General features: G+C 46.1%; 1 protein-coding gene and 2 pseudogenes across 2 annotated transcripts; 2 read left to right on the top strand and 1 right to left on the bottom strand.

Annotated features, from left to right (window-relative positions):
- The first annotated feature begins 63190 nt into the window (after positions 1-63190).
- Positions 63191-63660, top strand: LOC101697968 (nuclear cap-binding protein subunit 2-like; annotated as a pseudogene).
- Positions 63661-67214: 3554 nt separating this feature from the next.
- Slc39a8 (solute carrier family 39 member 8) lies at positions 67215-135550 on the bottom strand. 2 transcript variants are annotated; one of them, XM_021245425.2, is made up of 9 exons: positions 135411-135550; positions 134473-134849; positions 113433-113595; positions 107037-107206; positions 104701-104823; positions 104100-104264; positions 77073-77280; positions 76760-76944; positions 67215-74468 (listed from the first exon to the last, which is right to left on the bottom strand). In XM_021245425.2, the coding sequence occupies exons 2-9, from the start codon at positions 134680-134682 to the stop codon at positions 74319-74321; spliced, it is 1374 nt and encodes a 457-aa protein (XP_021101084.1). In that variant the 5' UTR covers positions 134683-134849; positions 135411-135550; the 3' UTR covers positions 67215-74318. The 2 variants fall into 2 exon arrangements, with proteins under 2 accessions (XP_021101084.1, XP_087054945.1); XM_087198819.1 differs by lacking the exon at positions 135411-135550 and adding an exon at positions 135198-135298.
- On the top strand, positions 102756-103443 carry LOC101697596 (large ribosomal subunit protein bL32m pseudogene; annotated as a pseudogene).
- Positions 135551-144179: the final 8629 nt, after the last annotated feature.

Genomic DNA, 144179 nt, shown 5'->3' with positions numbered 1-144179 from the left:
CTTAGTACACCTACTCATTTAATTTTCACAACAATGCAGCGCAATAAATGAAATTCAGAAGTGAAACTTGCCCACTGTTTCAAGCTATTCAATGAGAAGCTAAAATATGAACAGCTCTTGTAAGACTCCAAGATCATTGCTCTTCCCACTACACAGTGCTACATTTTGAAATTAATGCACAAGACATTTTAACAAAAGGAAATGGTGTATACCTTGCTTATTTATTTGCTCCCTTGTTTGTACGGAGTACCAATATCCAATTCCAAACGACCTTTATTAGCTCACAAAGGGTCCTGCCCTTTTGTGAGAATAGGTAACTCACGGAGGAGGAATAATTTCTTCTCACTTACTTTAGGAGTCCCCAAGAAGGGCTGTTCATTGCAGAACTGTATTAAAAGCCACGTGATACATCCTGAAAGATGGCGGCATATGGAGCAGACACAGGAAAAGAATAGGAAAGAATTAGTGAATGTGTTTCTAAGAACCCTATATTTGGAAAAACACAAAAATCTCACAGTGACAGTAGGATCAGAGCACCATGTCAATACGCAGTACAGTGTTTATTCCTTTCCATCATCCTCTCTGCTGACTCATCAACTCTTTTGAACCAAGTAAAGCTAATAGCAGATTCTCATATACAAAAATATGCCAATGGCTATGTAATTCTAAATGTTGGCTATGATTCATTCTCAACCTCAGTCTCGGTCCAGTTTGAGAATGGAGAGTGTATCTTCTTTACTTAGTCTGAGAAGTGGCAGTGCATACAATGCTCCCATGAACACTCTTGAAATGAATGGAAGCTCACTTCTCTGTGTGCCTATGAATGTAGAGGAGGCAACTGTGTCTTTTACAAAGTTGTGATCTTTCGATAACTGCTCACATTTTATTCAGACTGCAAACCTGCCTGCATGGCGAAACACAAATGTCCACAATGAAGGTAATCACAGTCATGGGCCATTGAGAAAGAATTTCTTTCTCTGCATTTTTATGAAGCTCAAATACTTATTTTGATGGAGATGAATGTTCCCTCTGTAAGTAAATACAAAGTAAGTATTCAATCACTGTACCACCCCAATTATCGAACCATACTTGACTTAGCACCAACTTTAAATGATCATGTTGATAAAGTGTTTTCTGAATTAAGCTTTCTCTTTGATAGGGCTCTTAAATATTTTTTCTGCTTGCTATTTATTTCTTGTAAATTATATTTTGATCATTTCAAAAAATTTTTTCCTATGATTGCATTGTGTTAAACTTACTGACTAGTACAGAGGTGAAGACTCTTTGGTTGTAATAAATAGTAAAAGAAAGAAAAACAATCAAAGTGGGTATGCAATAAATCTTTAAATAGGTGACTGTCAACATATTTTCAGCCCTGAAAGGCTCAGGCCCAAGGATAGCTGAATAAACATCCTGATCCTTACAATACAGGGGGAAAATAGCCTATGTTTGAGAGACAATAACCTTGGCCACAAAACTGAATGTCTGGTCAGCCAAAGATAAAAGAAAGCAAATGTGCAAATAAAAGATGATAAACAAAGAGCTCTGGGTGTCCTTTGTGAAAGACCCTTACTGTTCAGCACCAGTCCCCTCTGTGGATGGTTTCTCTGCAGGTTGCTCCAAACTGAGTGAGGAAAACGGGAGGGCACCGGAGCCCTATTGCCTATCAACTCAACATGGTGCCTCCTGTAGACAAGAACAAAATTGTCCAGAATCAGACAAAAAATCATTTGGCAATAAATATAATGAATAAGATAGTAATGAAAATAGTCCAAATTCTTGTGAGATGAAAAGGCCAAAGGCCTATAAATTATTAAAACTACCTAAATACAAAACTGGGTGAGAAAGAGCACAGAACATTTAAAATATCAAAGGGACTGTGGAGAGAGGTAAGAGCTCTGATGGTGGACTCAGAAAAGACATGTGCATCGAACAAGAGCAGCTTTTTCCAGGAAGAACATCTGAGGCCAGAAGAAAAAGAGGACCAAGCAAAAACTGTGCACAAACCACAAGGTAGAAAGAGAAAGGACATGGAAACATCAATTATATACCCACGGCCTGCATCTGTTCATTCCTAATGCGGTGGAGTGAGTGTTTACACCTACCCCCTTGCAGATGTCTATGTTGAAACCTAATCCCTAACGTGTTTGGGAGGGGATTAGGTCATGAGGGTGGAGACCTAAGGAATGGGACTAGTGTCCCTATAAATGAGACACCAAGAGCTGCCTCTGGCCTTCTGCCACCTTGAGGGCATAGCAAGAAGAAGCACCCATGAACCAGGGAGCAAACCTCATAGACACCACCTCTGCTAGGCCAATGACCTGGGACTCCCAAGCCTCCAGATCTTCGGAACTGTTTCCGTTCCTAAGCCTCCACCTACAGGGCTTTGCCATGGAAACACAAAGGTTAAGACATGACTCTCTCAAGTGAATCTTATAGTCTCAGACCTCAAGCACATGCAAAACAACTGAGATAGGTAAGCATACATTACAGGATTGGATCGAGTTGGTTTTAAGATTACAGGCTTAGGTTAGAGAAGAAAAAGGATTAGCTGTCTCAAAGAAATTCTCCAAATAGTTTACAAGTTGAATACAATTTAGTCATTTATTGGGTAACCAAATCCTTTCAATACCAGAGGCCTCCTTGCCACCAAGAATTGGGTTTTACTCTATGGGACAAGTCTATTGTGGACCATGCTTAAGTGAAACATCAGTAATACTGACAGCCACAAAAAATACTTAAGGCAAGTAATGGTTCAAATATTAGGAGATGGCAAAAGGTAACAAAGACCAGATGGGGCAAAGGCAAGGACTGAGGTTCAAGTCACATAGGGAGACATCAAAGAACAGGTGGGATTTATGGGGTTGCTGAGTGATTTTTAACACAGGTTGTATGTACAGTTCTCATTCATGGGTGAAAGAGGATACATCTAGTGAATGGACTAAGGTAAGGGGAAGAGTGCTCAGTGGGATGATGTGGAACACCCACCAGGGATAAGGAAGGCTCACAAGTTGAGTAGCTTGTAGATCACCGCCTCAGCAACTCCACTGGCCATTCCAAATCAAGAACCAGAAATGCTGATCTATTATTACACCTGTAATTATCTTAACATCTGTGCTATCTGTTTGATCTTGGGAAACACGAAGGGCTTGGAGGGAAGGTTCAAATAATAACAAAAGAAGAAGAAACTCCTACACAGTAAAACAAATACATTTTTTAAAGACCCTCCCTAGCCCAGTGAAGGAACAGCTGAATGAAATTTGAACAATATTCCTCCTGAGAGTGAAGAAATAGGATGTGGTTGGGATCTTTTCCTTTTCACAAGAGACCTCAGGTCATCTCTTGGAATGCATGAAGAATATCCAATCTGCACACCTAAGTGAAGAGCTGAGTGATTAGATGTCACCTACATAGAGAATAACTTGTCTTGTTTAATTTTATGTCCAAGTTTCCCAAGTCTTCAAATTACGAACTCATTAGATGAGACATATCCTCAGCTATTCACAAAATCCAATGTTCTGCCTTGCAGACAGAACATAAAAGTCCTTCACTTGAAGAAGAGAGATATGATAAGGGATACTAATCTCTGGCTGTATTTCACAAACAGCAGAATGGGAAACTTCTAGTTGCACTCAACTTCAGGCTCTTTGCACGAGGTGTGTTAGGAGGTCAAGACTTGAGGCTGGCATGCAAGGGAGGATTAATTAGGTATACATTTGATGGTGGATGACAAAATGCAGAATAGTATTGACTTTAATAATCAATAAAAGCTTCTTTTTCTCTCAAGTAAACTTCAATAGAATTCTTCTGTCGATGGACCACTGACTGGGATTCCATTGCCAAATTGCCTTATGGTCCAAGAAGACTACTCCAGCTCTACCACCATGTCCCCATCGCAGGCTGCAAAGTAAGAAATCGAGAAGGGGAAAGGCACACTCCAATCCATTGTGACGTTTCTCAAAGGCTGCCTATCTGTCTATTCACATCTCATCAGCCAAGCTTTAGACAAATGATCATCTGGCTACCAAGAAACCTTATTCTGGTTGGCTACATATACAGCCACAACTGGGGAATCCCATTACTGCGGAAGAAGGGAGAACTAGTGCAACTTATCTTCCAAACTGAGACACTACTGAATCACAGTTAATCATTAATTTATATTTAGATCAAGACAACACATATTAATTGGGTATAGGTCATCCAGGGAAATCAGATCCAGGCTGTGGCAAGGAGTCTGGAGTTCTGTTAATAACACTGGCTACTATCTCTGAAGAACAAACAATGCCATCAGCTATGTCATGCTCACTCGTTTTCCTACTCACCTGTTTAGTAAGATCTTTATAACCTATTAATTCTCACAATGACCATCTCAAGTCAGTATTTTTGCCCCTGTTTTAAAATAATTTTTATTTTTTTAAAGTTACTCTGTGCATTACAGGAAACAAAAACACAAGAAGCAAAGAACAAAGTCATTCTCAATCATAAGCAGTTTAGCTGGATGTGTTCTTCTAGGTCCTGTGTGTACATATACAACATGCCATTTTGTGTGACTGAGTTTGTACAGTGTGTGCCATGCTTTTCTACACATCATGAATATTCATCAACTCAAAATCCCAAAGCTACAAGAGTATTTTTGATAACTAAGAACACACCACACCAACTCAATCTGTTAGAATAAATAATCCTGCCTTTCTTGGGAACAAAAATTTCACTGAAGATAAAAATGGCAACAGGCCTCTATATAGAAGTATTGGCAAAGTTACAATTACAATACTGCATTTCCTTAATGCTCAATTTAAAATGAAACATAAAGCAACAGAGTACACCAAACCATGTATCTGAGAGTTATCAGATCTCTATTAAGATATTAGCAAGAAGGCACATTCCCACTGAATTATTAATGTATTTCTACACATTTTGATTCCTTTCACCAAAATTTAAATCTGAACACTTTGCTCACATCTCTCTCTGTGTGCTTATTTCTGCCCCTCTGCTGCCAGCCTAATGACAAGTCCTGATACATACTGCCTAGAAGTGTTATAACAGTTCCAGGTCCAAGATTTTTGCCCCTGTTTTAATGGCTAAGAGAGCAAAACTCAATGAAGCTGGTGAGCTTGCCCATACAGAGAGCATCAGATGCAGGGAACCCACTCTTGCTTTGGAGTCTGCTGAGAGCCCCTGCTCTTGCACAGCCCTGCTCCCAGCTGATACCAACTTATGTAAAAACATGTTCTCCAATCTCCAATGTATCCTGCTGTGTTAAAGAGCCCCAACATAAAACAATATATATATAGTATGAGTCTATGCATATGAATTCTAAGAAACAGCAGAACTAGAGGCATAGAGTACAGACCAGTGGTTGCAAGGAGCACACAGAGATGAGCTTCTGGGAGGCAGGAGGCAATGTGAGGCAAGGGAAGTGCTCTGTCACAGCTGGACTGGTGATCCCATGGTTGAGGTCATGGGTCAACTCAATGACCTGGACACCTGATATGCATAGACTTTATTATATTAAATTACTGACTCAGGAGGTGAGCTGCTCGAGGCACACAAGAGGAGGCTTCTGGGCTGCCACACCACCCCTGCCAACACATAGGAGTTGCCCCGCGCGGCCGCCAGCAGCACACACACACCCGTCAAAATGAGAAGACATGTAAACAGGTCTCAAAACTAGATTTCCAGATCGCCTACAGAAACCCCAAAGGGAAAGGAGATGGAACACTCTGATACTCAGTCACCTGTACTCCCTGAACTGGCAGCAAAAGAGGATCTGGAAAAAATGAAATCAGAAATAATTTCTCAGATAGCAGCAGAGATTGTGCTCATAGTGCAAGACATGATTAATAAATCTAGAGAGGGGCTCAGGAACATGATGGAATCCCAACATAGGAAACATAAAACAATGGAATCAATAAAACAGATGCAGATTTCCAGGAGATTTAAAACTCCATTGAAAGTCTACACAGCAGAATGAGCCAATGTGAGGACAGAATTTCAGATATAGAAGATAAGATTGCGATTACTGACCAGGAAAAGAAAAATTGCTGTAAAATTGTAAGGGACCATGAGAAATCAATCCAGCAGCTGCTAGATGATACAAAGAAGAATAACATAAGACTGATTAGAGTCAATGAAGAAACAGGAGAGAGTTCAGATGACTGTTCACAGAAGTGATGGCAGAAAACTTCCCCAGCAGGGGAAAAGAACTTGACATACAGATAAGTGAGGCATTTAGGACTCCAAATAGCCTTGATCAAAAAAGTCTACACATAGGCATATAATTGTTAAGATTCCAGAAACCCAACAGAAGAACAAAGTTCTACAAGCAGTTAGAGAAAAGAAACAAATCACATACAAAGGAAAGCCCATCAGAATCACAGCAGACTTCTCAATGCAAACCCTCAATGCAAGAAGAGCTTAGAGTGATGTATTTCAAGCCCTAAAAGAAAACAGCCTCCAACCCAGATTAATGTACCCTGCACAACTATCTTTCAAAATTGATGGAGAAATAAGATACTTTCATGACACAGTGCACCTTAGGCACTTCATGAATACCAAACCAGCACTCCAAAAAATTTTAGACAATATCCTAGGAAAAGACAAAAAGGATCACAACCACAGGAAGCCCAGCAGAATGAATCCATCAGCAAGACAAGAAATTAAACCCAAAGGAGGAGAATCCAACAAACAGAAAAACTCATGACAATGATAAGTCAATAGGTATGAGTTATAACCATCAGTGTTAATGGTCTCAATTCACCAATCACACCGGGGATTTAGCTCAGTGGTTCCAGCACCTTAGAGTAACCACAGTGCCTCCCAGAGATCACTGAAATCCGAGGACTTGGGCGGCAGAATTCCTATGGTATCAGTGCAGCTGTCTTCCTACCCCAGGCAGGGTGTGTTCCCCACAGCCTCTCAGAGATTCTGCAGATGACCTGCAGGAGGCCGAGGCAGTGAAAACCAGGCTGCAGTCAGACCAATCTGGTGAGGATCTACAAGATGGATCAGCGAGGGAGGCACTGAGGAGAACGATCAGTTAGGAAGCCTTCCCACAGCTGAGGAAAAGCAAACCAGGGCCTGAGCGGGGAAAGGAGAGTGGGTGATTTGAGAGCCGGGAAGAAGGCACAGCCATAAATCATTCTCCTGCGCCCACCATCGGCCCAGACTCAGAAGGGCAATGGCGAGGAAAAGCAGCCCATTCGGCGGGTGAGCAGAGGCGGAGGAGGCCCTGTACAGCCTCCCGGGGCTTGGAAATTGCCGTTCTCACCTGTAATTTCCAAACTTTCCATCCTACTCACAATGTTCAGGTTTTGTTCCTCATTTTTACAACCTTGTACATTTCTGTAATTGCCAGGAAGCACTGGGTGTTAAATGCCTTGCAAGTTCCTTTCTGCTCCATGAGGCTCTGTAAGTGGAGACCGGTGACACTGTGGGGGTCCTCCTGCTGCCTGCTGAGTACTCCACCCCGCCTTTAATCAGTCTGGGTGTCCTGCAGGTGCCTTTTCTGTCACCTGTGCAGTCAACATTATTATCTAATTTTACCCATACTGGCTGAGGTGATGCTAAATCAATTTCTTTAAAATGTTTCAACATCTCCTTCCGGCAAATTTAAAAAATTTAATGTAATGGAGTAATGTGTAAAAGTTGATGTGGTGTTTGTATTAATTGTTTCATAAGTTTCTTATAAGTTGCATTTTGTCCTTCCCTTGAGGACTTGGTACTGTACAGCGCTCGATGAAAGCTAATTTTCAAACCTTAGACAAACAAGGTAAAAGTGACCTGATGATTCTGTGTGTGAGAAGCCAGAAGAATCGCTGCATGCTGGGCTTCTTAAAAAAAATTCCAGTAATCAGTATGGCAGTAGGAGTGTGATAAATAGCTTTCAAAATCCCCCACTCCCTAAGCCCTCTTTGCAGCCTTAAAAGGGCAGTTATCTCAATTATTTGTTTTTGTTGCAGTCGAGAAAAAATTGCAATAATTTAAATCTTTTGGGGAATCATCTTTTATCCTAGAATATTAGACCATGGTATTTTGATAGGGATTGCATTAAATCTGTATAACAATTTTGGAAGTATGGCCATTTTCACTATTTTGGTTCTTCCTACTCCTAGCCCTTGCACATGCTAAGCACACACTCTACCACTGAGTTATATCCTCAGCCCTGGAAATGTGAAATCTTGCTCCCTTTTTCATTTATATTCCCAGCTTTTCTTTCTCTACTTGAAGAGCTTTCCAAATAATCAGCATTATGTTCCGATTTCTCTGTTCTACCCACTTTAGCATTTACATAATGTGCCCTCTGGTTTTAAATCTAATAAACTGCAACTTCATCTGTTGCCAATAACACGTGCCAAAATATGCATATGTTGGAAAGTACCTCTCACTTTTCCCCCAAGAGTTGTCTATATATAATTCAATAAGTTTCATTAAAGTGCCCTAATCTGGACAAGTTATCAAAGAATAGCAACAGAACTCAGTGTATACTGTATGATATGGCTATTTAATGTTTGCTACCAGCAGAACCTAATTACTTGTGATATTAAATTTAAAACTGTCCAAAATCCCCAAGTCATTCATGTAACTCAAAACTCAAGAGTAAATCGCAGTGGGCAGTGGACATCCCACATATTGACCCGGCCCCTGATCTGCAGTACTGTGGATTGGCCACATGTAACAGTGACCCCATAAATGGAGTGGTGTTTGTCTAGGCACTGAAGATTGGATAGCAATGTGAGTGCTAGATGTTAAATTATTACAGAGTGTGCATTAGTAAAGCACTGTGGGTGTCTCTTTTGGAAGAGGCCGGCCGAGGAGTACAGGTGGCCTCCATAGGCACCGTGAAGCTGGGAAGCCCCAGCTGACAGCTCCTGTTCCATCCACTCAGCTTCAACAGGCCGAGCACAGTCACTTGACATAATGGTCACTGTGGAGAAATCGGGATTTATTACTCAATATGGAAGTAACACGGGACAGGGGAGACCCAGGAAACCCATATGTTTGATCAAAGGCTGGGGAGAAAAGGATGTGCAAAGAGACAGTACTCAGTTTGAAGAAAAAGATACTGAGAGGAACTTGATCACTTGTAAATTTTGGAGCCTGAACTAAAATTCTGGTTCCTCTGCCTATCCACTCTGGGTTTGGGCAAAAGTTATATGACCCTACTGAGCCTCACTTTCCTCCTTTGTCGGGTGGAAATACCTATGCATTGGAGAATTAAACAAAAGATGCAGGAGTAACAGTGCTGTCCGTGCCCCTTGCCCCAGCCCCCTCCTGAGCACTTGAGGCCCTGTGTCACATGGAGGAGCTACGGTCATAGCTCCTGGAGGACCACGGTGACCAGTCACCCCCTCAGGAGTTGTTTCCTGTGTATGAGCTCTCTGTCACTAAGGAAATGCAAATTTAAACCACACCAAGAAACCACTCCATACCTACTAGACTGTGGAAAATTTTCCCAAAAATAGTAAAGTTAAACATAAATAGCCCCAATGCCACCAAGTGATAACAAGAATCTGAAGCAACTGGAATCTTTGTACACTGGCTTCTAATGAACAAAAACTGGCAAGACGATTGGCTGTTACTTGCAAGATAAGGTCACAGAAGATGGTGACTTCTGTCTCAATGCCAGGCGCTGTCTTGATGGCCTCTTCTGTGTTCTGATCTGATGAAGCCAGCTATCTCAGGACAACCTTCCATGGCAAGGAACTGTGTAGCCTTGTGCCCACCGATCACAAGAAACTGAGGCCTCCATCCAACAGCCATGGAGGCTGAACCTCACCAGCACTCATGAGTGAGCCCAGCAGGACCTTCCCAGTGAAAGCTGGGGATGCCACAGACCCACGAGAGTCGGGCACCCCAAGGACCTGTCTAGGCCATTTTGGCCCCCAGGAACTGTGAGCTGATAGATCTTGCTGTTTTAAAACACTAGGTTTTGATAGATCTTGCTGTTTTAAAATACTTCCTGCACACTAGTGGATGATTAATACAGAGACTAACACAGCAGTTTTATTTGAAGACCATTGTATAACCTGGACACTCAAATAAAATGATGGGAGGAGAAAGAAAAGCACGAGCCAGTTTCATGCATGGACATACATAAGAAAATGCAAAACAAGACATCAGCAAAACAAATCCATAAACCTCTTCCACCCACCCACCTCCAACACAAGCTTATTTTAACACTTGAAAATCACTTGAGTATTTCACTACATCAAGAGAATAAAGGAAGAAAACATTGTGGTCATTTCAATATACATAGGAAAAATATCTCACTTAATCCCATTTATGAAAAACTCTCTTGCATGCTAAGGAAAAAAGAAAGTAATCCTTCCTGAAGGATACCTAATCCAATAGATTATTAAAAATTAAACTCACCTTGAACTTTATTTAATGCTGATATGTTGAAAACTTTCTCAAGAATTCAGAACATGACAAAGAACCTCGCTATCACTATCACTAGATCTATTCAGTCTGTACTAGAGGACCCAGACTTTCCAAAAAAAAAAAAAGATAGATAAAACTGTCTAAAGGAAAAATTTTGACTTCAGTGTAGAGGCAACAATGACTTAGGTAATCCCACAGGGAACTTTGAAGTTCATATACCCTTTTAAAGTTATTCCAAATTGAGATGAGGACTGTGTAATTTCATTACTATAATGAAATACCTGAGGCTGGTAACTTTATAAAGAAAAGAGTTTATGTGAATCTTGATTCTGATCCAGTATCTACATCTGGATCATCTTCTCAATGGCTGAATCCTAGGTAGTATAGGACACCACACCATGAAAGATGAAGCACTGCATGCATAGATCTGGTCTCTCTTCCTGCAAAACCACCAAAATTGATCATGGGTGTTTTTCCCAATATCCTGATTTAAGCACCATGGTCAGATTAAGTTTCTACCTCTCCAGTGCCTCACAGAAAGAATGAAATTCCAATTCATGTTCCCATGGGGACCTCAAACCACACCTATGCCACGTCAGGGACCCCCCAGGCTGGGACAGTTTTCACCTCAGGCAGGCATCAGATATGCCTCTGGAAACTCTAGGGCCAGTGGCTCTCTTCTTCTGGGACAGATTCCGGGAGGAGACAACTGAATCCCCACAGCTGAGGACGTGAGTGGCTCAGCCTCAAGGGGAGCTTGGGTAGAAACTTTAGCATCTGCTATAGGTGACTTACGCACTACATCATCATTCCAGTGAAATGCATGGATGCTCCAGTGAAGAAAGCTATAAATGTTTCTGAAAGAAGGCAAAGACCTCGATAAATGACCAACTGTACCCTGGACATGGACTAAAGACTCAATGGCAAAAGATATCAAACCTCACCATTTGATCTCTAAACTTAATTAATACATCCTAACAAAAATTCCGATGCTGTGTTTGTGTGTGTGGACCTTGATCAACTAGTACTAAAGTATACATGGAAATGCAGAGATACAAAGAGCTATGCCCAGCCAAGACATTAGTAAGGGAAAAGTACTGAATAGGAGAATTTGCTCCTCTGAATATTATGACTCATTATAAAGGTCTAATTATTAAGATAACAAAGCAATGGCATAAGAATAGAAAAATAGCTCAAAAGAACATGACTTAAATCTGGGAAACATTCATGCACACGTGGACACATGATTTCCTGCCAATGTGGTCTGCAGAGCAATGGGGAAAAAATTTTTTAAAAAGGGCTGGGACAACTGCATTATCCTTTTAGGTATGTATAGGGACAGAATGAAGTTAGAACCTCATGTCAAACACAAAAGTCAACTTCAGATCGATTGTATACCAAAACATGAAAGACAAAAGAATGAAACTTCCAGAAGTTAAGAAGGGAGAATATTTTTATAGCCTTAATGTAGGGAAAGATTTCTCAAACAGTTCACATGAACCACATGGAACCATAAAGAAAATGCTGAAAAACACGACTGCATGGCTTTCTTTATCAAAAGTCTCCCTTAACAAGGAAAGGACAACTCTTGGCATGAGAGAAAAAGTACTGGCAACACATAGCTCCAAAGAGGGCTCATAGCTTGAATTTTAAAAATAAACAACTGGAAAAAAATAATGTCAAGCAATCCAACAGGGAAAAATTCTCTTGATACTAAAACAGACAACGCACAAGAGTTTATCCAAGTAGTCGATAAACAGCTTCACTAATAATGATGGAAATACAAATTAAAACCACAACAGCGATGCCTGCACAGTCAAGAAAACACCTTAGATGTTATTAATGGCAACACGGCATGTTGGAAAGACCATGAAGCTGAGGGAAGCCACTGCTGCTGGGAGATAAGAGTTTGTCATGGGTGAAATAACTTGAAGCAGCACATCCTCTGTCACCCAGCCATTCTGCTCCAGCAGAGGCAAGCACAGGCTGCTGCGCTCTGTGCACAAGAGAACTCACAACAGCATGGCTCAGGAGCCCCAGATTGTCCATCGATGTCAGCGGGCCAGTGAGTTAACAGTGTATCATATACGGAATATCACCTAAAAGTCAATTGTACACCTTCGCTGGGGATGGACTTAGGTATGCAACAGTGAACAAAAGAAATGCCCACAGCAGAATCCATACCTGGTTGATTCTGTTTACACACAGGCAGGGCTGGACCGCAGGGTATGAAGGGCACGCAGAGCCCTAGGAGACACTGCACGCGGTGCCAGAGAGGGTGAGCATGGTTTCCCACCCTAGACAGAGAGAGTGGTGAGTCGGGGGCGACATGGGTGGAAATGAAGACATACCGGCAATCTCGCCTTCCAGATCCAAGTGTAGTCTCACCGAGGTTCTTTAGGATTTAGCCCATCTATACTTTAGAGTTTCCACACTTGTATTTCAGGTAAACTGTACAAGGAATGAACTAAAAGAAAACTATATGCCCATGAAAAAAGGAAAAGGAGTTTTGCCAGCTCCAGCCCCTAGAACTTCTGTTGGATGCATATTCCTCTATGTTTGTGTTATCACAACTCTATGGGTATCATTCGCTTTGTAATTTTAAATAAATTTTATTATTTATATTAATGCATGACTTAGTTTCTTTACTGGAAAACATTGTGAATACATTTCCTGGTTGGTATGAATATGAGTAAACCTTATTTTTATAGCATTGTATTACATGAATATATCATAACTTATTTAACTTTCAGGTTATCCAAATTGGTTTCTCTCTCTCTCTGAAACAAGATTTTATTAACATTCTTGAATACATATGTATATCAATGATCTTTAACAAATCCTTCTATTCCTCTCATTGGATCCTTACTATAATTTCTACCATGAAAACAATTTGAAAAAGAAAGAACTATACCTTGAAAACTTTCACATGTAGCTCATTACTTCTCTCTCCAGCACAGCTCCTCCCTTATCTTTGGTAACTCCCACATCCATGCCCACAGACCTCTGTCTACTGCCCGGCCCCCGTTCCTGCAGCCTCCTGTCTGCCAAGGTGTCACTTTCCTGGCTGGCCCTGCTCTCCTGCTGTCCTGCCTCAGCGTCTGTCCTGTCATGGCCCCTGCTGAGCATTACACTCTTGGACCATCACTTCTTCTAGCACTCTAACTCCAACACTTCTTAACTTTGCCAGGATGTAAAATTCATGAATTAAACATATTTAAACACCCCTAACTCTTGGTCCTCACTTCCCTACATCACTACAGTCCTTCCTGGACATCCTGCCTCTCCCTTCCTCCTCTTTCACTTCAATGACCTCCAACCTGGCACAACCCCAGCTGTGTCTCCACTCTAAGGTGAGGCTGACTCGCTTCACCTACACTACGTAAGAGAAGGGGTACAAACCAGTCATGCATGTGACCGGTTAGGGTACAGCAAGTGAGTAGTTAGCCCTTGGTTCAACCAGTTGTCCTCCCGTATTTCTCTAGCTCATTCACTCTTGGAGCCTCATAGAAAATTACATTCCACCATCTCCTGTCTCCTCAAGCCTCCAATATCTCTTCCCTCACCCTCACTCTAACTGAAGAATGCGCTTCCTGTTTCTCTGAGAAATATCAGGAAGGCGTTTCCAGAGAGGCCCACAACCCATTCACTCCCATGCACCTCGCACTCCACCTCTCCACTGAGCTTCCAAATGGGCCATCCTGTCCTGTCTCTGGCAGTCCTTCCGGGGCACTGGAGCCAATGCCTCCTCCACAATCACATCCATCCAGCAATTCTATCTCTTTCACTGTCATTCCACTGTGACGTTTCCATCAGAATAGGAACAAAAAAAAACAACTAAAATTTCTACCTTCTAAAAACACAAAAAGCTCTCTGGGACCTCACGGTTTCCCCCAGGTATGCTTATGTATCTACTCTAGACTCCAAAGTTCCTCTAAATGGCTCCTGCACTTGTTTCCTCCAATTTATTCCCATTTTTCCCTTGGGTTCCATTGTCAACCACCTCTCTACTCAAAACTCCTCTTATGAAGGACACCAATGAACTTCTCCTTGGCCAAATCAGTGGTCATTTGCTTGGTCTGCCATATGCCCTGGGAAATGTTCCACCATGTGATCTCTGCAGGAACAGACTCCTGATTTTTCTCCCACTTTTTGAGAGAGAGAGAGAGACAGAGAGAGAGAGAGGCTGCTTCCCAGATTTATATTGTAGCCAAATCTCTCTCCAGAACCTCAGAATCATATATCAACCAGGCAGATCCACATAAATGTGTAAGTGAACTTCCTAAACTTAACACACCTGTGACAGTTAAGCTCAACTATCAACTTGATTGGCTTGAAAGCTACCTAGGGAAGTAGTGAAACACACTTCTGCATGTGACTGGATGGAGACATGACCTTGAGTACTCAATGTGGTCCCTGGTACCTGCTCTGTATCCTGGCCCCCATGAATTGAACAGCTTTGCTCCACTCTGCCCTTCTGCCATGATGTTCCTGCCTTAGAGCCAGCTCACCATGGACTGAAACCTCTGAAACCGTGAGCAAAGATAAACCTTTCCTTCTTTACAATACAACCATAATACTTCTTAGGCAGAGCTTCCTCCCAACAGCCCCCTCCTCTAGACTACACCATTTCAAGAGTACCTCTTCCATCCTTCCAGTTCCTCAGGCCAAAAACCTTTGAGCAGTCTTTCTTCTCATTTTCTGCGTAGAATGCCTTAGCAAATCTCCCTGGCTCTATCTCGAAGATAGAATATAGCCACATTTTACTTCCTCAAATGCCACCACCCTGCTCAGAGCCACAGCTACATTTTATCTGGGTTAGTACCATAGCCTCCTCACTGGTCTTCTTCCATTCCCTTGACAGTCTCTTCTCAACCCAGAAACCAAGACAATCACAGTCCTTCCAAAATGATCACCAACCGAATGCCAAGAGCCTACTCAGCACCATCACACCCTCCACCACCACAAAAGCCCCAGTCCTTACCAAGGGGTAAGGTCCTGTGGCATCCAAATCCCTGGAACCTCTGTCCTCATCCACTACCACTCTCCTCTTTTCTCTCCTCCAGCCACCAGCACAGCATGCACCAGCTTCAGCCCCTGCCTGGGATTTCCTCTTCCAAGGAATTGCTACGTCCAACTCCTGCATTCCTTCAGCCTCAGTTCCCTAAACCATGAGCAAGTCCAGGACTACCCTCTTTCATATCTTACAGCTTCCTTTGACCTCCCCTCTGCTTCCTTAGTGATGGGGGTGCCATAAAATATATCACTATATGAAAATGAAAAGACCTAGACAGAGATGCGCGTGTGTGTGTGTGTGTGTAATACATACATTATTATATTTACTGTGTGCCATACAATGTAAGTTACATGAATATAGGATTTTTTATATATTAATTCATGATTACAGAATTACAAAACCTACAAAATTTTGTACAGAATCTACAAAAACTTCTGGCAAATAGTTGGGACTCGAAACAGATTTATAGTTTTAACCACTATAAAGCCTTCACTATGTAAAGATGGAGCCTAAGACCTGGACATTCCCACAAGGCCTCCTCTTGGCCTTCGATGCTTTACATCTAGATTAGAGAAGAAAGCGTTCTTCTGTTTTTTTCTACAGCCTGCAGCCCCTTGAGTGTCCTCTGTGCCCTGGGCTCATGTTGCTGTCACGTTGTGTCCTTGTCCAATCCTAGGCGGGGCAGGAAGTGGATGTAATGACTGACCTCTTAGAAGGGTCCCGGAAGTCCTACTGCGTGGGACAGTAGGTGTTTCTCTGTGCTGAGACAGTTTCAGCCCTGGTGTGTATTTAGACTCCAAAGCCCTTTGAAGCTAATGAGAGGTCTGTGGGCCAAATGGATTTACAGGAACAAAAGAGAACGGTGCAGTTAAAGCAGGCTGTGAAGAAAGAGCTGCCAGCTACTCTGCAGCATGGAAGACTCGCTTCGGCTTTTCTGAAGGGCAGCATGAAGAAAGAAGCCTCCTTCTGCATCCCCATGCCTCCTCCTCCTCCTTCTCCTTTGCTCTGAGGGAACAAAAATGTATGCAATATGATTTTCTTCCTGATCCAAATCAGAAATGCCACCCTCAGCTTGATACATAATTGCAAAAATTGAAGATAAAATTTTTAAATGCAAGCACAATTTTGGAAAAACTTGAAGCTGTAAATAATTAACCCCTTGTATCGTCAATGGAAAATGTCATCAGTCAGATTAGTTGTGGTTTGGTTCAGGTTTCTATTTTATTTTTTAAGACAGCTAGAGGTTTGTTCCAGTGTTGGCTATTGTCTTAGCTTCGAGGTAGACTTCGTGTTGCATCTGCTGTGCTGTATCATTGCCATCTCTGTGCATTTATTTCAACTTCTCCTCTACCCTCCTGTATGCATACGGAGCAGTTCCCCAGAAGGACTGAACTTCACCTCTTCCTCCAGTCGCTGCTGACCAGTGCCTCTGGCTCGAGCCCCTCCCACACCAATGTCCCAGGTTGACCCCTGTCTTCTCCATTTTCAGTGAGAAGAACAATTGCATTGAAGTAACCGTGATTCACGCTCAGACACTAAAAATTCTGAGCTTCCATCTAACTTCCACTCCACAGCTTTACCTTCCCTGCAGCTTGAGCTTGGTCTTTGGATGAGATAGCTGCAGCAACAAAGTGATCTAGTTCACACACACACACACACACACACACACACACACACGCGCGCGCGCACGCGCGCGCTACACAAACCCCAAGTTTCCCTTACAATTTCTCCTTAGAACAGGCATCCAACGTTTCTGTTCTCTTACCCAGGCTTGGGGCTGGGAATTTGAAAATAAGCTCATCATTTTCTTTCCACAAGTTCCCCAGCGCACTTAAAATTGGCCAATGAATCCCGTTATCCTTTTTATTTTTCCTAAGTGACCTATGCAAGGGTCATGGGTTGCCCCATGCCGAGCCTCCTTTAGGACCATGAATAAAGCTGGTTCCACATCTAGTGCAGGGCCTGAAATTCAAGGGTGAGCCTGACTGGCAGGTGGTGACAAGTGGGGGTAAAAAATGAGGAAGACTAGTAGCAAGCAACAGCCCACAGGAGCCTGTGTCTGCTGACTCCAAGCTTGATGGCCATTGGCTCGGCAGGGGGAGCTGGAATTTTTCAACCCTGAGATGCATTCTTAGTTGGTACAGGATGTGGAGAAACTGAGGAACTGCACCATGGAGCCACAGGTGAGCCCAGAACACCTGAGCAGCAGCACTTCTCATGCCACACAGGCTCTACGGTGCCACAGCCATGGCCCTGTGACCCACTTCACATCTCTCTCAGATCCCCACACAACCATCTCAATCCTGCACCACACCACTCCACAGCACAGGGCATCCTGGGAGCAGAACCAGCTCAGCAAACTAAGCTCACTTAGTGTCCCGTTCTTCCCCATACTCTTCTCCTCTCTTTTCTCTGCCGAGATTACCCTCCCAACAGCCTCCTTTCTCCTCCCGTCAAAAGAAAGTCCCTGCTCTTTGACACCCTTGCTCACAGAGCTGTCTTGGGGAGCTGTTTCCACATCCCAGAAATCTAATCTCCCCTTAGGCTTTGAGCTCAACCAAAGCACCCTGTTATATGTCCCAATAGATGGGATGCTTGTGTTTGACCTGTGCAGAAACACCTACACAGTACTGTGCACGCAAACACTTACAGATGTGTAAAGTGAGGTCCTTGTTTCTCATCCTGCCTACCATATCCAGGTTTCATAATTAAATTTTTCCTTTGAAGAAATAAACTAAAACCAGAATCTCAAATGCACACAAATTAAGTGGTCCCATGACAATCCTGTAGAAACGTGGATGCGTTTCTGCCGGTATGAATTGATTAAAGTAGGACTGAGGTCAAAAGATCCCATCTTACATTTATTTATTTTTCTTTCTTTTTCCACACTATGGTGTCATTACATAAAGAAGATTCTATGAGTATGACTGTGAAGAAAAGTTTGTTATTAACCTTTCATGATATCTCTTTGTTAAATAGTTTCTAACGGGAAATCTTTTTCCATTATCTAGATTCTATTTTATTAAAGATTGACTTTGAGAAAGGTTTCAGCTTCTTATTCTATCTTTGGCAATTTCACCTACATTTGACATTTTACTGAAAAGAAACCAATTTTGCTTCTTGATGATTCACTGAGCTCCTTGTATCAAATCTTCCCTTGTAGAAATTTGTTTATATGAACTCTTGGCCCCATGCCGCCACCCACACCCAAACGCATGCAGAAAAGTTCACCGGTAAATAAACCCAGTCCCCGAGTCCTCGTCTGTCCCCACACTGCCAATAGCCCACAGACCAAGATGGCCACTGGCAAACTTCAGGGCAAGGACAGCTGGCACCTCTGCCCTCCTGTGCCTGGCCTCCTGGGACTTCCCCCTGCATCACCCATGCCAGTGTCCCCAGGGCACCTTCCTCTCTGCATCTCCCGACTCCAAAGTCACCCAACATGGGCTCCTGGTGTTACTGGCACTTGAAGTAGGACCAATTAAAGAATAAAAATAAAAATTCAAAATTTATGCAGCACTTGGGTGGCGTGGTAGCAACTCACCAGTCTGGGCTCTGCCCTCCTGTTGCTCCTACAGTGATTCTCACTGTGCTGTGCTGAGCAGAGAGGGGAGGATGAAAAGGCACGATCAGACTCAGCTTCCCAGCTGTGAAGACAAAATCGGGCTCTCACACGGACTCATCGCTGCCAACCACAGTTGTGTGTTCATCAAAATGCCAATTCCCTTGTCTTTACTAAAATTCATGATTTGGAACAAACTTCCAAGTGTACACACTGCACAGCCACAAAAAGAGCAGAGAGATTTGTCCTCCACTTTTCCAATGAGGGACAGACAGAGTCCACACCAGGACCAAGTGCCCGGATGACAATTGTGAAAAGGCTGGACATAAACGCTGCTTTTGCTAGGAGTTGTAAAACTGTTTTAAGAGAGGTTGCCAGGGTAAAATAAAATTTAAATTTAATCCCAATAAGAGCTTTCATCTCTCTGATAATAAAATGTGTAGGAGAATCTACTCTGCAGACCTCAATGCCAACAAAGCTTTCTGCATCCCTAAGGTATTTAAAGTGTTCAAGGTGAGCATCAACTGCTGGATTTGTTTTTGATGTAAATGATTCTACTGTTTGTAGTTTGTTTCTGTAAAGAGAGCCCTTCCAGAACATTTACATATTTTACTAGAAATTCTACTCTGATTTTCATTGTTCTTCTTTTCCTTCTATGTTTTATAGAAACTTTAGGGCTGGAAGCCACTTTTATTTCATTTACCACAGTGCAGCATTTAGTGCAATGCAGAATTGTTGTATCCTTGACTTGCAAAAGTACTAAATACCAGGCAGAACCTGTAAAACAGAAGCGAGTGGATTGCCGTTTCTTCACTTCAAAAACTGGGTCTTTCTAAAGGCCTGGGCATCTAAACATCCCCTGTGTTCTTCTCTCTATGTCCTGGCACTATTTACAAAGATATGCAGCAGACATGCTAGACGTATTTAGCCTGCACAACTCTTTAATGGCTTTGCAACCTGGCTCATTTCTTCTTTGTCCAAATTATTTTTTACCCACATCAATCTGTGTATCTCGACTTTGACTACAAAATGAGTCTCATAAGGAGTTTATTTTTAAGTTCCAGTTGATGGGTCCCACTCTCAGAAATCCTGACTATGCATATTTAAGATGGAGCCTGGACTCCAGTATGTTTAAAGAGTTCTCCAATCATTATAATAGGCAGCCAGGGTTGAGGTCCACTGGGGTACACCACCCCCACACTGTATTCCCTCTTCCTGATGCCCCTTCTACTGACGTCTTGCTCTTTCCTCACCTCTGTTGCTAAACCATGGTTATTCAGAGAACTCCCCAAGTCTTCAGACTCCCAAAACATCAAAGCCAAGCACTCTGCGCTCTCTACCACTAACCCAAACATTCTCTGAGGTCACTTTGATTGACAGTGGACACCTTTAAGCCGACACTCACTTCTTCCATCAATTCCCCTTCCCAGTTTCCATCTACACACAAACCTGCTAAGTGTCATCTGCCAAAAGCTCTCCTTATCCTCTGCTCTCTCCTCCAACTGCATTCCTCTCCACAGCAAAGCCCATTCTCCTAGTTCTCAGCCAGTAACCTTGGCATCACCCTATACCCCTTCTCCATCTGATCCTCCCACACTCAAAACAATCCTGTTGGCTTTACCCCCAAATGTACCCAGAATGTGGCACTTGTCCCTGCCTCTACTGCGGCTACCCTAGACCACGCCTATGTCTATTCCTGGAATTTGACCACACCACCAGTGGGTCACTATATTCTTTGACCCTTGCCATCTTTTCTTGAAAGCTTCTACTAGCTACTCTCTGGATGCAAATGGAAGGCAAATGTCATACCATAGCAAATAAAAACTCCAAGCATTGGCTATATTCATTATCTGATTCTGAGTTTTAGCAATGACATTCTCTAAGAACTAAAACATTAGAAACAGGTATCTTCCTGTGTTGGTTCTCAGAGGATTTCATTATGGAAACTCAGAATCAGATAAAGCACATGACCAAGACACATCAATATTATGTAAGCTTTTACAAAACTAATTTTGTTGTCAGTCCTGTGACTTAGAGCTTCCCATTCCAGTGAAAACACTGTGAATACTCCACCAAACTCATAGCCATCTATTTCTTTTTTTAATTGTACTTTATAGTGCATGCCTGCAGTACATAATGATTACATTCCTCATGGGGAGTTGGTGCATGGACATAGCATATCTTAATTCTTTTTATTTTCCCTCCCCCTCCCCACTGTCTTATTATCAGGTCTCAAAATATACTTCTTTCCATGTGAGTAAAATTTCTCCAATCTACAAGTTTCCAGAATTCTGGTAATTCAAACTTACTGCTTCAAAATATCTCACTCTTATTTTGGAATGGGCCATCTGGCTTACATCTTGATTTAAATTTTTTGTTGCTAAAAATAAGAACCTCTCATCCCAATGACAATGGCCAGCATTTATTTAAGGGAAAGAATGTAATCCTCTCAGCAATACTAAAGGCAGGTATTATTACTATTACAATGTTTGTATCACAAATCAAGGACATTGAGACGTAAAGAAGTTATCTAGTGTGTCCAAGGATGCATGCTAGCAACTGGAGAGCTGGAGATCAAGCCAGGCAGGTGAGGTCCAGGAGCACCAGCTTCACCTGGCAAAGATGCTCTCCATGTGGGCCCCAGCATCACCCAGATGAGTGAGTGCACCCAAGCTTCCTCGGAACCTGCTCCTGTGGGGCTTCAACACCTGTGGGAGGAGCTGTGGACAGCCCCTTCCAGACACTCTACCTGAGTGTCTAGAAAACTATTGTCGTCAGTCTGTGGCAATGCCAAAACTGACTGAACAACTGCTGTGTCCCTGGTTCCAAGCAGGTTCCCCAAAGATGTTCTTGAGATGAAGGATAAATGAGTCATTTGTAGGAAACGAATGCACCTTGCAACCCTAACATTAATGAAATAAATCAGACACACAAGCTTAAATATCACATGGTTTCTCTTATATGAGAACCCCAAAACATAAAGGGCAAAATAAAAGGTAGATAATAGGAAGTAGGAGATAGATCTGTCTCAGATGGGAAGAGGATTGAGAGATGGAGAAAAGGAGAGGGACAGAAGGGATAGGGATGAAAAAGGAATTAAGGTATTATTATGTACATGTACCAATTCCCTACAAGAAATGTAAACACACATGTACTAATTTTTTTAAAACGTTTTTTTAAAAATCTGATCCCAAGTGAAAGACAAATATTGCAACCCATACTGAGGCTACAGCCACTGGATGCAAATGATAAGCACAGAGATCCTAGTCCTACCTGTTCCAGAGCCCCTGAGATCTATATGGTTCAATGCACAGCGCATCTAATATGAGTAGTGAGAGATGTGCTAAGGAGCCGCTGTTCTCTCCCTTTAATCCTTCTTTCAAATCCATCTTCCTAAATATCATGAACTTTTGTAACCTCGCTTTGATTTATTTATTGTTATTTCTACTCCTAAAAGTTGTCTAAGTACTGCTTTCTTTCTGAAGACCCAGGCATCTTCTTTCTGTTCTTTAATGGATCTCTTTGGAGAAGAGACAAAAAAAAAAAAATGATTTACATCATCACTGGGGACAAACTGTGTTCTCATCAATATTCTGAGAGACAGTTAGTGTCGGTGTGGGAAGTTCCAGAGTGCAAGCTGCTACAGCAATTATTTCAAAATAAGTCTACCAAAAAAATGAAGAAAGATTTGCAAAAGACTGTTAAAGAGTTGCAAAGAACTTTTTTCTGGAATATTCCTTTCAAACAACCCTCGGAGGATAGAGTAGGGAGAAACCATTTAATTAGAAATACTAACCAGAAATATGAATGTTTTTAGTAGCAAAGAAAACCTCAACATGCAGTTCAATGTAAAATCATCAAATCATATGCCACAAGATGTTTGACCTGAAATAATTACTTCCTATGCAGCAGACTTCACTTTTGCCTTCATCTTCATGGAAGATCAAGTTGATAATGAAGTCAAAGGCAGTTTTCTTCATGATGAAAATTCTTTTTCAGTATTCACCTTTAACCTAATGCTATTATTACTCTGATCAGTTATCTAGGAAGTATATATAGGAGAACATAAAAGTATTGTGGAGTGAGGCCAGCCTGCCTGCATAATCAGGATTTATCACTCTAAGTTTCCTATTCAAACTAGTAAAGCTAAGTGTTAGTATATTTTGGCCAAGGAAGAAGTAAATACAATCTAAATCCATAGATCCTAGAATTTACCTTGTCCAAAATCATAATCAGGACATTTCTGGGTTTGGCCAGTTATAGATAGCTATGAGATATTGCTATAATTTTAAAGGTCAGATGATTTTCCTTTCTTCTTAAGGAATAAAACATCTCAGAAACTGGAATTTAAGACAAGTTGCACTTTGTAGTGATTGTGTCCAGGAGTCTACAAAGTGTACAAAGTATGGAGATTTTGCTACCATGAAGAATAACAAATTCTTCAGTTTTTTGAATGCCATACTCCTAAATGTGGATTCCCTCACTGGAGAAAGTTTTAGTAGTATTTTCTGAATCCTGAGATCCTGAAAGTGATTTACAGACCAAGGTAACAGCAGTGAAAGTATTGAAATGTGACGAATTATGTATATGTGTCAAGGACAAAGCCACCAGATCTCCTGACAGAAGGAATATGAGGTGGAGGAAAAGGAAGGATTCAGACTACAGGATTCTGCCCTAAGAACCTGGAAGAATGGTGCTGTCATCAATCAAGACAGGGACAGCCACAGATGGAACTGGCCTAGGAGAAGAGCAGAAGTTACTGTTGACACTGAAATGCCTGAGATGTGAAGAGAAATTTGAATGAATACGTGTGGAATTTGAGAGATCTAGCCAGAGAGATAAAAATTAAAAAGTCATCAGCATGTGAATGGCTTTCAAGTCCATGACAGTGTAAAGTCACCAAGAAAATGAGTAGAGATGTTGAAAGACAGAAAAAGTACAGAGCCACTGGGCATTCCAACATTATGTGGCCAAGGAGAAGAGGAACATCTCGCAAGGCATGCTGGGAAGAAAGGGAGGGGGTTCATATTGGAAGCCAGGTAAAGACTGAAGATTGTGGAGAAGTAAGTCAGAAAACTAAGAACTGCCCATTGCTCTTTGTGATGTGGAAGTCATTGGTAACTGTGATTTAAGTTCAAAAAGCAAAAGAAAACACTTAATAGTTCAAAAGCTGGTTATTGGATTTTATAAATGCAATAGGTAAAAAAACTAGCCATTCCAAGATGTCCATGGCTTAGTCTCCAGAATCTATACATATCTTATGTAACAAGGCAAAGAGGAATTAAAGTTGGGGACGGAATCCAATTAGCTAACCTGAAAAGAGAAAGATTACCCTGGATTATCCAGGTTGCCTAAGGTACTCACAAGGGTGCTTAGAAGTGGAAGTGAGCAGTAGAAAAGGCCATAGAATGTTGAGTGAGAAGGACTCAACATGCCACAGACGGCTTGGGTGGAGGAAGGGGACCATGGGTCAAGGAATGTGAGTAACTTCCAGAAGCTGGGACAGGCAAGGGAACCGACTCCCTAGCGTCCGTGAGGAGAGAACAAGACAAACCAAAACCCAGAGTGACACCCAGTTAAGGCCTTCAGCAGACTCCAGACCTGAAAAACTATAAATGATGAATGTGGGTTACATTATGCCACTAAGGTAGTAGTGATTTGTTATAGGAGTGATAGAAGACTAAAATAACAAAGCGATATTAATTGTATCATCTCTTTGCAGTAATTTTCAGTAATTTTCTTTAATATCTCGTGATTGACAGAAGCTGTAAGCCTATTTGTGGTTTGCTGTAACTGAGGGTAGTGTTTCACAGAATCAAGCTAAAAATAAGTTTAAAGTTTCCACCTAACTGATACAGTGACAATAGGGAACCCAGCATGAAGACAAGTACAGTGGACCCTCAAGTTACAACCAGCCTGACATATGAACAACTTGGGTTAGTTAGGTTAATAGAAGATTTGTCTGGCTCTTGTTATATAGAGCATGTATCCAGGTAAACATCCAGATCTCAGCTGTATTGACTTACAACCAACTTGAATTGCAAGCAGCCCTCGGAACCTATCGAGTTCATAAGTCAAGGGTCAACTGTATTGTTAAGTATCTCAAACTCTAAACTGAATAGGAAGTGTAAATTAAAAGCAAATAATAGATTGAGAGCAAACAAAAACCTTTTTTTTTTTTTGGTACCAGGGATTGAACTCAGGACCTTGCACCTGCAAGGCAGGTGCGGTGCCACTGAGCTAAATCCCCGGCCCCGAAAAACATTTTTGATGAGAAATATTCTTTACAGAGTAAAAACAAAACACTTAAGAAGAAGAGCAATGAAACATACCCCAATAAGCAAGAAGTCTTAAAATGGGACATGAAGGAGAGTGAGAGTTCATGAAAGAGAAGGCAGTGCAGAAACTAAGAGCATGCAGTTCCACCTGACGTCTTAGAACCAGGCTGTCCCTTCGGCCCTCCCTCTCTGAGGGCTGTCACCCTCCCCCGCTCACCCAAGTCACAAGCAGGGACATCAGTGCTAGCAGCTCCTTCCCTTGAAGCTGACCAGCCATTAACTCCTGTCACTCCAGCTCCCTGATATCTCCCACCTGTTAGGCTGTTTATCTAGGTACCACCACCACCATCTCTTTCCTGAGATGAGCGTTTGTTCCAGAGCTCCCCAACTTCTCTCCTGGCCCTTAGTTTTCTCATTTCCAGTTTCTACTCTTCAAATCTGTTCCAAGAGCACAAATCAGATCAAATATCACTCAGTAAATCCTCCAGTCCCTTCCAACATCTTTGTCATGAAAACATCTCAGCATGGATTATACAGTGGTACTTAATAACCTAATACTTTTCTCTTCTTTCCCCAAGCGGGTATTCTATTCCTGCACAATAGTTCCTTGGGTATACCACAGTTTTTACAACCACTGAGCCTTTTCCTGCTTGGAGTAGACTTTATATCCTCCACCTACTCACACCGGCTCTCACCTGCTTAAACCTATACATGCTTCAGAGCTCAGCCAAAAATAGCCCTTTCTCCAGGTATTCTCCTTGATCTCCAAAACTGACTCACATAACACTCCCATACCATCCTGGCACCATGCGCCGTATTGTAATTCTTACTCACCCCCCAGGCGGCAGCACCAAAAGCTTAGCTCCTGGGAAGCAGTGAATTCATCCTGAGCAGCAAGATCACCATTAAACCAAGCAAAATGGCCAACACACAGGAATTTCTCAATTCATTTAAGTGACAAATAGCAGTGCCTGATGCTCAGAACTCACACTAACTGCTTTCAACTCAGACTGAGTGCTGATATTGTTGACTAGAATGAGAGTCTTGGTCTGATTTGGCTGCTACAGCAAAATGCCAAATGGGTGGTTTAGAAACAAGATTTATTTGTCACATTTCTAGAGAATGGGAAGTCTAAGGTAGAGGTGCTGGTAGATTCAGCATCTGGTGAGAAGCTACTTCCTGTTTCATATCCAGCCATCTCCTCATGTGTCCTCAAATGGCACAAGGGTCAGGGAGATTTCTGGGATCCAAAAACAAGATGTTGACTACATAGCTCAGTCTGACATGGATTTGGCTTCCAAATTCTTCTGAGAAGTTTACCGAAAATCTTTTCTTTTGCCATTTTTAGCATGCTAACCAATGATTATAGGAATAGATAGACCAGATTTGTAGTTAAATATCCTTTGTAGAGTCACAAAGCCAGTCCCCCTCCCCAGTTTTCCTAGCTATACATTTTCATGACATTAGAGTACTTGGAGGTTGAAATATTTAATTTTGGAAGCCATTTGCAGATGATCAGGGTACTGAAGTCCCTACTGCTACAATGTGACTATTCTCTAAATGTTATCTTTCTCAGTACAGGTACAGCAAAATGAAAAATCTGAAATTCTGCAATGTAAATATTTTCAGACACTAGGTGACACTGGAAAGGACAAAAGCAGTGATCAGTCTTGGTAAGTATTGTTTAGAACTTTTGTTTCACAAGCTCCAAAACACAGAATATGATCTTAGCACTAAGATACCTCATTGGAAGTTGACACTTATTGTTACTGGAAATTAATAATTATTCTCCATACTGAATGTCTATGATATGATCTCGTGTCTTTTTAGTATGGTTTTTAATTGTAGAAATGGGGAAAGTGATCAGTTCTTGTGGTCTGATTCAAAACTAGATCATATGTAGTAGTTTACAACTTTATGACAAAAGTTAAGTAGAACAGAGTAAAGATTTTTTTTGGATATACTTTTATTGGTACACTTTAGGTGTATAATATAATGACATTCATCATTGGAAATTTGCACCTTTACATACTCTCTTGGTTCTTATTTTTCCCCCTTTCCCCTGCCCAGAGTAAAGTTTATGGAAATAATCTACCAGTATTTAATAAAGTAGTTGGATTATAGTTCTTACTTTGTCATAATTAACTAGTCAACTACATTTGAAATAAATGAGGCTGATTTCTGTGTGACACACATATTATCTTTCTGGCAGCATTTTGTGATAAATAAGGTTCTGAATGAGTTAATCAAACTTCATTTAAACCACTGATACTGTTGCTTCATTATGTATTTTTTTTTTTTTTTTTTTTTTTTTTTTTTTTGGTACCAGGGATCGAACTCGGGTCCTTGTGCTTGCAGGGCAGGCAGCAGAACCACTGATCTAAATCCCCGGCTATGTATTATTTTTAATAGGGCAGAAATTTTTCTGTCAGAGAAAATAAAAGACTCTTGAAGAGGATCCTAAGAATTTTATTTCATTCACTAAGTCCTAATAAGACATTGCTAAGCAAAGTCACCTACATCATTAATTGGGAAGTAAAACTGCTGACTCCAGGATATTGGATATTACTTCAATTCTGAATAATTAACTCAATACAGATAAAACACAATAACAACTATCACTTGACAAATACCATGCTGTGCCTATGTTTCCATGGAGACACAGTCTCCTGAGTCCCTTGCCTCATAATCGCGTTTTTCAAAATCTAATCTGAGCATCTGTCTTTGGATCAATCGGCCTTGCGCAGTTACAGGTACTATAATTACTGCCGCATCTGGACTTACTCCTGGCCGCCCAGCTCCCATTTCTGTTCACCGCGCTTCCTCCTTTTCCCCGCTCCTTGACCGTCCTCCCTGAGTGGAGCGCACTGTTCTTCTGCCGGTCTATTTTTACACTCCCAGTGGTTGGCACTCATCTGTTGATAGCTCACACCTGTTTGCTTTTCCCTATCATTTTCAAGCCTAGTCCTAGCTACATTGCCCTTCTTTCCCTTGGCGGTGGCCAGGTCGGGGGAAACTTCCACGGCTCAGAGAGGGGTACCCTTCCCCCGGCAGACAGCAGCCCTACCAGCTCTGTGCTCACCCTTGGCGCCCTCTCCGCAGCCAGGGGCCGGGTCTTGGAAGCACAAACAGTTCCAGGCCGCACCCCACCCAGTATCCTCAGGTGTGAGGTGCTGCCCAGCACAACCCCACCACCCAAGGTGAGAGCCAAGAGCTTTGCCACCAGCCTGCCTGCTCGGTCTTCCCTCCCCCTCCCGCTCCATGCTCAGCACACCAACACTTCCGGTCTGAAATCTTTGGAATATATTTCAACTCGGCCTGGTCTTTACTAAAAACTTTACCAAGTTATGTACTCATCTTAACTCCCCTCATCTCATTTCTCTTCTTGTTTCAGTCCTTTATCCTAGAGCAGAGCTTGGCAGACTTTTTCTCTAAAAATCCAGAGAGTAAACACTTTAGGCTTTGAAATATACAATGCTGTCACTACTGCTTAACCCTCCCATTACACTGGGAAAGAACCCAGGGACAATATATAAATGAAGAACAGAATTATGTCCCAATAAAACTTTATTTATAAAAACACTGGTACAAAGTTTGGCATTGTCGTCCATATGTTCTGAACTTTGTACTAGAATAGTTTTAAAGGGAACATTGTGTCATAAGTCTGCTGAAGCAGCGTGCACATGCAGGTTTCTCTCTCATGTGTTCAAGTGATAATGCACCTGGGGAAATTGCAGAATCAAGTGTGTTTTTATTCACCACTCTAAAAATAGTATTCCTGCTGCTGGGGTGCAGCAGAGTGGTAGAAATGTGCTTAGTGTGTGTGACTTCCTTGTCTTCAACCCTCACCACCAAAAAATAAAAATTCCATTAAAAATTCCATTATCCAGCAGGGCTGCTGAGCAGTCTGATACTGCAGTTCTTGTTAGATGGAGGTGATTTGCTTTCAAGCCCTGAAAACTATTTGAATTTTACTCTTAAAGTTCAATCACTTTATAACCCATTGTAATATACACAAGTGTGAGTTTTCCTTTATCTGTTTTGTTTCACACTGCATAAGATCTTTCAATTAATTGCATGAATATCTTTCCTTCACTTGAGGAAATGTTAGCCATTATTTTTTCTTTCTCTCTTGTTTATTCTTCCATCAGAAATGCCTTTTATTCAGACATTGATGTTACCACTTCTGTTTTCTCTTCACTTTGTAATATATACACATTTTTATCCCCTTCTGATTCCTCTGGCAGGTCCTAGATTCCTCGCCTAGCTTTCTGATCTGTCTCCCTGCCATACATTCAGTCGCTGATCCCTCCCTTCGGTTCTTTATTTAAGCCATCCTATTTTTCATACTAAGTACTTCTGGTTGAATTTTTTATTTGTTTTTATTAGTCCACATTTGCAGTACATAATGCTTACACATTGTGTGGAGTTGGTACCAGTACATAACACTTCTTCCTTCTTTTTCTTACCCCTTTTCCCTTCTCTTTGCTCCTTCTCTCTCCATCTCTCAGTCCTCTTCCCATTTGAGAAAGATCCATCTTCCTACCTCCTACTACCTACCTTTTATTTTTTCCTTTGTTTATACTTTGGTTTTCTCACATAAGAGCAGCCATGCAATATTTAAACTCATGTGTCTGATTTATTTCACTTAACATTGTGGTCTCAAGGTGCATCCATTTTCCTACAAATGACCCAAGTTTATCTTCCTTGATGGCAGAATAGTACTCCATTGTATGTAAATACCTCACGATGGTATTTATTTATCCATTGATCTGTTGATGATCATATAAGCTCCTTCCAAGATTTATCTACTATGAATTCTGCTGCTATAAACATACGTACATACGGATCACTATAAGGCGATGACTTTTAACTCTTGGAAAGATACCTAGAAGGGATATAGCTACGTTCAGTGGAATTTCTAGTTTTACTTCTTAAAGGATTCTCCATACAGACTTTTTCTGCTTCCTGTGTCCAATTTCCTGTTTGTACCAGTTAGGAATTACTTGTGCTGCAGCAGAAAATCCAATGAAATAGCAGCTGAAACAAATTAGCTTGTTTACTTCTTCCAAACAGGGCTACACTTGGAACTGGCGCTGGCGTTCGTTCTGTGGGAGCTGGTCCCAGAGGGCCCAGGTCCCTGCCGCCACTGCCTCTCCTTCCTGAGTCAGATGGTGGTCATCCTCCAGCCAAGGGGGCAGGAAGCAGGGAGAGCGAGGAGAAGGGGCACAAGCAGAAGGGACACCTCGCCCTCCCTCACAGACTTCATTCCCGCCAACGCCAGCCGCATCCCCGGCCCCACTTGGGCCACCAGGCTGTCCTGAGCTCCGTCTCCCACTCCCCCTGCTGCACAGTAGCCGAGGGTGAGACCCTGCTGGTAGCGGTGCTGAGGACCCAACTTCCGGGCCATGCCCCCCCCCCTCAACTGCATTGGCTTGTTTTAAGTTATCCCTTTGGATCCCTTTGCATTATCCCTTTGGATGTGTCCCTCCATCTAGTAGAGTCGTTTTTAGTGCTATGATTTTTGAGGACTGAAAATGCCCTCTTCCCTCTTCCCTCTGAGGAAAGGGCTGCCACGAGGTGGGGGTGTCTTCCTCTGGAAGCGATGGAAGCCCAGCTCCTCTCCACCTGGAGATGAGGGAACTCCCTCCCGAGCAGGCCTTGCTGCTAAGGACTGCGACTCTGCACTGCAGCATTCTGCTGAGCCACGGGGAGAGCCTGGGCCTTGGGAAAGAGGAGCTGGGGGAGCAGAGGGAGACGCCACTACCCCAGCCATCCCTCACCGGGGATGGAAAGTGGGGAGCAGACAGTGACACTCCCTCCCCGGAGCTGCCCGGAGCCAGTGACCTCACAGCCCAGGAGCTGTGCAAGGACAGGCGGGCAGGACAAACTAAGAACCCAGCAGCCACTGCCCTTTCTGGGGCTCGGTGGGACAGATACACGGATAGAAGCTCCTCCTACTGCTGCAACCCCTTAGTCAATGTTCAGAGCCCTGACAAGGTTGATTTGGGTCCTTTTTTTTCTTGTTGCCCTCATGAGGAATTGGGGTTTGTTTCATCTCCCTGGGGGTATTTCTTTCTCTCCGCATATCATTTTCTGAATTTCTCTATACGAAAAAGAAAAATTTAGGTTTTACAGACAGATCATCTATTTTCTTTGTGTCATGGGCAGTTAGCTTCCTGGTTTAAAAATTAAGACAAAATAAAATAATTTACTGAGGTCCAATAGTGGGTATAAAAGAGAAGCCAAGAACATCATCTACATTCATTCATGAATGAATGAATACACAGAGTACAATAACCTTCTTTTGATTTTTGTTTGCTTAGAACATTTACCTTTGATTTTACTAGAACATAAATGATTTTGTAATTATTCAGATTTTTATTCAAAATTATTACATCTTTGAGGCAAAAACAAATTTCATATTAAATTCGAAATGCCCAATATGATATATAAGAAGCACATTTTCATAAACTCTTTACCTTCATTAAGAAAAGTATAACTTTTTTCTAAAATATTATTATTATTTCTCTATAGCCAGAACAGAGGCACTTTGGGTTGGGGATTGCAAGTGCAAGGTCCTGAGTTCAATCCCCAGTACTATAAAAAAAGAAACAAACAAAACAGAGGCACTTTATTACTATTTATTACATTTTTCTGAATCTGGATATTTATCAATATTTAAAATATTTCACATACTTAAAAGTGAGCATGCTAAAATATAGAAAAATCGGATGAATTTGCATTCATGAGCAGTAAAACTAAGAACATGGTAACTAGTCCATCTATGGAATCCATAAAATCCTTTCTCTTTCTCTGAGCTATTAAAAAAAATACCTGTCTACACATTCTCTCATAAGAACTTGCATCTAAGGTATGTAATTTTCAATAAATCACTTGAAGCTGTACATACCCAGAAAACTGATGTACCGTGTCATCCCCCTATGCCTGTTGGAGGTGTCTGTGAAGTTACTTTGATCCTCTTGCTCTTCCTCCTTCACTGGAGCTTGCAGAGAGCAGCGCACAGCATGCTGGATCATACGGATCACTCGTGGTTCTGCTGGGGTGCCGGGAAGGAAGGACCAGTGCCCAGGGGATGGAACACAGCCTTGGGAGGGTCCTAGGAGCTGACACAGCGCTTTCTCTGAGGAAACACTATCACTTCCGATAATGTGGCATAATAATAGTACATTTTAGCAGTATTGCAAATTGTCCACATTTAAAGTCATTCTTCTTACAATATGGGATACTCTGAGTCTGCTATGCAAATTTATAGACAGCACAAGTTGTCATAATGACTCACAACCATGGGTGTGATTTCTTTAAATTAGGAGAATGTCCAGTCCCCTTTCAAAAGAGAGACTTCAGGGAGATGACAAGCCAAAAGATCTGCATCAGAGAAATCAATTGTTTCTTAGCACATCGCACTCATTTTGGCCAAATTTGATGAGCAGCTGCCTTTAGAAAATCAAAATTCCCATAAAGTGAAAAGTTAGTTAAGGGATAAAAAAGAACTTTTAATGAATGAACAAATAAGCATTAATTCCAATTCTAGTAGAGGGGAAAGAATTTTTTTTAATTTTTAGCTCACTAGTCTTGTGAAGATCAATATTTTGAAAGTTATTTACAACAAGTAAATTCTCAAATCTGTGAAATGGAGCAGGTTATATTTTTTTCTATAATGACTTCAAAGAGGAACATGAACTCAGCAAATTGCAGCCCCTTGGGGGCCTGTGAGTTATTTTTCACACAAGGCAATTCAATTTTTTTTTTTTTTTTTTTTTTTGGTACCGGGGCTCGAATTCAGGTCCTTGCGCTTGCGCAGCAGGCGGCAAAACCACTGAGCTAAACCCCCAGCCCCAGGCAATTCAATTCTTAAAATATGATCATGCACTGTTCTCAGTGATATGGAGCAGGCATTGAGTGCCATATTTCCCACACCAGTAAAACAGAAATGCTAGATTTACAGGTTTGATAAATATCTGCCCCAATCTACTATTAAAGGCAAACAAATGTTTATGAGATACATTTGGCAGCAAATTTGAAAGTTTGAAAAGATTAATTTACCTAATCAACCAAGTTCTTTTCCTACCTATCATTTTTTATTTTCAATCATTCCTTATCCAGAATTCCTTGAAAACATATCAGTTGAAGCAAAATCTGCAACTCAGAACATCATTTCCTCCATTCAAAGCCAGAGCTCTACAGGGGTCATATTGGTCTCATTTCAGCAAATGCCCATAGCAATTCTAGTGTGCAAGGCTGTAGGCACTGATGCATCACCCAGGGTAAGAATCTGTCCATCCCATGAGCTTCCTCTTAGACCCTTGCATGAGAGAAATAAAGTCCTGCAAAAAGCCTCCACTGCATGCAGAAAATGTTGACAAAATAGTATGAGTATAAAAAATGTTTTCCTAGGGGCTCTAGGAAATTTCTTAGAAGTGGCATTTGAAGTAAATCTTAAGTGAACACTGGGTTTGGACAGTAAAATATGAGTCCTGACATCCAAATACACAGGGGCACCCAGGCTGCCAGATGTGCTAAACTGAGGAGTGGGTCCAGTGGAAGGTGCCTGGGGCAAGACTCTCCCTAATATCCTGCCCAGCGCCATGCACAGGCATGAACTGGAGATGATGCCTGGTGATCAAACAACCCCACTGACTACTTTATACTTTCAAGTGGTAGCTAAGAGGGAATGGAAAGCATTTTAAAGTCTAAATCCCACAGTGAAGCAGTCTGGCGTAATGATCGAATCCACAGGGTCTGGAGTGACAACTGAGTTCAAAGTCTTCCATAACACCTGCTATTTGACCCTGGAAAGATGACTAAACTCTTAATATCTCAATTTTCCTTTCTAATAAAAAAGAGATAATATGTCTACTTGATGCGAAGGTAGAAAATGTGAAAGGACTAATGCTTGTAATTTTCTTATCCCTATTTCACAATTAAGAATGTCTCCAAAACATGTATGTTTTATCACAATTTTAATGAACTACTTTGCTGATAATACCCACTGTTTATACTCCGGTTTATCATTTCCTAACATGAGGAAATTACACACATCCGACAGTATAGAAAATAGCAGAGGGCATTCCTAGGGGAAAGGTCGGGAAAAGGGGAGCCCCACGGAGGGCTGCATTTACAAGTTCATTTCGGGGACAGATGTGGAAAACAAAACAACAAAGAAGGCAGGAGTCACTCCACCTAACGGGGCCGGGGGGGGGGGGCTCCTGCCTGGTACCCGTGACATCATGGATCTGACAGGCTGCTCGCTTCCCAAAAGCCACTCGGGAACCCCTCAGAACCAGCCTGGTGCCTACTTTCCCACAGCCCAGGGCCTAGACCTGCAGTGACCTGAAAAGCCCTGTAGCCCGGTCTTCAGCTGGTGGCACTGTTGCAAGCTGGGGGTACCTTGGTGGGGTGAGGCCCAGTGAAAGGCCATATGGTCACTGAGGACATTGCCCCTGAAGGGACACTGGGGCCTGGCCCTGTCCTGTTTCTCTTTCTGCTTCTCAGCCCTATAAGATGAACAAGGTTCCTCACCTCTTCCTTACCTTGAGGCGCTGCCAGCCACATCCCCACACAACAGGGCCATGCTGAGACCTTGGAAGCTCTGCCCCAGGCGACCCTTTTCCCTCCCTAAGTGATTCTCTCGGGCCTCTGCCACAGTGAACGGAGCCAACCGACTCCCCCAGCAAGGGAGGAAGAACCTGTGTGAGACATTAACGGGGAGGGGCACGCAGACAAAACAGAGGACAGAGGGAGCACGGGAACCTAAAGACCGGGGAGAGGGCAGCCCCACTCTGCCAAAGCAGCTTCTGCCCCTTCCGTTCCTCTTCAGGCACAGCCTTTGTGACAGTTACTTTGTTCTCTGAGGACATTTTCAATCCCTGTAATCTTAGCTGAAAGGAATTTAGAGGCCACCACCCACATCAGTGGTTGATAATCCCAAAGACAAATTTCTATTTGGAAACGAAGGAAGTGCTTGTAAGTTAGTGGCTCTCCGTTCCTCTTGGTTTCTCCAGAGAACTGAAAATCTGAACCTCTATTGTGGAGTGGAAGCTACCGTGTTGACCGAGTACAGCAGCTGTCACACACACCTTTTCTCCTGGGCACACGGCCCAGATTTTCCAGGTCAGAGAAGCTACTGAGTATGAAGCAGTGGGATTCAGGGGAGGTTGTGGAGAGCAGCCAAGGTTTCTCCTGCCCCTTCCACCTCTGGGCCACTGGATGGAGAGATCTTTGGGGTTCAGAAGACAGCAGAGCCCCTCTCCCTCAAGTCTGAGCTCATACTCAGCACAGCACCCTTCACGGGAGGGACAGGGCTCAGCCAGGCAGAATGGGAAGGAGGTGGCAGGGGAGGAGGAGCCTTCTGTGTATGAGGGGCTGTTGGCTGGTTTGTTTCAAATTCCTCTGAATTAAGCTTGCAACAACACAGAGCTCATGCTCATGCTCATGCTTATACTGGGGTCAGTAAAATAGCTTAAGATTCTAGCAGTCAACACTGTTTTCTGAATTTACTGCACTAGCACAGAAAAACCAGCAGGCTGCTAGCAATTAAAAGGAGGCTCTGATACAGTCCACAATTTGATAACTTACTTCTAATACCTTAGATGGATCATAAAAGGGATATGACCTCATAAAACTGAATATTACATCTCTACATACACCAAAAGCAAGCCAACAACCACCCGGCTCTAGCATAGGAGGTGCTGCAAATCCTCCTGCATCAATGGATATCGCTAAACAGTTTGCTTCTGACACCGAGAAATGGGAGCGAAAACAGCTCACATCATCAATTTATGACTCCTGCCTCCAAGAAATATAATCTGGTGGTGAGGCAAGAGACGCTCATCCATGAAGGAGTACAAAAGGTGGTCAAGCACCGCGTGCTGTGGGAACTTCGGAAAGATAGATATGATCTGTGTGTGGGTCTGGGTGACATTCAGAGAAGTTTTATGGAGGGACTGTCTCCCAGAAAGGAGAATCTGGGATCTCGGTGAGGACAGAAATGGAGGATGTGGTGCAGAGGAGGGGGACCCACCTGTCTCCCCTTAGCACCTGGGTCCCCACCACACCTTCAGGATTTGTGTCAGTCTAAAGAGACAGAGGCCAAAGTCCTTTATCCTCCTACAAGGTCCCTCTGGACGGCTCCTAAGCAGAAAGGGACAGGCTTCCCCAGTGACATCTGGAGAATCCAGTCCCACTAGGGTTACTTGTCATTTGAGTGACCTTGAGCAGATTCTGTGCCTCAGTGCTCATCTGGGACACTGAGAAAGGATGTGGGAGGAGAGTCACACAGGCTCAATGCCAGTGCCATTCCTGGGGTCTTTCTTGCTGTTTGCAGAATTAGAGAAAGAAATCAGAGCTGAGGTGGCTCCATTTATCTCCAGGGCCCAGAGCTGAGCATTCAGAATAAGTTCTTTACTCTCACCCAGATTTGGGGTTGTGCAGTGGGTGCAGAGCATGGTGATGGATATGGGGTTCGTTTATAGTCAGATGGCCATGGGGAGCAATTGGGAGACTTCCTGGATGATGCCATCTCTTCCCTGATTGGTTGTACCCCGTTTCCAAGGCAACTCTCCATCCATTCTGCACTCGCCAACTTTCTGTTCCCATTGATGTCACATCTCTTTAACAGCAAGAGACATAAAATGCAATAAAGCAGAAGCATTTTAATAAATGGAAGATTCATTTAAACAGAAGCTTTTGGCTCTTTGGAGGCCCCAGTCTTCTCTATGTGGTACAATAGACTTCATGGTTATTTCCATTAAGAGAAAGAAAGAAAAGCAGACACATAAAATTCCTTTGAGGACTATCAAGGAAACCATTGTCCCATGAATCTTCTGCCACTTTCGTGGGAACGTGTAGTTCAAGTTCTTCTCGCAGATGAGACAGTGCATGCTTCGAGTCCCCTTTCGCCCTCCGCACATCTTCAGGCCTGTCTTGCACCCCTCCTCCTTCCTGCCTGAGCACTGTCCATCACCTGGTCCTAGGGGAGCCCAGCAGTTGAGCAAGGAGCTTAGGCGGCCAAGACCAGCATGTCAGGGCGAGGCATGAGCTCTCAACAGTCCTGTGCGGTAGCATCACTTTTCCAACTTTTCCACCTGGGTCACCAAGGCTCCGCTTAGTTGATGGAGCAGCAGTGTTGTGAGGAGTGTGAGTGACAGAGCCAGGATGCGCACACACACACACACACACACACAAACACACACACACACACACATGAGTGTCTCCGCCACGTGGACTCGGCCAGCCCAGCAGTTGTGCTCTCGGTGCCACAGATTCATCTCAGTTCTTTAATTTTGACGAGTTATTCTGGTTCTCAGATTGGATTCCTCCAGAATCAGCACCTGGGACAAACACTCGGGGGCAGGCATTGCATCTGACAGCCGATCCCAGAAAGCAGGAGTAAAGGAGCATGGAGGGACAACAAGGAAGAGAAAAAGCCCTGCACGGGCATCTCCAAGGTCTCTGGGAGGGACCTGGGCCAGAGGTATCAGCAGGACCTCTGAGAAGCACACAGAGCACAGCCACACCCAGCCCACGGTGTGAGGTGCAGCTCCACACAGCGGCCTCAGCAGCCTCAGCTTGCCCCTCCACACACTTTTGTTTCCTCACTTTTTGATGACTTTCTTTTATTAATGACATTATTAATCTAGAAATTTTGGAATCATCTACAAATTGTCACCCTTCATCTCTTTGTCTATTGAAGTTCAAACTTATTCGGTCACTCAGCAACATTTACTAAACACTTTCTAAGCATTAGATAATTGTTCTAGACAATGTAAGTAAAATAACAAATAGAAAGACAATAAAAAATAATTCCCTGAATAATTTGGTGATAAACGCCATAAGGAAACTCAAGATGCTAGAAGATTGCACTGTGAGGGACCTCATATACTATGAAAGAGTCAGGCAGAGCTGGAATAAGGACACCTTGGAGTCAGCCAGGCAAAGTTGGATGGAAGAAGAGGAAGAATGCTCCAGGTAGAGAGAACAAATGCAATGATCCTAGAACAAAATGTTATGATAAAGACATCTATGCACTCTGTGTGAGAAACTTTTAACCTTACAATGGCATTGATATAAATATTACCTTGTTTTAGACTACATTGGCTCAATTCAATTCATAGACAAAAGAAAATGCTCATGATTAATTATAACTATTATTCATTTATCATTTGCTATGGACCAAGTCATTTAAATACACAATAGGCAATAATTTTACAGAATTAATAACTCACAAAATCATGTATCCAGAAAACTCATGAAGAATAAATACCATAACTATTGATACAAAGGCATATGACATTCAAGCTTCGAGCCAATGATGAAGTAAAATTATAAAAGAACCCAGAAGGGGGAAAAAATATCACTTCTGGAGAAACAAGCATAAGAATTACAGCAGATTTCTTTGAGAAACCAAGGTGTATTAGTTTCCTAGAGTGATTACAACAGAGTGTCACATACTGGGTAAGTTAAAAGCACAAAACATTAATTTTTTCACAGTTCTGGAAGGTAGAACTTTGAAGTCAAGATGGCAGCCAGACTAGGTTTCCTCTGAAGAAAATTTTGGGAATCCTTTGTTTGCCTCGGTCATGTCTTCCTCTATCATTACACATCCCTCTTCCCTGTGTGTCTATTTGTGCATCTTCATATTACTTCAGCTATGAGAGTAGTAGTCATTGAAATTCAGCACTGCTCTAATCCAGTGTGGTCTCATCCTATCTTGAAACACTTGCAAAGATTCTATTTCCAAGGAAATTCAAATTTTCACATAACGGGGATTAGGATTAGGAATTCAATATAATTTTGGGAGGATGCAATTCAACATGCAACACCTTGAAATAAAGAACACCGTACCATGAAATGGAATATTTTAAATGTTTAAAGAAAAAAAGCCACCAACCTATAATCATATATCCGTTGAAGTAATTCTTCAAAAGTGGAAGAAGAATAGATTTTCCAAGACAAGCAAAAACTGGAAAAGTTAGTTATCATCAGTCCATTGCCCCTCCACACACTCCCCCTGCTCGTGCATGCACCAGGAGCTCCCCGTGTTGCTGAATCAGTCAAGCTCCTTTCCCTTCCACACTGCATGCTAATCTTGCAGAAAGATTACCATCTAGCAAAAAGAAAATGTGTGTTCACGAGGTAGCCAAAGGGGCGGAGACAGGAGAGCGAGTCTCAAATCCGCCACCCCAGCACAGAGCTCCGGCCATGAGGGATAAAGAAGTGGGGTTCTCTAAGACCCAGGACAGGCCACGGGAAGAGAAGAAGCCAGGCAACGCATGGTCTTTGAACACGCGATCAAACTGGGTGCTTTCCCTAGGATGAGCATGACCTCTGACATCACGGGGCATTAGACAGCACCCCACCCGAAGGGCAGGCCTCGGTGGTGTCAACCCCTGGAGCTGGACAGGGTTTCTAAATTGCTGAAAAACAGCTAAACATCACCTCCAAGGTGACCGCCCATCAGAGGTGCTGCCCCTAGCAGAGCCGGGTCTGGACTTTGGCTAAGCTGCCTGGAAATCAGCCCTGGAGGCAGGCAAGGAGAAGCAGGCGGAGCTTCCGGTTATTCTGGCTCCTCTGTCTCTCAGAGACTCTCACTCAAGACCAGAGAAGCACAGACAGATGCCTGGCTCCTGAGTAAGGGCTGACCTTGCAGTGCTGCAGGCATCGGGAGTGCAGACATCCTAACCAGGATAATGCCCACAGCCCACGTGCAGCCTGCACACTCACCTCCAATGTGAGTGTGGCCTTAGCCATGGAGACAGAGCACGCTGTCACCACACACACAGGCCTGACCCTCAGGAGCTTCTCCGTCCACAGGCAGGTGCTGGGCTTCACAGCCTCATCTGCTCCTGGTCTCAGCGCTGCTCAGCATAACCACACGGGTCACTTAAACGCCACATCTTCCAGTGTCCTCATCTGTGAAAGGGATGTAAGAGAATCGCCTCCTAGTGTGATTTAGAGTGACATGACACAGTGCATAGAAAACCCTTTATTTGTTTCTTGGTTTTTGTTCTTGTGAGACATGATCTTGTTATGAAGTTCAGGCTGGCCTTGAACTCGTGGTGACGCTCCTGCCTCAGCCTCCCGATGCTGGGATAAAAGGCGTCTGCCACCACGCCCGGCAAAAGCCCTGCACACAGTAAGTACTCAAAGGGCCCAGGAGAATCTTACCACCTACTTTGTAGAAGCCAACAGACCCATTTCCTTCCCTCAGAACAAGAGCACCACGGTTTCCCTCTCCTGCCTACACGACGCTACAAAAGCTTGCAACAAAACAGCTTCGAGTCCAGGGACCGAAACCCGTGGCGACCGGAAGCATCAGCACCCAATCCCATATTTCCTGGGTGCCACATCTCGGAATTATGAAAACTGCTCCTTGGGTTTCCTCTCTCCCACAGACAAGAAGCATGAGGAGAGATTTCAAAGGCTCGTGTTTCCACTTGGTTAAAATCTGTCACCATGCTGGAATCACAGCTGGATGCAGAGGAGAAAACAACCCACACAGGCCTGGTCTCCACGGTAACAGAGTGCACGGGCTGACCCCTTTAATCACCTGACTCGGGATGAAGAAAGGAGCAAGGAGATAAAAACTCTAAGGCAAAAAATGGAGCCACGAGCGGAGCAGAGGAGGACGGGCCAGCAAATGGACCCAAGGTGATCTCACCAACCAGAGAGACGTGACATTTCCTTAGAATCCTCTTTTCCAGTGAGAAGGATATGTTGATACTGATCAGCAGGGCTCCGCTGAAACTACTCATCTCGCCTGCTAAGCCACAGCACGTCCGCAAGGTGGCGCCCGGGACGTGGCCGGCTGGCAGCCAGGACCCAGCGGCAGCAGGACAATGGGTCTCCACAGGACTGAGCTTTATGACGGTTTTCTCCCTGTCATAAGTCTGCACCAGGTTTCTAGGAAGATACAAATGTCTTTTAAAAGATCACAGCAGCGCATTTCAAATCCAGGTCCTCCTCCTGCCTCAGCCTCCCTGGGGGCATTGTTGATTCCAGCAGCGCAGGCCTGGAGGGCACCACCGAAGCCTCAGTAACCAGGCCGCTCCAGCCGGCCTCACGCACCCACTGGTGGCAGCCTCTCACTCAGAGCTTGGAGTTACACCGTCCGCTAGCCTCTCTCCATTCTACTCGTGTTGGCATAAATGGTCTGGAGACCATTTACAGAAAAAGAAATCCATTTCCCTGACAAAACATCCAAGGAAGCATTCTAAATCACTGAGGTGAAAGGCAGCAAACATCAAGTTTGGAAAAAGTAGTTCTAGTTAACAATGAAAATTGTGCCCTTCGGGGACCTGTGATGTGACCTGGGATGGGGCGCACAGGGCATCACCTGTGACCACTGTTCCAGTGAGGCCGGAAGCAGCGCTGTGAAGATTGCACCATCTGCCTCCGCCTTCAGAGAGTCACTCTGGACTCTGCGGGGAGAAAACGGACTGCACGGGGGACAAGAGCAGGGCAGGGAGACTTGGACAGTGGCACAGTCGTGGAGGAGGGAGGACGGGTCGGGCAGGACGAGCTGGCCAGTCGTGTGCTGGAAAGATGGTGGGATTCTGAAAAGGCCTGGAGCTGGGTCGAGATCTAGGGCTCGCTGGAGATGTGGCGTGGATTTGTCCAGGGTGGAGGGGCCGTGCCGAAGGCTCTGGCTGAGAGGCGTGCTGAGGAAGAACCACGAGTCTCACCCACACATCCATGCAGGCATCGTAAAGAGATCTGCCCTCTTGAGGTTGACAAAGCTCAGCTTGAGTATTTCTCGTCCCCCCGCCCCCCCCCCAGAAGTGCTGAGTCATGATTCTTACCCCTGCCTGCTAGGGACACCTTTCGGAGGGTTAGAAGCAGAATCTATTGGTCTTTCACTTATAAGAAAGAGAGCTCTCATTTTGAAATACCTCACTCTTTCCAATCCCCATCCTTTTATTTATTTTTTTTCCCCATTAAGTTTATTGGTACATTTTCGGTATAAAATGCAGTTACATTCATCATTGGGATCTTGTACCATTACATGAGTCTCTTGGTTCTTTTTTTTTTTTTCCCTTCTCTTGCCCTCCCTTCACCGTCTCCACCTTTCCCTATTTCCAAAGACCTTGTTTCCATTTTTTTCCCTCCTCTCATATTTTTTCCTTTCCCTTTTTTCCCTTCCCCTACCCCTCCCAATTCCCCTGCTCTATTAGACCTTTTCTTCCTGTTACACGATATCAATTATACATTTTTAGCATTACAATATTAAGATCTAGGAGACATTACCACAGATTTTACAGAATTTAAAAGAATATAGAAAGCATATTACGAAAATCGTTTTTGAAATAAATTTGATAACTTCTAAGAAGTACCTTGGAAGACAAATTAATGAAACTAACTCTGGAGGAAATATAAAATTTGAATAGCACCTACTAAAGAAAGTGTATTCCAAGCTTGAAAACCTACCTATATGACAACAGCAGGCCCATAAACATTTTAACTGATAAATTATATCAAACAAAGCAGAAAAAAGAAGGAACACTTCTCTCCTCATTTTAGGAAATCAACATTGTGCTAATCCTAAAACTGGATAAAGATAATAGAAGAAAAAAGTATGAACATAGATAGAAATTTGTTTAACAAAACAAACTCTTAGAAATCAGATCTGGCAGTATGTAGAAAGTGGTTTTGTTATAGGGATGGCAGTGTTGGTTCAGCATTGGAAAATCCACCCCCAAAAGTCATCATTTTAACAGAGGAAAGGAGAAAGCCATATGATCCTGTCACTAGTTGGAGAAAAAGTATTGGACTAAATTCTACAGCTGTTCATGGTACAAGCTATCAGGAGACTAGAAGTAGAACAGAAACTTTTCAACAGATTAAAGACATGTACTCCATACTTCCAGAGAGAACGCCTTATATAAATGGAGATGATACAATGCTTTCTCCTTAAGGTGGGGAATAAGGGCAGATATGCTTACTCTTTATCTGTCCATTAAACTTTGAAACCTAGTCCTCACCAAAATAGTCTGGCAACAAAATGACACAATTAGGATAGGATTGGCACAGCAGAAGCAAAATCTTTATATGTAGATGAAATGATCATCTACAGAGAAAATACTAAGAAATCTCTAGGAACTCCTAGAACTTGTATTTGAATTTAGCAGGGTTAGAAAACACAAGGTATATATAAAAATTCAGACCTGTGTATACTTGCTATAAATGAAGAATTGGATATTGAAATTTAAAAATTATGTAGGAGTACAAAGGACCTAGAAAACAAAAACAAAAAGTGTTGGAAGACATTTAGTACCTAATTTTAAGACTTCTTCTAAAGCTACAGTAATCAAGGCAGTGTTGGTGTAAGGAAAGACATATAGATCATTGGAATAAAACAGAGAATCTAGAAATAGAACCACACATATATGGTTCACTGAGTTTTGAAAGATTATTTACCATTAGCATTTTGTAGAATATAAATTCAATTCAAGAGCCGAGGAAGAGATAATGTTTTCAGCAAACGGTGCTAGAACACCTGGTATCCGCACATAAAAAATTAACCTCAACCCTTTTTTTCCATACATGAAAATAACTTGAAGGGATCTATGAACCTAAATAAGAAAGCCTAAAAGTATAAAACTTTAAGAAGAAATTATAAGGGAAAATGTTTATGAATTCAGGGTAGGCAAGAACTACCTAGTACACAAAAGACATGATGTATAAAAGAAAAAAATTGATAAATGAAATTCCATCAAAATTTAGAACTTTAAATGACATCATTAAAATGAAAAGTAGTCCTTAAACAGACCATATTTACAATGCATATAACCTATGACCAGAGTATATAAAGAATTCTTAGAGCTCATTAATAGACAGCCCAATTAAAATGTAGACATAAGAAGATGATAAATAGCCAGTATAGCACAAGGAATGATGTGCAACTCTAGAATCAGAAAAATACTAATCAGTAAAATAATAAGATTGAATTATACATTCATTAGGGAGATGAAGTTAAAAGTTTTAAAAGCCTTGTCATGACTTTTTCTTTTTGTTGGATTCTCCCCCTTTGTGTTTAATTTGTCATGCCCAATGGATTCATTCTGCTAGGTTTCCTGGGGTTGTGATCCTCATTGTCTTTTCCTAGGGTATTGTCTAAAATTTTTTGGAGTGCTGGTTTGGTATTCATAAAGTTCCTGAAGTGCTCTTTATCATGAAAGTATCTTATTTCTCCATCAATTTTGAAAGATAGTTTTGCAGGGTACATCAATCTGGGTTGGAGGCTGTTTTCCCTTAGGGCTTGAAATGCATCACTCCAAGTTCTTCTTGCCTTGAGGGTTTGCACTGAGAAGTGTGCTGTGATTCTGAGGGGCTTTCCTTTGTATGTGATTTGTTTCTTTTCTCTCACTGCTTGTAGAATTTTGTTCTTCTGTTGGATTTCTGGAATCCTAACTATTATATGCCTATGTGTAGATTTTTTTTGATCAAGGCTAGTTGGAGTCCTATATGGCTCACTTATCTGTATGTCAAGTTCTTTTTCCCTCCTTGGGAAGCTTTCTGCCATCACTTCTGTGAACAGTTTTTTTATGTCATCTGCACTCTTTCTTCATTGACTCCAATCAGTCTTATCAGTCTTATATTATTCTTCTTTGCATCGTCTAGCAGCTGCTGGATTGATTTCTCGTGTTCCCTTACAATTTTAAAGCAATTTTTCTTTTCCTGGTCACTAATTGCAATCTTATCTTCTATATGTGAAATTCTATCCTCACATTGGTTCATTCTGCTGCGCAGACTTTCAATGGAGTTTTTAATCTCTTGGAAATCTGTTTGTATCTGTTTTATGGATTCCATTTGTTTCCTATGTTGGGATTCCATCACGTTCCTCAGATCCTCTATTTTTTTATCTGTGTCCTCTCTAGATTTATTAATCATGTCTTGCACCATGAGCAAAATCCTTGCTGTTATCTGAGTAATTATTTCTGATTTCATTTTTCCCAGATCCTCTTTTGTTGCCAGTTCAGAGAGTCCAGCTGGTTGAGTATCAGATTGTTCCATCTCATTTCCCTTTGGGGTTGCTGTAGGTGATCTGGAACTCTGTTTTTGAGGTTTGTTTATGTGTTTTCTCATTTCCAGGGGGAGGGGGTGCTTCTGGTGCCCACACGGCTCACCTTCTCTGGCCTAGGTGCTTGGGATGGCAGCAGGGGAGCTTCCTTCCAGGTGCTGGGACCAGCTGAGCTTCTCTGCCCTAGGAGCCTGGGATGGCGGCAGGGGAGCTTCTTTCCAGGTGCTGGGACCCGCTCAGCTTCTCTGCCCTAGGACCAATCCCCACCCTTTTAATACCTTCAAATTTGTGTCACATGATTTAGGCTAACCACTACTCCAGCTAGCCTCAATTGTGAGCTTTGGGGGTTTTTATAACAAAGACTGACACAGAATTTCTCAAAGTAGAAACAATTTTAGTGCAAATCCACTGGGCATATTACACACATCATTTATGAATGGCAAACGGGAGAATACTCAAATTAACCAAGAAAGGACTTTATAGCTCACAGAGTCAGATGTTTTGCTAGAATCCAGGAAACCCTACCATCAGTCCTGCTTCTGAGTTCTTCACCTACCATGAGCTTTCATTCATGCATCTGTTGCAATTCCCATTCATCCCTCCACCCTGAGCAGTGACTCAAGTGGGCTATGACAGAGGGACAACTGGCCTGTGGACAGGAAAACAAGGTGCATTCAGAGGTATGCACCACCATCACCAGGAACTTCTCCCTCCTCGTTTCCATGATTACACACAACACGCCTATCCGCCCCTTTTTGAAGACTTTACAGTATGAAAAGGAAAGGACATTTTATTAATGCCCATTCTATGAAACTTAATTTACTTTAAGATATCTTACAGGTTTATATTCAAGTGAATATGTTTTGTACAACAGCTTGGTCACCTTTGGAAGTGAGAGGATGTTGGATCCTTGTTGCCATCACCCTGATTCTAGCACAACTCTGTGAAAAAAGAGAACTCCACCTTGCCACTAAGTTAATATGGTGCTATTTCAGGGACTACTTTTCTGGTCCTTTGCTGGTCCTTTGATTAATGAACTGATTACAAAACTACTCTAAGTGCTCTAAAAGTAAATAAATATTTCCAAGCATATGCCAGTTTTATAAGAAATATCATCTCATCTCTGCCTTTTAAAATTCCTTCCAGATCCATTCCCTGATTAAAACATCATTGAATTTGCATTTCTGCTCTGACATAGATGCTCCATGTAGTTCTGCCTTGAGCTACATCACATAAATCATCCCTCCCAGTGATCCGTTCAAGTAGAGAGTAGCTCAGATGATGGCTAATACAGTATTCTCTAGAGTCCAATTATCTGGGCTTCGCTTGCAGCTCCATCCGTTGGCTCCTGTGTGATCTTGGGGAACTGATTCAAATCTGTGAACCCTTTCGGTCATCGTACATCTGTCACGATGTCATGGCTAGGGCGAGAGCATCAACTCTCATAAGGCATTTGGCATGCATGCCTGGCGAACAGGAAGAATTCAGTGAGGTTTGTTTTACTAAACTTGTGACATGTACAAATGTTATAAGTACTCACAGTGATGATCCCCAGTTATTCCACATATAAATTTCTTAACCCTCCAGTGGGGGGAGCATAAAGGCCTCTTCACAGGCTCTGGAAGGGTGGACCCACCACACGGCAGACTTCACAGGACTCGTTTCTCTCTGCCCTGGAGAGAGAAAGTCCAAGAGCATGGTGCCAGCAGGTATGGGGTCTTTGGGGGCCTCTGTCATTGACTTACAGACAGCACCTTCTCCCTGCATCACCCCCAAAGTTGCTCTGAGGTCTCTCATCTCTTCTTATAGGACACCAAATACTCTGGTCCCAAGTTCACGTTGACAGCCTCGCCTTGTCTTAATCACCCGTAAAAGGCTCTGTCATACAGGTGGTGGGCGTCAGCGCTCCACGCAGACATTTTGGGAAACACGCTGGCCTGTAACATTGTGTTTCCGTTTCTGGATTCTTTTCATTATATACAGTTCACTCACTTTACAAGGCTCACCTAAAGAGATAGGGATTTAAATGCTGCAGATACCACAGCTTGAAGAAGGAGAGAAGTTCATGTATAATAACTTCCTTTTGCTTCAATAAACTGTAAACTTTCCTTAACCCTGCTTCATTCGTAGGTGCTGAAATTTTAAGTAGTAATTCTAAAATTATATCCACCTTAATAAAATGTCGTAACAATAAAACAAATTCTATAAACTCACTTATTTTTAAAATAGTTTGCTGTAAATATGGACAATGAGTTCTATGAACAAGTTAATAAAAAAAAATAAGTATACTGTGAAGCGAGATTTTTTTTTTTAATGTAGGAGGAAAAACTAATTTTACCAAAATGTATAACGATAACCTGCCAAAAATTGTTTTGGAAGCCATCCTGGTTTGTCCACCCCACAGCCCTTTGCTGGTCTTCTGTGTGCCACTATGCTGCGCCCACTTCTCTGCAGGAAACCACGGGCTGCTGAGTGGCCCAAGACTCTCCAGCCTGTGGACAAACTGTGATTGCCCGAGAGGCAGTCACGGTCACCCCATTCCCCATATAGACCACATAGACCAGATAGAGCTCAGAAAGAGAAAATGGAACGGAGCCTTCCCTTTCAAAGTGCAATCTAAGTATTTGATCCTTGAGGCTTCTGTAACCATTTCATCCTCTGAAATACTTTTTCTTCTGAAACTAAACACAAAATAAGAAAATAAAACATATATCCAAGCATATCACCCTGAAATATGGCCTTTGGGCATGAAGATTATTTTGAACTAAAGGTCCTTGGAAGCAGTAGCTGCAAAAGGAACACTCTGACCTTGTTGGAATAAGTCTCATCCTCTTAGCCTCCCCATACGTCAGAGCTGCACTTCCACAACTACCACACTCCTCTCAATCTACAGCTTCCTGCACAAATGTGTCCAGGGTTTGTGGATCCCAGGTCTTCGTGCTCCAGCAGGGCTCCTACATGCGTGTGAAATATGTGCTTTTCTCCAGCTACCCACTCTTGCCCGCTCCACTCTGGGACCCAGGAAGAGATCTCGAGAGGAGAAATCACACTTGTCTTTTCTGCAAGAACGCTCTCCAAAACCAGAGCCTGACTGTTCCTTACACACACGTTAACTTGAAGGAAGTGTGAAAGCCATGCAGCCTGGAGCGCTGCGACTTGAGGCTGGATGAAGATCAGCATGCAGATGGGGGAGCTTCGGATTTCAGAGCAGAATTTTGAAGAGTTGACAAAGAAAATGTCCACCCTGGTGGGAAAGGCAGAAAATTGTTCATCGTTTTAAGAAGGGCTGTCGTTGAAAATTATTCTTTTGCTGAATGCTGTTTTTATATTGAACAAATCTGTGGAACTGGGAAAGTTCACTGTTTAACACACTCTCAAGCAGTAAGCTTCCTTCTATGACCCAGGCAGAAGAGCAGAAAGGGTAGATGCCTCTCTGGATTGGCACATATGACCCAACCTCTTGAGAATCATACCTGCAGTTTAAAAATATTACAGAAAGAAAGCAGTCCAATAAAATCCCCCTTTGGTCTAAATCAGGGTCAGTGGAGCATTTTCAATATAGCAATCAAGCTACATTCTGTATGACCCGAACAGCCGACTCTTCCCCGTGCCCTCTCTGCTCATTCCCAAGGTCACCAGGGTCCTGGATGGGGGGGTGAGGGGAGGACAGCCATGCACTCTCTTGCTGTGTCACCAGACACTACCAAACACTCAGCAACTGTCTTAGTCACTTTCCACACTGCTGGGACCAAAACCCACCACCCACAGCTGAAAGGAGAAGTTTAGTCCGACTCCACTTCAGGGAGGTTTCAGTCCACAGTTGGCTGGCTCCTGGACAGAACCTAAGGGTCTGGTGGAGAAAAAGCTGCTCACGGCATGGCCCCCAGGAAGCAGAGACTGAAGGAAGACACACAGGAGGAAGAGAAACCCCTCCAGGTCAATCCCCGGTGACCTCCTCTTCCATCCAGACCCCACCTCCTAACAGTGGATCAGCTATAACTGGCCCCATAGTCCAGTTACCTTCCAAAGGCCTCAGCTAGGATCACATGAGGCTTTAGGGGGACATCCAGATATAAACCATAACACAACCATCCAGGGGATTCCAGGCTCCATGAGAATAGAGTGATCGGCTGTGCTCATGTCTATATCTTCACTGCTGCAGAGCTTAGCAAATACTGTTCAAAGGTTGGATAAATGAATGGGAGCCACAAAGAGGTCAAAGCTACCATTGTATACCAGCCCCTTCTTGCCCCCACCCGAGCCCCAATTAGGGTGTGTATTATTATCCTTCACTCTGCGATATGATTTTTGCCTACTTCAAAATGATTCAGCCAGTGATGACCATTAAACTCAGTTCAATAACTAGATTTATCTTTGTGATGACTTTTAGCTCACCTGGGTTTCAAGACTTTTCATGTTTCCTGTAAAAGCCTTCCTTGACCCTGTCTGTCTAGCTGTGATCTAGCATCCTTTCCCAACAGACCATTTTAACTGCATTCAATAAATAAAACTATGATTTTTCTCAACTCCTAAGAAAGACAATTTACCCCCATTCTGTTTGCAAGCAGCTGGGAACAAAAGATGTGACAAAATCGGTCTGGAAAATAATGATTGTGTTGGTTACGCCCTGTAACCTGGTAATCACACCAACCCAAGTGGCGAGATGAGCAGAGACCTTCCTGACAGGATTCATTATCCTAAAGAGCAATTTACCAGCGAGAACAGTTCATCTTGTTCAGTGAATGGAAAATGTCAGAGTTTAATAGCCATCATTTTTAGAGCATCTGTAGCCTAGAATGCAGGAATGTATCATGAAGTTTAAATACAGGTGATAATTTATTTGCAATAGAAATGGTATGTAAGTAAGCACTGAAGATTTAAGATTGTAATTTTAATAAATTTGCATTTCCCTCCTGGACCAGTGCTATTCCTAGTCACTTTTTTTTCAGCACTAGAAATTGAACCCAAGACTTCCCACTGAACTACATCCCCAGGCCTTTTCTTGATTTTATATTTGGAGATAGGCACTAAGTTGCCCAGGATGAGCTCAAACTTACAATCCTCCTGCCTCAGCCTCCCAGAATGCTGAGACTTCTTATTTATTCCTGAGGGAAGATGGTGACAATCCTGAAATCAATAAGGAAGGGCAAGATAGATAGTTTATTGACCACCAATTAATAACTTGCACTGATTCAAAAGAGCTCTTAAGGTCACACCATCTCTTGGAGAGAAGTAATTTGCCTTAAGAGTACAGATGACTCTGGAGGAAAGATAGCCTCTTTAATAAATGGTGTTGGAAAAACTGGATTTCAACCTGCCAAAAATTAAAACTAGACTCATATCTATCACCATGCACTGAACTAAGATCGAAGTGGATTAAAGATCTAAATATTAAAACAGAAACACTAAACTTACTGGAAGATAAGTTAGGTAGAACGCTTGAAGAAATTGGCATAGGAAAAGACTTTATGAAGAAAACCTCAGTAGCACAGGAACTAGCAGAAAGAATCAACAACTGGGATCTCATCTTATTAAAAAGCTTCTGCACTGCAGGAGAAACCACCAACAGAGCTAAGAGACAACCTACAATGCGGGAAAAAATTTTAGCAGCTGTACCTCAGACAAAGGACTACTATCTAGACTAGAATATATAAAGAACTGAAAAAAGTCAGACTCCCCCAAATTTAAACACCCAGTTCAAAAATGGGCATCTGAAATGAACAGAGATTTCTCAGACAAAGAAGTAAAAGCAGCAAATAAATACATGAAAAAAATGTTCAACATCACTGGTCACTTGCAGATGAAAACAACACTGAGATTCCACCTCACCCCAGAAAGAATGGCTGCTATCAAGAAATCAACCAATAACAAATGCTGGCGGGGTTTTGGGGAGAAAGGAACCCTTCTCCACTGCTGGTGGGAGTGCAGGCTGGTGCAACCACTGTGGAAATCAGTATGGAGATACCTCAAAGAACTAAGACTAGAGGTCCCATTTGACCCAGCTATTCCCCTGCTGAGTATCTTCCCAAAAGAATTAAAAGAATCATACCACAGCGATATATGTGCACCCATGTTTATAACAGCACAGTTTATGATAGCGAAAGCTTGGAAACAGCCCAAGTGCTCATCAATTGGAAGGTGGAGAAAGAAGATGTGGTTTTTTTCTAAAATGGAGTACTACTCAGCCATAAAAAATGAGAAACTAGAGACATTTATAGCTAAATGGATGCGTATTGAGGCCATACTCTTAAGTGAAATAAATAGGACACACATGTGTAAACACCGAATAGTTTCTCTGGTGTGAAAAACTGAAAGTGTAAATAATGATTAAAATGAATAATTGTTAATGTGAAATAGCAAGAAAAGGTCCAAAGGGGCAGGGGAAATGAGAGGGGCAGGGGAAAGGAAAGAAGGGAAAGGAAAAATTATGAGAAAAGGAAAAAATGGAAACAAAGTCTTTGCAAATAGGGAAGAGTGGAGGGAGGACAGGAAATGGGGAAAAAATAAGAACCAAGATATATCAGGTACAGGTATAAGCACCCAATGATAAATGTAAATGTATTGTATACCTAAAATGTACCAATAAAAGAACTTAAGGGGAAAAAAGAGTACAGATGACTAATGTTCTTCTTGGAGAACACAATTTTAGGGGACTAAGCTACAGGTGCAAAGGCAGAGGGAATACTCACCCTTTGCGGGAGCTGCCCTCATGAGTTTTCATGAAAAACCCCTCAGGCCAACAAAAAGGACAGGAGTCCTTCTGCAAGTCCCAAGAAACAGCCATAAAGGGAAGAAATGGTTGAATCTGCTGCATGGCAATTCAGTGTTTTCAATGTACTTACACCCAATGTTCTTTAAAACTCCGCTAATACTTTAGAGCAAGAATAAATGAATTAGCATAAAGAAAGAGAATCCATATACCCTGCAAGATAGCAATGCAAATTCTGGGTCAGATGCCTCTCACTCCAAAGCCCACTTTCCCCATTTCTCAGTGTGCCAATGGGGAAGCCTTGGGCCCCTGAGACTGCGGAAGATAAGATATCCACCACACAGCCCTGACTTCACGATTCCAGGAGATCATTTATGCAAAGTATTTCCAAGAGCCTGCAGTTATTCAGCACCCAAGAAATACTAAAAATAATAATTTATGTTCCCATTTCACAAATAAGCACTGTTAATGTTTTAATGAGTAGTCTTTCATTTTGTTTTCAGTATTTAAGCTTGCATGTATTTTTACACAGTAATGGGATCATACTATGTATAATATCTATGGCTTGCTGTCTTAAACAATTAATAATATATTATATTGTGGCCATTTTCCATGTCAATAAGGCTCCTTAATTCAATTCACAATGGTTGCAGAATAATCTCTTCCATGTCTCTACAATAATTTATTTTACAATTCTCCTATTTAGATATGCCCCAATTTCCACTATGATACATGACAAATAAATTACCTTGCACATATTTTGATATAATCCTCACTGGGTTAAAAGCCTAGAAATAAAATCACTAGGTCAAAGTTTATGTATATTCTTTACATTTAACATATTTTGACAAGTTCCCGTTCAAAAAAGTCTCCTGTGGAGACTCCCGTGGAGACTTTTTCAGATTATCTTTTACTGAAACTTTATCCACATTGAGAATTATAATGTCATGTTCAAAGAAAAACAACATGGCCAATATAATAGCAGTGAGAAGGTGTTTCATTGCTATTACTATAACCAAAAGTACATAAAAGACAAATTAAAAGCTCCTAATTTCTGTGTCCAAGCTGAAGTTCATTCTGGAGCAGTGGTTCACAAACTATAACCTGTTAAATAATATTGTGCAAGACACCATTGATTTGGACAAGGCTCCTGTAATCGGCCCAACACCCCAAACCAATTACAGAGTCATTCGCTCAAAATGAAACTAATTAATTTAGGAGCATAGTCATATAACAAGTGGCTGAGTTTCTGATCGTTACAGCAGCAGAGCTTTAGTTAATTGCAGGCAGCCAACAGATTCAAAAATGACAAACCAATTAAGCTCTGTAACTCACTTCTGTCTCTCTCTCTGCACCTCACTTTATTCTTGATCCATAAATATTACCTGGCTATGTGGCAGCTGCAGAGTTCTTTGAACTTATTCTGATTCTGAAGGTTGCCTGATTTTGGCTATGTGAATAAAAAGCCAATTAAAATCTTGAAACTTGCTTTATTAAAAAGGAAAACTGAGACCAATTAAATTTAACAAGGTTTACTTGAACAAGAAAAAAAAACTTCCTAGATCAGGGCAGCATTCCAAATCAAAGATGGTTGGAATGCCCCATCCCACCAGGTACCAAGGTTTTATTTACAGACAGAGAGAGGATGTGAGGCACAGAAACAACCTGGTTGGTTGCTCCCACCACTTGCTTTATACGGGCACTTGACCAGGCATTTCCTTATATGGAAAAGTCTGAAAAATTGGCAGCTTGTGATTGGCTAGACCTTGACTTCTGTGATTGGCTGAGACTCAGTTGCTTGGTTACAAAGGTACCATACTTTCAGGTTAGGTTGTTTTACATACCAAACTATGGTGACGTGCACTATGTATGGAGGCTGCTTTGTGTCAAACTTTATCAGCCAGATTTTGGCTAAACTTTCTTCAGTTAGTAGTAATTGTGTCTTTTGTCACGCCCATGAATCAGTCCCACCTACCTTGTGTTTTGGGCAGCACATCTCTCAGGAAAGAACTGTCTTCACATGGGCAGTGATGTAACTCAGTGGCAGGGGGCATGTACAAGGAAGTCCCTGGGTTCATGCTCAGCACCAAAAATAAGAATTGTTTTAAAGATGAACATTTGCAATTGATTTGGCAATGGGGAATGCTAACTTGATCCCCAATTAATGCAAACGTTATTTTTTTAATAATTCGATTCTTCTCATTAACCAAAATGCTTCACAAAGACTTTGTACTAAGTAATTATCATTATTATATTTTGGATTTTGTCAAAGAATTTTGTGAGCATTTGTTTTCCCTTTTGTTATCATAGTCTCGATTTCACAGGTTAGCCCAGAAAACCTAGAACACTTCCTGCCCAACTGTTGCCAACCCTTCTTCAAGGGTAGCCATCAAAAATAGAAAACTTTAAATATATTTTAAGTATTTCACCTAGGACATTTTGCCTAATATATTAGAATTAAATTGAACAAGCATATTCCTGAATTTTGCTTATCAGTGATTTTCAAACCTAAACTCAGAGGTTTCCCAGAGATAATCTAGAAAGAAGAGCCAAGTCAAGAAGAAATGAGCAAGAACTCACACTTCAGCCTTTATTATTGTCTCTTCTTTCACGTTTGGGTTCTGCATAAGTTTTCACACAGACAATTCGTCTCGCTGTAAAAAGCAACTGAAAGCTGCCTGCTTGTGTGGAACAGGGCCCCTCCAGCTGGAAGTCTCTCTGACCCCTCTTCATCTGCTGTGCAGTTCACCACAGGCCCCGGGCATCCACTTTCAAATAAAGCTGCTCCACTTTTTCAAAGGTTAGAATTCCAGAAACCAGGTTAATAATGGATCCAAATAAACCTAAATTGGTATCGGTAATTTTTTCTCTTTTCAAGTAGGAAACTAACCTTGATTCATACAAACTGCTTCACACTTACAACTGGCAAGCAAGTATCCCCACAGTAGGGAGGAGGAGTAGAATTTAAAAGGAACACAAAAATATAATAAAGAAAATGGAGACCTAATTTTACTTGGTTTTGCAGAGCCATTTATGTAGGTTATGACAGCAAATGAGTAAGTTTCAGTATAATGAAGCTGTTCCTTCACTCTTAGCAAAATGTAATAAAAAGGTTCTGAACAAAAAATAAAATAAAATAAGAGGAGGAATAGGGATGGGGTTGCTCAGCCATTAACTGTGGCTTCCTTGATGACTGCGCATTTCCAGAAGGTTTAACATAATTGCCCCTTCTGCCTTCCTGAGGCTCATTAAGACACATCCTGACATGTCCCCCTCAGCTCTCCCTCCGCAGCAGTGTGGCTCGGAAAGTCAAATAAGCAAGAGGGAAAATCGTCTGCTCTTTATTTTATGTGCTATTAAAAATCAACAACAAAATAATACATCAGTTTCATAACAGGAACTTCTGGGCACCACAACGTAAATTTCTATAAACTGTTCACATCAGAGTCCTCCTCTGGAAGCAAGGAAGTAAACACAATAAAGATGGAACCCAAAAATATCAAAGAGTAACAGTGATAATCGCAGCAGCAATGTTTGAAAGTGTGTTGTGTTACAGGGCCCATAAGTGTAATCGGCTTTAGTAGTGGTAACATACACAGATTCGCTAGGAGCAGACCCTGCTGGGATCAGTCATGTGTGCTGAGTGCCTCAGGTCCTAGCCCCTCCAAGCATGTGTCATTTCTAGGATGTTTTACCTCAGCTCAGCAGGCTGCCTCAGGCACAGGGCTAATAATGCATGGGGTCTGAGTCTCTTGCCCCAGAGCTGCCTGCTTCCTCTCAGATCTTCCTGATGGGACAAGTGGGAAGATCCCAGAATAGTGAATAGACATATTCTGAAAACCACAAAGAGAATACAAAGTGCAGAGTGTCAAAAAAGAGATGAGACAGGCTCTTAGAACAGAGGCAGAATGTGAGCTCCCTATTGAACCCATGCAGGAACCTCAGAAGAAGGAAGGGGCAGTCCATGGTCTGACTGGGGAGAAGAGGAAATAGCTAAAGATCCAGAGGCCTAGACTTCCCAGTGGCAAGGCAACCTCCACATTGCCAGCAGGTTCTGAGACAGAGGGCAAATGTGGGACAAATCACACAGGTGAGTGAATGTAGCCACCATGGTTCTCAGCAATGCTAACATGAGCTTTTCAGCCAAGGTGGAGGAAAACAGTCTATGTGGTTTGATAATCTTGGAGAGGCTGGGTCAGAGGAGTTATACAGGGTGCTGTACTGCAGAAATTTAGGAGTCCTTGACATGCCACCACAAATCTCTATGACTAGACAGCAGTACTGTATGTGGCATCTCCTGAATTTATTTGAAGACAGATTCCTTTCTCTTAGAACAAGAGGTTAATATTTTATAGGCTGCCCATTTTCCATGGAATATCATTTGAATGAATGAGTCTTTGTTTTTCCTCTGTGGTGAAAACAGTCCTAGTGCATTTTGGGAGAGAGTTTGCATTGTGGGACTTGAATGTCACATGTCAAGTAGGACACACCCAGCAATCCACAGAATCTCATCAGGACGGACTGAAGGTGTCCACAAGCAGGACTACTAAACTGAAGTTCACTTCACTGTCTGAATTGGGGGAGGAGAAGCCACCGTGGGCTGTAAAAACTGTTTGTAATGCCATCCTGTTCATTAGAGATTCAAAGAATTCCAGGATCCAAAAAAGTTGAAGAGCCAGCTATATATGGTGAAAATAGTCTTGCAAAAGTGATATTAACATTGATTTCCAGACAAATTACAGCTTCTTCAGAGCTGAGTATCCTCATCTAGATATAAGACAGTATTATTTATCTGTATAAATTTAATATGAAATTATATAACTGATATGAGAGGTTTTGACGAGCATTAAATTCTATGGAAATAGTGGAATCCTATTATGGCAATATCAAATCATATTTCCTCTAATGAAGGCAATATGACAAAGGAAAAAGCCTGTATCATTTTGAGATTAGTAATGTGTATCTGAAAACCACCAAAAACTAAAAGAAAGTGAAAGAAGAACTAAAATTTAAGCAAATCCTTCTGTTAGTTAAACTCAGGATAATAAGTCATTCAATAAATTAACCTAAATCCAAGCAGAAATCCTAGTGACCTTGTATACCTGTTGCTAAATAACAATTTTTTTATGTTCTTTTATTGGTACATTGTAGGTATACAAACATTTACATTTATCGTTGGGTGTTTGTACCTGTACATGATGTATCTTGATTCTTATTTTTTCCCCATTACCTGTGCACCTTTCACCCCCTCCACTCTTCCCTATTTACATAGACATCATTGCCATTTTTTTCTTTTCTCATAATTATTCCTTTCCCTTCTTTCCTTTCCCCTTCCCCTCCCTTCACCCCTACCTCTTGGGACCTTTTTTCCTATTTCAAATTATCAATTATTCATTTTAATCATTTTAACCCTTATGTACACTTTCAGTTTCTCACACTAGAGAAACTATTCGTAAATACCAATGTTTTAAGTGAAAATGGCAGGAATATGACTAATTTACATACACAAAAGGAAATAATCTAGCTAGGAATGGTGGAACATACAATCGAATCTATTATAATTGCTTGTAATTGGCAATAACTCTTTGGCCTTGTAACCATGGAACATGAACCTCTCACAGTTCTGAGCACTGATTAGGGGATACAGGGGTTTATAAAACCACGTGACTTACTAGGCATGTCTTATGCATGGTCACAGTTTATTTTGAGAGGTAGAAATTATCCATATTTTACAGATAGGAAACTGATCCAGTTCACACAGTAAATAGTCATGGAGAGAATTAAAAATCTGCTCTCTCTGATTCCAAAATACTTTCCCCTTCAATGCATCTACTGTTTTTCAAATTTAAAGTAAATAATTTAGCAATCAACAAACTTAAAAACAAACATAAATAAATGTTTTGGGTGACCTAAGATCAAACCTAAAAGTTTAAATAACTGAAAATAAATTTATGGCAATTTTTTAATAAGAAAATATGTCTATAATTATCCCAGAGACTTATTTTTATAATTACATACACAAAAAAATGTCAAAAGGAAAATTACTCTTAACAGAAGTAACAATTAGCAAGTGGCAGTTATAAGTGATAAATGAAAAATATGTAACTTTTAATTGAAAATACCAGAAGCACTTCACTGCTAATACTTATTGACTGATTAACAATCCACCAGTACTAAAAAAAAATACAATGTTATGTTGAATAAAATGTTCTCTGCTCAATATTACCTATTTGTATACTGATCTGGAAATAGGAATAGCAAGTTCTGTATTTTAAAACTAGGTTGAAGGATGATCTAGTTTCTTTTCAGCCTCCAAGTCCTTTTGAGAAAGATTTTTTTTACCTCCACAGGTTCTGTAAGGCTATGTTACAAACCAATAATTTCAGTTCTGATGAAGTATCTGGGGAGACACATCCCATTTTGAATTCAGCAGCAGAAAAACACCATCTTCAAAAACACCTTCCCTGACCATCAACCCACCACCATTTCTTCAATAAATGAATGAATAGGATGAGACCCCAGAGCAGCAAGACCACCAAATGCTTCCCGAGGGGGTCCCTGCAACCCGTGACCCACAGTGCAATGGAAGAATCAACCAGTTAGGAATTCTGCCCACCAATCAGGGTTGGGGATGTTGGGTGGATGAAGAGCTCTTCTCTCCCTCAAAACCCCTCCTCAGGTGCCCTGGGAAGGGTGAGTGGGTAGCTAACAGGAACAGGGCAGCACAAGGAGAGAAGGTTGGAGGGGTCCTAAGCCTAAGGTCTGCTGACAAGAAAGTCCACTAGTGTCTCAGGCTGAGGTTGTCATGGGCAGCCAGCATCAGCAGCAGGGGACAGCGGCAGGATACTGCAGAAGGTGGGGCTCAGAGACAGGCCCGCTTTCAGGCCACTGTGCATTCTCCTTCCTGCCTTCGGAAAGCCAAGGCTCCAATGCTGTCCTGGGCCCTAAACTAAACCGACCCAGAGATGAGCAGGAGAAATGCGTGCTTATTTAATTATTACCAGTCTATGTGATCTACATGGTCTCCTGGTCTGCTGGTCTGCGTGGTCTCCTGGTCTACATGGTCTACATGGTCTACATGCTTATTTAGTTACTACTGGTCTACATGGTCTACATGGTCTACATGCTTATTTAGTTACTACTGGTCTACATGGTCTACATGGTCTACATGGTCTACATGCTTATTTAGTTACTACTGGTCTACATGGTCTACATGGTCTACATGGTCTACATGCTTATTTAGTTACTACTGGTCTACGTGGCCAGGTGCCTTGTAAGAAAACAGAGACCTCGAGAAGAGTAGAGTCTGTTTTTTCCTGCTTTTCTCACGTTTTTTTCTTTCCCTTCTTTCCTTTCCCCCACCTCCTCTACTTCCCTTTCCTCTTTGGATCTTTTCTTGTTTCCTTTCTTTTCTTTTTTTTTTCTGGACCTTTCCTTCTTCTTTCATATCATCTATTGTACATTTTGGTCCTCATTTACACCTTCAGCTTCTCACAGCAGAGAGACAATTAGGTATTTACATATGTGTGTCCTATTTATTCCACTTAAGAGTATGGCCTCAATATGCGAAGAACTAAGATGTATCATGTACAGGTACAAACTCTCAATGATGAATGTGGTCATAATGTATACCTAAAATGCACCCCAAAAGTTAATTTAAAAAAAAAAGAAGAGTAGAGTCTGTCACCCGCATAAGGAGTTCCACACGGAGGACTACTGTATGTTGTGAAAAGCAGCTAAATTAAAAGATGAGAGCCATTTAAACAAGGTCTGTAGAGAACACTCTAGGTTTTACCAGAATGTTCCCCTGTCTGTTACAGGGAGGACACCTTTCACAGGCCAGTGTCCCCTCCTGCTTTTCCAGAGAGAGGGGTGGTCAGAGGGCTCCCCACACTTCCAATGCCTTTCCTTTCTTCCTCTCTCCTCAGGCTGCATGGACGCCTCTCTGAACACAGCTGAGAAATGGTGGAAATGGTTGCTTCCTCCACCAAAGACGCCAGGCCCAAAGGCTAACTCCAAAACGTGAGGCCTCAGAGCACAGGGCACAGATGGCTTCTCTTCCATCTCTCTTGGAATAATCAGGTTCTCCCCAAAATTGCCATGAAGGAAAGGATGCACAGCGATGAGAGAAGGCTGAGCCTATCTGTCCGGGCTCTTCTGCTAAGACAAGACCGTTTGACTGCTGAGACACAGGCTGGCTGGCTTGGCTTCTACTGATGGGAAGAATTGGATGACACTCTTCCTCATGACCTTCACAGGAGCAGGGGGCTCTGGCAGAGAAGGAGGACTTAGCCCTCCACCTCTGTTGAGTTAGATGAATCAACTTCTGGGGGAGCAGAGCAGGACAGAGGCCGGGGCAGTGTTGGGCACCAGGACTTGGATGAAATCTGGGGAGAGCTGATTGCTACACTTGCTGGTATTTCAAAAGCAACCCAAGATGGTTTGCACAGCTAGGAGAAGTTATTGCTGCACACCCAGAAGTCCCAGGGATGGGGACTCCATGGGAGGCTTTCTAATTCAGTGCTAGAGATGGTGTCATGAGCCACCTTCCTACTTTGTTTGCTGCATTCTGACACTTAACCCTCACACCATTTTCTCCTCAGGTACTGTATTGGTTTTCCAGGGCTATATAACAAAGCACCTCCTGAGTGGCTGGAACAATGGAAATGTCCTGTTTCTGGAGCTAGAAGTCCAAGGTCAAGGTATGCATTGGACTGGCTCCTTCCTAGGGCTGTGAGAATTCGTCCCATATCTTTCCAGGGGCCGGGGATTTAGCTCAGTGGTTCAGCCACCTGCCCTGCAAGCGCAAGGACCCAAGTTCAATCTCCAGTACCAAAAAAAAACAAAAAGAAAATATCTTTCCCATCTGTATACTTTATATGTATTCATACATATATAACAAAAATCAGTATTATAGCATGCATACTCCTGAGTAGCCTGGGTTTTTTAGTTCATTTCATTGTTTGTATTTTCTTTCTCTTTGTAAACATCACAGTCATCAGGTTACCTGGAACATCTTCTCCAACACTTATTTACACTCTGAAGCTGTCTTAGTGTCAGTAAGTCACAGGGTAAGGCTGGTAGGAAAGAGGAGGTCGGGTCAGAGAGGAATTGGGAATCCACTAACACCACAGCCAATGCTGAGAGGGGCTGTCGCCTCTGTGAAGTCCTTCTGACTTCTGGCTCAGGCCTCGGGAGACACTGGGCCTTGTGCTCAACGTCGCTCTCTCTGTCCAGCTGTCCTCTCTCCCCACTATGACACTTGTGAGCTGTGTAAAGTGGGTTTCTCATGTGGTATTGCAGCCCTGTGACAAACAGGAGCTCTGCTTCTTCCTCTTGGAATCCTCCAGGCCTGGCATCAATAGGCATTGAATAAATGTTTTATTAACCAAGTGAGTTCATTCATTAGTCCACAAAAGAACAAGCTCGGAATCCTTTTTCTCACTCTCTACATGGTTTCCTGAGGTAGTTTACTTTATTTTTTGAAAGAAGCAAAGTTGAAACAATTAATTTTAAGTATTATTTGAAACAAAATTGGGTGTATTTATTCCAACACTAACCTAGATATTATGCATAGGTATCAGGTAGGCAGGGGCCAGAAAAAGCCAGGTGCCTACAAAAATCAAATTGACAAGCAGGTGATGGTTGCCAAGAAACAGCATCTTCCTGTGAACATGGTGCATGAAGTATGGCCCAGATTCATTCCTACATTAGACACCTTCCTTGGAGTGATCTGAAACTCTGAGTTTGCCTGGCTTGTCAAGGTTCCTAAGTTACTTGCTCAGTTATCTTTGCCCCTGCTGTCAATACCAAATCATTCTGTGGGTAGAGTATTATTTCACCTCCACAATCTACTCTGAACTCTAGGTTGGTCAGTGACAGACAGGGGTCCCCTTAGCTCCCCAGCATTTCCACACATTCAGTGTGACACACACCCCCGGCCACTATGGAGGAGCAAGGACCCAGTCTGGTGGGCTAACTATGGTGAGTGCAAAAATTAAAGTACCTGCTGTGTTTCTACAAACTTCAAAGTGAAACAGAAGTGAATTGGAGATTTTCTGGAAATCTTGAACAACTGTTGTTCAGCACAAGTGATAATGAACATGTTGCAGGACTCTGTCTGAAATAGGAAGTTAAGTCCAGACCTTGATGGTGGAGATCCAAAAGGTGCTGAGGAACTTGGGTAAATTCAAGAGCGACCAATGGTGTTTGAAATAAATATCTCAATGCTTAAACAGTGGTTAGAAAGAGACACAAGTTTGGGCTGGGAATTTAGCTCAGTGGCTCTGCCACCTGCCTCACAAGTGAAAGGACCTGAGTTCGATCCCTGGTACCAAAAAAAATAATAAAAGAGACAAATGAAATTAGCTAAAGCCAAAAGAAGGGTTTGTGAGCTATGATGACAATGTGGGTAGCACACAGAATCGAAGGAAGAGCTGAACACAAGACTGAGGACACGGACTAGAACCAGGGGCAGCCATGGTCCCCTCTGCTTTCCTATGAGCACCTTGGTTCCCCCTCCTGCCAGCAGCCCTGGGATCACACACTAAGGACAAGGGCTCCTGGGATGCTCCAGAGGAGGTTGCAGCTGGCCCAGCTGAGTGACTCGCCTACCACATGGCCCAGGCCTGGGTGGGGTGGGCAGAAAGACAAGCTGCCCCGGAGTAGGAGCAGCCAGGCTCCAAGAGGAGGACTGGAGCTATTACTTGTGCAAGAATAAGGGCAGACCTCATGGAAAGCAGAAAATGCCAACAAATCCCTCGTCCTGCTGATCAATGGTTTTAATGTCATTGCCACCGGTTTTGTCACCGCAGAGTCACAGGCCAACCAGCTCCTATCTGATACCCATCATCACCAGCATCCATGATTCTAAGATACTCTAACTGTGAACGGCCAACAGCTCACTGGGACAGTGCCGTCGTTGACTGTTCTCATGTGCGCGTACAAGGAAATTCTGAGGGTTAGCTTCCATGAATTAAAGGAAGACTTTTTTATTGAAATATAAAAGTAAAGGTAGAGAAAGGAAAAAAGATCCTGGGAAGAGCCTTCCCCCAGTTACTAAGATTGCTAAAATCAATGTTTCCCAATTCATTAACCAGCTCTCACCTAATTATAAGAGTAGCAACATGGCATTTGGCAAATCTAATGACTCCCAAGGGAAAAACTTCGGCTGGGAGGTCTTTCTCTACCTCTTAGCATCATGTCAGGTGGCCTCCTGAAGGCATTGTGAAGGGACTCCTACGTGGAGCTGAGCCAGTACCGGGACCAGCACTTTCAGGGTGACAATGAAGAACAAGAAAAATTACTGAAGAAAATTTCTATATTGTATGTTGGAAATCTTTCCTCTTACACAGCTGAAGAACAAATTTATGAACTCTTCAGCAAAAGTGGTGACATAAAGAAGATCATGATGGGTTTGGATAAAATGAAGAAAACAGCATGCGGCTTCTGTTTTGTGGAATACTACTCGAGAGCAGATGCAGAAAATGCCATGCGTTTCATAAACGAAACTTGTCTGGACGACAGGATCATTTGCACAGACTGGGATGCAGACTTCAAGCAGGGCAGGCAGTACAGGTGCAGGCGATCTGGAGGCCAGGTTCGCCATGAGTACTGGCAGGACTATGACGCTGGAAGAGGGGCTACAGAAAACTGGCACAAAAGCAGTGAGTGGCAAGAGCCCTATCAGGGCAAAATTCCCTCCGTCGGACTGCTGAAAAAGTTACCAGAACTGTTTTCTGTTACCAGATCAAAAAGTGTGTTCCTTGTGGCTGGGGATGCGTTCAGTTTCAGTGATAGAGCAAAAAGAAACATGTTCCTCAGCAACAGATTCAGCCTATGGTGTTAATCTGTCAGCCAAAAATACCACACTTACAGGAAGACTAGAAAAATGTAAAAGTTTATTTTCTGATGCTCGGGTCTAAGTAGGCTCATGATCTACACTGGAACTTGGAACAATTCTTTTTTAAATTTGAAGTTTGCATGATGTAAAGTTCTTTAAGGTAAAATGGAGTTTTGCTATGTTGTATAGTTTTGCTATAAATTAGGAAGAGTTGTCTGACAACTGCATTTGTTTTCTATGTTGAATTCTAATCTCTAAAGGCAAACTTTGACCTTCCTAAGTATTTGTCTCAAAAGCCTGAGGTCTCAGGAGCCCCCCCCACTTCTGTGCTTTAGTGCAGGACTTGAGTTCTGCTAAATACATTTTTCAAAAGATGCAATGTTTTGCCTAAAGCTAAAAAAGAAAGTCTCTCTCACATGGAGACCCCCAAAGAATTTATTTTGCATTTGTAAACCAAGAGATGATTTCTTATATGTGAGTATAATTTTCACTAATTAGAAAAAATACAAAATGTTTTCATCTAGCAACCGACCATCTTCCAACATCCGGTAGTATGTGAAGGTTGTGGCCAGAGTACTCTGCTGTGAACATCTTTCATGTTAGACCAAGTGTGGGTTTTCTCAGTCAATTCCAAACTGGTTCTTGGAATTTTTTAAAGCACTGTTGATAGTTGTGAAGTAAGAAAAAACCATTTACAAACATCTAATGATACACTATTCATTTATAAACATGTTTTCACACCATACTTTGAACTAATTTATATTCTTCTGTAGTAAGACATAACTCAGATTTCTAAAGGCCTTAAAACCAAAGATATTGGTTCTTATTTGTCTTTTGTAATAGATTACAATAAAGTTGGACCAACTTATTAAAAAAAACCTTCAGCTGTGAACAGCCAGAGCCTCTCAGCTTCGTGGATATAAGCAGGTTTTCCCACATAGATACACAATGCAGAGTCCAATTAGGGGAGGGAGAGTGGCCAGCAAACACATCTACACTGGAAATTTGCAAATTTTATTCAGTAAGCACTTGTAGAAATATATCCTCTCTCCCTCACCTAGAAATCAGCCTTTATTTTAAAATAAAGTGATGTTGAATGCTCAGGATGTGTTCTTAGGCAAGCATATCTTTCATCTATTCAAGAGATTTTTACCTGCTCACAGTGTAAGTCTATTTTTAGCCAATCTCCCAAAATATCCTAGACATTTTTCTCTGAAGTTTTCTCATACAAATGACGCTAACCCATTTCCATCCCTCTGACTCAAGATCATTCAATGTGTACTAGGACCCATGGAGCATTACCAGTAACCTCTGCAGTAGGCTCCAGTCTCGACTCAGTGTAGGATGCAGGTCTGAGAAAAAAAAACTAAAAGAACTAAGAGGAACAGAAAGTGGGGGCCAGGATGACCAATGCCATTGCAACCAACAAAGGTGTTGGCCAGTCCAAGCCACTGATTTTTATTGGTAATCAATTGAGGTAAAGGCGAGCTACATGAAAGGGCAGAACTACATGCAAGGAAGCACAATCATGCAGGTTCTATGGAAATTAATGTAAGCAAAGCTCATAAAAGACAAGACAAAGCATTCTTGAATTAGGAACAGAATAGACAAAATATATGGTTGTAATTAGAACATTGTCCTTCTAGTAAGAAGATTTTAGTTGTGGCAACAGTATTTGGGTGTGAGTTACTCTGACCTCAGCACATAGGCTTCAGCCAGACTCGTTTCTCAAAGCAAGTCAATTGCAGGCTTGACTCTTCACAGCCTGCTCTGCTTACAACCTGCTTTGGGCATAATCAATATTGCAGTCCCCTGTAAATGTGAGGCTTGTCATCATTGTTCACCTGTCTAAATTTCACATTGCTTTCAGACAGTGCAAACCCATGCACCCACTTTCCTGTCTTTTTCCTGTCATGTTTTCAGTCACCTCTTCCAGGACAAAGTGCTTCCTGCTGACCAACTCCAGTTGCCACAAGAAACCAAGAGCCCACTCAGGGAAGGCAAGGCCAGCTCATTGATAGAAACGTGCAAGTGCTGCTGCATGAACCTAGGGCCAAGGACAGCAGAGCTGCAACTGCCCCAGGCTGAGGTATTGATCAGCAGAGCGAGGGAGAGGAATCCCAAGATGGGCACCCAGCCTGTAACAATTGTCAAGGTGCTCAATGCAGAACTTGAGAGCCAGGAGCAAAACAGAGGGTTAGCATTGGTAGCAATTGGAGAGATTGATTTTATGTCTAGTGTATCTGTTAGTTTGGGCTTTCTACACCTTTATTTTAACTTAACTTTTCTAGTACCTCCTGTTTATTCTATTTACAAAAGTACCAGCCTGTGACAAACTAAACACAAGCAAGACCTTCACCATGGGTCATATCAGACACTCTGCTCTGAGAAAGCTTAATTCCCCCTCTTTCTCTTCTCCTCCTCCTCCTTCTCTTTCTTTTTCTCCTTTTCCTCCTCCTTCTTCCTCTGCTTCCTCCTCCCCCTCCTCTTCTTCCTCCTCCTCCTCTTCCTCTTCCTTCTCTTCTTTTTGTATTTTTGTGGTGCATACAGATAGTGATATGTGTAACATCCTGACCCTCCTCCTTCTCTTTACCCCTCCCTCCTCAATCCTTTCCCTTCCCCTAGAATCCACCTTAGGGTATTTTTACTTTAATATAGTTATGACTGTCATAAATTTTCATATGAGGTTAACTTAGAATAAAAGTAGAATTTTGGCAATGCTTGGCCCCACACTCCTGTTGATTTAGAAGCCTTGGTGCAGTACTGGAGTGAGAGAGAGACTATATACTTTTCTGTTGACTGAGTTCATTATTACAGGGACCAGAACCGTTTCTAAATGTCATGAAGGTGTGAGGAGGGAGGATAAAAGCATGCAGAAAACAAAGCAGAACTTTTCATCAGAATCTTGTTTTGGGTTGATTCTTCAGATGTCAGAGATAAGAAAGTGTTGTATTTTATTTCCTGTCCATTTAAACTACTGTAAAAATGACTAAAAATCATACAGTCTCAAAGATCTCAACTTTTCATGTTACCATTTCATTGCTTATGCTCATAACTAAATTAGAACTCTTGTTTTGGTTTTAAAAGTTTGGATCTCTGACTTTTCTATTTTGCTTCTTTTCTCCTCTGCCTTCCCTTTTCCCCCATAGTGGACAGACTACATTTATGGGTGGCAGGATCGTTGGGTAGTTTTGAAAAATAATACTCTGAGTTACTACAGATCTGAAGATGAGACAGAGTATGGCTGCAGGGGATCCATCCTTCTCCTCATTCCTGTGCTTCATAACTGGCACATGGTAGCTGTATACATTATGGGGTGCAGTGTGACATTCTGTTACTTGGTGTTGGTAGTGACCAACATTGTGATCGATTCACCAGTCAGTGAGTGTGAAAGTTTAACATTTATTTAGGACAAAAGGAGAGGTGCAAAGCAAGTTCTCAAGAAGAAAAAGTGCTATGAAAAGCAGTGCTCTGCAGAGTGAGTGTGGGCCCGTTAGAGGAGGGAGAGAAATTCACCCTTCAGAGTGCAGCAGAGTGGCCGGTGAAAGGCTCAGAGCACCCACGAGCTAGATAGCCGCTGTCTCCTACAGCCTCCTTCAGACCCCAGATCTAGCCCATCCATCAAAAACCCATTTGACCTAGTGCCAGAAGATTGGCATCAGGTGCAAGGCTCGGCTCAATCCTGTGTAGAACTGAGGGCATCATTCTCCATGATTGACAGGTCTCCTCGATTGACAGGTCACATCCAGTTACCCAGCTGCTTTGCCCTGCCCTAATTTCCTGCCTCAATTTCAGTGCATTATACCTGCGTAATGACCAGATCTGGGTAATTTACACATCCATTCCTCAAATGTTTATTATTTGTGTTGGGAATATTCAAAATCCTCCCTACTAGCCATGTTAGAATATTCAATTAGCTATTAGCAACCTCAGTCATCCTACCTTGTTATAAAGCATTAGAAATTCTTCCTGCTGTCCTGAACCCTTTGCCATTGACCCTTCTCAATTCACTCCCCACACCCTTCCCAGGCCTGGTGACCAACCTTCTCTCCACATCCATGCAATCCACCTTTTAGCTTTCCCATGTAGGTGAGAACATGTAGTATTTGCCTTTCTCTGCCTGGTTTATTTCACATCACACAGTGCCCTCCAGTCAGCTCCACCCATATTGTTAGAGACGATGGATTTCACCTTTCCTGTGGTGGAATCTTATCCCACTGTGGGTATCCGCCATGCTTTCTTCACCAGCTCCTGCACCAATGGTAGCTTGGGTGGTTCCACGGTAGCTTGGTCGCATGGATCACACTGCAGCACACATGCAAGTGCAGGTGTTTATTCCACAGACTGATTGCGTTTGCTTTGGGATCATGGAGCCCACAGAGGAGAAGGTCCCCGTGCACCACTCAGGCAGCCCCAGGAGACCAGTAGGGAGATGGCCAAGGAAGCGGATAGCTTACCCTCTCACCACTCCTCTCCAGCCTCTTATTGAAGGTCTCTGTGTAGCTAACCCTATGGATGTTCAGCAGGTCAATTTCTGGGCCCAGTGTGCAACATAGGAAAGGGTCCAGAATGGATCTCTATTGGAAGTCCATGCCCCCACCCCAGCAGACACAAAAGTGCCATTCCTACAGACTAGAATCAAGTTGGTCACACTCCCTGCACTGCCTCCCAGCTCCAAAGCGACCCCTCAGGACCAGCTCTGCCATGTGGGACAGAAGTCCCCTCAGCCACCATCCCTGCCTCTCGTAGAGCTCTCTCTGCAGCAGCACTGGAGGGGACTCGAGAGGAAGAGATCTCATGGCCTGTGCCACTGCTGTGTGTAGTCCACAGTGTGAGTGGGAGGACTGGCCCGGTAATGGGAATAGAATTCATTTCCCAGGGTTTCTGTGAATACTGACTTTCAGAGTGCGTATATGGCCCTGGACTTCTCAGAGGGCAAGTCAGAGCAGCTTTGATTTTAATCCTTTCTGTCTGTTATGCCTGATTGGAGGACAGGCACTGGGCAAGCCTTCTCTTGTGCCCGGATGAAAAGTGGGGTGGCATTAGGATGATCCGCCATAGGGCCCAGGGATATAAAATCCCACCATCACTCTCAAGTCGATTTTTGAAGGTGTCTATTCCAAAACATCAGTTAGCCCTGCAAGCTTTGCTCAAGGGGAGACTGGAGCTCCCCAGTTGCTGACTATGGACTCTGCCCCACCAGGCTCGGTGCTGAAGAAGGAAGAGAAAGAACTGGAGACACAGAAGCTCTCGCTTGGAGGACACTGTCCAGGTGTGACTTCCGCTGCCTGACACAGGTGCTCAGGGCCAGCCTTTCTCTGTCAGACACCCGGAGCATCCTTCCGGGCCCCTCCCCGGGGATGCATCCTGGCTCTCCAGTCCTCCCACCCAGCTCAGTCCTGTTTTCCTGGCAGCGCATCAGTACTGGCCTCCACCTTGCACTGCACACCTCTCTCGTGCGTGATTCTACATCATCAAAGCCAGATCTTGCACCCCTACTTGGCTCCCACTAGCCCAAGGGAACAGTCATCCACCTGCATCCAGCAAATCCTACAGCTGAGGTCCAGCCCAGCACAGAGCGACTCTGCTCACCTTCCTCTCCAGCCCTGCCAGCCCCTCTGGGCCTCCACATGACCACCACCACCTGTGGTACCTGTCAGACCCGCACTGCCTTCAAGTGAGCTGTGGGCCTGCTGACCGGGTGTGCACAGGATACAGAAGGAGATGGCTTATACACTGCTTCCTTATAAACTTCTTCCTTCTCCCTCCTTTTTCTTTTCCTTTCTTTTCTTTCTTTCTTTCATTCTTCCTTCCTGTCTTTCTTCTTCCTTTCTTTCTTTTATTTTTCTATTGGAGATTGAACCCAGGGCCTTCATACTGGCTGCATCCCCAACCCTTTTTTATCTCTATTTTAAAACAGGATCTTGCTAAGTTGCCCAGGCTGGTCTTGAACTCACAATCTTCCTGCTTCAGCCTCCCAGAGTGCTGGCGTGACAGGTGTGCACCACCACCACCCCAAGTGGCTTTCTCAGCTTCTGACAGAGGAAGTAATTTTCCACTTGGGTTGTTCCTGAGAAACTTTCCTCTGTAACTCATCACTTTCCATCTTGACCCATGTGTTCCTCTTCACCTATCTTTTTCTTTCCTGGGACCCTTGATCGAACACCCCTTTGGTGATCACAGGCACGTGGCTCAGTGGTAAACTGTCCCCGCTGCCTCACTATGGTTTTCCCATAAATCGGTCTTCACAGCTGTGAGGACAGCACTGGCAATCGATGCAGAAGCGAAGACACTATGCAAACTGCTGGACTCGCGAGTTCTGCCTGCTAAAGCAGGTCCCCTGACTGTGTCCCTCCAAAGCATGAATCAGAGGCCTCTCGCTGAGTAGCTCCCTTCACGTCCACAAAAACTTCTTCTTGTTGATTCTAAAAATAAAGGGGGAAATAAAGTGCCTAAAAATTTTTCCTATGCACAAAATCAAATAGCACTTCAGACCCCGTCTTCCTTCTAAGTAGCTCCATGTAGTAAGCTGTATAGAGAGGGAGAAAAAATTTAAAAAATAATAAGTGACTTTCAAATTTGTTTTTGCCAGTCTCTACTGACAGTATACAATTTCATAGTTCTGAATATAAATCCAGTAATCAGAAGACCTTCAGACAACAAAGGAAAAAGCCAAATCCTCAGAATAGTTTCATTTTTGTTTCCCTAGAATTGAGGTCTCTTCGTACCAACTCCTGATTCTCGTGGCTGCCATGGATCTGCTAGAGGCAGCCTCTCTGGCTCGTCCTGCAGCAGGACCGGTCCGTGAAGGAGGAAGACTTTCCTCCACCAGGATGCAGAACGGGGTGTGAGTGCCCCCCTCTCTCTGCTCCTCCTGCCCATAGCGGTGGACTTGGGCTTCAAGGCCAGCGTCTCGAAACCATCTCAGAACAGGAAGCAACCTTGCAAGAAGGCATCCAAAGCTCAACATGACAGAACAGACAAACAGAGGAGTCTGGGGACCCCGACTGCCCCCACACCACAGCTGCAGGAAAGGAAGAAGCCCTTGTGTGTTTAGGCACCTGTGTGATAATCGTCAGGTCTACGCAGGGACCTTGTCTTTCTCTGCCTCACTAGATTGCACCAGGCAATGTTCATTTTCACCCAAGTGGACCTCTCTTCCCAATGTCACTTGGTTGTCAGTGACCGCAGTGTGCCACTGAGAATGCTGAATTTTGGGGGGGTGGGCAGTTCTTAGAATTCACAGAGAGGTATTTGGAGTTACCAGGTTATCCACCTGCTTTACAGTTTACCCACAGTTCTACAGTAAAGTCACTGATTCCAGACCCTACAGGCCTCAGAGGCCTTCAACTTGGGAAGCTGAATGGTCAGGAGTGAAGACTTTGTGCACACTCAGCCCAGAGAGGAGGCAAAGAGAAGAGCAGCCCAACACAGGCTCTGCAGCCCACAGCTGTGTGGATGGCACAGTAGCAAGGAGAAAGCAGCTGTAGTGATGTCAGTGTTGGAGGATTTGTTTATTAGGCAGTTAGGAACCTCTTGTTACATAAGAGACCTTGAGCGAACACAGAAGAGCCTGGGAATCATGGGAGTCTACTGGGAATCATGGGAGCCTACTGGTAAAATCCATGTGAGACACAAAGGAAGACAGACCAACATGGCACCCTGGGCTACCCTCAGCATCTGTGATGTTCGCACATTCATTATCTCAGGCTCATGGTGCTGCTTGGTTCTTTCTTTGAGGTCACTTTTTTAAAATGCAAGCTCCTCACTGACAAAGCCCTTGTAAATGTGGTGAATCAGAAATGCCCAGTCAGCAGGGCCTTCCTGTGCCCCTACTGAGGTTACACCCCACTCCTCAGGGGCTGCTGGTGGGCTGACTCTGACATGGGCTGCACTGAACAGCACTAGAAATGGGCCATGGCCGGGCAGGTTCACGACTGCACAAGCACCATCTTTGCAAGAGGCAGCCCATGTGATGTCTATGCAACAAAACTTACACAGGTAAAGCCAAGAAAATAATACTTTATAAGGTCTGGGGATTTAGCTCAGTGGTTTCGCCACCTGCTGCGCAAGCGCAAGGACCCAAGTTCGATCCCTGGTACCAAAATAAAAAATAAAAAAAATAATACTTTATAAAAAGGAATGAGGAAAAATATTAGGGTTTGAACAAGGAGGTGGTCCAGGAGGCCTTTCATGAATTGTTATTGATATTAGATATTCTCTACTATGTAAAATTAAATAATAGATAATGAGGGTCTGATATAGTAGTTAATAAGTGCCAGCTACTGATAACCATTTTTTAAGTTTTACAATGAAAACCTAAAGACCCAATATATGATACACTGAAGTCAGTTTTCTCATGGTTTGGTTTGTGGTCCTGGGGACAGAACCCAAGACCTCTCCACCACTGATGTACACCCTCAACTCTGAAACCATTTCTGGTTTTTCCTGGCACCATCTCCAAAGTCTAAAGATCATAGGATACATACCTGGCATACCAAGTGCATTAGCATGAGCTATGTTGACCGATAGCTCTGTGCTTGTTTAAATACAGCCATTGAGGATAATTCAAATGTGACACGGCTTCCCACAGCCAATCTCCTGCACTCAACTAAAGCCTCCACAAAGTGCAATCTCCTTTTTGCTTCTCATTTTTCTGCTGTCTCTGAACTCATAGTTGAGGAAAATAGCCAGAAGGTAGCCAAGAAGTGTGCAGATAGTTCACACACAGTGCGAGGTCATCAAACTCTCCTTTAATGTAATACTGTAAGTAGTTTCTTAAACGAGACATACAACCTATGCTTTAGAAAGGCAAAGATTACTTAGTAGGATTGAATATTAAAAAGATGAAATGATAAGAATAGATTCTGCTTATCAAAATGGCCAATAAGTCTTTGTAGTATTTGCTTGCTAAATATTTTTTGAAATAAACATACCTTCAATTTCTAAATTTTCTCTCTCCCCAACAATATCAGGTACATGATAGTCACTCAAAAAAAAATACACATTAAATGAATAATGAATGGACAGTACATGCTTTCACAGGTATTTACAATTGGAACAACAATATTTTTTAAATTGTAAATTAAAAAGAAATATACATCAACATACGTGTTACATGTTCCTCAAATTTGCATTACTGCTATGTGAGAACATTTTCTAGTCTGTGGGAAAATGGAATTCCTGAGATCATCGTTGGCTTTTATCCATCATTTTCCTCACTATCAAATCATCTTTCCTTATGTGACTCGGGAGTGTGAATTGAGGTTAGGATGTTTAACTTTAGACTCCTTTTCTATTATCTGGGTAAATAGGCTCCATCTTCTGGAAAAAGTAGAAAGATAACCTTGGGATGCCGAATTTTTTTCCCCAAAGTATACCATATGCAAAAATGCAGACTGATCCTAGAAGACATCTTCTCTGAACAACTCTCGGTCACCACAAGCAATGTGTGCTTTCTGCTTCATCAGTCCCTGACACACAGCAGCCCAGCTGTTGTTTGCATTTATTCAAATATTCTCTGCCAATTAATTATGTTCATCTTTAGGGTCGGGGATTTACCTCAGTGACACCGCACCTGCCTCGCAAGCACAAGGTCCTGAGTTCGATCCCCGGTACCACAAAAAAAAAGAATTACTTTCATCTTTAAAAGTAAATTACTTAAAATTACATTCAATTTCTTTCTTGAAACCAACATATTCTTCCCTGTCACAAAGCAAATCCCCGGCCCTGAAGCTGACCGGTCTCCCTCTCTGCACACTGTGCCGAGGTGGACCCACTGCATGCTCGGGACCTGCACACACAGCGCTGGCCTCCGCTGGAGTCTGGGGGGCTGACTTGGAGATGAGTCTCTAAGCCCAAACCTAGGAGGGCTCGCGAGTCTTTATTGATTTCTTAGTTTGAATTATTTTGGAAGGCTTTTAACACAATGTCGTAGGTTCCTGATGGAAACATAAAACAGAACAAACGCTGTGCACAATATTTCCTTCTCGGGTTCACAGAAGCCAGGGAATCATTTATATCTGTGTTGTGTGTTTTGCTTCTCTTCCACATTCTCATGTACCTGCTCTTGAAGCACTAGAACAAATTAATTGAAAGAAAACCACTGTGAAACCACTTGAAATTGACCCTACTGAGTTTTAAAGCCTCAAGGGACCTATCTTGTGTTTTTCCGGGGTCTCGCTGTCGACATGATTAGAAAATGCATGTATCTTGCTTCGTGGTGATTTTCCAATGTGCACGAGGCGTGGGAAACTGAGCATTTCCCGAGACCTCATGCGCTGGGCACTCAGACTGGAACCGAACACCTTTCAAAACATTTTAACAACAAATAACAGTCTCTTTCACAGACCTGAAACCAATAATCACTTTTCTTGACCTACACTTAAAAACAAAAGCATCTTTTAACTAAGTAAGCGTAAAAATCCCTCTGGAGATGTTTTGATTTGTGAATGCCTTCATCCGGGACACCGCCTCCACGCCCCCATCACTCCAGCTCGATGTCCCCCGCGTACAGGGTGATGAGCAGGATGGCTATGAATCCCGTCAGCATGCCCGCGTTCTGGATCAGGAAGAAGGTGAAGTCTGTCTTCCTCCCCGTCACCTTCTCCCTGAGCATGTCGTTCATCTCCGGGAACTAGAACAAGACGCATTGTTAGACAACTCTTGCCATCTGGTGGCAAAACACAAAACAGTCACTGCAGACCGCCGTGGGGGAGAGGGCCATGATTTCAGGCGTTTAGATGTTGAAGAGAAGCTGAGATGTCCAGCACTTTCCAAGGATTGAAGGGGTGCACACGGCTCCGCCGAGCGCCCCCGCCCCCAACCAGCAGGATGGGGCAGACCTCCGTCTAGCCTGTGCGTGCGTGCGTGCGTGTGTGGGTGCGTGCGTGTGTGTTCCATCCATACCGTCCTTTCAGGACCCCAGCGCCCAGCCTCACTCCTTCCTCACACACTCCCTACAACCTCAGCCTGAACTCTTCTGCCTCCAGTTTTTCAACAGACCAAACCCTTAAGATTTCATCTTAAATTGCACCTTCCTGAAACACTTCCCTTCACCCTTCCCAACTCATGCTAGATTTCCTTATTGTCCCCTCTCATGGTAGACACTGCTTTTCCTTTTCATACCATTTTAGAACTATTTGTAATTCTCTGGTCAGCCCGATGTTTGTGTCTTGCATTTCATCCCTGCCAGACTGCAGAGACTAGACTGAAAGAATCACCCCAGGTCTCCAGTGCCTGACACAAGAAACATACCCATAGCAGCTGACTGGATAAATTTTTAGAAACAACCCTACATTTCATTTCTTTTTCTTCAATTTGTTTCCTTTGACTTGCTGTACCATCACAAAGTCATAAAGTTTTAAAATAAATTGTGTGTTATTCTAGGGTCAAAAACTATAGCATCATTACAGTGGAAAGACTTAAAACTCTAGGTATTTCATCTAAAATCTACCCTCTCTCAAAGATGGGTACTGACCAGGCTACATAGGAGATATGAACACACTGACTTCGCAAGGCACATTGCAAAGTGATTGGCTATGTACACCAGATCCATTCAAGGTGTTCAGGGTCCAGCTGATCCAGGAGTCTGGCTTAAGAAAATTTCTTCCAGGATAAAATGGTTGGAGCTGTGAAACTACTCCAGAAAAAGCAAAAGCACCATAAGTATATGCAGCATCCTTTGTTAGTATTGTTTCCTTAAACAGAACAACTCCAGTGGACTCTGCTGTACTATCAGAAAAAGGAGAAATGTCCAGCTGGAGTAAAGATAGGGTGAGGCCTGGATTCTGTGAAGATGAAGATCAAAGCAGTGATGCTTCAGGAGAAGATGTCCTAGCTGTTCTAGACAGTGATATTTGGAGCTACAAGTACAGATGAAAAAAATCAAATTATTAAATTATATGTTTGATATCTTCAGTTCCAAGTGAGAAAGCACTGTTCTTTGATTTTCATACAGTAGCATATTTTTTATTTTCTACAAAGCTGTCCATGACTCACTCACAAGTGCATAGGCCATTTCCCTCTGAAACACACTCACTCACATGGACACACAAACATATGCAGATATTAATACAGACATAGACACCACAGAGACAGAAATACAAATGCATACTGAACCTAGTAAGCATTGTCAAATGTTAATGTTAGCTACTTTAGTGAGCTAGCTTTAGTTTAATCCAAAAGCCTTTCACTGTTTAGAGACTTGAAATAACAGGATGCTATTTATTCTAACAAGTCCAGATGCAATGTTTGCACAAAAGAGAGGGACAAAGTTCTACAGTGGACCCTTGACTTATGAACTCAATTCGTTCCCCAGGGCAGTTGTAACTCGAGTAGGTCAGTGAAGGCTCAGGCTCCTCCTCACAGCCTTCAAAGTCTCTCTCCTGTTCACAGGCAGATCTCAGCGTGCTTAGAGAGACACTGGCCCAGGATTTCTCAACCCCACACAGGGAAAGATGCTGTGATGTTCCTTCCAGAACTCTTTATGGGTTAAATCTGTATCTGAGACTGGAAGTTAAATCTGGAAGTACAGGCGGCTGGCATTCGGGTCATAACTCAAGACTTTGTTCATGAGTTAAAACTAAAATTCTGGTCATAACCCGAGTTGTTCATATGTCAGGCCAGTTGTCACGTGAGGGTCCACTGTGTAAGGACAGATTATGATAGAAGACAAGTCTCACTTGTCAAAGGCACAATGGGCCTAGGAAAACATCCCTGCTTCAACAAAAGCAAATCATTTCACCTTCTACTAATGAGATCTCATTTTTAAAAATCAAGGAGACCTACTGTGGACTTACAGAGTGCTGGGCTCAAGAAGGGCGGGCTGAAACAGGAAAGTCCAAGTCCCCAAGGCAGGCCCACACGTGGGGAAGCAGCTTATCTCAGGTTTTAATTAGGACAAAACAAAATGCCTGAATGTCTTACCATATCAGCCAGAGAAATGTAGAGGAACATGCCCCCCGCCAGTGCAAATATGATATTCGGAGCAAAATTGTTGCCCACCAGGATGCCAAAAGCCAGCCCCACATAGCAGGAGCAGGCGGAGAGGAAGTTGAACAGCAAGGCCTGCCGCGTGCTCATCCCCGCGTTCAGCAGGATCATGAAGTCCCCTGGAAAAAGGAAACGCCACGTGAGTAGGGTTTGTCGTCCGGTGGGAGTGAGATCAGAGCCGTGTCCGGCAGGGTCCTTCATCGGGCATCTCAGGTATGCACAGGGGTCGTCGAGAGCCGCCTCTTACCTAGCTCGTGAGGAAACTCTTCGCACAGGATGGCGATGGACGTGCTGAGGCCCTGCAGGAGAGACAGCGTGCACGATGCCCCGATGGCCAGGCCGTCGATGAAGTTGTGGAGCGCATCACAGAGCGTGATCATCCAGGCGATGGTCCCGATTTCGGACAGCTTGGGCCCCTTCAAACAGCCACACGAACTGGGCTCCCTTTTGTTCTCCTGGAGAATAGCAGAAGACCGAGCAACACGATGACCAACATTTCCTGGGTTAGGGTCAGGGGTACAGAGAAGTAGGAGATGGCTCGTGTCTGAGAGAGACCAACTTTCCAGCTGAAAGTCTTTCATGGTTATGGGAAGCCCTGATAATATATAACAGAGAACACAAAGGTTATGGCAGGCAAAGGTACACCTTGATCGAGCCACTTAGACACATTTTACATCGGTTTCCCCCAGAACCAAACCTTTTCCCTGATATGAACAAATTCTTAGAACTACCTTCCTGCCATATAACATCTTACTCTAAGAATTGGATCAATGCACATACATTAAAGAAAGTTATCCAAAGAGTACATTTAAAGTCTTCTCCATGTTTCAATTTAAATGTGAAAGCCACAATCAGAGCAGGCTGACATCAAGGAACATTAATTCCAACTCCTCCTCTGGGCCTGTGTGACTCTAAACAGATTATCACAGTCAGTTTCTTTAACTGGGACACAAAGCGAAGGCAACTTGCTCCCCAACAGCTACAGTGCTCCCGCCTCATCCCCGGGGCTGGGTCCCCACCACCTCCAAATTTTAATCATTCTCTCAACAATCGCCGCAGAGTGCGCTTGGAACAGGCTTGCCTTTATGTCAGCACTTCTTTCCACTTTGAAATAATAATAAAAATAGAAAATCCGATCACAGACCCTTTGTAGGAATTTCAAGTTCCATAAAATAGACAGAATTGTACAAAATCAAATGATAAATGCCAACTAAAGCATTTGCCAGAAGTTGAAGGAAAAGATTATAACATGCGAATTCATTTTTAAGTAGGCGAGCAGTTTGCAATTAACCGGAGAACATTTCATTCCTAATCAACATATTTACTGAGTGTCTGCAGTGGGGACACAGGGCCTGTCTTTAAGATCCGTGTCTATGCTGGAGAACCAAGACATCAGGTTTATGGCTGGCTTTCTTAAAAAGTGCAACATACAACCAACCGAAAGGCACTTCCTCCAGGTCAACAACAGAGGCATTTACATTTATTTACTCTAACCTTGCTCAAAACACTGGGGGATCCACACTGTGAGGACTGACTAGATCCTGTAACACATCTTTTCACTGTTTCACTGGTGGCAAGTCTGTGTCTTTAGGGAATTTTATCTACAATTTTTCTTTTTTTAATAGTATATGTTTTCTGTTTGCAGATCCAGCCCAAATCACTTGGGGCAAATGCGTCCTTTAATATGGAAGACCGGGGCCACTGTGGTCACCTTCGTTGTCACCATTATCATCACCATTGATCCAGCTGTGGGGGTCACAGTAACAGCAAGGCTTATGTATAGCTCTGCTCTGAGTGCTTTGGGTGCATTTAGAGCAGTTCCATGAGGTGAAGCAACTGGTATTGTTCTAGCCATTTTAGAGCTGAAAAAATGAAAGCACAGAAAGGCAGTGAATTTACCCAGTGATAGAAGGGAGAGAAGTGGGCTTTGGGGTAACATTGTTTTATACTCCAGACTTATGGGGGGTCCTTCTTTGTTACAGGGTCTGCACCAGGGAAAATTCTCCTCTCAAAAACTCGTCCAAACACTCGAAGCAGCATTATCATACGTCTCTGATCTCCTTTATTTTCAAAAGTAAACCTCAGCTATATAAAAAGACGTCTGGGGCTGGGGATTTAGCTCAGTGGTTCAGGAGCCTGCCTTGCATGTGCAAGGTCCCAAGTTCAATTCCCCGTACCAAAAAAAAAAAAAAAAAAAAAAAAGACTTCCAGCCTTTACATCTGGGTCTTTGCTCTTGCTGACTGTGTCTTAAACGTCAGCATAGTAAACGGTCCTGATCGGTATGGGACCAGGAGGTGGCCGGGGCGACAGATAGCAGAAGTTGATAATCGTGGAAGGAGGTACAACATGTTTCTGGCAAAGCCATGGAGAAAGAGATCTGGGCTTCGTGTAGACCCAGTGCCTGATGCATCCCAAAGACCGTATGAATTAAGACAGTGTTTCCATCTTCCAGCTTGGCTTAGGAAATCACGTACGGTATTTACAACTTCCTCATTCACTTGTGATAAGGGGGAAGTTTGCAAAGCCAACTTGACCACCTAATGTCACGTAGTCTACAAACAAACACCCTCAGTGCTGCAAAAGAAATTAAATTAACACATCAGGCATAGCAGCCATCTGACCTCTAAGTCAAGATTGTGCTGACTTTTTAGCTACGCCACATGTTAACTCCTTGAGCTTAGGTCCCAAATCGTGCTGTTGAGAAGGTTAAAGTCCTATATTTTTATATTTTTGGAAGGGGATCTAAAAGGAATCAAGCTGTGTCATGTGCATGTACCGACTCCCCACAATGGCTGTAATCATTATGTACTGTAAACCTGCACTCATCAAAAATGTTTTCAAAATGAAACAAACCAAACTAGGCAAACATTTGCAGAAAGTTACAATTCACTCAACAAAGACACTGCTAAATTCAAGTTCCTTTAATTAACGCAGTGAGTACTGCACTCTCCTTGTTTGTTATCACTACTTGCCGCTGCCGCTGCTTTGGGCTTATGCTCCCCGCTTTGATTTTTCTCTAAACCTGCGGCTATTCCCGCCTCCGCCACGAGAGGGCAGATGAGCCCACAGCGAAGATGCGTCTGAAGTCCAAAGCTGAGCACCAAGTGGTCCCAGCTAAAAGAAAATTCTGCAAAAGTTGGATGGCACAGAAACTTGTTAGAGGGAAAAGAGGAAAGCTTCTAACAAGGGTGCATGAGCTTGGGCGTGATGATGTTCTTAAAGAAATCTCACCACTAAAGCTCGAGGTAAGCCAGGAGATTAATTAGCCAGAAAGGGAAGCTCACTCTAAAAATCGTCATTGCTGACTTCGTAAGTTCAAATGAATCAGAGTTGCCTGGGTCTGGTAGGAAACAAATCCAAAGGGTGTGAAATAACGCACACAGCACCTCGCATTTACAAAGCACGTCCACCCGCAAGCTTCCTTGTCTTCTCTTAACTTCACAGCATCCTCAAGAGAGCATTTTTAGAGATCATCCCCTGCGCGTCCATCTTACAGGAGGCAGAAACTGTGCCCCAAGGTCAGGATGTAGAGGAAGCTCCAGCCCACTGGAGTTCACAGTCCAGAGTGGAACACGAGGCGAAAGGCCGGGCCTGTGACGTGGAGCCCCACGCCGTCCCCTTTGAAATGACACTCCGCTCCCTCTCTGGCCTCTGTCCCGGGTTCTCCTGACCCGGCCACCTCGGCCTGCCCATTTCCTGGTTCCCACTTGAGGCTGACCATAGGGAGCCCCGGCTGAGGAGCTATGAAAGCAGGCGTCCTGTCCTCGGTGCCCATCTGTAGGCAACTCTGGGCCGAGTGTGGCTGCACGTGAAGTCACAGCCCCTGCCTCCCCAGCTCCCAGGGACTGCTTCCTCTCCTGCCCCACCCTCTGCATCCTGGGCCACTGGTGCAGGGCTCACCCTGGTTCTCTTCCTCCCCATACCTTGCTCCTCATGCAAACCCTGCTGCAAGAGTCTTCAGGATGCAGTCTTCTTCCCACCAGGACCCCAGCTGGTGCAACCGCTGGTGCTGGAAGTGGATACAGGAGCCTGCAATCAGATGCTTCCATTGGGATTTTCCTATATGCAAAGCACTGAGGAAAAGGACCCTGGTTGTATGTAGGGTGCACTGCATTTCCAATGAGGCCCAGACCCTGAGAGGTGTCTGCCGTGTCCGGGATGTACAGCAATCCATGCTGCCTTGGGTTCCCAGGGCCCACAGGACAATGGGGCAGGGAGAGTGTGGCTGTCAGAGAGGGGCACAGGAGCCTCTGGGCAGCCCTGACCCAGTGAGTGCCTTGCAGACCCCAGAGACCATGGAAATCTCATCCTGAACTGCTCTTCTCTCGGAAGCAGTCAGTGCAGAGATGGATCCCACCCGGGGAGTACTGCATGAGGTAGCATCGTGCTCATGGTGGGCTGGTGCTGTCCACCAGCAGAACGTGAAACTGATACTCACACGAGTTCCACCATATGTCGAGGGACAGCCCCACGCTGTCCGGGAAGGCAGCGGGACAGTGACAGCAGGCAATCCAGAGTCTCACCATGTCTAATCCTGATGCTTTCTCTTTCCCCCCAGCAATAAAGTTCCGTGGTGACTCCCCAAAGCCACTCAGTTGTGCACAGACATCTAAGTGTGCCCACAGCACACTGTGCCCTCCTGACTAAGCAAGCTTTTTCACAAGTGCCTAAAACACAAGGAGGATGAGAAATCCTCTGAGTGGAATTTCTGATTTCTCACTTCCTGCAGAAGAAATGCCTGGGGTTCAGAGCAACATTAATTCAGGGCAGGCCAGGCTTTCAAGTGATAAAGTCAGAAAATGGGGAGCAAAGATACAAGGTGCCTGGTGAATGCTTAAATTTAAAAAAAGTATTACAATAAAGACATGTTGTCGTTAATTCCCCTCACAATACCCCTCACTTCGAACACACTCATCCTATCTCTTGGCACTTTCTGCAGCAGCTCTGGAGTGCTCTTTCCTGAGGGTCTTCAGCTGTGCTGTCCTGGCTGCCTCAATGTCCTAAATTGATCCAAAATGTTGACCTTTCATGGTCATTTTGACTTGGGGAAGAGCCAGGAGTCACACAGTGCCAGATCTGGTGAATAGGTGGATGAGGATGCAGAGTTGTGCTTTTACAAGCTGCCTTTCCAGGTGGCTGACATTGGACCGCAGCATTCATCATATTTTTTATCACATCTCATAAAGACATTCATTCATAAAGAACGAGGGCACACGTATGTTTGAATGAAGGACAGTGATTTGAGGAAGATGGCAATGCATCTTTTACTGTAATAAATTTTTTAAATTTAAGCATTCACCATGTATTTTGATCACTCCTCTTATTTGGAAAGCTATATAAGGATAGACCTCTTTTAACAGGCACGGAGTGGGAAGCTAATTCTGCTCCACTAAATCTTGTGAGGGGCTCTGGTATTACAAGGAGTCTGGCTAACAAAGTGAAGAGACCTGATTCAAGGGTTCCCCAGTTGCCATCCAGATCTGTCCTTAGCGGGCCGACATCACTCAGGCCACAGCAGCAAGGAGGGCCTCTTCCCAGCTCCACTTTGTCCTCCCTGCCAAGGCCACCGGCCTTCCAGCCCGACAGAGGCCCAGCCTGCCACAGCCAAGGGCAAGAGGCCCAGCTGACTGGACGCCCAGCACAGGGGACCCTTCCGACTGGCAGGGACTGGCACAGCCGGCACTCACCTCTGCTGCAGCACTTCTGCAGGTCCCAATGCTCCTGGGTGCCCAGGGTGCCTGGTAGGCAGGCAAGGGCTCTGTGAAAACCACCTCCAAAGCCACTGTCTGCCCTTCTCCCGTTCTCCATGCCCTACCACCTGTGTGTGCCTGTCACAGGGCTCTGGCTTCCAGAGAGTCCCATACAGACAGCTCAAGCCCAAAACTGGGGAGAGGAGATGGAAATGCGGGCACTCACTCCTTGGACTCCCTCCCTGAGGAGTAACGGACACTGGCTATGTCCCAACTAAAGACCACTGCTTTGTTGGCAGCGGCTTCCTGCAGACTGGGGTTCCCTAGGTGCTAGAGGGGTGTGAGGGGCCAACAGCGCCACCGTTACCAGCCCAGCTACCACAGTCTCCTGGGTTCGGTGGCACCCTGCCAGGGTCTGCACAGCCGGCTCTTTCTGGTACGAATGCTCATTCTCTGACACAGCACTCACAGACTCCAACTACGCTATTACATATATTTTAGTGCAAAAGTAGCAAACAGGGCTAAATAGACATGCATGTACTCTTAAAAGTTAAAGCCACTCTAAAATGTGGAATTTTTGATGGGCTTTGCTTTTATGACTCGATTTTCTAATCATTTCTGTGTTTATATTTTACAGCCAGGGTTCCCTGGCCCTTCCCATGGCTTTGAAATGTTGGTCTCCGCTCACTATAGCCAAAGGAAAACTTCCTATGGAAAGGAGAAATTAATTTTATCTTTAATGCCTATAACCAAATACAATTCAAATGCATTAAACCTGCAACCATTAGGTTTCAGGAAAATCGCAAAACCATTTCCAAATTCTCTTTCCTAATGAACATAGCCATTATCAAGAAAATAACAAGTTCCAGAACCCTTGGAAATGGTTTCCCTTTCAACCCTTCTGTGGGATGAGAGGAAAGCTGTTTCAGTCTTTAGAAGTTGAAATAACTGTCTTTCGTTTTTAGTTTGAGATGGTGACATTGTGCTGCCATGAAAATAATAATTTAAGAGAAACCTGAGGGCATTCCAAGAAATCTGCAACTATTTTGCCAGTGGAATTTAAGCACACACTAGCTAAATGTTTGCAGCTGTCCTGATGGACTACTTACACCGCTCTGCAGGTGTCCTGCAGTCGCTGCAGACGAGAAGGGGCACCCGGCATTATAATGCTCTGTGCATCCCAGAAACAGGGCATCATCTCTTATGAAAAGCTGTTTCATGGTCTCCTGGCCTGTGCAACTCTCACTGCTACCGAGCAGGCTTTCAGGGACTTTGGGTGACACCGGAAATTGGTGACGTCTTCATGTGAGCTGGAAAGCATGCCCAGGATCTGAAAGTCCCACCCAAGCAGAACAGCTCCATGCTCAGCACCCAGGGCACTGAGGGTGCAGATGGGAGGCAGGAACGGGTGGGGTGACTTGAGCTGCACCCCCAGGAAGAGCTGACACACAGGCGTCCCGCCTCAGGTGGCACAAGTGACCGACTCCCTGGCAGTGTGATTTCTGGGGGCAGCGGCCGGCAGAGGGTGAGAAGCCTGCATGGTCATGAGAGGCAGAGACACAGAGACGCGAGAGGCAATGAGGGCAGAGAGGGGCGTGGCTGCCACCGGGAAGAGCGAACACCCCAAAGGGCACAAGGAGCCTTTTCCGTGGGGACCACAGGGATCTCATCTCTATTTCCGCATTCAGCAGAGCAGAGGCCACCTCTGCCCATGAGGGGACTGTGAGGGGCGGGAGCCGCATGGCCGTCACCATGACACCCTGGAGACTTCCTGGCCAGGGTTGGGAAAGCTGGTTTGGAGCAAGGAGCCGGGCTGGAAGACGAGGACGTCCTGCAAGGAGGACGGCATGGGGACGGATGTCAAGGGCGACGTGGGCTCCCCCCCCCTCGGTCTTGAGGGCTGCGTCTCGCAGCTGCTAACTCGCTGTTTGGAAAACGCTGAGGGGCTGCCATCTCCACTTACAAACGAGGAAACTGAGGCACGGGGACAAATTCCCACCCCCAGAAAGCAGCAGGGACAGCCTCTGGGCCTCTGTGCGTGGGGTTCGCTTTCTGTGGGGTTCCGTCTGTCCCCCTATGCTCAGTGATCAGCCGCTGGCTGAATAATAAACAAAGGGATGCTCACAGGAGCGCTCAAAGCGTTGTCCTGGAGTCATCTATTCAAACCTTTCCCAACGGCAAACACACGGACATTTACAGCCAAGTGGAAAGAACAGGCATAGGAAAGCTCAGCGTCATGGAAATACAAGACTCAGAACATGCAGACATGTTCATGCTGTGTGCCAATTTTTTATCACTGAGAGTTGTGTGGCCAGATTAAAAGCCCTTGGAAGACAAAGATTTTAGCATTTAGTGTGTGTTTCTTTTAAATATCCGGAAGGAAGAATGTTTTGCCAAATCGAATGAGAGGTAGAATGCTGGAATCACGCAGACACTTCCCTCTACTCCGAGACCGGGCAGAGACTGTCGCCGGGCCCACCGCATCTAACGTGTGAGGTTCAGGTTTTCAGATTGCCCAGGGAGAAGCACAAAAACAGAGTAACTGTAACAAACCAACCTGTTGAAAGCTGATTATTTGCAAAGAACTCTCAACCACCTGAAAAGACTGTTGCTATCCTGATTCCGGATGAAGCAAATAAGAATAGTAAAGGTAAGGACTTGGCCAGAATGGCACAGCAAGGAGGCGGAAAGCCAGGACTTGAACCGAGACTGACTCTACATCCCACGCACGAAAAGTGGAGACCCCTCAGGGGAAACGGGCTCCAGGAGGCACACTCAGCTCAGCAGCGTGCGCTGGGCATGGGGGGTTTTACCATGTTTCCAGGACTCTCCCGGGAAGGCACTGGTGATTCAAGGGCAGACCACGCTGAGCTGGTCGGGGGTCTGGGATTTGCTAACACTGCGGTCACTGAGCAGGGAGGACACCACTCTGTAATCTGTCCTCCCCACACTGCAGTGCGGATGGAAGCCCAAAGTTGTTTCTTGCCTGGCTCTTCCTGACCTCAACACAGTTAATAAAAAGTAATTTGTGAACCATCGTCTCTTTTAGATCTAGAGATGGCAGGGGGAGGAGGGGTGGAGATGGGAAGGGAAATAAAAAAGAATCAAGATACGTTAATGTACATGTATCTGCTCCCGAGATGAGTGTAAACTCCGTGTATTAAAAACATGTACTAATGAAGAGAAAAAAGAAGACTGACGAGCCGTGAGCGCAGCAATGCTGACTTGGGAGACTTCTCCCTGGGTCCCTAGCATCGCAGCACAGCAGCTTTGCTGAGCCTGGGCTCCATCTTTCTTAAAACCACCAAACGCTTTCCCACCCAAGGCCTGTCGCTGGCTCTTTCCTCAGCCACTGCACTGTTCCCCCACCTTCGCAAGGACGCCTCCTCCTTACAATTCACGTTTCTGCTCAAAAGTGGTCTCTTTAGATTCACTTCTGATTCCCCAAAGCAGCATGATGGCCCAGACACGACATCGCCAGTTTTCATTCCGGGCACAGCATTCGGAATACATGCTGCTGGGCTGCGTCCGGCCGAAGCCAGGGACCCGAGCACCTTCTGTCTGCGGCATCTCCGGGCCCCAGGCAGGTGATCCCCGGATGCATGGCAAGTGAATGAATGAGTGAGTGAATGAAGAATGGGTGAGTGACGGAGTGAATGCCTGACTCCATGTTTCTGTGCCTCCGTGCAGCTTTACTGACTCAATATACAATCCAGATGTCATTCAGAACATGAGATGTTACCACAAAAGTAGCCTGATATATCTTGGAGGCTTAATTTAAGGTCATTTTAGGGTTTTAGTGTAAACGTTGCATGACTCTGGAATTTTGGCCTAAGTCAAAAGCACTATAAAAAATAGAGAAAATATGAACAAATTCTACAAAAATGATGTCTACCCAATCAAGAATTTTTGTGATTCTACTTTCCAAATGTAAAACAATCTCTAGATTTGCATGTTCTGTTTGCAGCCTAGGAAACTATGAATAATGATGGATCCTTCTCTTCAGTTTTTCCAAAATGTATTTTATAAACCAGGAATAGAAGAGGATAAACTACAAAGCATCAAAGCAGAGCTCCAAGTGTTTTCTGAACCTTCCAAGAGGACTGTTCTGTTATTGCTCCTTTCTCTGCTATTACTTCCAGCTTTTACCCACCTTCACTAGTCTGCTATAAAGGCTTGATAAAGCATGTTCATAGAGCTCTTTGATATTCCTAAGTGGAAGGAGACTCGGTAAAATGAAGTCTGTTCTTCTTTACTTTTAATTTCCAGATGACTGCTAACAGAAACAAAGATATCCCAACCTCTTCAAAAAGTCATTGGTCTCTTTTTCTCCTGACTAGAACTCAAAACTGAGAATACTTCTGAGTAAATTGGCCATCCATATGCATGGCGAGCAAAGTTAAAGGCCAGAGAAAATCACCACTTATTAAAATAAATGAGGAGCCATTAACTTAATTGGCTCAGAGAGAGACTGAAATTCCTCATCTAGAAAAGCAGACCTGGGGCCGGGGATTTAGCTCAGTGGTTCAGGCACCTGCCTCGGAAGCGCAAGGTCCCAAGTGCCATCTCCAGTATCAAAAAAAAAAAAAAAAAAAAAAAGCAGATCTCAAGTAAAATCAAATTTCACCAGTAAGAGATGACTCAGAGTTGAAGGTACGTTTATGAAGCGTGAGCACCTAAACCGGTCTTCAAACGCCCTCCATTCTTTTATTCACCAAGATTATAAGTGGAGTATTAGTGACTGAAAGGAAGATTTTTTATTTGAACATGTGCCTCAGACAGCACTGGAAGGACTTGGCTATACAGACAAATGAATATCTATAGGTGAATAGGTCTGTGTGTGTATGAGGGAGAAAGAGACAGACAGACAGATGGACAGACAGACAGTCCGCAGACTCCACTCCACAACAGTAATGTCAAGCCCAAAGAGCATTCTGTCAAGACCACACTTCATCTGCAGGATGCGTTAGCCTTGTGATCTCTCTAATTTGGGATCCCTACTTTGAATATGTAGAATCAATACAGTAGGGAACAATAGAACGTAGAATTAATTCTGCTTCCCCGATTGCCACTCCATGGGACGAGGATTTCATTCGCAGCAACCACGAGCCCCCGTTGCTTTAGCAACCTGTCCACGTCGGCCTACGCTGGGTAAGAGCTACTCACCGGGTCTTGGTTCCGTGTTCCCAAACTGCACAGTGCAGCATGTAAAGAATAGAACACAAAATACGTATTTTTAAAAGTATGAACAGGAGAAACCAAAGAAAAGAAGGTAATAATTGTAAAATGGATACCCTCATAACCTTTATAATGCATTTTTTTAGAAAGACCTTGAAAAGCTGCCACGAAAGGCCCTCCACAGTAGAGCATGTACATACAAACTCCTTGCTCCAGCTCCTGTGGAACTGGGCTTTCTGCATGGTGGAATTCATCCTTTCATGCCTAGGGTTCCATTTTGGGAACACCCATAACAACAGAACATAATAAAGTTTTTTCTCTTCAAATTCTTTTCCCTTCAATTTTTCTTCATGCAAAAATTCAACAAATTGCAATCTTCAGCATAAATAGGTTAAGCAACTCTTTCTGATATCCAGAATAATTTACTTGAACATCTTACTTTTTTTTTCCTTGTTTTTCAAAGAGAAAATGTCTTGGCATTTATTCTCAATTTTTTTTATGAATCAGCACGCATGACAGAGCAACTCTGCAATTCTTCGTTATACTAATGGGGGAAAATTAACTTGATATCAAGCTTAATTGAGTAAAACCTCACTAATTCTTCTAAATAGAGATAAGTCCTGCCTGATTAGGGAAAGCAATTTAGTATGGAACATGTTTAAATAAATGCACTTCTAGTGTTTTACAGAACCTCCAGTGACAAACCAGGCTCTGCCAGCAGGCACCGGGGGGTGGTGAGGTCCCTGAGAAAAGCTGCCACAGCCCTGGGGAAGGTTAGTGCAGCAAATAAATAACAGACAAACAAATAAGAAAAGAAGATTAATGCACCACATCCATCCCTGAAGTCTGGCATTCCCTGAGTCACATTAAAACTTTATGTGAAAGCATGCCAAAAATTGTTTCAAAGGCAATTTTTATAGATGTAGCCAAGACCATATAGACAGCTCAGCCTACAGGCAAAACGGGACAGATCCTGACTTATCAGCACTCCCAGGTTGGGCGAGTAAAGAAAGTAACCAGGTTTCATTCGCATGCAATCCTCAGCAAACTGCACACTGCATCCCACACGTTCACTGTGAGTTAATTGTTTGAAATCAGGATGGACTGAGGCGACATTCCACTTGGAGTCAGGCACAGGGACAAACACAGACCCCGGGGTATCTGAGCCACCTTCTGTTTGTCATCACCGAGAACCAAAGGGATTACACACATTACTGATCTCCAGTCACTCGCTGTGGGCAGTGAATACCTGTGTGGGTGGCTGTTGCAGAAATTAAACATAACAATGCTGCAAGCAGCTGCCCGCAGCCTTCTCTCTACCCCAGGCATTTGGGTCCTTCTCCATGCATTTCTCCACACCCCAGTGTCTTAGCTGATGGATGACACAGCAGCGACAGCCTCAGCGGGATCGTGAACCCCTGTGACCATGCACAGGACTGGGTGGGGCCCCTGGGTACCCTCTGCAGTGAAGGTGAAGGGGCTTTGCCAGCAGCTTCCTGAGCAGAATAATGGCAAACCACTTTTCTATGGAGACACATGCTTAAATTTCTCAAAATTAGAAAAAGTCAAATGTTTAAAAACAGTTGCCCCAAGGTTACCAGTTGCCCGCTCTTACGAACCCAACAACCTCTGTGCACCTGCAGGGTGGCACGAGCTGAGTCCTCTCAGGAAAGCATCACCCCTCTGCTCCCACAGCCTTCTGGGCACAGGGGGCACCCTGGTGTCCCTCCACAGCAGGACCAGCCTCACTGCATGGTGACTGCTGCCTGAGTTGGCCAGAAGTCCTCAAAGGAACTCCTGGTGCCCTGGTGGCGAACCTTTCAGAGCTTTCAATGATACAAACAGCCTGCTGTGCCACAGGTTTGCCACCACTGACCTCGTGCATGGGGACTCTCAGAAAGAAAGAATTTATACTTGGATGTCATCCAAAACAGACTTCGCCGAGCACAGTGGTGCACATTTTTAGCCCCAGACACTCTGGAGGTTGAGGTGGACCAATCCCTTGATCCCGGGAGTTCACGACCAGCCTGGGCAACACACAGAAACCCCATCCCCAAAATGTATGATTAATGTCATTTTAAACTGGGCATGATGGCACACAACTGTAATCCCAGCATTCTAGGAGGCTGAGGCAGGGAGGTAGAAAGTTTGACGCCAGCCTTAGTGAGACCCTATCTCAAAATTTAAAAAATAAAGCAAAGGCTTGGGATGTAGCTCAGAGTGAAGTCCCTGGGTTCAATCCCCAGATCATCAGGAAAAAAAAATTGTACTCAATGTAGAGCGTGTGGGTCAGGAAGGACCTTAGCTCTGTTTAAAGAATGCTGAGTGTTCTCAGTTCAGACCCGCATTCTGCTGATACTACTCTCATGGGACTCAGTTTCGTCATCTAGAAAGAGGAGATGACCACACTGACCAGTCCAGGAGTACATGAATGATATCTGTGAGTCCCGAGTGTAGTCCTGCCCTGATGAGAGGGAGCAGAAATAATCCCAATGCTCCTCTTCAGGGTCAGTGCTTCCTGACACTGACCACAGTCCTGCAGCCAGGAAGAAAGCAGCTCCGTGCAGGACAGTCATCCAGGAGGTGGACTGAAGGACAGCTCTTCTGGGCCTCCTGTCAAAGTCCCCAGATGGGACTGCCTGGCCCGGACCCCAACCTCCTGGACACAGTCCCTGCCTGCGACAGCATGGCTCTCCCCAGGGGACGCAGCATCACATCTGTGAGGAGCAGAAAGAACCTGCCAGCTCTGGACTGGAGACCCCACCTCAGCCCGGAAGTGGGAAGTCTGTTTTCCTCCTCAGCAGTGGGTTTTCACAACTCTTGGCCACATCCACAGAGAGTCCCTTCAAAATCTGTCACCTCTTCTTCCTGAACCCACGTGCCCTCGCCTTTCTTCCCGCCCTGGCCGACATCCTCTTAGATTAACAACTCGAGTCCTGACACCCCCTGAATTCTCTCTTCAATGGCAAAAGAAAGGTGGTTTTTCAGTCTTTTCCAGTGTCTATTTACTAGATGCAGCCTGTTTTCTCACCACCCACAGCACACAGTCATGGCCCAAGAAGCATGAAAATGTACAAAGCTGTGCCCAAAGCTGTTTTAAAACACCACATTCCTCAGCACGTGCGCACACACGCACACACACACACACACACACACACACACACCAGGCGACACTTCTCAAATACCCTCCAGCTCTCACTTGTCTTTCTCTTTTCTTGAAAATCCTTTCAACATTTTCTCTCCTGCCCGAACCATTTCTGTACCCTCAGAAGTCGCTCTGTGATTCCATTCATCACACTGGGCTGGCTGGATGTCCTGAGGGAGGGCACTGTCCACACTGGGGGTGCACGGGGTGTCCTCCACTCACCCTGTCCCACCTCAGCCAGGCCACTCTGCTTTCTCTCTCTCGTGCCCCTAAGGACAGCACCACCCAGCACATGCATGGCACTGTGTCATCAGAGTCTCTTCCAACCAACCGGATCGAGAAATTTGTCCCGGGGAAAAGGACGTCAGGGCCAAAACCCAAGGCATCAGCACGCAAGTGGACAAGGAAAATGTTGAGTGCATCTGTGTCACGTGTACGTGAGTGTGCAGTCACACATACACATGTACACGCATACAGTGGGATTCTCTACAGCCTTTTAAAAAGATGTGTTATGTCTCAGGGCCCATCTGTTAGAAAAGCCAGCTTGCCTCTGTCTCCTGTACGACCCTCCTCCCCATGGGATGTCCTGGCCACCTCCGCAACTGCAGGTCCCCACTTGCAGGTCCCCACCTCAGCAAAGGTGCCTCTAGCTTGGGCCTCCCAGCCTCAGATCCATTTGTGAAAAAAGCCTCTTTCCTTTATAAATGACTCAGTCCTAGACATTCTGGTAAAACAACAACAACAGTAGTATTATATTATATTATATTGTTTAAATTGCTGAAAGTGGACTTCACATTTTCACCACAAAAAAGCAATACATAGACAATGTGACAGATATGTTAACACTTAATTTGGTCTTTCTACAATGTATACAATATCCGATGCTCCCTTGCAGCACATATACAATGTATACAATATCCAAATGTTATATTGTATCCCATAGATATGCACAATTACCCTGTCTGTTTAATTTCTTAACTTTAATAGTCCAATTTAACTGCCTTCATTTCCTGTGTTCAAATTTGCCTTTTGGTTTTGTTCTTGGAAGGCACTCACAGAAGCCCTGCTCTGCTTGTCTACCCCAGAGGCCTGCATCACTGGAACTCCACTGTAGATCACTAGGGCACTGAAATGATCCATCTATTTCTAAATCTCCAAAAAGCACCCGCCATGCATTCACAGGAACACAGAGCGAAAGTTGACAAGGGCTTGTAAACCTGACCTGCACGCCCCGTCATGCCAGCTTCATACTCTTCCAAGAGATGCTCAATATCTCACCACTGAAATAGAGAATTTGATTTGCAGCTTTGGTCCCGCATGTCCGATGCTGTCACCTTCACAAGAACTCCAGCCCCACTCAAGACCCTGATGGACCAAAGCGGCAGTACTCTGTTGTAGTAATAATAGGATTTAATACTCACTGCACAGTTATTGTTATTCATGACTTTAAAATATTTCATTTAACCCCACAATAATCCTACCTGATAGTAACTCCAGTCCACAGATGATAAAAGTGAGTTTTAGAAAAGTAAAGTAACTTGGTTAGATGTCAGTTCAAATTTGAACTCCACAACACAATTTTAAACACTGAAAAAATGCTTGACAAATCCTAAATATGAAGGAACTTTCTTAATCTAATTAAGGAAGCCTGTTTTTGAAAAGAGAAAACTAAAGAATGCTAGCTACTGAACTTAGAATCATTGGCATCAAAATCAGAAATAAGAAGAAATACCAGCCATGGTGACTTCTACTCAGCAACGTGAAGCAGTGCTTGCCAATGTCTGAGATGAGGAAAATAAGAGCTGTAACAACTGGAAGAATAAAAATGATGGGAAAATTGAAAGAATGAAAGAAAAAGTGTAATTTCTCTTTGATGACTACATAGAAAATCTTAAAGAATCAACAAGCTGGTGTGGTGGCACACACCTGTAATCCTAGCACCCAGGAGGCTGAGGCAGGAGGACTGCTGTGAGTTCGAGGCCAGCCTGGGCTACATAGTGAGTTCATGGACAACCTGAACTACATAGTGATATACTGTCTCCAAATAAAAAAATTAGGGGCTAGGGATTTAGCTCAGTGGTTCTGCCACCTGCCTTGCAGGCGCAAGGACCCGAGTTCGACCCCTGGTACCAAAAAAAAAATGAATATGCTAAAACCAGTGTGCTCCTACATATCAGTAATGGTCAACTAGAAACTGTAATGGGAAAAATATACCATTTATAGACCTACAAACCCATGAAGTCTATCTAACAGAATATTCTAAAAACACTGAAAGAATAAAGTATAAAACAGAAATTCTGAAATACCATAAAGATATCATCTCTCTCTCAATTAATCTTCAAGTCCAATGCAATGTCAATTAAAATAGCAAAAATGGTATTGATATGGAAGAATAAATACAAAAAACAAGGTAAGAAGCCTGATCTAGGAAACTCAATGCTTCCTAAAAAAAAAAAAAAAAAACCTGTAAAATTAAGGCAGTGTAGTATTGGGTAGGAATTTTTTGAATAGACTACTGTAAGAGTATTGTATTGAGATCCCATATGTAAATGCATTGATCTGATCTGCAGAAATTTGATATCAATAAAATTATCTGTTCAATAAAAGAAGGATGAGATAACTGTTTATGCAGAAAAAAAGCTGAATCCTTATACAGAAAAATAAATTCCACATGTGAAATTAAATTTAAAACTTTTGGAAGAAAATGAAAAAGTATTTTCTTGACTGTGATAAAGGAAAAATTTCTTAAGACTTAGTTAGCTAGACAGCTTGAGAAAAGACTGACATATTTGACTATATTAAAATTAAAACTTTTGTCAAATAAAATGGAAAGTGAAAAGAGAAACCACAGCCTTACAGAATATATCTGTAACCCATGCAAGTAATGACCGAAAGCATCCAGACCATGTGTAAACTCCTACCAACAACAGAGACTTTCTCTCTGACCAAACTTTGCTGAAGCTCCTTAGCCACTCTTTCCAACAGATCTCAGGAGTGGGCTTCCAACTCCATTTTTTGCCAACTCCAGTTATAGCAAGAAATCTGCTGAATTGGTGTAGCAAGAATTCCCCTGTCCCTAATACCCATGCACTCTCAGTAGTTGATAACATTCTTGATCTCCACTGTTCCGAAGGTAGTGTCTGATCACCTGGCCTACCTTCAGTAGGAAGGTAGCAAGTCGCCTTGGTAAGCACCCCCACCCTCACCCTCCCTGTCTCCTGGATTTTCTATCCACTAACACCTCACCTGCATGCACACCCTGCTAGTGAGCAGGAACCCTCAGTCATACTTGCTGTGCTCAGCACTGAGCCACTGTTTTTACCTATAAGGTCAACTCTACTCCAGTAGCCTTGGATAAAGTCCTCCTTTGTGGCTTAACCAATGTCAACATAATTTTTCTTTCACACAGATAAGAAAAAAGACAACTCAACTAAAATGTGCAAAACAGATGAACAAGAAATGTAAAAATAAACTTATAACCAATAAGAATGTGAAAATCCACTTCACATTACTAAAAATAAAAAAAAAACACAAAGATAAAGTACAAAGGATATGAATTCAAACTTTTAAGTGGCAATAAAATATTTTTTAAAGTCTGCAGTTTTTAAGCATTACTAATGATGTGGAGAAAATGTGGATTTGCTCTTATAACTGATGAGAGAGTAAACAAGTATAACAGTGTAAAGAGCAGTTTGTTAGTAAAATTAAACATATACATAGTCTATAACCCATTTCTTACTCCTCTAGCTATCAATCCAGGCTTCCTCACAGAGGTCTGGCAAAACAATTGAGCTGGAGCTCCTGCATCATCAGCACATGTAATGGATCTATTTCTCTTCTGGACACAGAGAGGTCTTCTGTCTTCTATTGCAAGAAGAGGAAATGCAGCCACACTTGCTTAATATCCTACAGTGTGAGAGAACTGTTCTGTGTGTGACGCTGGTATCACCCCTGCCTCTGCCCCAGGCAGACGTTCACACATAGGCACGTATATAAAATACACTGTGCAGAAGCGTTTGTTAGAGCAAATCCTGGGCAGAAAAATACTATTGTCAGACAAAAGAGGAAAACAAGTAATAGTGGAAACATGCAATTAAAACAAATGAATTAGAACTGTAAGTGTTAAAACAAGCAAAGCAAGTTACACCATGAAATGCCCGGTCCAGTGTCTCTCTCCTACAGTTTGAAAATGTAAAACAACTCATGTTGACAGCTATATAGATATGTAATAAACACATGAGGTCATGGGTCAATGCAGCAAGATTAGACTCATGATTGTGATGCCAATGGGACATGTATGTGACTGAGCACCGTGGAGCAGTGACAATGAGCAAACTGCTACTGTAGGCAGCTCATGAATCTAATACTGAGCGATGGACAGCAAATACAAGCATTGCATTCTCTATGAAAAACTATTGAATCCCTAAAATTAGAAGTCCTGGCAGCAGAGCTGGGGGCAAAGCTCAGTAGTAGAGCACTTGCCCACCATGCCCGAGGCCTTGGTTCCATCCCAGAACTGCAGAAAGTGAAAATAATACAAGCAGTCACACTACCAGTTCCCTTGGGGGAAGAAGTGCATGAGAACTGCTCAGGCCCCCAGGAGACAGGTGTGGGACTCGCTGGAGATCCTCTCTCTTGTCCATGGTCCATGGATGAGTCCACTTCGGACATGATTGCACAGCCCTGCAGAGGTGCTTTGCCACTCTCCTGTACCTGTGCTTAGCCTCAATAAAAACGTTGACTTGGAGAAAATCATCTTTCCTCTCCTCTCACCCTGCAGGCCCTGTCCCTGCCTGCCTGGTCTCTGCTAGATGCTCTCATGTGTTCTGTCGCCAGGGCTCATGCATGCATGGTTTGGTCTTCCAACCCCAGCAGACCCATCACCACACACTGCACACTTAAGCAGATTTGTCTTCTTTCCTCTCCCAGTGTCAGACAGGGCTTGTCCTCTCTTTTTCTCTGCTTCTTGTACATTAAGTTGGAAATGAAGACGTTTCTGGGATCTTTTCCAATCGTATCCACCCTCTGTCCACCGGAGCAACACTTGGAACACAATTTTAAAACTTTTAGGTAAGCAATCTGTGAGATAGAAATTAGTTTCTCTGGCAAAAATTTCTAGGGAAATGGAAAGGACCTGTCTTGGCCTACTTGTCTTTGAACACCTGCTCTTTCTTTTTTCTTAATTTCAAAATAATCATTTATTCAACAAAAATTATACATACACATATACGTGCATGTGTATGTATGTGTATCATATGTGATGTGATTACAGAAAGAAAAACCTAAAAGCCTTCAAGTTACTCCCAGCATTCAAAATTTCACACTATTTTAATTATGTTTCCTTGTATCTGAAAGCACACATCAGTAACCATTTAAATATTTATCACAAGATTAACTAAAATGTTACTCTTTTCTATGGTTATCAAACCAATTCCAGTAAACAACAGCTTGCCAGAGCTGAAGTTCACATCTTCTCAGTTAGCCTGTTAGGACATCCATGCCTCCGGGGAAAAAGCTGTAACCCTTCATTTAATTTTAAGAGATTTAATGTGCCCCAAGTATTTCAATAATGTGTCAATCACCTATGTGGGGTACCTAATCAAGGGGTTGTTATTTTCACGTTCTTTTCAAATGAGTAAGTCTGATTCCAACAGACACAACTGGACTTACTGGAACAGAACCGGGCAACTCTGATGGAGAATCTGGGACAAAGCCTTGTGTATCACCATTTAAGTGGCAAATTAAATTGTACTTTACAGTTCTGTTCCATTACATGACAGCAAATGTTCCAGATTCTCTTCATCTAGCTGGCAGCAATGGCAGCTGGACGGCACTTCCCCCAAAAAGAAAAAGTTGTCTTTGTTACTAATGAGCTGCACATTTTAAAAATCAAACTTTACTTTCTAGGGAAAGTTCTCAAATTGTAAGGAATGTAAATAACAGGATGAGAACACAGGGAATTCTACATTCTTCATCTTTGCATTGGAGTATTCCACCCTAGGGAGAAATACACAAACAGATCCAAACATCCATCTAGTTTAGCAGGAGAAGCCAGCTTCAGAAGGATGAAGTGTGTGGGACTAAGACACTCCCCGAGGAGCAGATGACAGGACAGGACTCCAGGAGGTGGTCGTACGGTTTGCTTTTGGTCTTTGCCGTGCTGGGAATCCAGGGCCTTGCACATGCCAGGCAAGAACTCTACCCCGGAGCTATGCCCTCGGCCCAGTGAGACAACTATGACAGAGACCAAGGAAAGAAGTGAAAACTGGTAAACAGAAGAGGAGTACAGATACTGACATAATGTTATGTAGTTGGCCCATGATAAGGTATTTAATTTTCACAGAAATTCAACAATTAAGGATTTTTACTCTTCATTTGGCAGATGAGCAGAGCTCAGAGCCATTAACTTTTCCCCATCCACATGCTATACGTATTGCTCGGACGTGGACAATGGCCGGTTCACCCCAGCCTTTGCTTCTTTCTGCCCTACACCCAGCTGCAAGCAGGGAAGGGAGCCAGGGAGGAAGCCAGGTCAGTGGGAGCTGCAGGGGAGGCAACACAGCCACCAACAGCTGCAACAGGGGAGGGAGTAGCTCCAAGTGTTGTCATCAGCAGGAGGCGCTCAAGCCTGTGACCCACACAGCAGCAGCTGGGACAGCGAGAGAGGGTGAGGCTTCCAAATGCAGCGTCCTGCCCGGAAAGATCACTTGCACTGCTCCTGGGGAAAAGCTCGGAGAAAGGCACCATGTTGAGAGAGTCCCAGGGAAGATGCATCTGAGGAGGCATGCGGAGAGGATTCTCCAGGCTTTTGAGGGACTGGAGGTGCAGGAAGGAGTCTGGGAAGTGGGGAGGTCGAGGAAAGGGTGGAAAAGATGGAGACAGGGAGAGATGGGGGAACGACCAATGGAAACCGGAAGGAGTTGAGGGGTGAAAATGGCTTGAGGCACTGGCAAGGACAGACATCCTGGTGAGGAGGAGCGGAGGGCACCGATCCCAAGTACGATCGCAGGCTCCTCCTTAAGCGAGGAAAGGCAGGATGAGCATTCTGTGCAGTGATAACCGAATTAGACCACCTTTTCGTAATGATATGAGCAGGTGTTAAGTAGAGATGAATAAAAGAATAATGAACATCAGGGAGGTGAGGATCCGGCCCCCATGTCCGGCACCCCGGGCAGCACTCGGAGCCAGTGCAGACGTCGAGCACAGGACAAGGGTCAGGGAGAGGCACCGAGGGAACCTCTGCCTCGAGCAGACTCGGCCTCCTGCTCCTGACCGTCACCACCAAGCTCGAGCAGGGAGACCACTTCCTGGGCAGTTTCCATTCTCGCGGTGACCGTGGAACACACACAGGAAGCCAACTGAAGCTCCCGCTCACGCAGCCAGGATAAGCCCCACCTTCTCCCCTCCGAGAAAAGATGAAGAAAAGCCAACCCCCCAAGGCTGGCAGAGAGGCCCTCATCTCTACACAGGGGCTGCCAACCTGGTTCCACCCAGCCTCCTGCATACACCTTTCAGCACAAAGCACAGCATTTCGCCTACACTGGAAGGTGGGGAGTCCATGCCCTCTGCCCACAGAAGCAAGGCCAAGTACAAGAAGGTGCTTGGTAAGTCCTTGGTGAACAAATCAACATTGATTTAAAGTCTGCTGGATTCTCACAGAGGCCCACGCATGCAGAAACTTCCCTCTGTGTTTGTGGAGCGCCACTTTGTATCAGTTAATTGACAACGTCTGTCTCTCTAACATCCCACTGTGCAGCTAAATTCCACTTCTTCTACTTTGCTGCACTGCCATCTTAAACATCAAGTTGTCAAGAGTCAGTTTCTAAAAGCAGCTGGAATAATTTTTGCTTTATCAGAAAAACAGGTGGACCCTGACACTTTACACCTAAAGGCATCTTTTCCAGTGGAATCACAGAACTCAAAGCAGCTGCAGGCGCCCCGGGAGGCAGGAGAGCCAAGGTCCCTCTAGCGGCCCCTGAGCACTAGCACAGGCCCCAAGAATACAAGAAACTGGGGTCCCTCCGCATCACCCCCACACAGCCGGGGAAAAGCACACAACACTGTCATGGATATGACCCAGCCCCTGAGTGACAGGGCCCTGGGAGACCCGGCCCCTCCCCAGATCTGCCTCACTGACACCTTTAGCCTTGAGCGTTCCCAGAACACACGCCCCCAGCTGTGCCCAGGCTGTGTTCCACATTTACCCTCTGCACCAAGCTCCACACGCTCAGCCTGAAGTCAGAATCACACTGACATACTGCTAGACATGTTCTACCCTCGTACTGCAATAAATATGCTTCATGACCATAAAAAGTGGTTTTCAATGAGTAGAGCCCTGGCCTTCGTACACGTGAACACAGACAGCATCCCAACAACCGCTACTGAATACAAATATTCTTGCCTAGCTGAGCATTCTGTGATGGGTCAGAATGGTTTAGATGAATAACAAAATAAAGATCTCCCTAAGTCAGACATTTTAATCATCCTATAATATTTACTTTGTTCTTCCTACATTTAAGCAAAATCAAGAATCATGTTGCTAAGATCTAGACTGCCACATAATTCACATCCTATTAATACTAACGCTGAATTAAAGTACTATTTGTAACTCAAAACTTTTAAATAGTTTCTTGTTCTCAATTTTTAAAACTTCACTTTGTTGAAACAGTAACAAATAAAATTAATAAAGCTCTTAAAGCAATACTTGGACTCAAATGGATCATGAATTTTATATATCATGTTCAGTCACTTTAATGGATTCACTTAGGTTAAATTTTACCATAGAAAATATCAGAAAATATTTTAAGTCTATTAAAATCACTATCGTTTATATGGCAACACCTATCGACTGTCAAAGTAATACCATTTCTAGACCTTTACGTCTTTTCTTAGATTCCATTTCTTATGCAATCTAAAGAAATGTGAAGAGAGCATTGGGTTGCTCCAGTTGTTTAACATTCTCTTCCTTAGAGAAGACACTGACAGCACAATGTCCAGAACCTGTTCTCAAGATTAAAAATGTAAAAGGCCAGGGAATGCAACTTGCTGTGAAGGCCCTGGGTTCAATCGCCAGTAGAAAGAGAGAGAGGGAGAGGGGGAGGGAAGAAATGATATTGCTGGCAGTATATTTCCAGAATTCTCGCTTCATTTCTTTACGTCTTGGTAGCTTTGTGGTTTCCCTAAACCTGCAACTTCACAGTTACCTTCAAGCTACTGTCGCTGCTCAGAAACGAAGCTCTGTTCTGCTTCCGGTTCCTGTAGGTGACCTGTTGAATGGCTCTCAGCGCTTTCAGAGCTCTCCTCCCATGCATTCACTAGCACCGCTGGCTCTCTCCTCACCCACCTCCCTACTGACCTCTCGGAGGTGCTTTCCTGGCCACAGATCCAAATGGCGCCCACAGGTTGCCCTCACCCTGCACGTTGTTTCCATCCCGATCTCCGATGCCATGGATGTGATCACATGTGATTCTGTGATCTACGCACTGGGTCCACCGGGTCCTGAAGGTCTGGGAGTTTGTTGCCTCTGAATCCGCAGTGCCCGGGACGAGGCACCAGTGCTCAGCAGTGTTCCCTGCATGTGTCAGCGCAGGGCTAGGAGCTGGGGTCACTGCAGGAAGCCGAGCAAACACAGCCTGTTGGTCACTACTCCTGAGCATGAAGAGCGGGGCGTCTCAGGCACCTCTTCGTCTCAGTGCTGAGATCTCTGGTTGTCCAGTCCCCTGCATGGCTGGTCCTGAGCCAGGCGCTTACAGCTTTAACTCGCAAGCTTTTGAGCTGTTCAGTTTATCTGTTAAGACCTCCTCCTGCCCACACCATCATCCCTGTCAGCACTGCAGCACGTGGGGGCAGCAGGTCCCCCGGAAAGGAAAGTCACTCTGAGGCTGCCGTGGTCAAGGTCATCGGTTCTTTGAATACTTTAAATCCAGAACTCTGTCTCATCTATGCCTGGGGAGCAGGACACCGAGACTCCGGGGCAGGACCTACTCAAGTTCTTCCTCTTCTGCAGCGCAGCATGGCCCCAGGCCGCCTTCTTATCTCCTGAGACCCAGGAGGACCTTCCCAGGAGAGGAACCTGAGAGAAGCCCCAGCTCCATGCGGAGCATCCCCTCTGCCACCCAGGGTCTGAAGATTATTGGTCAGTGTGTAAAAGGCCACACAGTGGCCTGGCACACTGGAATCACCCACCGAGATCAACCTTGATTTCACTATAATCTACTGTTTGTCAAAAGCTCCCATGAGGCAGCCAGGATTTGGACACCCAGTCTAAGGATCAGTTTTTTGTTTTTTTTGTTTTGTTTTGTTTTGTTTTGTTTTGTTTTCGTACCGGGGATTGAACTCAGGTCCTTGTGCTTTGTAGCAGGCAGCAAAACCACTGAGCTAAATCCCCAGCCCTAAGGATCAGTTTAACTGTCATTCTCTGGGTTCCTTCTGCTGGACCCTGCATTGCATTATAGCCTTACAGGCAATATGATGGTGCACACTTGTAATGCTAGCACTCTGAGAGGCTGAGGCAGGAGGAGCACAAGTTGCAGACCAGCCTGGATAACTCAGCAAGACTCTTTCAAAATTTAAAAAGAAAAGAAAGAAGAAAGGAACGAAAAAAGAGGGAAGGAAGGAGACAGGAAGGAAGGAAAGAAAAAAGAAAGAAAGAAAGAAAGAAAGAAAGAAAGAAAGAAAGAAAGAAAGAAAAAAAGAAAGAAAAAAAGAACTGAGGATATAAGGATTTAGTGTGGTACAAAGGCCCTGGCTTCAATCCCCAGTGAGCAAAAAAAAAAGTTAAGACCAGGCTGTCTCCATCCCAGCTGTGTGGCTTAGCAGCTGTGTGTCCTCAGGTTTCCTGACCTGTCTAGGCCATAGTTACAGTACCTGTCCCAGGTCAGCCTCAGGATCAAATGAGGTCATCGATCTAGCACTCCACGTTCCTGAGAAATTATCTACCTGAGTATCTGCTTGCACAATCTTGGCTGAAAGTATCAGTCACTGCACAGCATAAAACAATTTCCCAGTGGCTCCATGCAAACCTAAAGCAGCCTCTCCACACATGCAAGATCTTCCCCCAGCAAGAGGGAGGGAGCACATAAGCAGCCACGTTCTCCTTCCGGGAGGACAAGTGCTTTGTCCTGGAAGCCCCCTGAGTCCCCTCTGCCTCCCCTTGGCGGGCTCTGCCTCGTGTGCTCCTTCTGATCACACCTGGGTCACACTTCTGCCAACTGCCCACTGTCCACCCAAGAGGCTTCTCCGCATCTTAACCCCACCATCCTCGCTTGTCCAGTGGGAGCTGGGCGGCCACCAGTGCCACCATCCCGCTCACAGGCGCATGCCCATGCCTTTCTCTGCCTTTATTTGCTCCTTTGTTTGTTTTGGCAGTGCTGGAGATTGAACCCAGGGCCCCATCCATGCCGCCAAGTGCTTTAGCATTGAACCCCTTGTTTAATAAACCGCTCTTCTACCACACAGACACCCCTTTCGTGCCAAAGTGGGGCCCCACAGTCTCAGTGCTGAGATTAGCCTCGAGACGGGCAGGGAGACACCTGCCGGGGATGTCGGGCTTAGGGATCAGAATCTGTGTCCCTCCAGGAGCTGTAATTGTAACTCACAAATCTCAGGAGTCGACGGTACCCACAGGGTCCCCAGTGCAAGGCCCTGCCCCACGGAGAAAGAAAGAAGGACTCCGGGATGAAGTCGTGGGAGGAGTCGGCGTCCTGGTGACCTAACAGCTCCTGATTCTCGCTCTTCCTGTGGCTCCCCCACAAGACACCGAGTCTTTCCAATAAAATGAGTTTGACTTCCACCCCTTGAAACCAGCAGAATTCGAACACATAGCAAATGATACCCACTTAGAATGGTTGTTATAATAAGTAACTGAGGAGGGGTGGGGTCCAGCAGCCCAGTGAGGTCAGTCTTCCGGCGAGGAACATGGCAGGGGCCGTGCTGCTGTTGGTGGCTCTGCTGGGGCCAGTGTCCCGGGGACTGCTCTGAAACTGTTGGGAGTTTCTGCAGCGGGAATTCCAGCAAAGCTGGCCAGGTCTTTCCAGTCCTCAGTGAGGACCAGCATTAGCTGTCCAGGGTCCAGTGATATTTACAGAGCCAGCAAATGATACCAGTGGAAGTAAGGAGAATTCCAGCCTCTTGGGTAGTATCTTTTGGATGGCAGCTCCCCAAAACAGAGGGAGTATTGAAGTTAACCAGTGTAGAAGAAGAAACCCCTGGAAGCTTATTAAAGTTAAGAACAATATCGGCGTTTATCCTGAATGTGGTCACCTCAAATTGAAACATGTCCTTTGCGGCTTTTGCTAGGAGAAAGTGCGCAAGGAGACTGCACAAATCAGACGACATATAGGGAAACAAGAAGGGGGCCCATTTAAAGCTCCCCCCACAGAGACTGTGGTCTTGTACGCAGGAGAGACACTATCCCCACACGATCAGGGCAAGAGGATCATTGAGCGAGACAAGAAGCAGCCATCCTGGTTCACCCAAAACTGACAGCAAAGATGTTAAAAGGGTAACTTCACAGTAAAACGTTTCTCCTGAAATAGGAAGAGGCTTTGTTTTTTTATGTTGTTGGGCTTGTTTTTAAATCAACCAAAATAAAGTATAATTTATATGCAGTTCTATGTTAAGATAATTTGAAGAATATATGAGTAAACTCAAAGTGTTTATGCAAAGGTTCAGTGAATTAATGTCTGTTTCTATTACAGTGTCTGGTTTTAAGGAAAAAGAAACACAAAATTTCCAGAAGAAAAATAAATAAAATTCATAGCAAGAGTTGAAAATAAATAAATAAATAAAAAGAAAATGAGATAAATAATTAATTGCCTGGTTTATTAACTGGCATGTAATACCTGGTCAGACATTGGTAGCTATTATTCTCTCAAAGCTATGGCTACAATTAATGAACACAATAGTAATAGTGCACAAATCTTGCAGTTTCAAACTCGCTCTAGGGATTCTTTGGTTTTGGCTCTTGAAAGACCTGAAGAAAATTGAATGTGTTGACTGCACTATGCACATCCTAGAAAGTGAAAGGAGCGGCAATTCCATAAACAATCTCAGAGGCTAATGAAGCCTCAGACCTAGTGACCCTAGTTTCTTTCTTAACACCCTTGTTCAGTGTAAACCCCAGGGAGAAGGTGGGCAGAGAGGGCAGCCCCTCATGTGTAGAAGGGAATCCAACAGTAAATGTACAAGCAGCTCACAGCAGTCTCCGCGGAGGAAAAGGCGAGAGAGCCAGCGAACGAGGCACAGAAGGGGTGCTCGTACCTGCAGGGACACCACGCTGACGCTGTCGAAGTGCACCTGCCCGTTGGACTCCGTGACAGCAGGGTTGGTGTAGCACATCCCTCCGTTGGCGGCAGGCAGCGCTCTGGGCTGATGCACTTTGTCCGGGGGCCCGAAGTCATCCTTTCCGAAGTGAGTGTGATCGCTCTGCATGGACAAACAGACAAGGGTGGCAGGGCTGTGAGAGAGGCTGAGCTGCCTCACACCGACCGGGAACAGCGCTCCCTCTTCCGTCACAGACGACAAGGCCTGTGTCTGCTCTCCGCGTCACCTTTGCAGGTTTACAGAATTTTCCCGCCTTACACGGACTGTCCTTGATTATATTCTATGGCTTCTCCTTTTCGTGTTAGAGTACAGACCTTTCCCATTTTGATAATACGAATGGACTACAAACTCCGCACATCCCGAGGTCTGCGGCGGAACGCGGCGTTTCTCTCAGGCCTGTCCCAGTGCTCACGCTTCCCACCCTCTCCCGGCCACAGGTCTGCTCACGGGACAGTCACATGACCCTGAAAGTGACGTTTCCATTGGCACCGAGGTGCTTCAGGGGCCCTCTACACAAGTTCCAGGCGAGTCCACTTACCTGCCCGTAGGTCTTCAGCAACATCTTGAGCGTTCTCTCAAAAAAGAAAAGCATGTAAAATCCTCCGAACACAGCAACCGCCTTCTCCACATAGCTGTCAACTTTGGGATTAAATCCAAATGCCTGAGAGAGGGAAGGGGAAGGCAATTCAGGCCAAACTACATGATTTAGTTTCACCTTTGGAAAGGAATACCATGATTTCTCAGGATACAGTTTTTACCAAAGTTCTTCATCTGTCCCCAGACCCAGGTAATCCTGGAAATTTACCTGCCAAGACCACAAATGAGACAACCCATTGCTGAAGGACAAAGGGCAGGAGTTGGAGTTTTCAGAGTCCAGTAGTCCCTAATGTACGAGAAATGCATAAGCTTAAGATAATGAAATAGGTGGAACAGTAATATGCAAAAAGCCACAACTTTACGCTTTTTGCTTTTTGGGTTTTTGTTGGTTTTTTTTGGGGGGGGGGTGTTTGTTTTTTGCAGTGCTGGGAATTGAACCCAGGAACTTTGCACTGAGCTACATCTCCAGCTCTTTTTTATTTTTTATTTTGAGACAGTCTTGCTGAGTCACTAAGTTGCCCAGGCTGAGCTTGAACTTACAGTCCTCCTGCCTCAGCTTCCCAGCCTGGCTCACCCCTTTCCACGCATTGTAGCTCTCCCCTCGGGAGCAGACTAGAGGATGTCAAGGCCTTCATCCTATATGTACACTTCTGGTGGTGCCCCACTCATTTAAATGACTCCTGTTTGCCTCTCACAAATGCACACTGCACAAGCGGCATAGAAAGCCCCACTCTGCACACCTAATACGGAGGGTGCAGAGTAAAATGGAATAACAAAAGGAAAGGGGGCTTTGCACACACACATGCAATAAACCTATGTGTGGGAATCTGAGGTGTTATTACAAAGACAGATCCTTTACATTGCTACATGTTCAACAAAAGAGAAAATCTAAAATGTTGGGTGTAGAATCTCTGGCCCACATAGAATATTAGTTTGGGCTTTGTTTTGTTTTGCTTTGTTTCACAGTCAGGCTGGAAGTCAGTGCTGTGTGTGTGAGATCAGCTTTCCATGGCAAGCCATGCTCCCAGCCCAGCAGAAAGTGGGTGAAATAACAAATACAAATACATATGACACTGGGAAGTGTTCAATACATTATATACTCTGTGCTTTCAGCCAGAAAGTCTGAGCGATCTATCCACTGTGTTCCAGCCCACTGTGTGGGTGTAAGCAAGTGGTTTCATCCCCTGGATTTTAATTTTGCCTTCTCCACCTTTGGGGGTTTGAAGGCAACATGCTCCTGGGTTCTTTCTAGATCGGTAACAAAAAATCCTGTGACTCTGAAGAGTGAGCCCTCGTTTGCACAGGTCATTGTGAAAACTGAAACCACTCTGGTTATTTCCAGCCCCGGGCGCTCGTTCTGGGCTGGGCCCCTGCCTGGGCCAGGCTTCCCTCACGTGTGGCCTCCTCCATGGCTCCTCCAGGACCTCCTGGCATGGTCTCTCCTCTTCCCTCCTCAGCACTCCTTCTGGCTCCCTCTCACCTATCTTCCTCCTCTACTTTTCCTTCTTTATGGCCACATAACTACTGACTGTTGATTAACTGAATAGTGCACTATAGTCAATGTCAGATCAATGTCAGGTCAATAGCACATTTTATCAACGGAAAGAAAGTCGCTATGGATCGGCCTGCTATTGAATTCTTCCCCAGTTAATTAAAAAAAGAGGCTTGTCAACCAAGGTCTTACTTGTCCTGTTTTTCTCCAGTGGCAGTAAACATATGAGGAAATTTTGTGGTATATCTTCATTAAATTTGACCTGGCATATAGCTGGTTGTGGTGGCACATGCCTGAAATACCTGGACTTTGGGAGGCTGAGGCAGAAGGATGCCAGACTGGGGAACTTAGCAAATCAGAAAGAACCTGTGTCAAAATTTAAAAAAAAAATTAAAAAGTACTGTGGATGTAGCTCCATATGAAGGTCCTGGGTTCAAGCCCTACAAAATAGGAAGAAAGGAAGGAGGCAGGGAGCGAGGGGAAGAAAAAGAAAGGAAGGAAGGAAGAAAGAAAGAAAGAAAGAAAGAAAGAAAGAAAGAAAGAAAGAAAGAAAGAAAGAAAGAAGAATGAGAGAGAGAGAGAAAGGAAAATTAAATTTGCGAAGTGCATCAGGAGCGTGTGAGGCCTCGGCCCTGTGTGTCCACCGCCGGACTCCCCGTGTCTGCTGCAACCCGCTTTCTCCCCTCCAGTACACTATAAACCTGCTTGTCCGGAGGCTAAAAACACACAAAGGGCTGAAACATTGAAAAGAGGCAGTTATGCACAGAAACAGACAGCACCCTTACCTCTGGGATGAGCTGGAAAATTGCGTTTGAGAACAGGGTCCCGATAGCCAGCCCCACAAAGTAGGTCAGAATCTTCGGGAAGTAGGGCTTCTTGAGGAGCGGGGTCAGCACCAGGCCGAGCAGCGAGGCCAGGTTGATGATGGTAACAGCGAGCAGGCCGTAGCCCCAGACTGTGTGGGAGGGAGGAGAGAGCGTTAGCCGGCCTTGGGGCCTCACCGCGCAAGCGCACAGCACACTTCCTTAAGGGCGCTAAACAGGCGTCTTCTTAAGGCTTCCTGGAGGAAAACTGCAGAAAACAGGACGCGAACACAGCCCAGCACAGTGACAGACCCGCACCTTCGCTCTGCCGCGTCCTGACATCCACAGAACTGCAGGATCTGAGAGTAGGACAGACCAGGGCTCCCAGGGGACAGGCCCAGAGCCAGGGGTCACGTGGGTGACAGAGGGGATGGCTGGGCAGAGACGGATGCCACGGTGACCAGCATGGCCCACACTGGCCCGTCACGGTCCCTTGTCTGCAGACTCCAGAGAGCCCCTGGGTCCCTGGCAGGGATCGGAGATTCCAGGGCCCACGAGATGGTGCACGCTCGTCCCCACAGCCAGGGTCATGCTAGCCTGCTGGCCTGGGCCTCAGTCTCTGCCCCTGGAGCCCCGAGGCGTTGGTGGAAGGCCCTGGAGGGAGGAAGTGACGCAGGTGTCTGCAGTGGTCACCTGAGGCCAGGGCAGTGTGGCCCTGGGCCGGGTCCCAGGTGCTTTGCTGCATGGTTCTCTACACACAGCACAGTGGGAAGGAGGAGGAGGCGCCCTGCGTCACCCTTGGTGCCACCCTGAGGACCCCATGTGCCCGGCCCTACCTCAGACAACAGCAGCCTCAGAGGACAAATGGTGACACCACCACCAGCCTGTGCCCAGGGCAGCTCCTGGATTCCCATGAGGCTGCGGAGGGGATGCTGCTGCCCCTGCTCCACATAGCTGGGGAGCCAAAGGACATGGGGGCCAAGCAAGCTTCCAGGTCACTGACAGAGAGAGCCGCACCCCAAGGCAGGCGGCCGGCTGCTGTGCCCCAGAATTGAAAGTGTGGGCTGCTGCTATGGAGGTCGCTCCACTGCTAGGCCCCAGGGACTCGGGAGAAACGTAAAGTGTTGTCCTCCTCAACATGCAACAACTCACTGCTATTCTGTCCACAAAACTGCCCTAGCAAATACTCATGGGCCCAGGATGTGGACCACACCACGGCTCCTGCCAACAGGGAGCTCCCACTGCTCTGCCTGGGATGCTGCGAAACGCATGTGCACACGTGTGTGTGTGTGTGTGTGTGTCACACGTATACCAGCACCAAGTGCCAACAAGAAATACAGATGCCAAGCGGTGCTGGAAACCCACACGACCCACGGCAGTGCCAACCACGATGACTCTGCTCCCCAGGCGTCCTCCTGTCAGTGCCAGGACCACAGAGCAATGCAGCAGTGCCTCATTCCACATCCTGCCTTGTCACCTAACACCCTGCCTACCTCGGGGCTTCCTTTGGAGAAAGCTCAGCCCCACCCATCACGCCGATCCCCTCCACCTGCAGGAAACAGCGCTGCCTTCCTCCATGCAGCACAAGCTCTCACTGCACGAACACGACACACACAGGTTGAACACAAAAATCAGAAGGCAAAGAAATGCTTGAGTGGCAAACAGAGGTGACCCCGCAGCTACACACTCCGGAGCTTCTTAGCGCCTCATTCTCCCGCTCTCCGCCAGCCAGGCCCACAGACGAGGGGGCCAGACCCCGCCCTCCCTGCAGGGATGCGGCCGGTGCCACCGCCTGAGCCCCCTGGCGGAGCAGGACAGCTTCCCGCCTTGTCTGATGCCTCGGTTCCACCCAAACGCACACGGACTGGCCCCTGCCCCTCTTCCCAGTCGTCCCTCCCCGACGGGCTCCCGTGCACCTGCCAGGGTCAGCCACTCCTTCTCCCAGACACAGCGTCCACACACACGGCGCCCCTGCGGTCCCCTTCTGTAAGCCCCAGCTCTCCAAGCCACCGCACCGCCTCCGCCAAGCTCAGCACGGTCCCCAGAGCCCTGCGTTGGGAGCTGATTGTCCAATCGCTGCATCCTGCGAGCTACGAGTTCTATCACTGACAGGTTTCCCACATCATACGAACAGTGGCATGTGCAAGATGGGGCTGTGTTTAATTTGTCCTCGGTGCCGAGGAAGTTAGCCAGCATCAGACCTGTTTGCTGCGTGAACCCAGGCACGCCGTTTTGGAGGTACGGCAGAGCTCGGTCAAAAGGACCCACCTGCTCTGCCTGGCCTCTCTGCGCCCTTGTGTGCACTGTCAGGACCCCCGGGGAGCTGCGGGGGTGGAGGGTCGCACACTGGGCACACTGCGCAGTCCCCTTCGCATTGTCAAGAGATTATTTTTTTAAATCCATCTTTGTACTCTACTTGGACCATAGAAACGCAGATGAAACTTTTCTTGGACCTCTCCACATGCGCATCAGGCTTCCTCTAATGATGTGTTTCAGAGAAGGTTTCTTCTGCTCCTGTACAAACCCCGGAAGATTTTAACAGGCATCCAACCAATATCAGTCACGGTGGCTCACAAGTCTGAGCGCCCACTGCGTGTTAAGATTCACCCAAGAACTATTTTCACTCACATGGGGAGCGAACGGCTCTGAGGTGGGCGTTATTAGTACCCATTCCATTATTATCCCATTTTTCAGATCCACACACAACCCAGACTTCAATTCCAACCTGGCCCCACTCACATGAAAAGCTGCACAGAACAGCAACAGCCAGGCAGACTTGGGCCGGGGGTTTGGGGCCAAAACCCAGCTCTTCCCTGAATGGTCTTCCGCTTCACTATGCCTCGGTTTCCTCATATTTAAAATACGGACCGAAAATAGCCCCTACCTCACGGGGATTTCACAAGAATAAAGCCACTTAATGTTGTTTCTAAAATACAGCACGCTTTCAATAAATATTGTTTATTATCATCTCAAAAAAAAAACATAGTAAGTAGACCATTGTGTAACTGCAAGTGTTATACAGTGAAGGGGAGGGGGCTGGGGATTTAGCTCAGTGGTGCCACCACCTGCCTCACAAGCCCAAGGTCCTGAGTTCGATTCCCGGAACAAAAAAATACAGTGAATGGAACAAGCTGGCTTTGGGAGCACTGGGTCTCCTCTCAGCCCGGGCTCTCTCTGCATGAGAGAAGCCACTTCAGGGCTCTGGAGTGTAGACTTGAGTCATCAGCTGTGTTGCGACACCAGACAGCATGACCCTCAGGATGCTTCAAGCAGCATCCTATTGTTCTCATCTGTTCTCTGAGTTAAGCAGTATTCTGTGAACTCATCAAAAATGAGGCAATTGGGGACCATTAAATTACTGATAAAATGCTAGTAATTTCTCTCTTAGAGAAGCTCACTGATCATCAGCTTGTTATAGTCATCAATATAATTGTATAAAGCACCTCAAAGCAACTTTTTTAAAAAGTCACAAAATGTGAGCTCTTGGAGAAAAAGAGACGACTTTATCCGCTCACTGAAATGCTGACATAAATGTGTTCAGAAAACTCTTGTGGCCTGACTCCTAGGATTCCTTTGATTTTGATTTTTCATTTTTTTGGATGAACTCAGACTTGACTTAGTGCCATGTTATATCAGACTCCACTTCATTTAATTATTTTTTAAACATTTCTTGATGGGAAAGTACCATTATCTGGAGGCCAGGGAAGGGGTGAACCTATGAACCCAGGAGCAAGAAGATCAAAGACGTCAGCTTCTGGCTCCGGCCAGCACTGTGCTGTGCAGTTTGCACACTGCAACTCCTTTGAAGCCCCCAGCAATTCTAAAAGACAGATATTATCATTATATGCATCTTTACCGATGAGGGAGCTGAAATTGCTCAAGATCACACAGCTGCTCTAAAGTAAAACGAGTAAGATATCACATCAAAGAGACAACATGGGCACAGTGTGTACATCCATAATCCCAGCTACTGGGAGGCTGAGGCAAGAAGGCTGCAAGGTAAAGCCCAGCATAGGGAACTTAGTGAGACCCTGTATCAAAGTGAAAAATAAAAAGAGCTGGGGATGTAGCTCAGTGCCTAGGCTCTGGGTTGGATCCTTGGTACCAAAAAAAACCAAGCTAACATCTTGGAAAGTAGACTGTTCCACTTTCTGTCTTGGAATTGTTGACTTTTTCCACTTTACAGCATTGTAGTGTTGACCTTAGAATTCTTTCTCCCACTTCCTGTTTCCGGCTTCCCTGTTTTCATCTCCTGGTTCATGAAATGGAGAAATCTGAGCAAGTAGAGTCAAAAACACTTTTGAAAATCAGTAATTAACCTGCACACAAGATATTTCTTTTTCTGAAACCTCATTTCCTGGAATTGTGTACAAGTTGGATATAATTTATTTATTTAAGGGACCTAATATAGCACCTAACCATGTGCCAGATATTTATTTATTTTAGGTTTATGTTTCTTGTGGGTTAGGGACACCTTGGTCTGTAACATCAAACTCCAGCTCTCAGTCTTTGTCCTTTCAACAATGGATCACCTCCTTCTCATCCGGTTGTGTGTGCATGTGTGTGCATGTGCGAGTGTGTGTGTGTGTGTGTGATATTTTAAGTGTTTTTTTTTAAATTAGGTTCTTTAATCCTTACAGCAACACCATGAGAAAGGAATGATTTTAGATGGGGAAACTGAGGCAGAGTTTCAAGTCGTGTGCTCAATACAAAGCTGGGTCTTGGGCTACAGTGGGCTGACTTCAGAGTCTACGTGTGCGATTAGTGAATGTTAGCACAGAAAGGAATTTATTTTTAAACATAAAGTGCAGACTGTAATTAAACAGACTGGTAGAAATATAAACATACTGTGGCAAAAATATTTGCTTGAACTATTAGTAATTGCTCAAAATGTCTCTTATTTCAACATTGAAACTATGCAGAGTTCCTCACAAAACTGCAAAGTACACTGATAAATCGAAGTTGATGACTTCCGCTCTGTGGAAGTGCGGAGGATGAAGGAGTACCTGGGCTCTGAGGCTGAGACCACCGAGCTGAGTCTTCCCCGCCACAGGCAAAGCGTGGAACTTCCCTGGGGCAGGTGACGCTAAAGTCCCTGTACCTCCATTTCTTGCCTGTAAAACCGGAAGCGGTCTCTACATCACGCAGCTTCTGGAAGACTGAGTGGCTCACCTGGGTACCGTGTGTGGAAGAGGACCTATTGCACAGCAAGCCCCCAAACTACAGGCTGTTACCACGCTTGTTGGTATTCAGGCAATGTGCGCTCCCAAAGTGACTCAAGAGCAAGCTAAACAGACGCTGTCCCTGCTGAGACTTCTCTTGACTCTCATTCCCTGTGTCTCTATCTCTGCACACGCTGGCCAAGCCTGCTCATACAGCACCTGCAACGCCATCTCTATGGTGACAGATCCCAGCCGATCTCTCCTCTGAGCTCCAAATGTGCCCCCGCCCCGCCTCCTGGCTGCTGCTTTTGTGCCATGGTGGGGTAGAACACTCTTGTCCAGGTAGGAATAAGATCACAACACTAACGTTTGCACCCGACGTGGCTTCACTGCACTCCATGTAAGATCAGTCCTCTGATACAGGGCCTGGCCTTCACTGCCCACCTGGTCCACCCCCAGGACTTAGACCCTGCACCCACTGCCTACTGTGGCCCCACCCAGGGCCCTGCCTCCCTCCCTTCACCCCCAGAGGATCGGAGCGCCCTCAGTGGGGCCTCTGCCGGGCGAGCTGCCTCTGCATCCTAGGCTCACACCCACCCGGCCTCTCCTGATCCGCTCTGTCTCGTCTTAGCACAGAGCTCGGAGACAGCACCGTTTGCCAGCTTGTTTGTTTAACCGTGAGTCATTCCCTACTATGCTGTAAACTCTAGAAGGGCATAAAATCCTTCCTACTACAGAACCCTCAATGTCTCCAGAGAACAGTGCTCAGCGTGACGTCCGATAAGAGCAGATCATTTCTTTAAAATGCAGTGTTTCCGGCAATCCCGTTTAGGCCCTGCACTGCATCCTATGAATGGTAAAGGGCACTAACTCATCAGTGCCCATCACCACCTCACTGACCCCTGCAGACAAACTGACCGGCTTTAAAACGACACCGTACACAAAAGGCGGTGGACCATGATTAAAACTGAGCCAGACAGTCAGTCTGCAGCCCAGCACGCACGGCATAAATACGGACTCATTAAAGTCAACAGCTGGTTCTATGCGGTGGTAAGTGGCGCTCAGGAGGACCCTGAAGAGCAGACTTAGGGAGCTGAAACGAGTTTGAACATCCTAAGCACTTTCAAGCCAGGGTGTGCGGACCAAAGAGAAGCAGGTGGCGGGAGGCAGGCCTTAGCGTCACCCCAGCCCCGGCCCCAGAGCGGGCCACGCGCACCTTGGGACAGGGTGGGCTTGGACAAGGCCCTGGGCTCGGCCTCGCAGGGGTGGAAGGTCAGCTGCTGCAGCACGGCCGGGCAGATGCTGGGGAAGTCGGTGCTGGTGATCCGGGTGGTGTTGGAGAAGCCATGCAGGGCGAAGACCTCCTCGGCCGATAGGCACTGAAACAGAGGGACACGCGAGTTAACACAGCACAGTGGCTGCAAAGACGCCGCAGGGGGCCGTGTGGCGCTGACGCCCCCGCCACAGCCTGCGGCCCACTCGCTGGAGCCCCAGGGTGGCCGAACCAGAAACAAGCAAGGGCCAGGCAGGCCCTCAGTCCCCAGCCACCCGAAGCAGACAAAAGACTGAAGGCTGCAGGGGCAGCCAGGGCTTTTACACAAGCACAGAAGAAAGAGCCAGGCTGGGGCGCAGCGTGGCGGACAGGGCCTGGCCAGCATGCCCAGGCCCTGGATTTGGCCTCTAGCACTGCAGAGAATACACACACACAGTGCTATAACACTCACACACTTACACTCCTACACACTCACACACACTGCTCCACACACTGCTATACACCCACTGCTACACACTCACTCGAATAAAACATACTGACAGCATTCGCAAAGCGCTTTAAGATGGCTTTACATTCTCAGTCTTGCCTTCCAGTTTTGTTTTGTTTTCATCTACATTTTGTGGGGGCCACTGGGGTGACCCTCCATAATATTTCTGATAACACTGATTCTTTAATTTCGCAGTTGAGAAGTTCATCCTCCTATGCAGAGCAATAACAATTCCAAGATATAAAACTTGCTTTAAATTTGTCTTTAGAACAAACTATTATTTCCTAAAATATACATTCTACTCAGTGATGGTGGTTAGTTTTTCTATATTAGGTAAAACTTTGAAAATAGTAACTCTTAATGAGGAATAGAATCTGAATAAGAAAAAAAATTTGGGCCAGGGATTTAGCTCAGTGGTTTCGCCACCTGCTGCACAAGCGCAAGGACCCGAGTTCGATGCCTGATACCAAAAAAAAAAAAGATTCAAAGGAAAAAAAAACTCTAAAAATAACTTTTTTCCAATTACTGATGACTGAACTTCACACGTGCTGGCCAAGTTCTCTACCACTCCCAGCTTTTTTTTATTATTTTTTATTCCATTTTGGGGTTTTTTAGGTTTTGTTTTTCAGACAGTTTCACTCAGTTGCTCAGCTAGCCTTAAACTTGCAATCCTCTGCCTCAGCCTCCTGAGTAGCTGGGATTACATTAGAGGCATGCACCACTCAGAAGAATATAAACTACAGTATTAATACACCTTGCAAGAATTGCAGAGTATGAAAGACATCTGTCCACTCAAGCAGCAGTGTCTATGTTTAACAAATGAATGTAATTGGCAATGGTTCTTTGCACCCGTAGCCTGCAGTTAAATCCTACAAACCTCAGCTATGTTCTCCGGACTGAACTGTGTCCCTCTCAGTTCACGAGCGGCAGCCCTAGTCCCCAGGGGGCTGGCATTTGGAAACGGGGCCTCTACAAGTCATTAGGGTCAGACATACTCTCGAGGGGAGCCTAGTCCAGTAGGAGGGAGCCCTCCGACTAAGGACCAGCAGAGCCAGGCGTGGTGGCGTTCACCTGTAATCCCAGCACTCTAGGAGGCTGAAGCAGGAGGATCACAAGTTTCAGCTCAGCCTGGGCAACTTAGCAACTGTCTACAGGTTAAAAATAAAAGAGCTGGGGGTGTAGTTCAGTGAGAAGGGTTCAATCCCCAGTCGTGCAAATGAAGAAAACAGCAGGGGTACCCAAGTGCGTGTTCCTTCACACAAGGACAGCCTGAAGGGCATCTGCCAAGGACAGCCAGAAGGGCATCTGCCGCTCGAGGAGCAGGTCCTCCCCAGACAGCAAGGCTCCTGCAGCCCTGGTCCTGGACTTTCAGCCCCTGGAACCAGGAGAAAGAAATTCTTGTTGGTTTTGTCACTGGAGAGGGCCCAGGGAGGTCCCTGCAAGGAGGCAAGACCTCAACCCAGTCGGCTAAGCGGGTTCTCGTATCTCATTGCAGGAAAAGAACCTCGGGATGGGACTGGGAGGCGTAGACAAATACTGTGGGGCAGAGGAAGGGGGAACCTCAGAGGTGGGTGCAGGGCTCGAGAGGGGCCCTGTCCAGGGCTGGGGATGCCTCAAAGACGGGTGATCTCAGAGGCTTTGCACCCCCGACTCTGTTTCCCACCTTAGCGTCGGGCTGCTGCTTCTCCCTTGCCCCCTTGGCCAATGAGTGGACTTAGGATACCCGTGAGGACTCTGAGAGGGACAGCCCCAGAAGGAAAAGCAGACAAAGGAGCCCAGGGTCACAGATGTGGAGACAAACACCGATGACCTGGGTCACACACGCCCCGGGGCTGCAGTTTCCTCAGAAGCACAGTTCTGAAGTTGCAGTTTTCCTTGTCTCCTCTCTCCCTATCTTTATTTCTTCTGCCCTAAACCCCCTGCCTGGGGACCCTTGTTGGCAGCCTGGGCTGACTGTCACACTGAACGCTTCAGAGAAGCCCTGAGCTGTTGAGCTGCAATTCTCTTCAGGACAGAAAAGGGAACTTCAGAGGTCAGGCTTGGTACAGGCAGCCACCAGGGCTGTGAAAACATCAGAGACCCCAAGACACAGTGCTGGAGTGGGGACTGCAGCCCGTATAGCACACGGCCAGGGCTGTTTTTCTTCCCGTGACCAGGCCTGGGTGGAAGCTGTTCCTCATTCCGCCTGCTCTGTCCCCTGGGCTGACAGTGATCCCGAGCCCGGCCCTGCCCCAGGAAGCCCAGCTCGCTGTCCCGTGAAGTCCTCCCTGCGGCTCAGAACGGAGGAGCCCAAGGCAATCTATGGAGAAGACAGCCCCAGGGCCAGCCGGAAGGAGAAGGTGGGGATGGACTGGGGCTCCCCCGCCATCAAACAGGAGGAGGGGAGCCCTGAGAGGGTGGCAGGGAGTCAGGACCCATCGGAGGGCTGGCGGAAAACACGGAGACCCTGAGACTCGCTGGGACTCAGGCTGCGGGACACAGGAGCCCCTCTTTCTTCAGGAATTGAAACCGGAGCTGAGGGAAGCCAGGGCACAGCCGTGACACTAACAGGGCAGGTCGTGCCTCACCGTGGCCACCTGACTGGGTGGACACCATCAACGAGAACAGAGCCCAGGTGCCGCCGCCAGCCGCAGCCGTGGTCCAGAGCTCCCTGTGGCAGAGGACGCATAGCAGCTGCACCCCTGCCTGGTCGGCTTCACTCTTGACTTGTTTTACACTTGGATTGTAAAATTTGAACCCACAACCAAAGAGAGCGCTCGTCTAGCCAAGGGCAGTGGAGCCACTGCCAGGACAGACGGGGTGGGGCCGTGAAGGCTCGTGGGATTGGGGGCCTCTGACACCAAGGAGGAGGAGCAGCACCCTCCAGGCAGCGCCCTGCCCTCCAGAGGCACCAGCAGCTGCGTGATGGGAGGAACAGCACCACCAGGGCGCCCCAGCAAGTCCTTGGGGTGCTGTGCTGAGTACCACGGGGCCTCCATAACACCCAGGGCATGCTCACCAGGGATCTCCTGTGGGCCTGGGGTACCAGATGCCAAGGAGAGGCAGCTGTGGCAGTCGGGTCCTTCGCCCTTAGGAACCAGGCCCAGTGACCCCACAGGCGCTCCGCAGCCCCCACACCACTGCCCTGCCCCCTCCTGCTCCCAGCTGACTCCCAGAAGCCTCTCTGCTTCTGCCCACACTCGTTTTTGCAGAAGAGCCAGCTGCAGCGCACAGGTCAAGTGCGTGTCCACACCTGCACAGCTGAAATCGAGGACAGTGAACCCCAGGGGCACAGAGCTCAGGGACTGAAGCAGACTGACCGTCCCCGTGGCTCCCAGCCCAGCCTCACCCTGACGCCCACCCTCCTATCCTTGGGCCCGCGCCTCTGCGGCAGCCAAACCCCTGGGGCCTCCAGAGAGCCTCCCACCTGCTCTGCTCCCCGCACCGCTGCTCCAGGGCCTCACCCGAGTCCCTGAGTCCCAGCAGCAGCAGCCCTCAGCTGTGGCCCCGTCGTGTCCACCGGGAGGCCCATCAGGTCCGTGCAGCCAAAATCTCCCTGCCTGAGTTTCCTCTTGGGGCCCCCTGCTGCCCCACTCCTCCCCTGGCCCTGCTGGACCCAGAACACAGCCCTCTTCCCCAGGATGGCGAAGCCTGTGTGAACCTGAGCAGCCGCGGGTGCCCAGGTGAGACAGCTCTGAGGGCACACCGGGGATGGCGCCACCTGCCTGCTGGGCCAGAGAGAACAGGATGCAGAGGACGCAGGGACTGTCCCCGTGACTCCGGCCTCGCTCCATGGCCTCCGCACCTCACTCACTTTCTTTCGCCTGGTCTGGGGTCCATACACCAGCTCCCCACTCTCAGGCTCTGACCCAGTTCCACCGTCACTGGTTTTCGGGTCTGCGGCTGGCAGAGGGAAACTTCGTCTCCACCTCTGTGGGCGCTAATCGCCCAGCACGAGTGTGCTCCTCAGTCAGTGCACTGGATTTAGACACAGATAGATACAGACCGACCTTCCTCTGCATCCTACGGGCTCTGTTTCTCCAGAGGACCCCAACACGCACCTACTGCAATCGAGCCTGAATGAAGTCTGCCCTTGGTGCTCCACATGCTGCCCAGTCCTGGTTTTCCTTAACAGTATCAAGCGCAGTAGCCGCACAGACACCAGCCGGCCACAGCAGGGAGCTTTACCTGAGGAGGCCAAGGCCAGCAGCAAAGCCGGGCCCTCCTGGGCAGAGACAGTACCTGGTGGGAATGGAGGAGGTGACCAGGAGAGGAAGGGGAGGGGAGAAAAGGCAGGAGCTTGGGATGCGTAGATAATCTGTGCAAACCAGGAAGGAGGGCGAGAGAATGAGACAGAGGCAGAAGCCCCAAACGTAAGAAGTCACCGAGGAAGCACAGGGAGGGGCCGCCCGCAGCCTGACCTGCTTGGGCTACCGCCCCATCCTGAGCGACAGACCCTTCCTGCCTGCCTGCCAGGGGACGGACCCGGAAGTGGGGCTGACCGGAAACAGTGGCATGGACCCAGACTCCAGCAGAGCTGTGAGGAAGGCTTTCTGCACAGAACGCTGCAGTCCGAGGCCTGTGGCCCCTGTGCAGCAGCTAAGGAAGAAGCAGAGGCCGAGTCCGGCCGTCCCTGGCTGCGTCCCGGGCTCCTCCTGACCGGGGCTAAGGGAGGCCTCTCTGGCGTGGGATGCACAAAGTTAGGGTTGATTTTCCTTTCACTCTTCAAATGCGATCTCTCTGAATGATGCATAATCACTGGAAGCCCGCTTTTTAAAGCTAGTGAATGGCTGCTGCATCCACAGCCTGTGGGGAGCAAAGCGAGGAGCCTGCCCACCACTTAAACTGTGTCCTTCTCCTCCCTTTCTCTGACACATGGCCACTCTCTCCCTTGGCTTCCCATCCAGGGGCCCCCACTCAATAGCACAAAGCCAGGCTCATCCCTCCCTGTTTGCATCGGGCCTCGGCCTTCACACCGCTCCTCGAGGAGCTGCCGTCCCATCAGAGTCGCCCGGAGACTGACCAGGGTGTGCTGTGGACGGGGCCCAGGGAGGCCACAGGCGCAGCTCAGATTACAGGGTGCTTCCCAGCTTCAGTGAGCTCCCGGCCACCAAGGAGCGCAGGCGCAAGGCCGCTGAGTGCACAGCACAAAGTTCAGGGAGGCACGCATGAGGGGGTCGGGGGGCACAAAGAGGCTGAAATACTACACTGGTCCTCTGGCGGCTGGGAGACAGGCCATCACTCCCAAACACAGGTGACAGCCGGCTGCCACAGGAGTGCCCCAAATGATCGCCTTCTCTGGGTTGAGAAGAGCAGCTATGACGGATGTTTAACAAAGGCAGCCCCTGTTAGCCCACATTAACTACTAAGAGATCACAGAGAAGCCGAGATAAGGAAATCCTGCTTTACAAGGGGGGACTGTCCGAGACTGAACAGCTCCTGTTCAAACTGGAGCACGTTTTCTCATGTCTTCCGACCTCTGGCCACGCCTGGCCTAAACCCTGAGGATATCCGAGTTGTGGACACCACGTGGTCCCCACACTGAGTGCCGTTTCCTGCCTGCTGGTGACACAATGCATGAAGCTGGATCAGTCTGCAGCCGCTTAGGGTCCCGCTCAGAGCAAAACTGCAAAAACAGCCCTGAAGTCTCACAGCAGCTGGGTTTCCCACCGTGGGGAGAATGAAGAAGGAATGAAAGATAGGCATCATTCTTTCCCCAAATGAGCCTGCTTCTGCCCATCCACAGAGGACACAGAGGGCACAGGAGCCACAGCCAGGGACAGAGGCCTCCAACCCCACCCAGGGCTGCCTTCGGGGAGTGGCCTGTGCCCTCCTCACACCCAGGGCCTGGGCACAGAGCTGCTGTGCTGAGCACCCCACGATCCCTCTCAAGCCAGGGCTCTTGCTGCAGCTGGAAAGAGCTTGACGTTCACCCGCGGCACAGCCGGGAGCCCTGGGCCACAGCGCGCCAGGGGGGCGCGGGCAGGAAGGGGAAGATGCCCAAGGATCCTCCGAGGAAAAAAGCCCTGGAGCCCAGTGGCCAGCAGGATCTCAGCATGGCATAGAAGCACCGTGTGAGCACGTGCAAACACACACAGAGGGGACGAGTGAGCAACCGGACGTCCCGCTCGGCTTGGCGGTGTCTTCTGCCAATTGCAAAGGTGCTTTGTGTCCACAGTAGTGACCTCCACAAAATAATAAAAAAGCAAAGGAAGAAAGTGCAGAGAGTGAGGCAGGCACAGGAGGGTGAGGCCCCTCACCGACTCCCTAAGAGCAATCTGAACACAGAAATGTCTGCGGTGGCACGAAGGCAAAGACTGTGAAGTCGCTTCTGACCCTGGCAGCAACTGAACAGCCCATTAACTTATTCCTTCGAGGGTCACTCACCAAGCCACAAAGTTGGGGATCAAAAGGTCCCACCCTCATGGCAGGAGCATTCAACACAGGGGCAACTGAGGAGGCCACATTCAGACATCAGCCCCACAACCTGCAAGTCCCTGACCTCGGCCCCGGGGTCTGAGTCCCCCAGCCTGGCCTCTCCTCAGCCTTCCCTCCACAGCCTGCCACTCAGACCCCTCCTCAGAGCTGTTATGGAAATAAGTGATCGGATTCCCTAAGGCTGTGGCAAAGAACATTCTAGACAGATGACATCTAAGTATAGGAGTAGCTAATCCAGTGACCCCAACCCTGCTTCCCTGAGGTGAATGCCCCATCTCCCTTCGTGTTCCTCACGCTTCTTACTGCAGTCCTGTGGTGTGACATGTTCTCACCAGCAACAGGCAGACTCACACACACATGCACACACACATACACTTGCATACACACACTCATTCTTACAACTCTTCCGCATGAAGAGTTCTCTTCCATGAAAGAAAAGCTGCCCTGGTTTGTGGCACATTGCTGAGGGAAGATCACCAAGCAAACGTACTGTGGAGGGACATCCTGCTGTAAGTGAGGCCAACACTGCAGACTGAGACCCAGGGGCTGCCTGTGTTAACCATGTTTATCTGGAATCTGTGAATCTTGTTGTTTCCCTTCTCCTTCTCTGAATTCGCCCAAGTTTTTTAAAATATACTTGTATTTCTGACTCATTTAGAAAAATTAAATTAAATCGTAGTTTTCTCTTTTTTTTAACTCTTTTTCTAGATCTCTTCCTGGCACACACCCAAGACAAGCTGGATTTACGATTTTACTAAAGAGGGGGAAAGACATTTTAAAAGTTATCATGTAGTGACCGAGGGGTCTGTGAAGTGTGCTGATGCTGCCATGCCCATTGCTAGGTCCCATGCCCTGGCAGGTCCTGCCCTTGGTCCCGAGACCTCCTCCAAGCCTGCCCTTGGTTCCCCCCTTGCATCCTCACCTGCCAGGCTCCAGGCTCCCACTTCCCACTGTGAGCTGGCCTGGCCTCCTCCCTCTGGCTGCCTGGACCAAAAGGCCTTTTGTCCTCAGCCTGGGAGAGACAAGTGGAGACACATGTGTTTCCAGCCACCAAGAGTGACTCATCCCCAAGTTCCCTCACCTCTGCACACAGGAACAACCCAGGACGTGCCAGGCAGCAGCACACCAGTCCCCAAGGCATGACCTGGGGAGCCAGAGGCTGCCAAGACCCCGCCAGAGAACAGCAAGGCTGCAGCTGTCCTCGTGGTGACGCCAGGACTCTGTCCCTTAGTCACTCATGCTCTTAGGTGCTGTTGTGTAGAGGTCCCCCATGAGGTCACAGGTGGGGCTTTTTCAGAGGTGGCTGGATCTAGAGTGTGTGATGCTGGGATTGATTCATGGTGCAGTGTTAGGATCAAAGGCACTAGGATTAAGGGTGCGAGTGCCACCCACCTTACGTACTCTGGATAAGTTGTAAAGGATGGGAAGAGCCACCATCACCCCTCGCTTGCTTCTGCCTGCCTGCGTGCTGTGGACTGTTTCTCCTCTGCGATGCCCTCTGCCATGCCACCCTGCCTTGGAGCCAGCCAACTATGAGCTGAAAGCTCTATGACTGATGAGCTAAATAACCCTTTTCTCCTTTAACTTTTGGTGTCAGGTATTTTGTCTCAGCAGCAAGTAACTAAGACGGGTGTGAGCGAGGGCTCTGCAGAGGCCCCACGGCATGGGTGTGTCACGGTGGCTCCCATGGGATTCGGCCACCTCCTGCCGGGCTAGATGTCAAACCCACCTGCCAGATGCAGAACCACGCCACACTCCTACTGGCTTTTGGTCATGGAAAATGCAGTTATTTTTCATTCTAAAATGTCACCATGGAATGGGTTTATTATTGTTCTTTTTCGTCAATTAAATATTTTTAAATCTTCTCGACATTAGTTTCCACAGTGGTAAATCCTGATAGAGATTGCATGTATTAAGGGTTGTTCGTATTCCCATAATTTATCAGGGGGTCCTGGCACCTCATCACTGGAGAACTCAGGGCATGAACAATATGGACACAGACTCCCCAGCACAGGGGAGAGGAGGTGGGGCGGAGGGACACAGGCTACAAGGCTTGCATAGCAATCAGTGCGGGGGTAGGGGTCCCCAGTACCATCGACCTGACCCCTGCTTCCTGCTGACCCTGCAGCCCCTCCAGACTGCTTCTACTGTGCATGGCCCTCAGGTGTCCTCTTCCTCCTCCACCGCCAGCTCTCCCACTTGCACCAGCCCCAAGCTTACCCGCGGCGAGAGTAAAGTCCAGACACTTATGAACCCCAAGTACCTGACGCTAATCTTCCCTCTTCAGCCTCCCCTGCACTCAGGCATGGACTCTGTTCCAGCCAGCAATCCTGATAAGCCTGTGCGTCACCTGCCTGGGACTCCGAAAGCTGTGACTTGGGTCTCAGTCCCCTCCTCTCCCATCTGCCCCCAGACCCCATCTGGATGCCCTCGTCAGCTTATGCCGCCTCCTCTGCCTCCCACACCTGCACCCACAGACTCCCTTGCTTGGCACTTACTGGGGTTTCCTTACAGGATGGTGTGCACACGCAAGCCAGTATAAGTTTAGTCAGATCACAGATACCTGGAGAAGACAGGCTTTTGCACTATGGTTGGAACCTCTTAACAGGGCATGGGACATGGGAGACCTTTCTCTAAAGATTAAGAGAAGAAGGTGATGAATGGAGGCAAAAGCTAGCACCTAGCTTCTGAGTCTTATTCTGAGAAATACAGAGTGGCATGCCAATCATTTACGAGACATCTGAGTAGACAAATTTCATAACCATAAGGTTTTCTGCTCCTTCTATGAAACTTTCCTGGAATCGGCTTGCTGAGGAATTGAGACTAAAAATAAGCCAATCCTGACACAAATACCCCCAAGTTGCCCTTAAAAACAGAGTTACAGCAATGGAGAAACCTAAACAAGGGGCAAAGAACCCTGGGAAAGTTACACATTGAAAAGAATAAAAGCTTCATTATATTTTCTTCTACTCGGTTTTTTATACAGTGGAGTACTACTCTGCCATAAAGAAGGATAAACTTGAGACATTTCTAGCTAAATGGATGCACCTTGAAACCATACTCTCAAGTGAAATAAATCAGTCACCCAGGTGTAAATACCATGTTGTTTCTCTGGTGTGAAAAGCCGAAAGTGTAAATAAGGACCAAAATGTATAATAGATAATGTGAAATGGGAAGAAAATGTTCAGATGAGAAGAGGAACAAGGAAGGGGGGGAGGAAAGGAAAGAAGTCAAGAAACAAAAAAGAGAGTATTTCCTTCTACTCAGACAACACATGAATAGAATTTTAGCATACTACTCTTTGTATACTATTTTAAAAATTCATACAACTACGAGAAAAGGAATTGCTGGTTTGCCTTGAATTGAATAAGCTATTTAGATTGACAGAGCTAATTTAGAAAGTTGTGTTGTATGAAACTTACTGTTCAAAGTTATTTATCAAACAATATTTGTCATTCAACAAATTCCTGCTGAATCCGAGCCAGACACTGGACACCACAAAGTTAGGGACAGAGAAGCTGATGGGACACATGGGTCTCTCACTGCGGGTCTCACAGCGACACTGGCAGGCTTCCGACGAAAGCACAGGGAAGACACAGGGCCCGCTAAAGGCTCGGGTAGAGTGGGAAGTGGGAGGGGCACAGAGCAGCTGGCCCATCCTGCAGCAACAGGAGCATCAGGGGCTTCCTGGGAAATCGACATCCAACGCAGGGAGTGACAGGAAAGGAGAGATGCAGTGGGTGCCACAAGGTCATGATGCCAAGCGGGGATGGAGCGTGACTTTAGCTGTCCTGGGGCCACTGGAGGGTGTGACGGCTCGGGCTGGCAGATGAGAGACACAATTTGGGCACAAACACAAGGGCCAGAGGGAGAGATGGGCAGGATTGGACTCAGAGACAGTGGCCATGCCACAGAGCATCTTTACTGAGCACGCACGCACTGCATGCTGGGCACAGCTGATGTCACCTCCACAACAGCCCCAGAAAATGGCTGCCACTGTGTCCAGCGTGCAGAACAGGATGCTGGAGAGACTGGAGAGAAGATATTTAGATGGGACTTGGGTGCACGTGCTTTGCAACAGAGGTGGGGCGGAAGGAGAAGGACAGAAGCTCTGGGCTTCCCATCCCTGAGACAGCAGGGCAGGTTAGGGAAGGAAAGATGGAGAAAAAGATGAGCTGATGCTTCTAAGATGAGCATCTGACTCTAATCTGGCTGGGAAGAGGAGCTGGGACCTCATCCCATCTCCCAGCTGGGCCCCTGGCTGACTCCTCCTAAAGCCTCACTGGGCCTCGATTTCTGGGGAAACTGAGTCTTAATCCTCTCACGCTACCCTTCTAAGCATCAAATGTCCATGGCAGGAAATAACCGTATGGCTGCAAAGCATTTGTAGAGGAATTAACATCGGGAGCTAGAGCTAGCCGCCAGAATTACAGCATGGACAATTTCAGCAGAGGGGAAAAAAAGACTGCTTTGTTTCATTTTTGTTTTGTTGTGTTTTTTACCCAAAACATGAGCAGAATGTCAGCAGAGAAGGCCTGCACGCTTCCAATTCACTGGCATGCCACCTCCACGCCCACTCAGGTGATGCAGGAGCTCCAGACTTTGGGAAGGGACCCCCACTCCTGGGCAGTGCAGGGAAGGGACACAGGCCGAAGTCACTTGCCTTGGAGCCAGCGGGACTCTGCTGCACCCCCGGAGCTGTCCGAGGCTGGACTTCCTCCTGGCCTGGAGCGCTTCCCCGTGGGATTAAAGGAATTAGGGGGACCATGTTTAAGGAAGCACTGCGCACAATGCTTGGCACACCAAAGGCCCCGAGAACAGAGCCATTGTTCGCATCAGAGGAGCAGGCGCTTCCCCTGGCACCCTGAGGCTGCAGCCCCCACGCGGGCTCAAGGGCATCCCTCCCCATGCGGCTTGTGGAGGAAGAGCCGCTGGAGCCCTCCCCCCAACAGTGTCCTGACAGAGCCCGGCAGTGCATCACGCTGCCAGGACAGAGGTGGCTCCACCACCGGCAGGCTCCTTTCACCAATGAGTCTGGGGCTGCTGCGAAGCGCGAGCCCAGGTGATCAGTGTCCATGGAAAGCAGGCTCCTACCAGCTCGGACTCAGGCCCTGATTCCCCTAAGCCTTGCCCCTGAACTTTGGGCAACTCCTTCATGAACCACACCTCCCTTCTCCCCCTGCTGGGCTCAAATGGTTCCAGTTCTCCAGTGTGCTTTCCAATTAGCCAGGTCCAACCAACCAGGTCCAACTGACCAGGGAGGGTCCCGAATTCTGCAGCTAGCAATATTCATACAGCAGCTTATGTGGATTGAGTAGATCTAAATGCAAGGCCACAATTCTACCAATTTCTGGAAGTATGGTACAGACCCTGGATCACTCACATTTTAGTAGTGATGCAACTTTCGGAAAGAAAAAAATTAAATAGAGCCAAGTCCTACATCTGAATCCCCCAAGGGAAAAGGAATCATTTCAATGCATGTTCAAATACTCAGATTATTTTTATGAGTCTCTACACTGAAGGTTTCCATGTTCAGAAATATGACCTGGGTTTGATGGAAGGGAACTAGAAGCCAAAAAAGCCGTTGTCAAGTGGGATAACCATGGAAAACCAAGTGCTAGACTGGCCTATTTCTCACTGGACTGTTTATTTCATTAGTCCTTGCTGTCTTTTCATAGCTATGCTTTCTGCTGTAAGTGAGTGGCCCTAACACGCTGATGTGTACAATGAAAGATGATTTTCCTCAGGATGACATTTCCTCTCACAGTACTGGGTGACACTGACTAGCTATTAAGCACATAGTGTGAGCCAGGCACAATGCTAAGAGTCTTACAGGCATTATTTTATTCCATGAAGTTACACAAGCAATGAAAAAATCTTGCACTCTTATTTTTAGTGCATGGAACACATTAAATCCATAAATGCCTGGAATATAGGAAGTGCTCCCAAAATGTTATTATTGTTCTTATTTTTCAGTTCAAACAACAATTTCATGAGTTGGGTGCATTCATTTCAGTTCACAGATGTGCAAAGTGAGGACTGAAAAGGTTCTGTCATACGCCTGTGATTTAGAAGCTAATGAGAGACAGAACTGAAAGTCCAGAGCAGGACCATCTGACCCTAGAGGCCAGCGTGTGAGCATCGTGTACTGTGCTCTCTAATCTGGTTAGACGGCTAAGAACCCCCAAATCCAGTGCTGAAAGATCTGGATTACCTCTGCACTGTGTTCACACAGCTGAAGCTTTATCAATGCCACCCCGCCGCTAACTGTCCTAGTTATTCTAGCTTTCTGTCCTAGTCTAGCTTTGCTCTCACTATTCTATTATTTTCTCCAACTATTTCTCTGACTCAGGTGTCAAATATTTGGACTTAGGAGCCACAATGCTACCTGTCCCGCAACACTTTTGATCTGGATTCACACATTGTTGTTTTTGTTCTCCTAGAACTTCCAGCCAAGAAAAGCAACTGAAGAGTTTTGGAAAGAGGCAGAAACTCAGGGGAACAAGGCTCCATTCTGAAGGATTTCTGGTTCTCAAATCTCATCATCACAAAGAGAACTCAATGATGGTTTCGTTCCCTTATAAAACAAATCTCAAGCCTCAGCAAACCCATTTGGCTACTGAAAACCCACAACCCCGAAGGAACGGTGTGAGGATGCATGAATTCGTTTCCATTACGAATGGGAATCAGCTGGAGTTAGAGACAGGAAAAGTCTCTGAAGACTACAAGGTTTCTGAGGTTGCCTAGAGCTTCGCAGCATTCTCTGGAGTTTAATAATTACATAAAGTGATCTCACGCTTAGCTGTTTGCACTTAACCCTGTGGGGGCCCCTCCACCCAAGTCACCTGCAGACCCCGTCCCCAGCCTCACTAAGCCACCTTCCCTCGGGGGAGTTTTTCGTTTCCCTGAGGATCCGATCCCTCCGCCTTCAGCTCAGATGTTTTTAATAGGCACTGGGGATTGAACACAGTGCCCATTAAACTGAATAATTCAAGGTAAATCAGCTATTTCTTTCTTTGATGCACACATATGAATTTTTAAAATAGTATACAAGAAAGCATGTTAAAATTTTACTCATACATTGTCTGAGTAGAAGGAAATATTATGAAGCTTTTATTTCTTTTAATGCGTGACTTTCCAGGTTCTTTCCCTCTCATTTAGGTTTCTCCATAGCTGTCCCTGTGTTTCTAAGGGCGACTTGGAAACACTTGGGTCAGAACTGGCATTTGTTTCAAGGCCACACCAAGCCTTTGCACTGAGCTACACCCTCAGCTATTTTTGGTTTTTGGCTTTGCTTTGTGTTTGCTTGTTTTGGGGTTTGTTTTTGAGACACGGCCTTCTTAAGTCACTAACTTACCCAGACTGGGTTTGAACTCGAAACCCTCCGGCCTCAGCCATCCAAAGTGCAGGGATTACAGGCAGGTACAACCACACCTGCCTTCCATTCCTATGTAGAGTCTCAATTTTCTCCCCAACTCTTATTACCACCAAAAGAAGCTGATAGCCCAGAAGATTTCAGATGTGTTAAATGTAAAGAAAACACACTAAAACTGCAGTCATAGTTGAAAAGCAATGGTTTTCGTGATAGGGAAGCTAGGTCCCTGCCCCTCAGTCTCCAGGGTGGGTGACCAGGAAAGAAGAACATTTTGTGAACCGTGGAAATCACCACATCTCTCCCCACTTGTCCACTTCTGCTCCCTGGAGAGAGGCAAAGGTCTGTGCTGGACGGAGGGAGTCCCCTCCCCAGCGACAGCATGAGCGCTGCAGCCTGCAGCTGGATGGGGACCCTGCCCTGCCCGCTGCCCTGTGCCCTCCGGGACCGCTGCACGGCCTGCCGCTCCTTCGAGGGCTGCAGCTTTGTCTCACAGCTTCCGTCTCAGTCCCTACCTGTGCAGTACTGAGGACAGGGACCAGCCACCCTCACTGGACCTGGACAGCTCTGGTACTGAGCCTTCCTGGGACCAAGCGACCGAGCCAGACAGGGACGATTCGTTCAGAATCAACACTGACGGCTCTGGCAGGAAGATCACGCTTTTCTAGATTACAACCCCGAAATGCCCCGCAGCCAGTGTGAGAGATCCCCTGAGGTTCGACTGCTGACTGAGACACAGCTGAGTCCCTGGACCTCCGTGGGGCACGTTTTCGTGCACACCTGTAATTCCAGCTGTCTGGGAGGCTGAGGCAGGAGGACTGAAACTGCACATGCAGCCTGGGCAACTTAATGACTTAGCGAGACCCAAGATTAAAAGGGATGGGGCTGGGAATGGAGCTCAATGCTAAGGCTCTGGGTTCAAGTTCAACACCCATTACCTCAAAAAGGTACCTTCATCACAGGATTGTTGAGAGTATAAAATGAGGTAGTAAATAAGCTGGCTAAGAGTCACACTGCACAGTGAATGTTAGTGATCCTGGCCTTCATCATTTAGTCCTTGAGACTCCTAGGACAGGGCAAAGGGACAAGTGTGGGAGTCGCACGGGGAAAGAATGAGAAGCAAGCTGGGCCCCTGACATCACACCCAGGGGAGCCCTGAGCACCCCTGTCTCCCCAAGGCGGAGATGCACCCTACACGTTGTGCACAGCAGCGTGTATGAGTGACTTCCCCTGTGAGGACACTGGACAGGAGGCCTGGCCTGCCCTGCGCTGTGGCCCTGCCGGCCCCTCCCGGCCCAAGCCAGCTGGAAGGCATTCCTGACTGCAGGCCTCTCCTACTTGTCAGCATATGCGGGGCAAAGCAGAGGAAGGAGCAGCAGAGGCAATGGGCATGGGTGGTGTAATCCTGGCTCTCAGGGGGCTGAGGCAGGAGGATCTCAGACAGTTCGAAGCCAGCCTGGAGTACATAGCAAGACCTGACTCAATAAAATAATAAACAGAGGCTCTTTGTCTCCTCTGTCCATAGCCAGTACTTTCCAGAGCCTCCTTTGTCACGCATGTGTCATCAACCTCAGCCCAGGAGGAAGTGCAGCAGACAACACGCAATGGGTGTACAATGTGCATGCAGTGACCACACGCATGCACACACATGCACACACACAGGCACGCACACACACTGCCTGCCGGCCTGGCCATCCACTGATAGGAGCCAGGGGTTATCTCACGGCCTCTGCCTCTGACTTCACTAGGCCCAGAGGCAGTGAAGGGAATCATCTAACGATGGCCTTGGGATCCTCACAGACAAAACCCGAAGCGAGGGCGGGGTGTGGCCCGGTGGCTCTGGGTCCCAGCCTGGACACCACAGCTTTGTACAGACTACACCTACCTTCCAGCCTTCTGCACACTTGATGCCCAGCCCCGCTGCCCCAAGAGTGCTGCTTGCCCCCTGCCCAGGAGGAAGTAGCCATCGGCCTCCTGCTGCTCACACAGCGGCCTCCCACTCTGCACGCAGCCCACCAAGCCAGGCCACTCTCCTGCTCAGATGGAGCCTTTGAAAGCACATGTCGGACCCCACACCAACCCTGCTTATGATTCTCTCATCAGACCTGGCATTCTGTCATGCAACATAGATGTGTGTGTGTGTGTGTGTCCATCCCCTCCTATAAACTGCAGTCACGTGAGAACCAAACTACTTACCTTTTATTCCCAAAATGTCTAATCAGTGCATGCTATGACCCAGGCACAACACCAGCCCCTACAAAGATGAGTCAGGAGGTTCCCTGTGGTTTGTTTAAACTCTACCAGGGAGTTGGGGGTGCAGTTCAGTGGTACAGAGCTTGCCCAACAGAAGCAAGGCCCTGGATTCCTCCCCAGCACTGAAAAGGCTAAAAATAAAAAGTGAAGGTTACTGTGGAGGAGAGAGGACAGCAGAGTCTGGTTATGTAAACAAAAACTGTAACACATGTAACATTATACACACTGGAATATGACTGTAGTAGTTCCTTACGGTTAACAGGCATCTGTTAACATGAGATCACATGATCCAAGTCTTACGCATATCAATACTTCTCTGAAGAAGCGACATCTACACAGCTGTCTGAGCACCCACAGGTGTCGACAGAGAAGTGAAAGGGCTCCTGAGTGTGTTAAGCAGACTGCACAGCTTTCATAAGGTGAGAGACTCGGTCAGATGTATACTTTAAATGACTCCTCTAATTAGAGTGCAGTCATCAGTCCAAAAGGCTGCTCAGCACATGACAGCAGAAAAATTTTTCAGCAGTTCAGCAAATACAGAAATACATGCATCAGGGTTGGTTGCTATGCCCTAGTCAGGTTTATGGCAGACCTTCGCCGGGCTCTTTTTAAATGTAGACTTTGATTGGAGGAGGATTCAAGAGAAGAAGAACATTGTAGTCAGAGGTAAAGAGAGCCCAAGGAGGGAAATAAGCTAAGAGCTGGCTGAGCAAACGTCGGGGGCTTCAGAGAGCATGAATGGTTTCATTTAGTGGGCACAGAGGGGGCAGGGCCCCAAAGCCAGGCTCACGGTTGAGACTTCACACTGGGAGGCAGCGCAGGTGCGAGCGCCTGCCTCTCAGGTGGGAGGCCCGGATTCCATCACCAGCTCTGAAAAGCAAGCAGAATGTAGCCTCCACCAGTAAGTGTGTGAGGTGGAGGGAGGGTTAGACGTTAGCAGGCACAAAGGAGGATTCAGAAGTAGCACATTTTACCAGTTACAGTAAGTGAGGAGATAAAGGCTCCAATGTGTGACACACCTGCAATAGCTGGTTAGGCCTCAGAGCACAGTGACATCGGAAGTTACCCATTGTACGCATTCCTCCTGATGCCTGACCGCAGGTGCACAGCCCACACCCAGCGATAGCAGGAGAGAGACCATTCTTCAAAGACTCTCCCTCCTTGGGTGGAGACAGGGCTGGGATTCTTACAGGATTAAGGGCCCCATGGGAACTGACCACTAGAAAGGAACAAGGAAGATAGTTTGAGATGCCAACATCCCCAAGAAACCCCTAAAAGAAAAGAGTGACAGGCACATGATTGCCAGTATGCCCTGACCTCTGTGTATAAAAGGCATCCAAACTCGCACGCAGGGCACTGCCCACCTTCTCGCTTGAAGACGTAGCTCTCTCTATATCCGTTTACAATAAACTCTACTTAGATTTCTGAATGGCTGTGTGTCTTGACTGAATTCTTTATCAAGGGCACAAAGAACCGAGGCCCAAGGAAGTGAGGGGCCTTAAGGAAGGAAGGAAGGAAGGAAGGAAGGAAGGAAGGAAGGAAGGAAGGAAGGAAGGAAGTCCTCACTGTGTCAGGACATGGCTTCCCAGTGACACGAGGACAGTTAGAAGGGTTTGAAAGAAGAGTGTTTGTTGCACCGCTTTAGGATGATGGGACATGAATCCAAAGAGATTAAAATGGGGTTCAGGCAATAGGAGAGAGGAAGGTGAGGGAAAACTGCTGCGGGAAAGGGCTGCGAGTCACCCCACAAAGTGCTGGCGAGGTTTGTGGTGTGGGACAAAGGTCACCTCACCCTCGAGCCACCTCCTGGAGCGCCTGCACCCTCCTCGGAGCCTGGGGGTTTGGATGGAGAGGGAGGGGCTGGCAGCGGGTGCACAGGCTGTTTAACAGGTGCCTACACGTGTGCACAGGTGCACACACGTGTGTATACACATGCACACTCACACACCCGGAGACACCCTATTGGACACGGAGAAAGGAATGGGAAAGGAGCACCTGCACTAACATCTTAGGCCCCACGATGCCCCGACGCAGGGCTCCCGGGAACCCCTCATCCTGGCAGGTGAGACCTGTGTGGGTCCCAGGGCCCTGGGGCCGCTCGGCTGAAGGGCTCCCCTGCTCCACTGCTCTGTGTCCCCTCAGTGGGCATAAGAAGCACAGAAATGACCGGAAGTGTGCTATTGTCTCCAGTGTGACAATCAGTGCTTAGGGATACTGAAAAAAATATTAGAAATCTTTTCAAAATTATCTACCAATCCTCTGGCCTTCAGCAGTCCACTACCTGAAAGAAGATGGCCTCGTAAATACCACAGCCCCATCCAAAAGAACAACGTCGCTTGGAGAAAGATCTTGTAGAAGATTCGGTGAATCCCTGACCCAGAAGAACAAATGCTATTTCCCCTGCCTTGTTCACAATAAACCACACTCTGTTCAGTCCCTCTGTGGTGAGTGAGGCCCTGTAGTCGAGTTCTCTCAGGTATGAAGCCGTTAAGAACCATAAGGTTTGCTTCTCACTGCACGGCTTCAGGCTGGAGCACTGAGAATGTCTTGGCTGAAGCCCAGCAATTACCAGCAAATTAAAGGATGGTTCTAGATGGCATTTAATGTGTCATCATTTAGCCAATGATTGTTGTTTTCATTGGGACATTTTAGAACTTCAATTAGAGGCTTGCTGGGTCTGATTAAGTGGTAAACTTTCCTTATGTTTCGTGGCTTCTTCCTGTCTCTTTAATGGCTGCAGAGGCCACAGGGAGGGTAATTAAACATGGCAACCTGAGGATGAACAGCAAGGTATCAACATGCATATGGTTCATCTGCTGAGACATCCTCCCTAATAATAGCCAAGAATCACACTGCTAGGACACTCAGCCAACTTTTCTCAACAATGTGGGCTCCCTTTCCAGTATCTCTGTAAGCTTGGGGGTGTCTCTGGCCCCTTTACAATGTACCTGCAGACACTGCAAGATAAGGGTATCACTTAGGTCAAGCAGCGTGTGGGCAGCAGATAGGCAGCTCAAGTCCAGTCCCAGTCTCCTCCCAGGCCCACGACCCCCCTGCCTAGAGCACTGGTCAGCTCCACAGCTTCTCCTACTTGAAAGGAAGGCCACACAACTAGCAAGGGAGTTATTTGCATTATTTTCTAAAAGATCAGTATAACATGTGGGCAGGTCAGTCTTTCCAACATACCATTACACAGACTTTAAACCAAATATAATAAATACCATGCCAAATTGGGACTACAGACAGCTTACTAAAAATACATGCACACAGGACCACAAAACCATTCTAGGTCAAAGAGCCCAGGACAATATAAAGTTCAACTTCTTGACTACTGTTTATCTTCACTGGTATTAATAACAAAAAGAACAACACCATCTTCACGATGTTATTTGCAAGGTTGTATCTGACGATCGTTTCCCTGCCTGAAATTGGAGGTCAGAGTCACTGGAAAATGCCTGTAGTTTGCACTTTCCCAAAAGTCTTGAACCACAAAAAAACAAAAACAAAAACCTTTGCTAATGCATGACCATTGCCCAAAAGTAACAGATGGTGTGGAAACATGGTACTCTGCCCTTCCACATCAGGAGGAGGATTAGAGGGAAATCGAGGCTTTGATTTAATGGCGCCTCCTAGCCCCTCTGGAGTTCTGGGAGCCCACCAGGCCCCTGCGTGCCAGGCCACTGCTCTGCAACCAACAGGTGGCCCCTTACGCACTCCAGGGTCTGCCAGGTGTCCCGAAGCCCGAGGGCATCAAATGACTGGAGGCACTGTGTGTACACACTGCCAAATGTAGTTTCTGCTTTTAATGATTTTAGGGTCAAACACTGGACCTGACAGATAAGAAACACAGTGCGAGCCCAGCCGGCCACCCAGTGAGCCATGAGCTCGGTTTCCAGGTGTCCTCGGTTTCCCTATCTGTCCCATGGGCGCTTCGACCCTAGCTGCCTCAGGAGGTGCACAGGAGCCAGGACAGTGGCAGGCAGTGTTCACACCGCCGATGAAGGGCAGCCGAGGAGGAGCGCGGCGCCCGCAGCCACCTTTCTGCTGTCCCTGTTCCCGTTCACGCGCACCATCAGTCTCTCAGGGCAGTTTCCGGCCCTCGGCTCCCCCAGAAACTTCGTGTAACATCTTAGGACCTCGAGGCCCTGACCTCCGAGCTCGCTATGAGGACAGCTGTAGCTCTGGCCGCCAGATCCGCACTGGGTCACCAGCCGGGCCCAGAGGGTCCCCTAGCCCGCACCGCCGCGCCGGGACGGCTCTGTGCACTCGCAGGGCCCCGGCGTGCACGCGCAGAAGTCCGCGCCCCCCTCCCGCGCGCGCGCAGGGTCCCGGCGTGCGCGCCCAGAAGTCCGGGCCGCGCGCGGGGGGGTCGTGCACCCGCAGGGTCCCGGCGTCCACCCGCGTGGTGGAGCTGCGCGCACTGAGGGTCCCCGCCGCGGCCGCGCCCCGCGTACCTGGTTGAAGTGCAGCGCGCCCGGCCCCATGGCTCCCGCGTGGCTGCCGTGGCCAGCGCCCAGCTCCCGGAACAGCAGCCCGAGCTGCGCGGCAGAAAGACTGAGGTTGGCGCCAAAGGTGCTGAGCACGTCCTCGCTGAAGGCGCGCGTGGGGCCCTGCGCGCGGAGCCCGGGCGCCGCCAGCAGCAGCAGCGCGGCCGCCGCAGCCATGGCCAGGAGGGGCGGGCCCGGGTTGGGTCAGGTCCGGTCCGGTCCGGGGCGGGGCGGGCAGGGCTGGTCGAGTCCCGGTCCGGGTCCGGTCCGGCTAGCGGGGCGCCGCGCGGGGCCTCGGGGTGGCGCGGGACGATCGTGGGCGCGGACCCGGCCTGGCGCGCAGCCTGCGGGAGGGGACGGACGCGGTGAGGCCCGGCTCCACCCTCTCTGTCCCCGCCGAGGTGGACACGTGGGGCCCCGGGTCGGAGCGGCTCCACCGCCCTCCCGCCCGGCCCGGCGGCGCGCGCCTGTCCTCCAGCACTCGGGGAGGCTGAGGCAGGAGGTTCGCACGTTCCAGCCCAGCCGGGCAACTGGGCGAGACCTTGTCTCAAAATGAAAAATGCAGAAGGGTTGGGGACGGAGCTCGAGGGCCGGGTTCCACCCGTGCCAGGGGCAGGGGACCCTTCCTCCCTGACCCGCTCCCCTTCCTGGTCGCTCTCGGGCCGGGCAGGTTGGGGTTCCCGGCCCAGCACCTGTCCCGCCCGCGCCGCGTCTGCCGCGTCTGCGTCTCTGTGTGCCGAGGCGACACTGCCCCTGAGTCCCCGTCCTCCGCTCCCGCGGGGAGCCCGTCAGATAAGAGGCGGCCCTGTCCCCGCCCCGCCTCGACCCCGCCCCTCCCGGGGCCCCGCGCCCCGCGGCCACGTCCAGGCCCGGCGCGTCCCCGGCGGTGTCGCGATCACCGTTACCTCGGCGTCCTGGACCGGAGCCAGCAGCCCCTCATGGTCTCGGACACCGACAGGAATTGCTTTGGTTGCACTTCTGACCCTCGGGAAAAAGAGGAAGCCGAGTCAGGAGTGTGCAGGGCGGACAGGGCTCTTCCTGCCCTGGCGGGACATCCGCAGATCACAGGCGGTTTGTTTGTTCGGATGAGGGTCACGACGCTCTGGCTCGGGTGTGAGCCCAGCGAGTTTGTGCGACGCCAAGGTGGTGTTTGGGGACAAAGGTTGTGCCTGCCGGGCGCAAAGTGAAACCGGGCCTCGCCGTCGGCTGCCAGGGAGCCTCGGGCCGCGCAGCCCGGCGGCCACACACCAAGAAAGAGACACGGAGCCCGAGCCCCCGGAGCAGGTCAGCAGGACGGGAGGGCCTCACCTGCGGGGGCCTTGGGGCTGAGACGCGAAGAAAGCCAAGAAAGCGAGGGAGACAGAATCCGGGAGCCGCCAGGCCCAGGACAGGACAGGGAGGCGCGCCGGGGGGGGGGGGGGGGCCGACGCAGTAAAAGCGCGGTGCGACCGGCCCAGCTAGGGACTCCAGGACGTGGCCTCTCCTGGCGCAGTCTGCACCTCTGCTAGCAGAGATCTCCAGAATCACTGTGCAAAGTGATTCACCAAGGCCGGAAGTCACTCCTGCCACTGCTGGCGTCCAAGCCTTTTATTGGGTTTGTTAGTGCAGTTTGTTGCCTGTTTTTCCTTTTGGCCTCCTGGCTCAAGGGGTCCTTTAGGAACCAATGACTCCTTGAAAGCCTCCTCTGGCCAGCCTGGTGGCGCACCCCTGTACTATCGAGCCAGCACTAGCGAGGCTGAGGTAGGAGGAACGCGGCAAATTTGAGGACAGCCTGGGCTACAAAGTGAGACCTTGTCTCAAAAAATATTAAATTAAATTACATTTTTTAAATATAAATAAATAAAAGGCTCCTCTATTACCCCACAAGCTGTTCATTCCCAGCTCCTCCACAACCCACTTTGCTGGTTACAAAGGGGTATATGGACAGTGCTATGTGGATTTTTCAACAAAGACCGTGAGTTTTCAATAATGCAAGTTTTATATCGTGGATTTTTTTGAAAATATAATTTATCAGTCATTCGTGTCACTCACATTTTGCTCATCCATCAACCCTACAAGACGAACAGTAAGATGGGTGACAATCACCCCGCTTGACAGCTTTTCCAAGTACAGGTAACATAACACAAGCGTGCAATTGGCATTCAGAAAATGACAAGGTAGAAGCTCCCAAGGAAGTGAGCTAATTTCTAGAGCTTCCACCCTAATAAGCTAAAAGCGCCAAAGCACTATTCAGGTCATTTGGGGCCTCACGTAGGGCACCCTGACAGCAGCAGCATGGCTGAAGAGAAAAACTACCCTCCTGGAAGAGAAGGCAGGAGGCACAGCCTCTGTCTCTTGGGAATTTGCCTTAGCATTCAAACGGTTTTCAGTAACAATGGAGCGAGTACCAGGAGCACCAGCAGGCCCTGGGAGCTGCCCTTTCCACTGCTGACTCAGGAATCCCGAGAGTCGCTGGACCTCGCTGGGTCCGGCGCCCTCATCGATAAACCAAGACAAGTTAGTAGGGGCAGCAAGAACCATCCCAGCCTTTTTACTTCTAAATGTCTAATTCATGTATCAGGAAAAAACACGAGACCCGCAGAAGTCAAGGAAAAGTCTAATTCTCCAGCTGAAAGGACAGTTGACTTCAAATCTCATTTTTGCTTAATATCTTCAAATTCTTCTGAGCCCAAGTCTTTCGTGACCATGACAAATGAGGAACAAATGTATTTCTTTTAAACGTCTTCGTGCCCGTGTGTCCCTGGGCAGGACTAGAAAGGACCCTGAAGACCCAGCCCTCCCTCCTGCCCTTTCCCTTCCCATCCTGGAGCTCCTGGGTGGAGCACAGCTCAGAGCCCAGTGGCCCCAAAGTGGGTACCAGAGCCCCAGTGAGGGCAGAGAGACTCCAGCAGGAGGGGATGGAGTGGGCAGCTGGCGTGTGAGGGGTCACGGATCTGGGAATGGTATGGGCTACGAGAAGATGCCCTCAGAGGTAGGCATGGGGGTGCCTGGCAGGGTCTGCTAGCTTTCAGGGGGATGAGGGGTGCATCCTTCTCAATATAGCCTACTTGGAAGAGAGGGAGGCCTGGGGTGGCTGCTGGAGCCCGAATGGAGTGGAGGGAATCCATGGAGATAGAAAGAGACAACCAACACAGGAAGCTGGGACTGGGCAGGTGAAGCAAGTGTCTGTGCTGATGGATACAGAGTGATAGTGATGTTCCTGGGGTGGGGGTAAGGAGCAGCAGCCTGTGGGGAAGGGAAACCAGGACCCAGGAAGCATAAGAGAGGAAGAGGGAATAGGGGAACAGAACTGGATTAATTATGGTATAGGTCAACATTCCCATCTTTGGGGAAAAAAATAGCTGATGTCAATGTCTGAAGCTTAAGGAGGGTTCAGTCCATGGTTGTAGGCTCCAAGGCAAGGCCATCATGGCAGAAGGACCTGGTGGAGCAAAGCTGCTCAGCTCGTGGTGGCCAAAAGCAGAGAGAGAGAAAGGAGATAGGGACAAGGATGCAAACTCCCAGGTCAGCCTCCGTCGACCTGCCTCTTCCCACCAGACCCTACCTGGGAACAGTACATCACCCATTAATTCCTCAAGGATGAATCTGCTCATGAGCACAGTACACCCATGACCCAGTCAGCCCCCCCAAAAGCCCCACCTCTGAACAGGAGTCTTGGGGGGCATTCTAGATCCAAAGCATAACAGCTATACACAAGGTGCTATGCTTTATATCTAGATGTCCCCCAAAGCCTCATGCGCTCATAGGTGGGGCTTTGGGGGATGACCTGAATCATGGGTGTGTGATGCTGGATTAATCTACTGATGGGTTTACAGCTGGGCATGATGTTGTGAGATGAATCCTGATTGGAGGAGGTGAGTCACCGAGGGCGTGGCCCGGAAGGGTCTGTCTCCTCCTCCTCCCTTGATCTCTCTCTACTTCCCACTGCAGTGCCAGGAGCTGTTTCTCCTCTGTCAAGCCCCTCTGCCATGCTGCCTTGCCTTGAAACTAGCAGAATAGGAACTCAAACGGTGAGCCAAAATGAATCTCTCCTCCTTCAAGTTGTGGGTGTCAGGTATTTTGTCCCAGCAATGAGAAAGTAACTAAAACACAAAGGAATTGCTTGAATAAATAAGTATACTGTGGGTTATAGCAACCAGTTTTCTCACAGTTAGAAAATGAAATTGGAAATGTAAAGAAGGAGAAAACAAGACTAGACCTTGCTAAAATTGGCAACATCAGTATCAATTAATGGTCTCCATAGAGGAAAACGGAGGTCTAGACAGTTATACATAATTCCCAGCTTCATCACTGCAGGCCTGGAAAGAACATGCCAACAGCAAGGAACGCAGTAACTAAGGCACTGAGCGTGGCTTCCAAGTGTGATTCTTCAAGAAACAATACCAGAGCTCTTGAGGAAAAGGGCTGACTCCAGCAGCAGATAGATGAAGAACAAGATGAACCCAGAATAGCTCCTCATGCTTGAAAGCAAGGAAATGGGCCTGGCCAAAGATGTAGGAAATACAGATGAATTTATTTCAGGAGAAAGGGGTCAGATAGCAACTCACAAGTAAAAGTCTATTGTGCTTTCAACTTTTGAGTAGCATTGTAACTATTTGTAACTTTTGTATAACATTGTAACTGCTTACAACTTATATGTAACATAGTAACTACTTATAACTTTTGTATAACATTGTAACTGCTAGCAACTTTTGTGTAACATTGTAACTGCTTGTGACTTTTGTATAACATTGTAATTGCTTGCAACTTTTGTGTAACATTGTAACTGATTCAAAAAAAAATTTTTTTTTTGGTACAGGGGATGGAACTCTGGTCCTTGCACTTGTGCAGCAGGCAGCGAAAACCATTGAGCTAAATCCCCGACCCTGATTCAAAATTTTAAAAAGAAACATTGAGTACTATTAAGGAAAGGAAAAGTTTGGGTAACAGATTACATTGAAAGTAAAATTAAAATTGTGCTAAACTGCTAATTTTATAAATTCCAGTGAAATTAATGTCCTTATTAATACATCTTTTCAGTATTTGCATCACCATGCCTACTGTCTAGGAATCCAACACTAAACTGAGACCCCCATTTTACCTCTACAAAGCTGGGATCATAGGTCAGAGAGATGTGAGACCATTGCAGTGGTGAAGATTTTAAAGGTCATGGCAGAGCTGAACATGCAGGAGGTCCTGGATTCAAAACACATGCGTGCACACACACATGTACACCCACGCACGCACACATACACACAGCAGTGGTGAGAGAGGAGCTCTGTGGCTGCAGGTGATAGTGAGCAAATAATTCATAGGAAGGGCACCCTGAGTTAAAAGAGTGGGTAATAGTTTGACAGACGAGGAGACACACATCCCAGGAAGAAGAATGCTAACTAAAAAGCCCAGGATGCCTCAGAATGCAGGGGACAGTGACAGAACATGGATCTGAAGCACTGGAGCATCTGGTACAATAAGGCAGTCAGGACAGCCTGCAAGTCCCTTTGGACCCAAGACATCTAGTGACACAGAACAAATGCCTGCAAGGATCTTCCGCTCAAAGCAAATCCCCTCCCCAAGTTTAAGCTTCCTTTTTGATGTATTGCCAGTATTGAATAATATTCAGTCCCCGTTATTACAAATATACTACAGCTCAGACTCTTAAATAAGGACAAAGCCAGTGGCTCCACCCAGATCACCTGTCTACTTGGCCACTGATACTGAGACCACCAGTGTAGGAACCAGTTCCCTGCAGGCCTCTCTGAATTTGTCCCTCAGTCTATAAAGTAGGGATCAAGGGAACTTCTGCTTGGTTTCAGTTTCATCACCAAGGAACTATGACAGCCGGATGTGCTAAAGAATGGAAAACCCCTCACCAGCTGCAGGTGTTCTCAGAAGCTAGGACTGCAGAGTAACGTGACCGGGGTGACAGGCATGGTGGCCACCAGTGGGAATGAGGTGAGGCCACCAGGAATATCCCAGAACAAAGAGTGCTTTTACCCCACAAGATTCGTGAGGAAATTAAAGCACTAATCAGGAATAGATAGAACCATAGATAGCATCAAGTCTAATCCGGTCGCTGCTTGGATAAGGAAACACAACTCCAGAGTTAAGTGATTGGTCAAGTGGCACATTTAGCCTGGAGACAAGCCCTGGCCTGTCTCTTCCACTTCAGCCACAAAGCAAGTGCTGATGACTATACTGTGGGTCACACAGGAGATACCCCAAGTCTGAAATGCTTCGGACCAGAAGTGCTTCCCAGTGTAGGACATTTGCACACAATGACATTTTCTGGGGAGGGGACTCCACTCTAAACACAAAGCTCAATTGTGTTTCATATGCACCTTAAACACACAGCCAGAAGGTAATTTTATAATACTCTTAATAATTTTGTGTGTGATGTGGAATTTTCCATGGATGGCAGTAGTCAACATTTTTTAGGTTTTAGGTTTTTAGCATTTTGCCTTAGAGATTATGGCTTTGGGGATGTTCAGCTCGTACCCTTAGGATACAATGATGAACTGATTTAGTTTGACTAACTGAAACTGAAAGTTATACGAACCTCTGTTTCCCTGGCTGCTCCTCCTCCTCCTCCTTCCTCTCTCAATCACTCTCTCTCCCTCTGTTTTCCTCTCTCTCTCTCAGGGCTGAGGGATACTGAGACGTGTGATCCTCCTGCCTCAGCCCTCCCACAGCACTGAGATTACATCCCTGATACTTCTGTACCCGTTCACCTCAGTGTGCTCAGCATGATCTCACCATGGTTTCATGCTTTATAATCTTAGAAATGGCCTAGGATATTCCTACAATTTGGGGAACAATTTTAGGTACTAAAATAGTATTGAACAATTTAATGAAAATGTCAGAGGGCAGGATGTTGTGAAAACACACAAAAACTGTGCACGTACATACTTACATTTACTAACATCTAGGAAAATTCGCACCAGGCTGTTTAGAATGTTTCCCTCCTAAGATCAAGGATGAGAACTTAAGATGCAAAGAGGGAGAATAATACCTTTCTCTGAAATGTGCCCTTTTATCTCTGTCATCATCATCATCATCCCCAGTACTGGTGACCCAACCCAGAGCCTCTGCATGGAGCTGCATCCCCAGTTCTTTTCCTGTTGCAGGGACAGGGTCTTGCTAAAGTGGCTAAACTGCTAAACTTTTGACCTCCTACCTCAGCCGCCCAGAGCACTGGGAGGACAGACGGGCAGCGGCCCCACCCACGGCTTCGTAACAGGAGGCTCAGCTCTCGGGTTGGTGGGAGATCAGGACCTTCTGACCTTCACCATCCATTCCGAGCGTTCAACCCAACAGCAGCGCAGACTGAAAGTAAACAACTGTCAAAGGCACCGCGAGAGCCCCACAGAACCGGCTCCTGAAACCCAGACCTTGCTCAATCCAGCAGCCTGCCGGGCCTGCAGGTCCAGGGGCCTCTGCAGGGAACTCAGCCTGCGGCTCCACTGCGGCCAGCACCGCCCTGGGCACAGGGATGAGGGCCCAGCTGCTCCAGGACTGCAGGCCGAGGCCCAGCACAGGCACAGGTCCTTCCCCGCTCAGGAGGCGCCCTGGGCCCTGGCCATCCTGGCCCAGTCCTGATGCTCCTAGTCCTCCATGTTCTGTGAGCCATGTGACATTTGCAGGCTGCATGCAGCAGGAGAGAATTCTGCAGCCACCGCGACCGAGCAGTCGCCTGCACATCATGAAATACTTCCTTGGTGTTTAGAGTATTCAGGGTAACTCAGCAACATCTCCCCGTTCTCGCTTCTCTTCAGGCCAGTTTGACTCCATGGCTGTAACCTCACGAAGAGATGTTAGCCCTAATTCTATGAAAAATCGGTTTTCAATATGCAAATCATTCTGACCCTTATCCATTGCTAATAGTTTTAGCTGTTCTGCTCTCTTGGTATTATGTTCCATCCAGCTCTGGAAACTAAAGTTAACCTCATTATAGAAGTCAGGAAATAAAGCAACATAATGACGAATTTCATCCCCAAAAAATCATCCTTTCCCGTGTCCCAAACACTGTTAGTCATGGAGCCAGAGACACAAGGCCAGTCTTGTGAGAAATTCAAATTTCCCAGATTGTGTGGTCATAGCCAAATATTACTTCTAGGTCACAGTTGCAAAGGGAAATGAGACTCTGACAAATGTCCTGCAGCATTGCCCATGTACAGCCCCCGTGGCAGACGGCTGTGGTCTCATTGAGTCCATGCCAGGTACTTGGACTATGGGGCACCCAAGAGCATCATTTAATTGGGGACCATGGGCACTTCCGGTGTGGTGTCCCCAGTTAAAGTCCCGTTTGTCACCAGCCTGGTTGCTGCTTCCCATAGATCGTCACAGAGCAGTGCCCCTGGAACCTGCAGTGAGACCCACTCTGTTCCATACTTCCCTTCAAGCCACCTTCTGGGGACTCAGGTGTAGGCTCCCTGCCACCCCTGCATTCGGGGGAATCCTCTTTAGTTTGCCTGACATTTTTTATTCATTCCTTCCAAGCCCCTTTTACAACTTCTTCAAATCTTTCACAGTTCATCCAAACTCTCAGTTCTGTATTCTACCTCTCTTTCCTACTTTGGAATCATAGTCACTTTAAGGACAAAAACTTTACTTTCTTTTGGCCCCAAAACCTTCTCACACTCTGTAACTTCCTGTATAAAAGACGCCTCTTGTTCCTCACATACAGAGTTGCTTCCCTTGCTCTTTGCAGTTCTGGTTATCAATCCCTAGGCCCTTTAGGTAACTAGTAATTCTTAGGGACATGTGCTTTTCTGCTAGGCACAATGGCGCACACCTGTGATCCCAGCACTTGGGAGGCTGAAGCAGGAGGATTAAAAGTTTGAGCCCTAGGGGCTAGGGATTTAGCTCAGTGGTTCTGCCACCTGCCTGGAAAGTGCAAGGTCCTGAGTTCCATTCTGGTGCCCACCCCCCCCAAACAAAGTTTGAGCCTTGCCTTGGCAACTTAGCAAGACACTGCCTCGATGTTAAAGAGAGCTGAGGGTGTGGTTCAGTGAAGGCCCTCGGTTCAATCTGAGATACCGCAAAGAGGGTGGGAAATGCATGCTTTCTCATGATGCAAAGTGTTTTCTCCTTCCTGGACTCCTCCTGGGCTCAGGCCATCCTTCCGCTTCAGCCTCCAACAACCACAGGCAAGAGCCGCCGTCTTGGCTCACAGCGTAGCTCGGAAGTGTGGAAATGGGCCTCGACCTATTTAGCCTTGCTTCCTCTGCACAATATACAAGCAGAATTACCAAAGTGCAGTCTTTAAACTTAGGCTTAATAGCCAAAGTCTTAATGTTGCAACTTACTTAGAAATGATCTAGACATCTAATGACTATTACTCAATTTAGCATATAACATAACTTAGGATTTCAGGTTACTGAAAAAGCTTTTAGAAGCCGTGAGGAATTCACTTGGCAATGTTTATCCCGTTTACGTTTACCTTGAACACCTGTTCTCAACAGTGGTCTGCATTCCTCGAGGAAACGTGGAAGCACGGGAGAAAGTCCTCTCGCCATCCGCTGGACATTTCACAACCTGAGTGTCTCAGTCACTTCCCCTGTGGCTGCGACGAAACCCCCTGACACCTGCAACTCAAAGGGGGAAAGGGTTACTCCGCCTCCTGTCTTAAAGGTTTCAGTCCTTGCAAGGTCAGCACATTACCAGAATGGTCTAGGCAAGGAAACGCTGCTCAG

This window comes from Heterocephalus glaber, unplaced genomic scaffold (genome assembly GCF_053883595.1).
Source record: "Heterocephalus glaber isolate CG9 unplaced genomic scaffold, H.glaber_assembly_v1.0 deba00001688, whole genome shotgun sequence".
NCBI lineage: Eukaryota > Metazoa > Chordata > Mammalia > Rodentia > Bathyergidae > Heterocephalus > Heterocephalus glaber.
This window is presented reverse-complemented; position numbering and strand designations above follow the sequence as displayed.

Bases quoted from the DNA above. Each gene is read 5' to 3' on its own strand.
- Slc39a8 (XM_021245425.2), bottom strand. From the start codon at position 134,682: ATGGCTGCGGCGGCCGCGCTGCTGCTGCTGGCGGCGCCCGGGCTCCGC. The intron at 104,265-104,700 runs GTAAGTGGACTC...TTGTCCATGCAG, and splicing joins TGCTGAAGACCTACGGGCAG to AGCGATCACACTCACTTCGG. The intron at 76,945-77,072 runs GTAAGAGGCGGC...TCCTTTTTCCAG, and splicing joins AGAGTTTCCTCACGAGCTAG to GGGACTTCATGATCCTGCTG.